We start from the raw sequence: 144,179 nt of genomic DNA on the forward strand, positions 1-144,179 counted from the left end.
AGGGAAGCAGCCTCCAGAAATGTGTGACCCAAGCAAAGCTCTGGAACTCAAGCACAGAGAACCCACAGCCATGTGTCCTCTCCACAGCAGGAGAGCGAGCTTCTGCTGGGTCACCGTTAGACTTCGCTCACTTCTGTAACGACATTTGGATACAGTCCTGCTTTGTTGAGGATCCGAGTGAGTGAAATTTTAATAAGTTGTCCTGCGGGCCCGAACTTACTAGTAGTTACTTTCTGGTTAAAAAAGGTCAATAAAAGCTATCACGGCATGGTATTTCATGGGACGGTATGGTATATTTGCCTCACATGGAATATTCATGCCACACAAGGCATATTGCAGTATTTGCACAATTTGTACATTAATATATGTATCTGTTCATCTATTTTTCTCTTTAATTGCTCTATTTACGTGTGAGTTCTAATTTCTTTGGAACTTGCAGAAAGAATATGCCATTGCCATCTATTACTGCAGCATACTGCATTGTTGTGTGTTTGATAAATAATCTTTGGATGCGTCCCAATTCATATCCTATCCATCTTCTATTATGCAAGATTATAATTAGCGGGTCTCCAATTATAGCATGTTGAAAATAGTACTCTAAAGATGTCCAAATGAAAAAAACATCTAGTCAACACAGAATTAGAAAAATACTATTCTCTCAACAAACACGTGAGATGTTTCGCTTTAGAAATCTTGCAGATTCAACAAGGAAGCAGTGACACCTAGCGGCTGAAGAACGCACGTACTAGAGAAGCTCATTATTCATCTTCCAAGGAGGTCATTTCATATCTTTCAAAAGTAAGAGTGTGAGGAATTAGAGGATTTAGAGATTCAGATTTTGTCTTAATGAATATACAGTCTATGTGGAAGTACTTGGCTTATCATGCAAGTTTAATCAGCATGATTAGGTCTAATTTCTCCCCCATAGTTTTCATTGATTACGAGAAGCCATAATTTGTATGGGTCATAGTTTAGTTGATGGCTGATTGTGTTCTAACTCACACACAGTGTGAACAATCAACCTATTGTTCTTAAGAAACAAATATGTGCTCAATATAAAGTACACACTCTTAATTTTGTAATTTCACATGAAACCAGTTGCTAACTACCGAAAACCATGGGAAATCATCTACCTTTCGACAGGGATTTGAAATTGTCTGTTGTCTTGTGATGTTCATCATTCCTTATATTGTAGTGTGAAGTTGCAAAAGCATGAAAATATTTTGCGGCAGCTGAAGTATTTTCTATCGGACAGCATGAGGTTTTTGTGGAACTGAATAGTAGCAAAGGGGAATAATGTGAGTGATTCAAAGCAGCTAAATGAAATGATGCAAAAGAGGGGCTCAGGGCTACTGAAACCAATTTGCATGAAGGTTATTTACCTCTAACCGAGGCAGACTGGGAAAAAGTACTGTGTGTCCAGCAGAGATTGTAATGGCCGACGGCGAGTAAAATAGTGAGTGTATGTCTGTGTTCTACGTTTCTGCTTTTACTTCCTACAACACAGCTACACAGCTCACAGACTCGCTTCACATTTTAGGATCCCTTCATAAATGCAATGAAATATGTTTGAAAGAGGGTCTCTCAGTACTTGTGCGGTAGGCCTGTTCCATTTGACACAAAAGGGTTCATCTTTGAAACCTATAAGCACTTTACCACCATCAAGCCTGAATGTATTAGGCATGGTTAACCATGCCCTACTGTACTGCTGGAACACATATGTGGTGATTGTTTTCAAGTGTAATATTTTTCTACACTAGCTATTTTCATCAGCATTAAGCTAACTAGCTCATTAAAACTAATATATTATATCAATATAGTCATGATATATAGTCATATATTACATGTTTATGTCAGCTAGTCTGGAAACGTTTACCTTTTGTATAACACCTTTTTTTTTTACCTTTTAATGTCATCATCCTCCATCATAGCATGCTTGCTCCAATGTTTAGCCAGGATATCACACTGTGGTCAACTGCGTTACCGAGGAGATGTAGGCTACATTCCAAAATCTTGATTTTGTGTACACAGTGAAAAAAGAAACCGTAGGAGCCGTTCACAAAGAATGCGTTTTCCACTGGGCTACTTGTTTTTCTGTGTAAACACGTGCTATGGATGAGTCTTCGTCTTTGTCAGTGCCTTGCGAATTGACACTGCGTTCAAAAAACGACGCTTAACTTTAAAGAAATTTTCCTCTAAAATGAGCATTTTCTCAGGCTCCTGTTTATGTTGAGTTAATTCACTTTAATGGCAATGAAAAGAACCTATTCATTGCCATTAAAGTGAAATTACTGAACCTACACATAGGAGCCTGAGAAAAATGCTCATTTTAGAAGAAAATTTCAAACGGCGCTTAGAGGCTTTTGCATCTGAACTCTATTTTTTAAAATAAAAGTGCCTCTCTTACATGCCCTTTAACCGCAAAAACACGGTTTGAATGGCGCCCCAACAGGATGAAAACCCGCATGAAAACCCCTCTATGCAATATGTACTTTTTAAAAATGTGATTTTTAATTTCAACAGGGTTGACATAATCTGGATACAAGTCTTTTTAATAATGAAGTTTGTATATAAATCAAAATGTGCAGCTCGTATAGTTTTTTATGTCTATTAAACAAGTGTAAAGTCAGCATCAGCTATTCATTGTTAAACATGTATAGGCCTATGAAGGATCCAAATGGCATCTGTTTTGTAGACCCTTAAGCAAAGATAAGAAAACAAGAAAAAGCCAAATACCATTTATAACATACTGACAGTTGAGCTGGTGCAGGCCTTCAACCTGTGACCATACAGCTCTGCAGAGCTACACTGACAGCACTGACAACAATAAGGAGTCACAAAAGAAGAGAGGTAAATAATTTACACCATTATCTACACTGCAAAGCTCATCAGTAAGCCTGAACAATAGGCACGATTGAATTGCTGATTGCATCTCTCTTTGCCTGCTAGGTCCTTTACCTCCCTGAATTCTGCATTAAAGAGAAAGAAGGGCACAGAGAAAGAATCTTTTCCAATGTCATACAGCCATAATACACAGGTACCAATCTAATTAGGAGTCAAAGGTCACATCCAGCGTCAGACTTCAGGCTGTTTCTGCAGTAGGCTAATGGAAGGCGATGGTTATGGACAATTTTTCTGAAGGATGTTATTAGTGTTATTTCCATGTATTAGTAGAAATGACTTAAGATCTAAAAAGGAATTGGATAAAAACAAATTGGTAAGGCCAAAGCCTTAATCACAGACATCAAACAAATTACCCATCATGACGTTTATATTGAAATGTCTCTATGCGGTTTCCTTCAATTGCTTTCCTAGTGAGCAATCAGATTTTTCCAGTACCAGTGATTTTTCCTGATTTTTCCAGTGTCATTCGCCTCGAATAGTAAATTCAAACCACATCCTACATGTTTAGCTTTTCCGAATTATCTTTCCACATCATGCGAACAACTCCTTAATTACTATTTTTTAGCTTGCATAGTCAATGAAGCCTAAACGGCCCAAGATCGGAAATAATGTGCTAGTTTCCTTGGTTCTCCATTGACTTTGAACTTTTTATCCCCCCACTTTACAATTTAGATCACCATGTTTCCATCAGATGAAGGCGTTTTCATAGCAAGCATAATAAATCCCTTTAGCCAAGTGCTCAGAGGTCCTGCCTTCTGTCCTGGAGAGTAGGGGGTCAGTGTCTCTCCTCCTCTCTGCTCTGTTTGTTTTATGGAGCACCAATTTCAAAACACCGTGGCCAATTTTACTCCACAGCTCAGTGAACTCCTCTGATCTACCCAGAAAAAAAAACAGCCATTTTGTCAGAAGTCCAGAGGGTTATGGTTGTCAAACCCAGCCAGCCTTCATTAGTTAAATGAGGTCATTATTTTGAGGTTATTTCAGCACAGAGACTCACAGTACTCGTCTAATGGTGGTGAGCTTTACTTTTTGACCTTAAGTAGGCCTGAATCATATCCTTCAAATATAAAGAGAGCGGACTCGTTCTTCCTATTATTAAAAATACAGCCATGTCACACTCATCTCCCTGTAACTTTACAAATAGGGAAGTTAAATACACCAGTTAGTGTATTTAGACCTGTAAATCGCTCATTTTGCTAAAAGCTTCTTGAAGACATCATGACAAAAATGTCCTCCTAGAAACGCTAAACTTATTCTCTGGAAAGGCCTCATCACTAGCCCACCATTTGCACACAGTGACTTAAAACTTAGTGTGTCATTTATGCAAGAGAACAGAGAGAGGGGCACAAATTGCTGGGTCAAAAGTAAAGAGCTTTATTTATAGCTACCACCTAAGCTGAAAGCCAGTGTAGCTCTAATAGAGCAATCTGTATTCTTAATGGTAATGCCCCATTCGTTTGGTCCATTTGGCTCAGTACAGGTGCATTAATGGGGCTTGTTGAACAGTTCCAGCTGAGCTGATTCGAGGAGAAGGACGGATGAGCGAACACAATACTCCCTCTGGTACACAATACTCAACAAATTTCATATCACATGCAAGCGAAAACTTTCATTTTTATTTTGGCGTGCTATTTATACGCATTTTCATGAGACCTGGCTGAATCTGAACACTCAAGGACAAAGTGTTTGGCAAAACCTATAGAACAGTATAAAAACAAGGACAAAATTATAATATAATATTATGTAATGTAATATAATATAACAGACTATAATAATGTAATATATGTTACACTTTATTTTGATAGTCCAATTTAGACATTATACTAAGTAATTTTGCATAGGTAGAAGAATGTCTATAGTGGACTATCAAAGTAAAGTTTCCAACATACATGGAAATAAATCTAATGTTTTATCTTAAGTTGTATTTACTAACACAGCAAAGGCAGGTTAGATAAACTGACTGTGAAGAGGCCGAAGAAAGCATCTTCCTGAAGAAACAATAAGATTTGCCTGTAAATAGTACTATTAAAGTAGATTTTTCATTAATAACATTTATTTATTTTGATGTAGAGGACACAAAGGCAATTTAAATACTTAGAAAGACCCATCTGGTCACATTTAAAAACATGCACTAATTTTAAGCTCCCTCTTATATCTCCTGTGCATGATAATTAACCCCTCAGTGATCTTTCAAGAGATATTGTCATTAAATTTAAAAGTATTTTAAACAATCAATAACTGAGATAAAATCATGTTTCATACTAGGATACTCACTGACATGGAAACAAACAAATGATAGCAACGCTACATCAATAGAACACAGAGAACTTCAGTGCTCCTAATTAACCTTCTCCCTTGCAAATCAATACATGGTACAGGCTCTTTTTAATTGAGGAGTAATTATCAGCTTGTATGCATCTGCTTAATGAAACAATGCTTTATGCCTGCAGCTGAAAAAAAAAAAAAAAAAGTTAATTGAGTTCTCTTTTGTGAAGCAGACGTTCTCTCCTGTTCATGTGACGTGTCTGGTTTTGGCCTGTATCATGTCTGTCTGTGGAGATGAACGCAGATGTTTTGTTGTCCACTGATCACATTGAACGCTCTCTTTCATCCCACTTTTACTCCGTACCACTTCAGAATTAGATTTGATTTTTCCTAGTCACCATGACAGCCTCCTCTTGTTTAATGGTGAAACTAAAACTGAGACAGAACAACTGAAACAAAATGACCCTTACCAAAAACTATACGCCCCAAAAACACTCTTGCCGAGAAATATATGTCCACAAACACTCTTGCCGAGAAGTTTTTAGCAATTTAGCATTTGATTAGCTCATTTAGGTGTGTTTGATTAGGATTGGAGCTAAAATCTGCAGGATAGTTACCTTCCAGGGTTGTACACACCTGCTGTAAACCATTTTCTGTAATGTGACATATTTCTGAGCGAAATAAATTATTTGACAAGAAAATTAATGTAGGCTTGATAATGAAAGATGAATAAAACTGCATAGCAACAGCTTGGGATCAGTAAGATCAGTTGAGGTTGGTTTTTTTGTTGTTTTAAAATAAATCTATACATTTGTTCAAGAGTGATGCATTAAGTTGATCACAAGTAACCGTAAAGACGTGTCATAATATTACTGATCTGTGTATTTATGAACAAATGTAGCCTTCGTGAGTACTATATGCTTTTGCACTATATATGATAAATTAATAGGGTCGCTGATAAATAAGTAAAAAAAAAATACATGTTTAACCGATGTCTTAATTGAACAAATCAACTTTGACAGTCCTAAAAACTCTCCTCTCAAATGTACACACCTTTTAAGCATATCCCCAAAGCCCAGTTTGAAGAAAAACTTATACTGACAAAAAAACATGGTCTCACAGACAGTAAAGTTTATTTGAAATGCTTTGAGACAATTTATACAAAAAAAAAAAAAAAAAAACCTGCAAATATAAAAAGGAAGCTGTCAGTTTTAAAAACAATGTAATACACAAACATTGTTTAAATGATCTGAACAACTGCTGAGACCAGGGTGGAGTGAATGATTCATGAAGGCACTATTGAGTGTACAACTAATGTTGCTTTGAGCCTCTTTCTGTCGTTCTTCTGGTAAAATGCAATATTACGACTTCTGAGAGTGTAGTAGTCTGTTAAGAGCAAGATTCCTTCAGCCAATACTGCGCTACAAGATGATACTTGCAGTTAACGTTCAAGGAACCTGTTCTGGACAAATAAGGCCTTACACAGTAGCAGTTAGTAACAGGAACACGGAGGCCAGATCTAATGGTCTTTAACCTGTCCAAAACAGTCTCTGTACTGGAACAATGAAAGATGAAAGTTTGTCTTCGAGGTTTCATTATTCAGTTTCATTCAACTGTTCCGGTTCATTATTTTAGAGTCTTCAGGAGATGCAATGAGGGAAAAAAAAAGAGAGAAATAGAAAAGAAAAAAAGCAAGCACCAGTGGGGTCCCCCAAAAGATGTCTATTTTCTAAATAACTTGTTTTAAACTCTACAACTTGGAATTTCTTACAACCATTTGGTCCAATTACATAAAATATACATGTAAATACAATTTGTACAGATATGAAACCTGTTTTACCACATTCTAAACTCTGGCTACAATACCTTTACTAAAGTTTGTAAACACTGTTCATGGCATTCTATTAAAAATGAATTACACAATGCAAGAAAGTTAAGAATTCACAAAACCACAGTTAGTAGTAAAATAAGGAGGTGCTCTAATGTACCAAACGTCTGGTACAAAAAGCAGTACCCTTTTGACCCTGTCCAAAATTGATTTTTCACAACAGTGACTGATGGCCAAAGAGGTTCTGTCATTTTCTTTTGGAAGGCATGATGAATTATGTTTCATGGTGATGTCACAAGTGTTTTCACTGCTGTTAAAGTCCATAAAAAGATACCAGGCTCAAAGTGGCTAGATACAGAGCATCACGGTCAGCACTGTGTGAAGTCTCTCAAAAAACACACTTTAAAAGTGTGGACTTCCAGGTATTTGTGTCCACAATGTAGAAGTCCTTTTCTTCTCTTCCCAGTGAATGTGACAGAACAGTACATGAACAGGCCAAACGACACTTGGATCACGCTAATGTCAACTCTAGTTTACTTTTGGATAGATTTTCTCGTAAAAGAAGTTCTGAGGCAGCAGGTAAAGCTCTCCGTCTTTTTCCCTGACGCTGTGAGCGCGCACAAACTGAAACTGTTCCAGCGCAAACTCATAGAACTCATTCTCCATCTTCCATATATTGGACTGCTGCAGCTTTGAGATGGACTCTTTAGTGGGAGGTTTCTTCTCGCTCGTTTTCCTCAGGTGAGACTTCTTGCCTGCAGTTCAAGTCAAAGACAAAATAAAATGCAGGTCACTCAGGAGGTTTCACTGGTTTGTGTAATTGAAAAATTATTCAATGCTGAATACCTGAATACGACTGAAACACATTAGGGGATTTTTCCAAAGCTGAGTTTTAAATTATTTGGCTAAATAGGAGTTCAAAAATCATAATTACAAAAAAAATAGTTTGAAAAAAAAATGAGCAATTTCATATTTCTTTGTTTTCATTTCCAGACTAAAACAGGAAGATTTTCATTGCTAGTATTTTCCTGTAGCTCAAATAGTAGAGCATGGCGCTAGCAACGCCAAGGTCATGGGTTCGATTCCCAGGGAAAGCAAGAGCTGATAAAATGTAAAAACTGTAACTTGAATGCAATGTAAGTCGCTTTGGATAAAATGTAAATGTAGTACAATAAAAGAGCAATACGTTGCTATTGTTGCAATAAGTCGCTGTTTTTGTATTTATGTTTAATAAATATCAGACATTTATCATGTTACAAATGAATAATGTTTCAGTGATTTCTGAAAGATTGTGTCTTTGAAGACTAAAAATGGCTACAATACTAACAACAGCCAGCAGAAAAAAAATTGGCTGCTTTAAATTTAGCTTTGACAAAGAAATAAATAAAGAAATTTATTAAAATAAATAAAATCCTGAAGTCCCTCAAATTTCCAGTGCTTAAATGCAATCAATTCTAACATGGAGGAAGCAACACTTACAGTATTGGGCCCTTATGAATATCTTTCTTCCACTGAACACAAAAGGAAATTTATGGTTTTTAATAATGTTCTAGTCATTCTTTTCCATGAAACTACCATGAATAGGGACTGGAGCTTTCAAGCTTCATAAAAGTTGCAAAAGAAGCATAAGTATATTATAAAGTAAGTCCATGTGACGACTTCTGAACCTTTACAATACCTTAGTGTGACAAACAGACCAAATCCAGTAGCTGCAACTGAATTATTGAATTATATCAGTCTGGTTCATGAACAAAATATTCAAAAGGTTTTCCAAATTATTTAATTTTGACCAATGAATTGAAAAGAACTGACTAAGAATCTATAAAACACACATTGTTAAGGTACTTCTTCCATGGGCTGTCATAAATGTGCCATGAATTTGACCTTGAGGCTGTTCTTCAAACAAAGCTATTGTATTTAGCTTTTGTGTTACATGGAAAAAAGAAGTTTGGGTTTGGAACGATGAAGGCAAGTAGAGAGCAGAATTGTCTTTTTTTGTTGAACTATTCCTTTAATTCTTAAATATTGACAAAGTACCTGTGCGGTAGAGCTCAGTCGCTCCTCTGAAGAAGCGTGGCAGCGCTGCCTCGAGCATCATGATAAAATCCTCCAGCTCCTCAGTCACTCCCACGAGCAGATACTCATTCACCAAATTATACTTGGCCTGTTCGAGAGCCCACCTACTGCCAACATTCCTGCACAGACAGACACAAGATAATTTTCAGCTCCTACATAGTTGAGAACAAATCAGCAAAGAGTAAATCAATCAATTTGTCCAATGCAAAAGAGCATTTAGTGAAAAACAGAGTAACAGGCTGCTCATGTTACCCACCAGCACTCAGAGTAATGGCCACAGAAGAACGGGATCTGTAACCAAAGCTTCTCAGGAGCGCAATCAGAACCTCCTGATGACACGCACTCATCAAAGGTCTGAAACAGTTGCACATATTGCATCTTAGCATCCACACGGTGAGAAAATTAATAGTTACTTCGAATTAATTGTTTAAAAAGATAATACCTTTTTGTCCCCCTGCTTTCTCCGTCTGAGACCTGGCCGATAATCATCTCCAAATCGGAGAAAATAGTAATAAGACACCAACCTCTCGATGGGGTCCCGTACGATGTTGATGTAAACCGGTTTCCCCTTGACTCCAAACCTATTTAGGAAAATATAGTATATTGCATTATATATTATAATGTTATATCATATTCTGTTCTATTCTATTATTATTATAGGGTACAACAACGGGGCTAAAGGTGCCCCGGGGTATAAGGCGTCTTTGATATTATTTCCCTCTAGATGGCACAAAAACGTGGCGTAGCACTTTCCAAAACATCCGCTTTTCAAGATGCATATGCATATTTGTCTGATCCTTAATGCGATCGTGGGCAGCAGCGCCAAGTTGATTCAGTGCTTACTTGATCTAATATTTTATCTTTGAAAAATGTTGTAGATTTAAATAGCAAATGAGAATCGCTAAAAGTAATGCATATATTTTGAGCGAACGATTTTCATTTAAGATAATTAAAGCAACAGTTTTTAAATAATGAAAGAATATGTAAAAGTATGGTATTTGGGGTAAAAAGCGTCCCTGCTGTTGGGGCTAAAGGCACAGTAATTAACATGATAATTAATAGATGGCTGAGTTTTTCATTTGTTGACATGACATGGTTAGATTCAGATGGTAAATACCATATTATGTTGAGTGTCCATATTAGAGATAATCACCATGTTTAGACTGAAACCATATTTAAAAACATGATATTAATCATATCATATAATAAAATATAATTTGTTGTTACCACTGTAAATCTATATTTAATTATTAGGGGATCTCCTTCAATGCTTTCAGAATCTTTACTTTTTAAAATGATTTTCTTTCTGTATTTTAAAATATATTTTTTATATTAACATTTTAAATCACAGTATATTTATTGAACAAAAATGTATTCTTTTATTTTTCAATATAAGCAGAAAATAGTACAAACTTTGCTAAAGTGATTGTTTTGAACAAGTATTAACTTAAGACATTTGACAAAAAAAAATATATATTTTACCTGAAGTATTTGTATCAATACCATGTGTGGGGTAAAAAGCCCCCCTTGCCACCTCATACATTTATAAGATTTTTAAACAAAATAAACGACTTGTATGATTTATTTTCACACAAAAGCTGTTGCTCCATTAATGTAATTTTTTCTGCAATTATGCATTTTAGGTGCAGGGAATAGCAAATTTTTTTCTTAAGGTGTGCCTTTAGCCCCGTTGTCCCTATTATATGCAGCCGACTACAGAAAAGTCTGTAAAACTGCTTTTTATTTATTTTTATTTTTTTATAAATTTCTCAATTTTTCTAATTTTTATTTTTTTTTATACACATTTTCTTTGTTACAATTATATTAACACCACAACAATCTGTGAAGAGTTGTAACATTTAATACAAATTTCAGAATTTCAATGTGATGTGTACTGAAGATCTGGAATAGACGGCAGCTTTCATTAGCCAAGGCCAACCCATGAGGCCATTTGACCGACATGTCAAACAACCAATCACAGTTAGTTTCGTTCAGCGTCATGTTTCGGGGCGTGGAAATGTCACCACAATAACAGACCGGTGTGTAAAACTCTCGGACATATTATAAAGATTCTATGCCGCGAACTTTAAATATTTCACATACTTTTGAAAATCCAGCATTTAGTTGACCTTGATAAGCGCTCGTTGTCACAGTTGTAAACACGACGGCTATCCTCTTTCGTGAGGGGGCTTGGTGCCACGGCATTTTTGTTTCCAGGAGGAACGTTAAAGAACGCGACACACCCGTGTCCCAGAAATCCTGTAGAATTCAACAAATCAGAGGACGACTTCGAGACTCCTGAAGTGTTTCCAGATAAGTGTACCATATGCATCAGACATTTAGCCAACGGTCCGTGGGCGAGACGTCTGAGGCCGAGACTAGCAGTGTACAACCTCTCTTAGCACTTCTTTATGATGATCATGTTGTGAAAAACGGAACAAAACTAAATCTAAACGAAACCAAAAAGCACACTTCAAATCCACACAGGAAAAAAATAATTCAAATAAAAAACATGTTCCACTTTCAACCACTAGAGTGCAGCACTTGCATGTATCTTCTCACATCAGTGAATTATATAGCTGGCTGTTGGATGTCCCATTTGTCAGGAACAAACAACAATAAACGTACTGCTAGATAAGGTCTTGTGTGCCTTAAGTACACATATAACCATATTAACTACAGTAAAGTGTATTGCAATTGCTTCCAGTGATTGTTATGATGGTTTTATATTAATACAGCAAAACTCACTTTGTGAAGTCCAGATAGGCAACATGGCCGTGGTAGAAACCTGGTTTCATTTCTCGCCAGGATGTCACATTCCTTACAAACCTCATCTGTAAGCACAAGATAACACATTTGATTTGTCCCTGTACACAGTTTATAAACCTCTAAATTTATTTTACTGCATGTGTGATGTGGCCCATCATTCAAGCATCAGCGATATCCAAATCTCAAATAACTATCTCGTACTGACGCACTGCATCTGTCACGGGCTGCTAAACAAACCAGCCAAGTGACTACTAAATGCTAACACATTTCAGCAATGTTTTCTCCAAACATCCTCCCCATAGTCCCACAGCTGTACTCCGCTGGGAGGGAAAGGTTGTACCATCTGCACCGTCGAAAGGCTTTGTTGAAAGCTAGGCTGGATATTACCTTGGCAAAAATCACCCACAAATAACACCTTCCCTCCCCCTACTCAGAGGCATATTATTTTGCAGATGACAATGACGTGAATACTAATGTAAGCATACGCTCATGATCGCAGACCGACAAAGCCACACGCTGTGTTGAATAATGCTGACACGTGTGAGGTCAAAATTATGTGGGAATGCTTTTTTTTTTTAAGGGAGCACCTTCAACTCTGCAAACAAAACTAATCAAAGATTGATTTCTGTGAGCTGACATAAGAATACATATGATGAATAGAATTGTCTTTCTTTGCTGCTGTCAACAAGATCTGCGCTTCATTCTTTTCCCCCCTTGTTCTTCTTTTTATCTATCGGTTCAGCTTGTTCAGTGCTGCTTGTCACATAAAGGCACAGCAGCAGTGTGGATATTGACAGTAGGTTATGAATTATGGAGGTGGAGCCAGAGACGAGGCTGCTTGTTAGAGACAGCGTGCGACAGAAACACAGGGCCGCTGCGCTAACATCACCTGGACTGTCAGAGAGAGAACTGAGCAAAAGGCCAATAACAATGTCATCAGTATAAGCACACTACACCTCTGCACTTGGTCCGAACTGCATAAGTTGAGTGTTTCTGTAAAATGTGCCAAACAGCCGGCATATTCATATACAGTATCTGGCTACTTTATTATTTTGTGTAAGCATCTTTTAAAACCCTGCTCACCTATTAGTGAGCATAAAATATATTACTATATTACAATTCTTTATTCAAAATTCCTCAACTTCATTGTCATTAAACAGTCATTAACTGATGGAATTTAAACCTACAATACCTACATTTAGGTTAAGGTTAGGTTACATACATTTCAAATAGCTTTTTTGCAAAATTATGTATTCATCATAAAATGTTCAAACATATGCATCACTGTTTCCAAAGATATTAAGTGGCACAACCATTTTCAACTTTAATAATAAATGTTTATTGAGCATATATCAGCATATTAGAATGATTTCTGAAGGATCACGTGACACTGAAAACTTGAGTAATGGCTGCTGAAAATTCAGCTTTGCAATCATAGGATTAAATTACTTTTTAAAAAATATATATTAAAATAGACAACAGTTATTTTAAATTGTAATAATATTACTGTTTTACAGTACTTTTGATTAGATAATTGCATCCCACAATGCAATACCCCTAAGCATCTATTTCCATTGTGGCTAATAAACTGCAATATTTCAATGACATTTAAAGTGGTTTCACATATAATACAGTTTAAATGAACAAAAACTTATGGGACTCAGCTGAACCGCAAAAGGACATTGGCTCCTTTTAGGGTGGTCTGAGTTCATCTGAGGTGTTCACATACAGTTATATTGACCCTTGGACCATTTGGAGTGCTCAAAATCAACCAGTGTGAAAATGACCTTAATTTCTTTTGATGACACATATGAGGGGACTTGCAAAGCTTAAAGGGATAGTTCACCCAAAAATGAAAATTCTGTCATTATTTACTCACCCTCATGCCATTCCAAACCCGTAATACCTTCATTCATCTTCGGAACACAAATTAAGATCCGACAGCTTTCTGACCCTCCATAGACAGCAAGGGTCCTACCATGGTCAAGGCCCAGAAAGGTAGTAAGAACATTGTTAAAATGGTCCATGTGACAGTGGTTCAACTGTAATGTTATGAAGCTACGAGAATACTTTGAGTGCAAAGAATACAAAAATAATGACTTTATTTAACAATTCTTCTCCTCCGTGTCACCATAGGTGCCATTAACGAGAGTACCACAACACATGTGTGCATTCCTCTGCTCGTAAACAAGGCACTGCGCATGCATGTCCTACATCAGCAGCACCACAAGCATGCATCATGGTTCTCTCGATAATGGACAGAAGACGGTAACTCAGGGGAGAACAACTGTTGAATAAAGTCATTATTTTTATTATTATTATTATAGATTTCATTAAAAATATCTTCATTTTTGTGTTCTGAAGATGAACGAACTTTCAGTTGTGGAACAACATGAGGGTGAGTAATTAAATGACAGAATTTTCATTTTTGGGTGAACTATCCCTTTAAGAACTCTGTGCACATAATTGGACTAAAATGTTAAATAGTCTCATACATTAATGTATTATAAGTTGAATATAATGTAATGGACATGTTACCTGGTCCTGCAGAGACATGACCGGATTATTCTTGGTGGTGTTGATGTGGAGAACATGGAAGCGGTTCTTTCCGCACAGGTCATATGCAATGTTGGTGAAGGAGGTGCTGGCAGTCTTGGGCACACGGTTATAGATGATAATCAGATCCTCAATCTCAGGCAATGCCGGAGAGTCCCGCAGGCCGTCCCGTGTCTGTCTCTGCTCCACCTCCCGCACCTCGTGTCTGGCCATGGTGCGCTCTGCAGGAGAGATAAGATGATCATGTTTACATCTACAAACATGCATTTTATCTTTTATTTGCATAAACCCTAAAATTCTACAGTAAATACAGTAACTCTACTGTAGACTTAAAATACTGTTGTAGAATTTCTACAGCTTTAAAGGGATAGATAATTCACCCAAAATGGAAAATTCTATCATCTACTCACCCTCATGTCGTTCGAAAACTTTAAGACTCTTGTGGTACTATGTTGCTAACTAAACAGTTGAATGTTTTGACTTTCATTGTATGGTTACTAACATTATTTAAAACATCTTTTATGTTGCACAGAAGAATGATGATATGAAAATGATAACAGAATTTTCATTTTTTGGTGGACTAGCCCTTTAAATAATGTTGAACTATGATGACGTACTGTATATGCACATAGATCTTGAATAGGTCATGGCAGACAAAACCAAAACATTGTTTGGGTCATTCTTGTACACATTTATTTAAAGTATTTCGAACATATCATTATGCCATGTTACGCCTGACATTTAGAAATAAATGGAGTTCATCTGACCTTAGATTGTATTAAACATGGCTTTATTAACTGCAGAACGTATTTTCTAGTTTGAGTATTTTCATAGAGAAAGAGAGAGACGCTTCAGCCAATAAATCTAGGGCATCTAAAGATCTGTAAAGGTTCCCAACAGGCCCTTCAGCCACCTGTTGATTTAGGCGACAGAAAACAGAAGCAGGATGAAAAAGCCTGAATAATGGAGCGAGAGGAGAAAACAAAGCAAGCAGTTTCAGCAGCGTGTTCTGCTTTATGTACACACACACTCAACACAATAACGTCACCACCAGTAGTGAGATGTCAAGAGAATTCTGCACCATTTAATCCCCCAGTTTTCAGTTTCAATGTACTTTACTGGCATGAAAAATAATTGTACATTTATATTGCAAAAGAATTTGCAGCTCAGCTGCTTACAACGAAAATAGTCTGCAAAGAAAGTCTAAGTAACATACACCAGTAGAGAAAAAAATATCATAAAAACAAAAAAGTAGTATAAATATAGTAATACTAGTGTAAATGTAGTAATTACCTTTATAATTTGAATAATATCAGAAAAATCTGCAACTGTGAGAAGAGAACCACTTGTCTACAAGAGAGAATGACTTAAAAAAATCCACTTTTGAGCTGATGATGTATTATTTCTTAGGTTTGATAGGTTTTATTTACATTCTGGGAGCTGCAGAAATCGCAAGTGGAGACAATACCAGACTATACAAGATAATCACAGACTCTTACACAGTTCAAATCAAAGTAAGAATAAAGAAATATAGTATCCATTTCAAAATAAGCTTCAAAAATATAAAAATAAATAAATTACCAAAAATAATTACATTTAAATAGTTATCAGTTAACTGTACTGGCCAAAATGTCCATATCAGTATATCCCTAAAAATAATTCATGTATCTTCCTTTACACGTATTCATAACTGAATGTTTTTCACAAAAATGTATTCATATGATATTAAATATTTAGTTTTGGCAGCTGCTTCCAATCTTCAAAATCTGGCAAGCACTGAAGCCCAATGTGTGTTTTGAGTGAAGAACAGTGGGCCACCAATGAGATTCAATGTGTACAGCCATTTAGACCTATCAAACGGTTCCTTTCTGTCCAAACTGTTAGTGGATCACCCTGGTCACTCTTTACCTAAAGCAAGCACTGCTCTCAATTTTTCAGTGTCTTCAAGGTGCTTATAAAAGACACCAGTGTCTCATGAGGGACCAACACTCAACAAAACAAGATTTCCCTTGAGGTTCATGGAGCCAAGAGAGTTCAGGACGAAAACAACAAACGGTACAGATAAAATCTACACAACAATAAAGCCAATAACTTATTTACAATACAATTTCCAATTTGAATAAATACCATCTGATGCATCATGTGTCATAGTTACGCAGTAGTTTTTATGAAAGGCCAACAACAAAAGGGAAACACTGTGGGCATTCCTGTGATTGTGCATTGTAGTAGATTTGCAATTTTACACAATGATAAACAATAGTACACAAAGCCACTTAAACAGTATAATCTCTTCTGAAGTGTAAACAAACTAAATAAGTGTGGAATTTTACGCTCTGTGCACTAATAATGTAAATGCATAGCAATCCTGAAAACAAAAGCCAAGCTAAAAAATAATGAAATCTCTCCCCAGTCATCATGCTGTATCATATGCTCATTTTCCACACAGCAATTACACAAAACTCAGCTTGCTAATAGACTCATCAGTCTTCAACAGTGCACACCTACCAGTGCATAAAATAAGCCACTTAAAATATTGATCAACTCTTATCAAGCTTCCATGCATCAGCTGTACTGCTCTAAAACATCCTCCACCACAGAGGACCCTAACCACACTCAGTCTATCATCTCATCTACTCAGTCTGACATCCCATCTAACTAGAACACTATCCCAAATCAACATAGCCGCCTAACACTGTGATTGACACAAAGCCCCAAAACTAGAATGCTCCCCTAACACATTTCCTCACCAGCAATGAAGCTACATTTTGTCGGTTGCTTGCTTGGTTTTTGTTTCTGAGTGTTATACCACAGCTCTGCCCACACTGAAAGCAGCTAATAACATTTTAAAAAAGTTATTATGCAAGTTATTTACACTGCAGTTCAAAAGTCTGAGGTCATTAATACTTTTATTAAGCAAATAATACATTAATTTATCAACAATGACAGTAAAAGAAATATATAATTTTACATAAAATTATATTTTCATTGAAAACTAAAGATAGGGCTGTGCAATTAATCGAAATTCAGTTTCGATTTCGGCCTGCAACGATTATGAAAATACAGTAATCGAGATAAAACGATTATTGCGCCCCATTCCCGCCCCCATTCCAGCGGTGCCCTTTTGTTCCTCCATAAAAGGCCAATTTTACGTGCAAATCAGTAAAATCATGTAATGAGACTTTTGCAAAATGGGACGTGCTTGATTTAAGTTGATTAGATGTATTTTTGTTTTTAAAAGCGTGACAGAGAACATGTTCTTCCTCAGGAAGATTACTGTGTATGCGCTCAGAGACACAACACGGACATGTAAAGTCATCTTTTAGCGCCTAAACTGCCAAATACTAGTGATGGGCGGATCGATCCTAAAGTATCGATACTTTCGATACTGATGTTGTAGCGAAAGGATCGATCCTCACATAAAAATATTGATTCTAAAGTGCATTTTTTTAAACCACTAATTGTATTGAGACATTCTGTGCATAAATAAGCTTTTAAGTGTTAGTCTAATTGTGTTAGAGTGATTTCTCCTGCTCGATCGGAACGCAAATGCTGAAAGACAAAACCAATCAATCACAGACAGCGTGACTCATGGCTCAGTCACAGTGTTTGTTCAAATAGAGCTACGTTTCCCAAAAGCATCAGAAGCATAAGTAGATCTTTATAAAACATTGCCACATCATTACATTACATATCATTGTTACTATGTATAAAATTAATTCTGAAAAATGCATCACGGTTTCCACACAAATATGAAGCAGCAATAATCAGAAATGTTTCTTGAGCAGCAAATTATAATTATTTATGAAGGATCATGTGACACTGAACACTGGAGTAATGATGCTGAAAATTCAGCTTTGATCACAAAGGCATTTTAAATTACATTTTAAAATATATTAAAATAGAAAATAGCCATTTTAATGGTTATGGTTATATTTCACAATATTGCTCTTTTTACTGTATTTTTGTTCAAATAAGTGCAACCTTGGTGAGCATGATGTTTATTTAAAAAATATTACAAAATCTTACTAACCCCAAACTTGGTTCATGTAATATTTATTTTAAATAGGCTAGTTTGTGCAAGTACATTTATTTAAACTGGTTGTTAAAAGTTCAAATGGATTGTGTTAGGTTCTGTAATTGCTGTTAATAAAAAAATATGCTAAAGTTTCACCTTTAGAAGTACAGCAGCCTGGGAGCCTTTTACAAAAATTAACCATGGTTTTATTACAGTAACCACAGTTTACCACAGTATTTGTAGTAAAACTGCAGTAACCACAAATGTATTATAAAAATAATAATGTTAGTACTTCTGGAACACAATGTTTATTTTTCATGAGGTACCCTCAAAGGTGCACATTTGTTATTTACCCTTAAAGCATGCATACTTGTATGGTACTAATATGCTCCCTTTTAGGGTATGTGCACCTTTGAGGTTACTGCCCCAGTAAAGGGCTGAAATACAATTTATTTTATTTCTGAGTGTAAACAAAAAACAAAAACTAAAAAAGCCTATGAAATGTTAAAAAAAAAACATCTAATATTAAGTGAGTATAATTACTGATTATATTTTTTTAATAATTTAAAAGATCAGTTTAGTCAAGGTATCGGTATCGACGATACTGGGCTTAAAAATATCGGTATCGGATCGAAATTAAAATAAGTGGTATCGCCCCTTAACCACTACCAAATACTCGCAAAAATGAGTCAAAATGCGGCGCTTAGTGATTCATGTAAACCCTCGTCTGTTATGTAATAAAAGAGCGTAAAGAGTTGAGAATGAAAATAACAGTAAATTGGATCCGTGCGGCTCTTAAAGTGACAGCGGGCTATAGTCCTGCTGCCGACTGTGTGCTTTATATTAATAAATCAAACAACAAAAGACATTCAAAATCACTCACTGCTCTAGATTTAATAAGAAACAAAGAAAGTTTCATTCTTACAGTGAAGGCTATGCTTTTATTTTACATTAGGTTATTCAATTTCTCTAGTAGGCTGTTAACTGAATAGCTACTTTAGACTTGCATTAAAAAAAATTAAAGCACAGTTTTTTTATTTTCGTCTTTTTTATTCTATATATTACTTTGCTTTTTTATTACTTGCAGTTATTATAATATAATTATTTTCAATAATTTTGAGGACCTTTTTTGTTGTCGTTTTTAACTAATATTAGTTACTCTGGTATTCTACTGTGGTATTGAGAATTGTGTCTCTAAAATGTAGATGTCATAGCAACCTTATTTACAGAAAATATATATTTGATATCACTATCTTTAAATAAATCTTTCACAAAGTTTTGGTTATATGGCCACTAATAATAGTTTTAAATAATCGTGATTACAATATTGGCCAAAATAATCGTAATTATGATTTTTGTCATAAATCGAGCAGCCCTAACTAAAGAAACCCTTTATTTTAATTTGTCCTGGTCACAGCAGAGCTTTCCCAGAGAGCTTTCTGACCCTGCATAGACAGCAACGCAACTGAAACATTAAAGGCCCAGAAAAGTAGTAAGGACATCGTTAAAATAGTCTGTGACATCTGTGGTTATGAAGTTATAATTTTACGACGTTATGAAGTCTTTATTTTTGTTTTCTTTGCGTACAAAAAGTTCTCATAGCTTCATAAAATTAAGGTTGAACCACTGATATCACATGGGCTATTTTAATGATGTCCTTATTGCATTTCTGGGCCTTGAATGTGTCAGTTGCGTTGCTGTCTATGCAGGGTCAGAAAGCTCTTGAATTTCATCAAAAATATCTTAGTTCTGAAGATAAACAAAGGTTTTTACGGGTTTGGAACGACATGAGTGAGTAATTAATGACAGAATTTACATTTTTGGGTGAACTATCCATTTAACAACAACTACTTATACTATAGGGTAAGTTGCATGCATAATTTCCATTATTATTGTAGTGAGTACGTGTTATGAGTAACAAGGACACTGTTTAATTAAAGTGTTACACCCCAATGACAATACTGTCTACTGTACAAAACAACAGTTTACAATAAGTATAAAAGTATATTTAATAAGATTATAATAGAAACCATACAGTTCAGCCATAGAGCAGTGAAACGGGCATCATAGATAAAGGTTGGGAGTTTAATAGGGACGAAGTGATGAAGCCTGAAACCCGAACTGTGGTGTTTATCCTCTACAGGCACTAACAGAAGGCTGAAACTGCACATAATGGAGAGGGATGGGGATGGCTCAGTTGTGTCATTGCACATAGCGTCCATTACAGCTCCACAGCCTTCAAACTCCACCCAGCTTCTTTACATAATCACAACAGGATGCATTTCTCACACTCATGTATCTTAGTATTCATCTATCTGATGGAGAGGAAATGCTCAACTCTTCTTCCAACAATAGAAAATGGGAGAGTCCAGCAGGCACGGCTGCATTGCTCATCTTAATTAGTAAAACAACCTGCTCTTTCCTGACACACAAACACCTTTCCAGGTGATTAAGCCTTTGATGATGTTAAGAGGAGGATGCATAATTACAAGTGAATCTGTTTGAGGTGTTTTTGCTTGTGTAATGAAAGTAAGGTCTGATGGGAGCTCATTAAAGTCTACAAGCATCTCTTATACTCTCTGGATTCTGTTCTGCACAGTAGAGGGCAGCATCCTGCTGCCACGTAGTCCTATTGGCAGGGGTTCTGGGAGGGGTTTCCCTCATGGGAAGGCTCAGCATGGTTTCCTGGAGGTGTTTTATCCACAAATTAGATGCTACACAGAACTGATCGACTGTCAGAATAGATCAACTGCTGTTCACATTTCTATATCAGTACATCATCTGATGGGAAGACCGAAACAAACTGGAATTTTGTATAAAATCATGTTCTACTGATCATGATTAGTGTAAATTATTAATGTAAACCACAGCTAGTGTAGCTTACATCTCCTTAACATAGCATGCAATGTGTGCAGAATTTTAGGAGGAAATGTGGCCTAGTGGTTAAAGATCTAGACAAGAACCCAACCCTGCAAGCTTCAAGATACGCAAACAATCATAATGTGCTTTTGTGCAACACTTAAAATGAAAGGTCACACAAAAAATAATATTTTGTCATTTACTTGCTTTCATGGCATGCTGTTCCATTCCTATGCAATTCTTTTTTTCTTTAGGTGTTTTATGACATACAACATGTCATGAACTTTAGAAAAGCATGACCGTAACTATATGATGACAGAACTTTTGGACAAACTATTCCTTATACAGTATAAGTCTTTAGGCTCTTGTAATACCTGTATAAAATATAAATATATTTATATTATATATTTGGAAAAAATATTTCGGAAGAAAAATAAAAATCACTTACTCATGTTGTTACAAATATATAGGAATTTGTTTTTCCATAGAACACAAAATTACACATTTAGAAAAATGTTCAGGCTGCACTTTTTCTTATAAGTTCATATTTTCTCTTTAATATGTAGATATGATAAATAGATATGGCAAGCCTAACAGTAAATAAACAACTTGCATTTTAGTGTGTTTTTCCACACAAAATTGTATGGATTGAGAAGGGTCAGAATATAATATTATGTAGAAACATCATACATTGTAGTCAAAGAAAAGACTTGAAAGGGTGTGTAAGTTAGGACAATTTTCTTTTTCAGTGTTTAAATAAATAGTCGAGCAATGATGTGACTAAAGGAGGCTTTAAGGTTACTTTATTTGCAAGTTCGTGATCTCCAGCAGGTGGCGCTTATCTGGCGCGTATGAACCGCCAGTCAGAGATTCAGTGTTGTGTGGGTATTTTTTGTATGTACACATTTCAGATACATCAGCTACATCACTACAGCATCTAATCTTCAAGGAATGAAGAGATATTACAAGTTAAGTAAGGGGTCAGGGCGGTCATGCTCTGTAAAGGACAAGAAAAGAGATCTGTCAACTTAATATTTTGATATCTACCCTTTCTCCAATATCTGTACGCCCTTTCACTCTAATAGTGGCTGAAGTTCTTTTCTATCTTCCTGCCAGCTATGCCCTATTCTGTACCTTTATTTAGTATCCTAATCCAGTGCCTTTCCTCTGAAGGAAAAGCTCCAGAGGAGTCATATGCTTATATGTAGTTAAAAGGTGCAGTTGAAAAGGTGCCACTATCAGGAGTTTAGCTGCTGGAATTCAAGCCTTTGTTGTTATTCTCATGAGGCAGTACCGTACCGCAGCACTGAAGTTCATCTCAGTACCACAAGCAGCAGGAAGAGCACTCATGTGTGCTTGGAATAAGAGGTATGTGATCAGCAGAGCAGATCTCTCATCTCTTGAGCGATGACAGCAGTCTTTAAATGTGTATAAGCGCGTCTGCAAATGTGAGGACAGTCTCTCTGTCGAGTTTGAAGCTCATTCAAACATGACAAAAGACAACGTTTCCTGCTTGAAACTGGAAAATAGACCTATATTCTTTTTCTAAATACTATTGGGTAAGTTGGCAGTGGGCGGAATCACAAAGGCCGAAACAAAAACAGACATTCCAACATGGAGCTCGTTCTTCGTACCTCGCTTAATACATCTGAGATGATTTGAAAGACGCCGGATCTTCTAATCCTGATGACTGATCTCTGGCTAATTTGGTTCTTCAAACGAATTTGCGGATTTGATTAAAATATCTGGATGAAGTTGGCTAAGATTACTGGGCATTCTTGTGTTCCCCAAAAAGGGCAGATGTATCGATACTCAAAACCACAATCAGCAATGCAGCGATTGGCTGGCGGCAAGACAGCAATGTAATGACATCATATAATTAAAAAAGACACCTGATGAAAAAGTTGAAAAATTTCTGGATTTGTATAAGGAATCAGCCAAGCGAACAAAACTACATAAATGTTATAATAGATACATGAAATACGCACTGTTTTTAATTTAGTTGTAATTTTTTTTACATGATTCCCAATTATTTATATTCATGATTTCTAGTATTTGTACAGGCTTTACATTTGTATTTCAATGCTGTAATTAGCAATTCATTTAATTTTATCTTTGAAGTAGATTTTTTACGAGACAGAATTAAAGTTTCTTATGAGTCAAGATCGTTTCTGCATATCCTGCGCTCCATGAAGCCACTCCCATAATAGAAACCACTCAAATTAATGCACGATTCAGATTAACTGTATAGCATGTGTGTAAGACTCCAATACAATTATAAAGTAATTATTTCATCACTAATAAATCTTTCAATGAGTAAAACTGGCTGTGTCTATAGTATAGACTATACAACATTATTTTTAGAGATCGACCGATATATCGATTTACCGATATTTTTCCCGATATTTAAGCATTTTTTCATAATCGAATATCGGTTTTGTAATATCGGATTCCCCGATAAACACCGCCATCTTGTGGACGTTTTCAGAATTGCGCGCAGGATCGCAATTGCAGCGCATCTGAGGGGAGACGAGACAGCAACGGCGTGCAGGTACTTGATTTGCTGTAGTAAACTATTTAATATTACAGGCATTAATGCACAAATTAGATGTATTACATAAATGCCTGATATATAGTTTAAATGCAACTTGGCTCTAAGAAATATGATAAATAAGATACTCTGTCAAGCCCTGTCCCTATAAAGATAGGCTATAACTTTGCCTGAAATAACACAGCCATGAATTAGCACATGGTGGAAATAAAAGCGCTGAATTGAATTCTCTCTCTGTGGTCTATTAGTCTCGTGAAGTCGGAGTCACGTAGATAATCCGTCAAGTCCTCTCCCAATAAAGACGTAACTTTGCATGAATTAAATAATACAGCCATGAATGATTGCATGTTGGAAAGAAAAGCATTGAATGTAATTCTCTCTCTGTTGTCTATATGCTCATCATTAGTCTCGTGAAGCCGCTTTCATATTGCAGTTCACTCAGCGGGTTGATGCTCAAGAAATGGTCCAGCTCGGACACCGCATGTAACTTTTAACAAGATTCACTTTTTTGAAGCACCCTAAATTGTATTAACACTTACTATATAACCATTATTTCGTTTATAAACATCTAAATTAATACAACTCTATGGAAATTAATTATTTATTATCTCCGCGATCGATCGCAGTTTGAGTAGCCTATAGTTCTGTGTAAAGGCATAGATAAACCGCGCTGTCAGCAGCATAATTTAGAGCAGTTGAGAAATGCAATAAAATACAATGCTTGTTATATTCCAATATTCCAGAGAATATTATTCCGTGAATTAACATTATCCAGTGAATTATTCTACACTCTTTAAAAATGAAGTTAAAAATGAAGTTGATATGACTCCTTTCCTTTATTTTCTCCATTTGAAAACATTAGACTTTCTATGTTCATTTTGCTTACTGCTAATATTAGTGTTGCTGCTAAAGCTTTTTATAAATAAAATGTTTTTTATTGTTGTAATACGAAGATTACATTTAACATGACAGGGCTCTAGACTGCAACCAAAATGGTAATTGTTTGCGAGTTAAAATTTGACGTGGTCGCATTTGTACGAGTGCCAGGTCTGCGCTACTCCAAAGCGTCTGCTTCATACAGCGAGCGCTGCCAGCCGCAGCACATTATAGCAGGAGTCAGATTTCACTGATCACGTGAAGAGAGGTGCTTTCAGCACGAGCGCTTAGTGGGTAGAGCCTGGTTTATACTCGGCGCGTCAGCACGAGCGTGAAGGTGCGCGTCGTGGATGGAGCGCAACGGATGGATTTGTTTTCAAACTAAAGTAAAAGACCGCTTCTTAAACCAGAGAAGGTGAACGTGGTGGTATTCTTGTAGAAAAAACATGCAAGTCCTGTCAGCTACAGCCAGTTTAGTTTTACTTTTCTTTTTGTTTTCGTTTTGAGAAGCTTGTTATCTTTGCTGTTTACGTTATGCTGCTTTCCTTAATTAAAAATAAATATATGTATATATATTAATATTTATTTGCTTCCTCAGAGTTTGCTAAACATTCTGTAATATACTAGGTATATAGTACAGCTTGTGATGTGTCCTGTGCCATGCCTCGTCTTATTCGTTTTTGTTGATAAATGTTATGTAAGAGTTTGTCATTGTCAACGTACTGTTTTATTGTTGTTGCGCTTTTTAATTAAGAATAACAATGAATCCATCTTTTGTTTTAGTCTTAAAAAGTTAAAGGTGTATAGATATAAGCAAAACAGACAATGATCTTTTCTTGTAAAATGTGACACCAAGATCGCAAATTTGAAAGTAAAAAGCGCACGAAAAAAGGAATTCCTGTTCACAAAATTTAAATCACAAATAATACAGATGAAAAAGAACGAGTTGAATGTTGAAAACTTTCGTTACCATATAACTATTAACTATGATAAAAGTTCATCAGCATGCATTGATTAATCAAATGTTGTAGCAAAAACAAAAAACAAATTGCAACCAAATTATGTCCTCGTGCGCAAAAGTGAGATCAGTGGGAAGAATGAGTCTAGAGCCCTGCATGAAAGACTGCTAATTCTCAAAACATTTTTTGTTAAGATGACTGAAAGGAGGTAAAACCAAAGTGAAGTATGGACTTACTTCACGCAGTCATTTATTTACTTTATAACAGTAAATAAATATCGGTTCTGCATATCGGTTATCGGGCACATAGACATGCAAATAATTGGTATCGGTATCGGTTATAAAAAATCAATATCGGTCGATCACTAATTATTTTCAAATCGATATTAAATTATTATTTTAAAATTATTGTCCCTGGACCAGTAGGCTACTCTTGTAATAAAGTAGCGGTGGCTGGAGCAGATTTCAAGTATCAATTCTGCTTAAAAAGATGAAATCTAATCCTGTTTACATTAAATTAGCCTGCTCCCTGGCAGGTTTAAGCTTATGGATGTGTTTCTTTGACAGCAAGTCCAGGATGAGCTTTGAAGAACCAAATGATCCAAGATCAAGACCAAGACAGTCAACAATCAAATCCAACTAACTTACTAACTTACCAGCTAACTTGAGTTAGCGACATACGAAGAATGGGCCCATGGAACGCACATTTCAAAGTAGAATAACTGGCTGTAACATTGTTTTCTTTTATTAAGATTTGTTTAATTTAACATTTTATTTAACATATGTTTTCTTTTATTTGTTTTTTGTTGTTTTGGAGAAACAAGTATGTGAACTTATATAAATATCTGCAAATATCTGCAAACATATGGTATTTTTATGCTTTAGTACAGTCAAAAAATTACGGAAGAGATCCTTAAAGTAAAACCTACAAATTAAAACGTACACCATTTAAACCTAAAAACCATTTTAAGACTCTCAAACAATTTAAGATTTCTTTACAAATATGTTTAAGAGATATAACATTTATAACAATATTACACGTTTTGTGTTCAGGCCATTTTGCATCCACATATGTATGGAGTACCATTAGGTGTCAAAACTACTTTTTGAAAAATTATCTATTAAGTAATATTAGTGTAAAAAAATATATATTTAAAAATTAAAATAAAAAAAGCTTTTGTAAATTATATTTTGGCCCTACCTCACCCACTTTTGGAACTGAAGTTTGCCGATAAACATGAATATTGACGAACCATTGCAGCATGAAAAACTGATCACTTTTTTCATCTGAACGTGAAAGTTTTTGTAAGTAAAAATAATTGTTACAAATTTTATACAATTAGGGATGCACGATATTATCGGACTGATATCGGAATCAGCCGATAATGGCTTTAAAATGTACATATCGGCATCGGCCTGATATGAAAAATTATGCCGATATGTCTTGCCAATAAGAGGAATACGTTAACTCACATGTGCTCAGGGTGTGCTAGCGATTAGATCACGTCAGCAGTGTAGCTAATTCTTGAAGCAAAGTTTTGCCTGAATGATGATTAGATTTAAAATGAGAATGCACACGTTCCATGTATGATAGAGTAAACAGTAATAGCACATGCAGTGGCAGCCTCCCCCGGGTCCTTATGCCCATTCGGTAAGGAGTTTTAATCTGTAGGGGGCGCTGTTGGCCTACTTCTAATAAAATTAAAGTAAAATTCACAAATAACATTTAGACTATTTCTGACTAAATAAAGCAGTAATTGATGTCATAAAATCATGAGTATGTTTTGATTTAAAAGGTCAGAAACTATAGCTTACATGAATAAAAATAAATAAATTTTATATATATATATATATATATATATACACTGACTTATTCATTCATGTGTAACGTTATATTTTTTAACAAATTATGAGCTCAAAATTTTTCAGACTTTTTACAACTCTTTGCTTTACAACTTTTTGCTTTAGACCATCTACAAATGTGTAATGTTATATTTTTTAAACAAATTATGATCTTTTAAGATTTTCAGAATTTTTACAACTCTTTGCATTAGACCACCTACAAATGTTAATTCTTAAAATAAAATGTTAAGGTTCCTATTGCGTCTTTTTGAAAAAAAAAAAAAAAAAAAAAAAATGCAGCGATTGATATAAAGTTACTTTGCAGTTATTTTCAAAGCTTCAATGTACTGTCATTATAAAAGACCTTCATTATTGTTTAATTCTAACAAATAAGTTCTTGTTAAAAACTAACCAAAATAATTTGCTTATAATTTCCCCACAGGACAGACTTGGTGTTGTTTCCAAACAAAAGGAAATATATCGGTATTGGTATCGGCCAAAATGAGTTGAAAAATATCGGCAAAATCCAATATTGTGCATCCCTACATACAATGATATATTTAAATAAATTCTCATCAATACGGAAAAATAAATGATTTAATTAGTTAAAAAAATAATTGAATGTAACAAAGAATAAAAATAAAGTTTGCCTATGCGCAAATTACTCTTGACTGGCAAATCAATTGAAAACAAAAAAGCAACTGGTAATTGAAGATGATGTAAATACTGCATTTAAAATAATAAGTATATGTTTACATGAAAACAAAAATCATGAAACGCGTTTCAAATGTCTACATGTGTCAACTAGAAAAGTTATTTATATTTTTTTTGTTTTTGAATGAATAAACTTCATTTTATTTTTAGTTGGCACTCCTCGACCTCCATGTGACACGTATGTTTATACAGTGTGTTCAACAAAGACTTCAATTATTATGCAGATTGTATTTGCCTACTAAAAGATAATTAAATTAAAGATCAGAATAAATCTGACCAATTTATGCAGTATTTGCAGGAACTATTTTTGCTTTGTAAATGGTTCAAACATGTATTTTCTTGAAACCTCCAATACTTTCAGATTCTTATATGACCCAAAGCTTAATTTTGCAAGCAGACCCTGGAAATGAAAGAATGACTCAGCCTGTAGTTTGTATTCTGATGCCTATGGCACAGAAAGTAGGAGGTATAAAATTAATTTTGAAGGCGCATTCCTGATCGATTGGAATAAATTTAGATGAAACCTCATAAACATGAAGGGAAGGGTTCTTTAAGTTTGCTACAGAAACTGTACCAGAGACATCTATTGCTTTGGTTTGAGTTGAGTTGAGCAACAAATGATGCAGCTACAAACACGAATCTGGAAACACTGCAGTGACGTCCACCGATGTATACCTCCACCGAAAAGTGTCACAGCAATCTAACTAACTCAAAACCTGGAGAAGCAGAGCATTTCACAGGAAGTCATCAGAGTCAAACAGAACAGAAGTTTTACAGGAAACATATGTCGCAGGTCAAGCCTTCTCAGGCTCATTTTTTTAACCTTTAAACCAACCAAACAACAGGGTGCCAGCTGGTAGTATCTCAGTGGTAATCAAGCTGATGTAATTCAAGGCAGGCAGGAGCATCGACATTATCGGAACATAAAACAAAGCTGAGATTAATGGCTGATAGGACGCTAGGATGGGGGCAGATGGGGAGAGGAAGGTGAGATGGATTGATCCCAATAACCTCTGCTGATTTAATTAGATACAAGCATATTTATCACCCATCTGTCAGAGGAGGAGTATGGAGGACAGGGGCCGGGAGGCAGAACATTATCTCAGCGCACCTGGCTCCGTAAACATTCGCCTGTCTCATGGGCCAATATCATTGACAGGCGGCTCACCCTCTCCTGATTAAAGCGCCAAATTTATTGTACGACACTTCACTGTCTCAGTCCTCCTTTCTCTCTAACGCATTCTTTGTGTTTCTTTACCTCTAACAGCTTTTTAGTGAATGATGAAAAATACAGACAAACATTCCAATTAGTGGGTTTTTATTTAAGCAGTCACCATTTTACAGCTGGCCTGAATTAAAAAAAAATCTTCAATTTAAAAACAGCTGTCTGCTGTGATTGGTTTTTCATAATGAGTAAGACATCTTATTTTTTTCAGCCCTCTAAAAGGAATTAAGTAAAAAGGCAGCTATGAGGACAATAATGCACACGGGAAAGAAATGTAAAATACTGAGTGCAAACACAATATAAAGTAAAAAGTCGTGACGTATCAGTAGACACACACCCGGAGCAGTTTCACCCGGAGCAGTGGGCAGCCATGCTGCGGCGCCCGGGGAGCAATTGGGGGTTCGGTGCCTTGCTCAAGGGCACCTCAGTCGTGGTATTGAGGGTGGAGAGAGCGCTGGACATTCACTCACCCCACCTACAATTCCTGCCGGCCGGGGGCTCGAACTCGCAACCTTTCGATTACGAGTCCGACTCTCTAACCATTAGGCCACGACTTCCCCGTAAGAAAGAAACTTGGATGCAGGGTGGGTTTTTGATACCAACATTTTGACTTTGACATTTTGGTATAATATCAGTCTCTGGTAAACTTCAGGCATCAAATAAAAAGGACAAAAAAGGCCTACAATAAGCTACGGTGGCCCAGTAGTACACAACGAAATATCCACAAAACAATGGAAACAAGCCGCAACACAATGAAATTAGCACAACACAAAAGAAACAAGCACCAGCACAATCAGAAACAAGCCGCAACTAGGGGTGGGCGATATGGAAAAAATATCATATCACGATTTTTATTTTTTTTTAAATAAAAAGGACAAAAAAAGTTGTTGTTTTATTAACGTTAAAGGAATAGTTCACCCAAAAATAAAAATTCTGTCATCTGTCTGTCAATTCAGTCATTGTGTTTTATTTTTATACCATCATTTACTCAAAAGTTGTTTTAAACCTGAGTTTCTTTCTTCTGCTGAACAAATGCTATTTTGAATAACGTGGAAAACCAAACAGTAGGTCCACAGTGACTTACATAGGATTTTTTTCCTACTATAAAATTTAATGTGGACCAGCAACTGTTTGGTTACCAACATTCTTCAAAATATCTTCTTTTGTGTTCAGCACAAGAAAGAAATTTATGCAGGTTTGGGACAACATGTGAGTGAGTAAATAATGACAGAAATAAAATTTTAGGGTGAACAATCCCTTTAATGACAGTCGGCTACATGCTTAATACTGCCCCTTTAAGACCTGCACGCATCTAATATACAGGCACGCTTCCGTTTCGCTCTCATCTGTTTACTTTCATTTTAAACAGTACAGTTTTGACAGCATTAGTGCAAAAGATAACTTCGTTCAGTAATCAGGCACTGTTAGACAGGCTTTTTAGCGAATTAAACATTTAACCGACAAGGCTTGTATTCAAATAATGTACTTTTAATGTACTTTTATCCTTTGTATAGCATATAAGCCAATAATACGCATAGAAAACAAATCAACAGTTCCAACCAATAACATATTTAAATGGATAAAATTTATATTTCTGGTTTGGTATTACTTATTACAGTTAATAATAATAATAATAATAATAATAGCAGCATTATTAATTAATACAAATTTTGATAAATTACTAAAATGTAATAAATAGCTATGCATAGTAAAAAAATAAAAAAAATAAAAACAAAAGGATGTATGGCAACATAGTAAACAATAATAACTTCTAAATATTACAAATACATATTTCTGGAAGCAAGATACTTTTTCTTTTCGCATGCTGAAAAGTCCTAAACTACATTTGAAGGTTATTATTGGCTCTGTATGGCAGTTAAATTTCCATCACATTCAATTAGTGTAATGACCTGAAATCATGGTTTGGCTCAGACAAAGTCCTTGTCCTCCAAGTTTTGGCCTATAATCTTCAATATGCCACACTCCCTTTCTCTTGTCCAAGGTGAGCTTTAACTTGCGTTTTCATGGTCCTATCCACAACTGCAGCAGAGCTTGATGGCATCATTTAATCTTGGGACTCACTAATAATCAAGATGTGATTGAAAACCATGACAAAATTCTTTAAAATGCCCATTAAACAAGAAACGAGCACTCGCCAATCCCTCACTTTCATTACAGCCCAATGCCTTTACAACGATTCCCTATGTACAGATGATAAACATTGCAGATGACACCCATAATGACAGTCACTGCCCGCACAAGACACTTTACATCCACGGCAGATGACATAAAGAGGGAAACAAGGCAGTTATCTGAGGGATGAGAGAGTCTGTGAAGGTCAGAGTCAGTTGAGTGGTGTTAAACTGACTGGAGACCAGCCCTGGCATCATGACAGCTCGGCTTAGAAAAAAAATAATAAGGTGCCTGTACCCTTAACTGTACAACCTTTGATTCCTTGTGGCACGAGGGCAAAACTTAGCATATTTTTGGCACTGACTCAGAGCTTTTAAAAATATAACTTTGACCTTAAACTTCACACAAGTACATTTTGATTTTGCAGTGGAAATCAACTGAATAAATGAAACTTGCAGTTCAGTAAGTGATTCAGATGTTGATTCCGTAACAGCGCTACAGTTTGTTTCCCATAAACATCGTAACCAACAAGTTCTGACATTTCCCAAGACTATAGTTCCAATGAACATTCGCAAACATACATTTTTGAACAAATGTGTTAGAAGCATATTTTCCTGTTATTACAATGTGGACCAACATAGATCGTGCTATAAATTCTTTATCTTCCATTCTATTTAAAAATATACATTTCATATAAAATATACAATCCAAGCTATTTTTAATAGTGCATATGAGAACCCCGGAGTATAACATAAGTGGGAACTCATGAAGAAACAGACATCAAGTAAAGCGAAACAATAGAGATCAAAAACAGTCAAGTAGTCCTCCAGATACCATTACAGCTACATTTCTGAAAAAAATACATTTTGGAAAATTCATGACTGAACGGGACATCCCAATTTTGACAGACCTATCCTTTGTACTTACATTTCACTGCTGGTTATACTCTGTATAATTGTGTATGTGACGAATAAAAAATCTTGCACATTTACACACACATTTAAAAAGAAAGAAAAAAAACTAATAATCAGACATTAATCTCAATCTTGAATAGATTTAAATAGCAAAAATTTATTATATGCGTATTATATGTTTCTGACAATCCTAGATTAATCAACCTGATTCAAACAATGGATGCATGACCATGTTTCTACAGTTTTGTGAAAGAGTCACAACTAGCTAGTTAATTTCTCCAGTTATGTATATCACGGTAGTTAGAAAGATGTATTTGCTTTCTGTTATTATGGCATGCTCATGATTTGGGGAAAATATCATTCCTTCTCCCATGCCCTTGTATTCAGCAGCTCTGAGTGGCAGCAAACAGTGTCACTGTGACCAAGAATAAAACACTTACTGTAGAAATATGCTAGAACAACCCCAGAACCCAGAATTGTGTCATTTTTGCACGGACAAGCACACGATCATACTGTATATTCCTAAATCTAGTTTAAGATAAGACTTGAGTGTAAGCTTCCCTTTAAAACCCTGTGAAAGGTAAAAGTAGGCAAAGCTTAGTTTGAGGAGTGGGAGGTATAATAAGGTTGCATCCTCATTTCATCATTCAGTCAACAGAAGAGTCTTTAACAGAGAAAAAAGATGACATAGCGAGAAAGCAGAAGCCTCAAGACACCATAAAAAGAAAAAAAACTTGAAGCTTTCAGCAAGTGCGCTGCTGTTTAACCTATTTAATGTTAATGCAATACAGTGTCTCTGTCTTTATGAAAACTCTTTATTTATTCAAGATGGAACACTGGAAAAGTTTGACCCACAACTGAACTGAAAAGCTTTTTCTGAGTGTTCCCCTGACGTTTAGCGGACAAACAAATGGCAGATATCACAAAGCAGAACGCATCCTCCGTGAAATTCTGCTACCTTATAGCAGGAATTTAAAGCCTCTGTCTTTGATTTTGCCTCTGGAAACAGAATGAAGCTAATAATCATAACACTAAGAGCAGTGAATATCCACATGATGCATGTGAAAGATAAAGATAAGAGGCTTTATTGTGTTGGCTTAATAAAATACTGCTACCGTACAAACTCAGGTTATAATGTTTTTCAAAAATCACAAACCACTACCCACTTACTGGCAAAAAAAATAAAGGACACAAGGACAAATTATTACTGGATGTGTAACAAAAAGAATGAGTCTAAATATATGGAAGCATATGGGTAGCAAAATTCATTTTGAAATGTAATATGCAAAATGGCAATGTATTTCTGTATTTAAATTTACATTTTCCCATATATGTGTGCAACATTTAGTGCAAAAGCTGTAGCAAAATTATCATTTAAATGCCATTTTTCCTAAATGCATTTAGACTTACGGGTAAGGACACATGAGATTGCATTTTCATCGTGATACCACGTGATAATTGTACCAAAATGCATTCTGAGCCAAATGTGCCGCAAAATGGTAGCAAAAATGGTGATGTATTTTATTTTTCTTAAATGCATTGACACTTACACTTGAGACGTTTGAATTGCATTTTCATTAAATACCCTGCGATCAGTGTAGGCTAGTCAATGTGGATTTGAAAATGCATTCCGAGCTGATTACACCCCCAACCTGTCAATCATTATATCAAGGCGGGGCTCGGCAACGAGACGCACAATTGGTCAAGATTCCCCATAAACCAAACGCTTTTCACCTGCCTCAACATCTCTCACTGTTTTATACTACGACTGATGCAAATAAGCAAACAGACAGTGCAATTCTACACTTATTTACTTGCCACTTTACACTGTGGCTACACCAGACGCGACCGTTATCGTGTCGCATCGCGCTGTATCCAGTGTAGACAGCGTCGCTGATTATAATGGGTTCAATACTGTCGTTAGTCGTGCCGCTCGCATCTGGTGTAGACATGATGTTGCCCTCCTCTCTTCTAATCCATAATAGAGCACACGTCCCGTGGCACCTAAGCGTCACGCATGCCTTTAGATCCCACAGTCTGTTTACATGCTGCTACCAGATGACACTTCACCAGTCCGACCTAGACGCAGCTGTCACAGGACATGCCACAGCCAAAGTGAGATAACTTAACATTAAAAATCACTTGCATCAATCGCGGTATCCTGTGGCTGTAAAAAGTGAGAGCTCTTGTGGCAGGCGCATGACGTTTAGGTGCCACAGAACACACGCTATGTTACGGATTAAAAGAGAGGAATAAAATATAATGTAAGGTGGCAAATAAGTGTAGAATTTGCTAACGTGCACCACTCGGAGTGAGATGTGCAATGCACCTGCAATGCTTATGTGCTCGGGGACACGCAATCCATAATAGGAGAAGAATAAAGTATGGTAGCAAATAGGTAAAAGTGTAGAATTGCACTGTCTGTTTGCTTATGTGCATCAATCGGAGTGTAAAACAGTGAGAGATGTTGAGGTAGGTGAAAAGTGTTTGGTTAATGGGGAATATTGACCTATTGTGCGTCTTGAGCCCCGCCTTGATATAAGGCGGGGCAAATCCACATGGACTTAAACTACATTATTGCGGGGTAATGAAATGCCAGCAGCCATATCACCCTTCAGCCTAAGACTGGTTGCCCACTGAAGCTAAGCAGGGCTGAGCCTGGTCAGTACCTGGATGGGAGACCTCCGGTGAAAACTAGGTTGCTGTTGGAAGAGGTGTTAGTGAGTCCAGCAGGGGGTGCTCACCCTGTGGTCTGTGTGGGTCCTAACGCCCCAGTATAGTGACGGGGACACTATACTGTAAAAAGCACCGTCCTTCGGATGAGACGTTAAACCGTCCTGACTCTCTGTGGTCATTAAAAATCCCAGGATGTCTTTCGGAAAGAGTAGAGGTGTGACCTCGGCATCCTGGCCAAATCTGCCCATTGGCCTCTGACCATCACGGCCTTCTAACCATCCCCATATCTACTGATTGGCTTCATCACTCTGTCTCCTCTCCACCAGTAAGCTGGTGGGCGTTCTGGCGCACTATGGCTGCCGTCACATCATCCAGGTGGATGCTGCACACTGGTGGTGGTTGAGGAGATTCCCCCCCTTCTATGTAAAGCGCTTTGAGTACCCAGAAAAGCGCTATATAAATGTAACAAATTATTATTATTATATAATGATTGACAGGTTGGGGGAGTGATCAGCTCGGAATGAATTTTCAAATCCACATTGGCTTAAACTACATTATTGCGGGGTAATGAAAATGCAGTTGAAATGTCTTAAGTGTAAGGGTCATTTAAGAAAAATAAAATGCATTTAAATCACCATTTTGCTACAGTTTTTGTTTGGACATGTTAAAAATATCTAATCAATTTGGGTAATACAATTTCATTGTAATTTTGCAACTTATAAAGTGTTAAATTATGCTTTTAATTTACATATAACTAGTGTAGAAAATGGCTAATGTAAATTATAAAATTGAATTTTCATTTTACACTAAATGTTGCACATATGTATGGGAAAAAAATAAATACAGAGATGCATTGCCATTTTACATATTGCATTGTCATTTTGTATTTTACATTTCAAAATGAATTTTGCTACCCATATGCTTCCATCTTAATGGTGCAGAAAATCTCAGAGAAGGATGCAGCACTGGCAGGTGCCACTTGTGATACAACGCAACCCACCTGCTTCAGAGACCTCACAAAGCCTTTCAGACAAAACAAGCTAAAAGTGTTCTGTATGTGGTTACAGAAAAGTAAGAAACAAAAAACTTGGAATTTAAAAGTATAACACAGCACAGACACTACATGACATTTCCGGCATTAATTTGTTTGATGCTGAACATAAAATTGTTGCTCGTCCTGACAGCCAATCAAAATACTACAGTTATATTACAGTTATGAGAAACAGGGTTGTAGACCAAAAAGAAGTGTACTAAGGCTAGGCCTACCTGATTTCACAGTACAGAAATAAAAACCAAGTGATCTGTGAAATGTCCCACCACAGTCATGGAAGGTTAGAACATTTTCTAAAAAGAGTTTCAAGAAATTAAACTATTTAGTTTTTCTGGTTTTACTTTAGCATCCATTTCCTGTTTTGAGCAGCATTTTGCCATAATGTGTCAAGAATATCTGATGAAATGTGCTTATTTGTGATTGGCCTGCAGACATGCCTAAAAGCTATTCTTAGTAATCTCTCCCATCATCCGACTCATCTTGCTAGAAGCTGGCTTCAGTAAATCCTCTTGTCCCAATTAAAGCACACTCAGTGCTTTGATGCCACTTGGTCTCACTGCCCCCTTAACCCCAGGGGTTTTCAGCACTAGGGGGTGATCACTGTCTCTTCCCTTTCAAATCAGGAGATGAGACCAACTTTGGCTAATGCTTGTTCCCAATTAGCAAGCGTTACACTTCCCAATGTATGGTGAGGGCGCACAGTTTAATGAAATTACAGCAGTCAGATGAGACTCTGCAGGGAGTGGAGTGAGACCGTGAGGAAAACCGGCCAAATCCTCAGCCCATTGTGCAGTGGCCTAGATTTTACCTCCCTCGAACCATCTTTCAAAACCCCAACCATGAAACCATTCAAATTCCTGCAAAGGAATGACACCATGCATTAATGTTATCTGCCACTAATCATACTGCTTTTTGAGTGCAATCAAATCTCTGCAGTACAACAGCAGAGCATTATTCTGACCAAAAACCACATACTTATGCAAAAAGAGACAGTCTGACTGACATGTAAAGTGACCAACTGCAGTTTTTCATTTGAATACTCATTTTAAGGGGCAGGTCTAGCTGAAACACAATGTAACTGTTCAGATGTTTGGGATCAGTATGATGTTTTTAAAGCTAAAATAGGGTTTAAAACATTGAACCTGTGATACTTTTATTCATGATTCTTAGATGAATAAAAAAAACAGCATTTATTTAAATTAGAAATCCTCTGTAACAACACTAAAGTATATTACACAAGCAAAGATATGTTATAAGCTATTGGATAATGGTTGACCAAATATATAACAAGATGTCCAGTTATGCATCAGATATTCAGTGAATGGACCGTAGGTGGTCTATGTGAGGCTGGGACTACCAAAATATAAACTTGACCTCAACTAAGCAACAGTGTTGAAGCTCCAATACCTGCTGTACTTTGAGAACACATCAGGAGTGCTGCAGGGCCTTGTACTCGGCCTGGTTTGCTTCACTCCGTCACCTTCTGCTGTCAGCGCTGCCCATGGGCGTGTGGCTAACTCAGGAGAGGACAAAAAGTGCACTGCCTCCATCAGCTGCCCGTTCAGTGACACTCAGTTGCTGACAGGTACTTCAGCCATGCAGACAGGTGAGCAGGAAGGGCTTATAGAGGGTTTCCATTTGACTAAGCAGAGATATGGATGAAGCTTCAGATGAAAAAAGCAAGAGGGGAAAAAAAGGATGGTGATAGAGGTGGAAGATAAGTGTCTCTCTTATAATATACAGGGGCAAATAAGTATTTGATACACTGCTGATTTTTCAAGTTTTCCCACATACAAAGAATGGAGAGATCTGTAATTTTCATCGTAGGTACACCTCAACTGTGAGAGACAGAATATATAAAATAAAAAAAAATCCAGAAAATCACATTGTATGATTTTTGAATAATTAATTTCCATTTTATTGCATGTAATAAGTATTTGATCACCTACAAACCAGCAAGAATGCTGGCTCTCACAGACCTGTTAGTTTGTCTTTAAGAAGCCCTCCTATCCTCCACTCATTACCTGTATTAATTGCACCTGTTTGAAAATTAAGAAAGAACTATGCTGATCGTGTATATTTTATGGAAATTGTAAGGTAGTGATGAGGCGGCACTCAAATGATCTGAGGTTGGCTTTAAATCATTTACTATTTTTATTCATAATTCACACTACCATTTTCTCATTAAATATCATTAAGTCCCAAGATTCAGCTTCATTAGTGAACACTGACTAAATGTCAGCTTGAGCTTTAATTGCTCTCAACATTCACACAGTAACACAGCAGTCAACATCTCCAACACACTGCCTCACTGAGCATTAGGTTTAATTAATGTGCTTCTATGTTTTATGAAATTAAATCATACCAGAACATTTATTTTACATACATTTTATATAGGACATTTCAAATATTCAACACTATCCTTTTGCTGATATTTCCTTTGCATGCAGGTGTTACATGCTGCTACAATTCTTTTCAAAACAGATTAACTTCTATTGAACATTTCCTGAACTCTGCAGTGTATAAAGACACCTAAGACAACACAAAAAAGGTGTCTAATAAATGTTTTTGCAAACACTTTCTTCACAGCACACTCTCTCTGTTTAAATCTAGATTAAAGACACATCTCTTTAGCCAAGCATTCACATAATGCATCTTATAATCTAGTACTGCAGTTATATCTGATCAAATGTACATTATTATTATTCTTTAGCTTGGGTTGAACAAATAATTTTTGCTTAGATGGAACAGCAGCTACGCTAATTATGTCTCTATTTGTTTCTCTGTTTCTGCCATGGGATTAACATCCCATGGTAACTAGGAATTACAGAAGCTTCAGTCTGGATCCAACCCTTAAATGATCTGAGATGACTGAACACCTGAGAAAAGATGATGCCAACCCCTCAGAGGACCTCAGAGGATGCCAATGCTCAGACAACATACAGAATTACCAAATTTTGCCATAAATTAATATATATTAAGTTTCTGAAATATATAAATATATTGTGGAAACTTAACTTCCTGTAGAGCTGCTTTGCAACGATTTGTATCATAAAAAGTGCTATACAAATAAACTTGAACTTTAACAGTGGCTGGCACTGAGATTTCAGACTAAGACTGAGTGGCTGCACTCCTGGCCTGGCTTACGCTGCTGACTCAGGGAACCAGAGAGTCTCTATGGGCCTCCAAACTGCTGACAGCACACTGGCCTAATTCTCTGTCTCACAGTAACAGTGAGTGTGTGTGAGGGTATGAAGTATTACCCTCTTCAGAGATTATTCATTCCTTTCATGAGCGTGAGGTGGGTGAAGATTATACCGCAGCTTTTGTAGCAACACATACAACAGCAACACCTAAATAATTGAAGCAGAGGTTTATATTATTGGATGCCTTTCTCTTCTTTTCTGATATATTCCAACTGTGAGCAAGAGTTACACGTTAATACCAGTGTTTTCAATCAAGGAAGGTCCTGGAATCAGTGAGTGGACAGCAAGGTTGGAAATTACCAGGGGCTATAGTGGCAAAAATGCCACTAAAATTAATCAAAATACCCCACAAATTCTGCACAATTAGACAATTGTTTACGGCTGTTGAAGAAAAGTGAAAACGAATGAAAACCATCTATTCACAGATTCAGATTTTGATTCTCTCACACATCAGATTGCTTTAACTTTTTTTTTTTTTTGCTGCGTTGAGCCTTTTAACCAATCACACACATTTCTGTTGAGCTCAAGCCTGGCTCACACTACACTACATTTTTAACCCCGATTTTCCCCTCCCGAGAATCAGAGCAAAAATCATGTTGAGCACCTCGATCGGTCCCGATGTTCGGCGCAGATTATCTGGTAATGTTAGCCATTCACAGATCTAATCTACACTCAATAACACAACTGTCTGTATAATGTGTCGAAAACTTATCACAACCCTAAAGGAAAGAGAAGTGCAGGGGTAAAAAATAAATAAAAAATCCCCTCAGTTTTGAATGTACCAGGTGAGTGCAGAAAGCTGCTAGCATGCTAGCTAACATATGTAAACATCACTTAAATATCAATGACAATCTGCTGCATGAGATCATGTTAAAAATATCTTGTGTGTGATGCGCCATGGTTTTCAAATCCTGTGGTGTGTGCATGTTTAAGATTTGATTCTCTTTGTGTGTGCGCTGCAACCAGATTTCATAATTGGTTAGGATTTTAAAACTCCTGTAATGTGAGCCAGGCTTTAGGAATGCAATGGTTTAGATTAGTCGGCACTGAAAATGCACCAATGAGAGGCGTTCAGATTAGTCTGCGTTGAAAACTCCTGAGTTGTTGTTGAGTGCGCACGCTCACCGATTGAATTCTTTGCGCTCATGAATTCCCTCATCATAAACAACAGTGGACATACGATGTAAATAAAAGATTCATTTTGTAGCTTTAGTGATTAGTTTTTTCATAACTTGCACTAGACTAGACTAACCGACATGTTTGTCTGTGAAGCCAGATCCAGAATATTACCCCAAAATGCAGACACAAAACACAAAAAAGATTTTATATGTAATCTTTTAATCAACATTAATAATGATTATTACAATATCAAGAGCAATAATCTTCAATAACGATTTTTTTTGTCATAATACTGTAGCAATATTAGGTCCTGTTTAAGTAATTGGTTAAATTTAAGTATTTAACATTAAAGACAACACAGATACATTTATTAAGGTGCTGATTGCCCTCACAAATGTAAAAAAAAACAAAAAAAAAAAAAACAGAAAAGTGCCCCGGAAATCAATTCCAGGGGGAAAAAATGGCCCCGTAATGGAAAAGTTCATTTCTGAACTATATATAAAAATATATTAGAATGCATCATTATGCATCTTCAGAATGCATCTTATTTTCTTTAATGCATCACATACAGACAGACAGATACGTTTGTAAAATAATGTATTAAAAGGAATGTAAAAGGAATAGTTCACCAAAAAAAATTACCAAAAAATTTACTCTCATGTCAAGTTTCAACAATCCCTTTTAATGGTCTGTTCAGAATTTAAGATGTTAATAATGTTTGCTAATGTATCACAGCTCCCTTTAAGATGAGAATCTAGATGTGGGTCCCTAGATTGGTCTGTAATAGAGGTATTTGAACCTCAGAAAGGAGAAATTAGGCTGGGCTCATTCAATCAGCCATCTCAAGAATTCTCCAGAGACATCCTTTTTAATTACCAGACAGAAGCCAAATCAATGACAAGTAATCATGTGATCCACTAAAGCGGGAAAAAGGGATTTCAATTGTTTTCTTTAGCACTTCAATGAGAACATTTGAGCATGCATTTCTCATAATAATAATAATAATTGTTGTCGTCATAATGAACCTTTAAAAATAATGCTAATAATAATTTATTATTATTATTGATCATTTAATTTAAGGTGCTTCTGCTAAAAATAAAATCAATTAATTAATTAATAAATAGAATGAAAAAAAAAATACATTCTCCCAAAAGGGAATTTAAAGATACCAGGGTGGCATTACTGTATACTGAAAAAGGAACAATCCAATTCTCTGGTTTGGATTGTGTGCAAATTCAATATCCATATAACTCCATAGCTGACAAAGCCATCTTAGAAGTTCAGTGTGGTTCTTGTATGTCCTTGAAACAAACATACTTAAAGAGTCGTGTTTCTCAATGAGATTTAGAGAACACTCAAGTGTCACTTATTTTTGGCCCATTATAGAGATCACAGAAATGCTCTAAACACTTCATTAGTCTGCTGAGTGAGGATGAGCACTGGCTCATGAAATAAAACAGGCCAGTGTGAGGGTGCTGTGCGCATAACAGGGCTAAAGAGGGCAATCTCATGACTCTCTCCGATGGTTCTCATCCCAGACTGGCCCTGACACACATGATTGAGAGATCAATGAAGGGTGAAGGTGAGGAGAGCCTGTAGATGGTAAAGATGGAAACATGCATCTCTTCAGGCCAGCAAGTTGCAGGGACTACTGGGACTTATTAGGAAGGTGGCATTTAGCCCCTATGGCTGCAGCCAACCTGACATCCTCCCAGTTTATCGAGTCAAAGCCATCCCTTCCTTCTTTTTTTCCCCTCAGTCTCGTTTATGTATTTCAACGGCATTTACACAAACAACATGACAAGAGCAGTATCACTTTATGCATTGGTCACGCTGTAACTGTTATGCTCTCATGTTGAATGCTGTTCGCATGGGTAGCAATTTCCTTGAACATCTGCATCTCAAAGCCCTGATAGCTCATAGATATGAAAAGCATCTCATTGAATATCTAGTTAATACCATCCTCTATGAGAATGCCTGAAGCTCTTTGATTGCAGCCCTCCGCCGAGATAACAAAACTCTTGCCCTGATTAATAAATAAGCACATGAGATCGTACATCTTCAGCTCTGCCTATTTTCCGTCCTTCTTTTTAAAAACTAGAGTTTTCTAATACTTCCTAAATCAAGATTTCTTCATTTTCTGAAGAAATTAAATTGAAATATAAATATTAACAATTAAAAATGATCAGAATGTGTACACTCACACGTATTCAAGGTGTAAAGGGAAAATATATTCTATACTTCAGATGATTTGAGCCAAAAAAGAAAATCTTGTTATGTGGTGTTGGGAATGGTACTAACTGAAGTCGTACTCCTAAACAGAGGACTGAATAATATGGTTATGTGGAACAATGAAGTCCCTTTCAAAGCATGCTCTGGTCTTTCAATATGCATTAGGCCACCAGAGATGTTCTACAGCATTTAAAGGCTAGTGTGCTTTCTAAGCTACCAGTACAGGCAATTCCAGAACTCTCAGCAAAGTAATTAAAAAGGCCAGTCTGTTATCAGGCTCATGCGGGACTCACTGGAGGCAGTGGCAGTAAGAGAACTGAAATCTATCATTAATAATTCTGCACATCTTTCCATAATACTCCACCCTGGAGCAACTTCAGCCAATGGCTTATTCTACCACTGTCCTAAGAAACCTGGGGATCTATTCTTACGACCACCATCAAACAGTACATCTTCACCCCGACATCCAATCATGCAAACAACACTGCAAAGTGCAAACTTTTTTTTTTTTGAAGCTGAACCAATTACCAGGCAATGCACTTGTTTATGTATAAATGTGTGTTTTTGGCAGAACTGTTTCGTAGTATGTTTAGGACTCAATGACAAAAGACAAAGAAAAAAAATGCTCTTCGTAATCAAGCTTGTATGAAAAAAAAAAAAAAACTGTTAAAAGAATTTAATGACTCAATGACAGTGTAATTGAGTAAAACGTAAAAATATTTTTCCTTGCACACTGATTATACAGAATGTGATTGTGTGCCATAGAACGACATCCTCCAATCATGCAAACAATAGTGCAGAAAATCTCATTCTTTTAATGAGGCTTTTTGTTTCATGTGATTGCCTTATAGTCAGTTTGTTAATATTATATTTGATGCTGCTCTTGTTTTGCTTTTCCATTTGAGAATAACTGAACTACACATCCATCATAATACAGCATCTGAGCCCTTAGACAACAAACAATCCATATCTGCACCTACAACTTTCAATCTATTGGTGTAGGCTATAGACTTGGAGGAACTAACTCTGATAGTAAGCTTGCCCGGGATAGAGAGCAGTAGAAAGTAGAGGCAAAGTGACTACAGGCATTTGATGGTGCCATCAGGCTGGACAGCTCGGTCTTTCTGGGTGTTCTCGTTTCTTATTGAATGCAGAAAACTCCATTTGAACTCACTGGAGACTCTCGGACAAGAACAAATTCAAGTCCTATGGGGTTTTACAGGGGGAAATAAAGGACTTCATGGTGTATTTTAATTGTAGCTTTACATACCACAATTGGTGAATCACAGTCTTGCCTTTACCATATCTCTGATATACGTCTGTCTTGATAAAGCCATTTATGATATATTCTACTCTCATCATGGTGGTAGATTCCGGCAAAGGCAACAAGTAAACAATCTACACATACAGCTCTAGAAAAAAAAAGAAAAAAAAAATCTTAATAAATCAGCATCTCTATATGTATGGCAACCTTCCCATTCCAGTGTCTGTTGAATTCCAACACAGGCTCACTCAGGTCGCGTTAACCAAATATTCTTCGTCATTGACTGAATTATTTTAGCAGTGAATAAAAATTTGAAGGCCGTCCGTCACTTTGGCAGATTGCACTGAGGGTGATCTATTGTAATTTGTAACTGTAATTCCTAGGCCTGTCCAGTTGGTCGCTAGTGTGCTCCAGTGAGGCAGCAGAGCGCGCGATCGTTCCAGAACAAAAATAAAAGTCTTTTGCTATGCCTTTGATTACGCACAGGCTAGTATTAGTAAAGCGAATCGCTTGATCTGAGGTGTCTACAGCGATCTATCACGCCACATTAAAGAGCACCAAAACAGCATTTGACAATTCGAAATCTGAGACTGTATTTCATATCAAAAGTAACAACACACAAAGCTTAGCCTATTGCCTACAGTGCATTCATCAAATGAAAACAGCATCGATTGGGGGTTAAGAAATTATATTGGTTCATAAAAATAAGAATCTATTAAAACAGAGAAATCGTTGTTTTTTTTACCCAGCACTAGCGCATTTTGTTGTTTTTAGTGTCCTCCGCTGTCACTGCAGTGTTGAACATGAAAATTGACGCAGTCTCTGTTCATCTGTTCTCTTAAATGCCTATATGCTCGTCCTTTTAGGTTCATTATTAAAAAATGAAAATGTGAAAAATAAAAACCAATTAAATGGGTTATTATAATTAAAATATGAAAATTAAAATGAGGGGTAATTTTTACGACCCTGTCCGTCAATGACGGACAAAATTAAAGTCTAACGCAACCTCTGCTCACTACATTCTGCTTAAGTACTAATTAGGTGATCACCTCAACTATTGACCATGCCAAAAGGTTCTGAGAGAGCAAAAAGGAGGGTTCAATTCTGGCTTTCCTGGCAGAGGGATACAGTGAGTGTCAGGTTGCTTCCATCCTTAAAATTTCAAAAACAGCGGTTCATAAGAACAAGGCCAAGCTGCAGACATTGGGGACAACAAATCTACAGACCAGCACTGTGGCACACTCTCCACTGACCGGGATGAACTCATTCCAATTGTCACTCAACCATAGAATGACATCAAGTGACTTTCAACAAGAATGGCAAACAGCAGCTGGGGTGGAGTGCACAACGAGGACGGTAGGGCTGAAGTCGTGCAAAGCTAGAAAAAAGCCTTCATCAATGAGAAACAAAAAAAAAAAAAAAAAAAAAAAGGATTGGACCATCTCTGATGAGTCCAATTTTCAGCTTTGCCTAACACCTGGTCATCTTATGGTTAGACAGAGACATGGAGAGGCCTACAAGCCACAGTGTCTCATACCCACTGTGAAATTTGGTGGAGAATTGGTGATGATCTAGGTGTGCTTCAGCAAGGCTGGAATGAGGCACATTTGTCTTTGTGAAGGGCACATAAATCAAGCCACGTACAAGGCTGTGCTGGAAGAAAACTTGCTTCCTTCTGCTCTGACAATATTCCCCAACTCGGAGGATTTTTTTTTTTTCAGCAGGACAATGCTCCATACCACACAGCCAGGTCAATCAAGGTGTAGATGGAGGACCACCAGATCAAGAAGACCCTGTCTATACAGCCGGCCCTATCTCCAGACCTGAACCCAATTGGAAACCTCTGGAATGTGATCAAAAGGAAGATGGAAGTCACAAGTCACAAGCTGAGCTGCTTGAATTTCTTGCACCAAGAGTGACAAAGTCACCCAACAGCTATGTGAAAGAGCATGCAAAGATGCATGAAAGCTGTGATTGGAAAATCAGGGTTATTATTCCACCAAATATTGATTTCCACAATCTTCAAAGTTAAAACATTGTATTGTGGTGTTAAAAATTAATATAAAAAAACACTGCATCTGTTTTGTTATTTTGAGCAGTTGTCATTTTCTGCAAATAAATGCTCTAACTAACAATATGTTTGTTAAATTAGGAGAAATGTTGTCAGTAGTTTATAGAATAAAACAAAAATTTTAATTTTACTTAAACACATAGGCTACCTATTAATAGTAAAACCAGAGAAACTGATAATTTTGCAGTGGCCTCGTATTTTATTAAAACTTTTTGCAGAGCACCTTATGCATATTAATAGGCACACCATGAGATTTGAAGTTTGATAGTAATTCTAATGAAATTTATTGTTGATGGCAGTAAATGTGTTGCACATGCACATATCTAGAGATGCAGCTTCTGAGAGTTTTCCATGCTGACAGAACGCTATAAAAACACCATAGTGTCAGCCAAAATCCTCTTAATCAAACCCCTTCAAGCCAGTGACACTTAAAATATTTTAATATATTAACAAAAATCTACAAAAAATATTTCATTAAAGACTAGTCCATCAACAACCATCCTGTCCATCCCTACTCCAGATTTGTGTCCCAGTAGGTAACAGCTTCCCTCCCCGCCAGCTCATCTCGCTTCTGTTTCTGTCTGTCTGCCAATGATAAGCGTGCTAGTGGTGCCAAAAGTGTTGGAGGCATGGATTTTATGTTAATAGCATTGCACAGGATAGGTCAAGTTAATCAAGTCAGAGAAATCATAAAATAAAATGCAACCAACTGCATCCTCACCATTTTTTCACATTCAGGCAAGATCTCATACTTATGGCAATAATGATACCCAATTAAGAAGTAATCAATGCATTGTTTTTTATTTATTCAGCAAGGATGCATTAAATTGACAAAAAACTGACAGTTAAGACATTTACAGAAAATTTCCATTTCAAATTACATGCTGTTCTTTTGAACTTTCTATTCATCAAAGAATTTTAAAAATGTATAATGGTTTGCACAAAAAATATTTAGCAGCACAAAGGTTTTCAACATTGATAATATTGTTCATATTAAGATTAATAATATTAATATTATTTCTGAATTATTATCTGACACTGAGGACTGAAGTAACATCTACTGAAAATTAATATTCACCATCACAGGAATAAGTTACTTTTTAAAATATAACAGTTATTTTTAATTGTAATAATATTTCAGAATATTATTGTTTTTACTGTATATTTGATCAAATAAATGTAGTCGTGTTTAGCACCTTGTTTACCTTTTTTTTAATTGCATTAAATAGAAAAAAAGGGAAGCCACTTGTCTACAAGACTTTGTACAAAACATAAAACAAATACCTTCTTAGTGATCACTGAAGTTATTTCATATTTAATGCAAACAGCATCTCAATGTTACAAAGCCATACACATTTTTCTAGGCCACCGCAATCAATCCTAAGTCACGTACCAGTGTCTGACCACATAGCGCAAATCAGAATTACCCAAGACATTAGCTGATTGGAACAGTGCTTCTGTCTGACAGGAACTCACCAAATCAATTGGACTGTAAACAGCCCAAATTAAACACCATCACCTCAGAATTAACCCCCAGCGAAACAAACGGTGCTTTAAACCCAGCCAATCTGGCAAAGACCCAGTCTGGATCTGTGGAGCACAGCCCCCCTGTCTGACTAGGCCAGCACTGGCTAATTGGCCTATTGATTTCTTGACAGGCGACGAATTTCCTGGCACTGCTGCCGGCTCATGCATCATCTGAAGTGGACAGAAAAAGACATGATGGGACACTACAGCAGGAATCTTCAGCCCAACTCAATGATAAAACATTATCCCTATGGGAGCTAATTCACATTTCACTGAAATAAATGACATTAAAGGAATAGTTTATCCAGAAATTATACATCTGTCATCATTTACTCACCCTCTTGTCCAAACCAGTCAATTTCCAGTTTTGTTTCTTCAATGAAACCGAAAAGAAGAAATTTAAAAGAATGTATTAGATGTGCATTTCCTTGCAATTACACCGAATGGGGACAAATGCCCAATTAAATCCTCAAGTGATGCATACGGTTTGTGCAGGCAACCTATGAAATCAGATTTATTTTCCCATATTTTATTTTACTTTATACATTTTCCATAAAATCTAAATTTTATGTGATTCTATTTTAATGGTTTAATTACATTTTAATAATCAAAAAGGATGTCTAATCAACTGAATTCATAAAGTTTTTCAGGTTTAATAATTTAATAATAATAAAAAAAGGTGTTTGTTTATTTTTAAAAAATTCTGAGTTGTCTGGATTTATGGTTTATTGCATTTTTTTTTTCAGAAATGGTAATCAAATGAATGGATAAACAATTAAATTCATATTTTAAACTTTAAATCATAATTTTTGGCAGTGCTGTACAACTGATGCTTAATATTTTAATTACAACATCAATGAAAAATTGTGATATTGTCTTAAACCATATTTTTGTTGTTATTACTTTGAGAAGTACATTGTGCAATAGTAATATATTTGTGTCATTTATTTTTTCCAAGGTAAACCAGACTTTTATTTTGGCAGGTGGTAGAGAACAACTTTGATATTCTGTGTGCGCGTCCTACAACAGTTTTATCAAATGAAATGATGAAATGAAGTGATCTCTCAGAGCAGTTTTGGAAATTACATATATGTGGAGCATCAAATAGTGAGACTGCAGCCACTGAAAACAAGGAGCGTTAGGGCACATGTCTAGAATTTCAGGGAATACCAAATTTTGTAAATTGTACAATGTAAAAAGCTGTTGTATAACGGTACAACCCATATGGATCACTTATGAGTTTTTAGATGCTTCTACACCCATTCTGGAGCTTGAAAGCTATATTATTGTAATTGCATGGAAAAACGTGACCTGTACATGCTTCAGAATTTGTTTCACCAGGTTCAAGTCCTACAGATTTGGAACAACATGAGGGTAAATCTTGGATGAACTACTAAAAAGAGAGAACGAGATGAGGAGAAAACTGACCAGAGATGTCTACTCCGTACTTACATAACCAGTGATGATGTCCAAAATGGAATGCAATGTAAATGTTTAGAGAACTTGAGCCTCCGAAGGGTGAGAATTCACACAGACCGAAAAGGATCTCAATCTGACAGAATGACTGAAGGCCACAGTCAACCATAGTGTTGATAGGCTCTGTGAAACCCCCAGAGTCACAGAGCACTCCTGCAAATGAAGTGCATGAAAGGACCGTTCATAACACTGAATTTACATAAAGAACACTGCAGAGAATTTATGATTTTTTTTTTAATCCGAGGCACATAACACAACCCCCTCTCAACAAAGATTACTACATCAACCTTGCATAATTATGTTCAGCTCCAATAAAACACATTTCAGTGTCTGCAGTCAATTTTACTTTTCCTCATAAATCATGCATGAGGGTCTATTTTAATGTGCTGCACATCATCCAACTCTATTTCTGTGGAAATTGCAGTTCCAAGCATCAAAAGTTTCGGCACTTCATTGTGGGCTTCTGCGTGCAATAAATGATAAATATTGAGGCAAATCCAACTGACACCTAAGATTAATCTCACCATGACAGGAGAGAAAATGTATGTGCCTCTGCCATTTCTTTCTGACTGTCCATCATGCACTATTCCCAACACACTGGGCTGTTCAATCTCTCTCGCTCTTTCCCTTCCCTTAAGGAATTTTGGGAGCCAATCTCTTTTCCCTCGTCTTTTTCCATTCTCACTCTCTTTGATTGTGACCAATGTGCAGCTTCGCAAAGGAAATTGAATGCTGCAGTTGTTCAAAAGGAAGCTACTTGCTGGACATATGCTTTATGATTCAGTATCCATCAGTGGTTAATCTGACATAACCTCACTGTGACTGCAACAGGAAAATGGTCACATTTGTCTGAAACATTCTTCATTATGATCTACAAATCTAAAGCTTGAGTGCATCAAGACAGCTCTGGTGTGTGAAGAATCTCAGCATTAGATGGATGCTCTTCAGAGACATCTCTGCATCACAGGCTATTTTCAGCTCTCTGTCACTCTTACTTCCTCTCGATTCACCTTTTCACTTTCTGCATTGAAATGCCGCGTTAGACATGCCACAGGCAGTGCAAACCTGGCCAAATCAAAGCAGGTCTGCCCAACTTAACTGAAAAGATCAATCAATTACACACTCTCATGCTATTTGAAGTTTGTATCAGAGCTCCATGCATCAAAGGTATAAAAAGTTAATCAATAGAACTAAATGTGTGGTCTTAAAAAACATGTTTTTAAAATATTTACTATGTGAAAATGGTTTGAATACACAAGAACATTCAGTAAGAACAAGCTATGTCATAACGGCACAGAAATGTGAAGTGTAACAAATAAAACATAAGAGTGTTTCTATAGGACAGGGATGTGTGGGGCAGTGTGGGGGGAGGGGGAGGGTGGTGGGCTATTCATACACAGGTGAGCACACACACCCTCCCACCACACACTCGAACGCAATCACGCACACATATATATGCACTCATACAGTATACATGTGTACATGCCTACACTTTTATATGACCTAATAAATAAATATAGACTAGGCCTTTGCACACTGAGTCCGAAATTTTCACACGTTGAAAAATAAATACGACCTCACGTTTAGTCAATCACGTTTGCACACTGCCTCCGAAATTGTCGTCCGTCAAAAATAAATTCGGATCGGGTTCGATTTTTTGCGTTTTTCGCATCCGTATAAAGCATTTTGAGATGCTTTGAGAAGGTGTTTTGACAATTCAGAGCCACCGTACAAGCGAAAGCCAAAATCCAAAATAGTGTCAGACAAATTAATACACTTCGTCTTGCAGCACAGAGCACTTTATGACAAACAAATGTTTTCGCAACGGATTAATTAAAACGCATCGGACTCAGTGTGCAAGGTCTCTGTGCGTGACGAATTTTTAAGATTGCGAATGCGAAAAAACGCATGCGAAAATTTCGGACTCAGTGTGCAGAGACCTTAAGCATTGAAATAAATGATCAAATCTGAAGACTATTTAATATTTCTGTTCAATAAAACCGTTCAAGCGTAAATTATATAATATTAATAAAACATACAACTATTTATATTATACCCTATATTACACCCTTTGGTGCATGATTGGTAAATATGATCAAAGGCGGCTGTGAAAATTAATCTGCATTGTTAATCCTTTTGATCTTTTATATTTAAAAAATCCACAAAAATCTAACCTTTCATTGGATAATAAGAATTTAAAATGGGGGGAAATATCATTATGAAATGTTTTTCTTTAATACACATTAGCCACAATTAATGGCACCCTTTTATTCAATAATTTTTGAAACCTCCATTTTCCAGTTTAACAGCTCTAAATTTTCTCCTATAATGCCTGATGAGTTTAGAGAACACCTGACAAGAGATCAGAGACCATTCCTTCATCCAGAATCTCTCCAGATCCTTCAGATGCACAGCTCCATGACGATGCTTCTTCTCTTCAGTTCACCTCACTCATTTTCTTCAGAGTTCAGGTCAGAGGACTGGAATGGCCATAGCAGAAGCTTGGTATTTATTTCCAGAGCCTTCTTTGATCATATTTACCAAGGGTGCCAATAATTCTGACCACGACTGTAAATTTTCAATGGACAACTTAAAATGTCAGTCTCTTGCAGCACTCCTTTAAAGCTCTATTATATGACTTCAGGAGACTTGGAAAATAGAGCATAAATCATAAGTAGTACTTTTATTGCATTGTGTTTCAAAGCAAAAGTCAGTCATACGGATTTGGAAAAAAAAGTGAGTCTGATCAAATAATGGCAATTTTAATTTCTGGGTTAACTCTTCCAGTTTGACCTTGGATGAACCATCCTAGCTCAAAATGCATCCTCCTTTGTTCTGCACCAGAAAGTACAATACATTTAAAAAAATAAATAAAATAAACAAACAATCATTAACCACCGTCAGAGAACAGTGAACATACGAATATCTTTTTAAATTATTAAACTCTTTATTTAAAGGTTTAGGAATGATTGAACAGAATAATGTACTAAAATAGGACGAGTAACCCTAGGGTTCACATTAGATGAATGAGCCACCACACACATCATTAGTGTAAAAGGGTCTTTAGGACAGCTCTCATTACACAGAAACAAACACATTGAACGCCGACTGTTGTCCTTCTCTCTCTCCTTTTTCAGAGCATAATTTAGAGCAAAGCACAGACAACTCTATCTGGCTGCATTCAAGACATAACCTACATAAAATACACACAGAAGACTAAACCAAGCTACATCTGTATAGCAACAGAGAAAAAGAACTGACTGTTGTTTTCACATTCGGGACCTCAATGCCCCATAACAATTCCACCAAATTACTCAGCTTGAGTGTTACAGAGATCCATTCATGACTAATTCATTAACATCCCAAAAATTCCACATTCCAAGAGCCACTAATGACCTTTGAAAGGTCTTATTTCAAACCAGTGTAGGAAAAACAATGTGCACTGATGCACATAAGATGGGATAAATATTCTTATCCAAGAGAGAAAGCTACAGCTTGTATATATTTTTTTATTATTATCCAAAAGGTGCTGTAGGCAACATTAAAATAAATAGCATTAAAAAAAATATCCTTATTGCCTGACAGATCTCACTGAATGAGGTTTCCTGCCAGCCCAAGGCTTTGTTAAAAAAAAGGGGGTGGGGGACACCATGGTCATATTTTTTGTTTAGCCAATTAGATGCACTATCCACCATTTTGCATGTTTACAGGGCAGCAGAAGACAGGACATTGAGAGTAGGTTAGTTGGAGTGGATCATTCAAGTTAAGCATCATTCAGATGTTTGTAGTTCATATTTAGTTGCAAATCCTTTGCTTTCAATAACTGCATCAAGCCGGTGACCCATTGACATCACCACACTTTTGCATTCTTCTTTTGTGATGCTTTTCCAGGCTTTCACCGCAGCCTCTTTCAGTTTTGGGGGATTACTCCCTTCAGTCTCTTCTTTAGCAGGCAAAATGCATACTCTATAGGGTTTAAGTGTGGAGATTGACTTGGCCAGTCTAAAACCTTCCACTTTTTGCCCCTGATGAACCCCTTTGTTGTTTTGGCACTATGTTTTGGGTCATTATCTTGCTGCATGATGAAGGATCTCCCAATCAGTTTGGTTGCATCTTTCTGTAAATTGTCAGACAAAATATTTCTGTAGACTTCTGAGTTAATTTTGCTGCTGCCATCATGCGTTACATCATTAATGAAGATTAATGAACCTGTCCCAGAAGAAGCGATGAAAGCCCAAGCCATTACATTACTTGTGTAATGTGTACTATATTGTACACCTGTGTACACTGCGTTTCAGATGGGCTTGTATGTTTGGGATCATGAGCAGATCCTTTCTTTCTCCAAACTGTAGCCTTTCCATCACTTTGGTCCATAAAATCAGTCCATAAATCCTTGTCCCAGAATTTTTGAGGCTCATCTCCTATTCTTCTTGCTAATGAGTGGTTTGCATCTTCTTGTGTAGCCTCTGTACGTTTGTTCATGAAGTCTTCTGTGAACAGTAGATTGTGATACCTTCACGCCTGCCCTCTGGAAGTTGTTGCTGATGTCACTAACAGTTGTTTTAGGGTCTTTCTTTACAGCTGTCACAATGTTTCTGTCATCAACTGCAGATGTTTTCCTTGATCTACCCGTTTGAGGTGTGTTACTTAGTACACCAGAGGTTTCTTTCTTCCTCAGGAGATTCCAAATGGTTGTACTTGTGCAATGGTTTGATTGATTTTGCATCTTCTCTCAGCTTCACAATTGCTCGTTTTTCCCCCATAGACACCTCTCTGGTTTTCATGTTGGTTACACATCTAACTAACTATAAATGCAGTCTACACAGATCTGAAACTGACCGCAGACATTCAGTGCTATTTATTGTTTGAATAATCAATTAATAGGACACACCAGGGCAACAAAACACACCTGTCAGTCACATGTTCCAATACTTTTGGTAACATGAAAAATGGGTGGGTTCAAACAAAAGGTGCTATCTTCTAAGTTGTGTATCAGATCCAGATGAAAATACCTGCAAATAAAAGCTGAAATGGTAATCTCTCATCTCATATTCATCTTGAGATGTCAAACCCAAATGTTTACAGTCTACAGCAAAAATAAAGGAATTGGCCTTACTGTTGCAATACTTTTGGAGGGCACTGTATATTAAAAAAGTCTATTACAGATGAAATATTCACAGATTACTTTTAATTCTGTAACATTGATGAATGTTGGGGTTGAAACAATATGGGACCCCATACTTTTCATTGTATAGTCAAAATATACTAATACAATTTCCTCAAAATGTCTTTTGAGTTCCACAAGAAAAAAAAAAAAGGGATTCATAGAGGTTTGGAACAATATGAGGGTGAGTATGGAAATGTATGAGTGTCTGAATCAGAGATTAGAGAGACATGTGATCTTGTGGGCACAGACGTCAAATAAAGAGGTTCACATACAGTTCAACTCTTGTAGTTAACAGTAGACTATTCAGTCACAATCATGGAGCTCAGTCCAATCAAGCTGTTCACCATTAGGGAACAATCCCTGACCACAGCAGTTGAATGAACAAAGACATGGAACAGTTGATTTGGCTTTTTCTCATTTCTGCTGCAGCAAATCAATTCTGTTCTTTTGAAATGTATCTCTGTTGGTTCCTAAAAACATTAGGAAGCACAACATTTTTCAACACTGATCATGTGACACTGAGGACTGAAGTAATGGATGCTGAAACTTCAACCTTCGATTCACTGAAATAGAATACATTTTAAAATATATCAAAAACAAAGCAGTTATTTTAAATAGATTATATAATTTTTCATTATTTAACATTACTGTTAACATTATTTTTGATCAAACAAATGCAGCATCAGTGAGCATAAGTGACTTCCGTCAACAACCTAAAAAAAAAAAAAAAACAGAATAAGAGGCAAATGGCCATGCATCTCATTAAACATAACATCTGTAGATATTTTTCCCCTCGTGTCATTTAGTGCTCAAGGATCTGTGTGGGGGGGGGATATGTTCTGATGGATGTGATTAAGAGCACAAATGGCAGTTCCTGTGCAGCAGCATCCATTGGCACATAGGAGACTGTGGGAACAAACAACTTCAAAGAGTACTGTACACACTAGGTTCTGTTCCGACAACGCAAGAAATGAATCAAAAGAAAAATAATAATAAATAAATAAAATAAAGAGGAATTTATCTCACAAAAGAACACTATGCACTGCACAGGACAAAACATTCCCTTGGACATTTCAAATTTCCATAAAACCTATTTACTTAAATTCTCCACCTGAAGCACACGCAACACTAATCGTGAGATAATCATCCGGTAACTGCAGCAAGGGTTTTACTTCCTACATCCAAAGAGGAAAACAAATGAAAATAAGTTTCAGGTAATTATTTAAGACTAAAGCCTGAAGGAAAATGTACTCTTGGGACAGGCCCACTGACACCAAAGCTCTTATACAACCATCCAACCATGCAGATTTTCCAGCTCATGTCCATTCTTGCTCTGTGAGCAACTTTACAACCTCTAGTTCATGAATAACTACACCCTCTTTCTGAGGCAGCTGGGGATTTAGAGCCACCACAGTACAATTCACTTTGATTACACACGTTTATATTATTGTAGTTTATAAAACAAAAAAAAAACAAAAAAAAAGACAACTGCGTAATGGCCATTTTCTATTAATATCAGGAAAATAATAGTATTTGATTGTAAAGAGACTTGTAAAGAAACAATGCAGCAAAACCAAGGAAAAATGTTTTGGTAATACTGCTAAATTGATAAAGATGTGAATAGAACAAAAATGTAGCCATTAATAGTTCATTATTTAGCATAACAAATAGCAATCAATGTCAAGTTTTTCATGAACAGTTGAGACTTCAATCTCAACTGAATCTCAAATCATTCACAAATATCAAGGAAGACAAATCAAGTAAACTAATAAAATCAAACAATTAATATCCATTATAGAAATAAATTGTTTGCTTTACTGTGCTTCAAGTCTTAGGCCATTAGTATTATGCCACTCGTTTTAAGACTTTTGTATATTAATTAGAAACAATTAATATTTTAATCTAAACAGTACAATTTTCTAAGCCAAGTATTCCCTCCCTAAGTACTGTGCAAGTATTAATATCAATATACTATCATTTTTATTTTATTAAATAAATATATAATAACTGTTTATATTTCAGCAAAGAGATCTACTGTTATAAAGAACATTCCAGGCACTGGAGACTTCATTTCAAGTCAAACCCATTACCCTGTATCACATTCATGCCAAAATCAATAGTACAACAAATGATTTGTCCTAATTACAAATATGCCAGTTGAAAAACAAGGGTGCTATAACATTTCAGTGCTTCTGAGTAAAGATGCCTTAGAAGAAATTGTGAGTGCTTTGACGCTCCTTTCATCACATCTGAATGCGTCCCACCATAGTTAACGCTGACTGTAAGTGAATACAAGGGAATGTTAGCAGACAAGCAGAGCAGGCGGGAAGATACAGAGGTCACAAAAAACTGTCAAAAACCATAAATCACAGAAGAGCCATCACACTTCACAATTCGGTTTGCTATATCCTCGTTCCTACGTACCTGCTCTAAAGCAAGAAGGGCCTTCAAATCTACCTACACAGCACTGCAGTCTCTCAAGGAGCTTTCAAAAGGCTCAAATCTGTGGACAAAGCTCAGGTCAAGAATTGGTGGCTGAACCTACATTTCAGAACACTTAAACTAAAGATTGTCGGCATGGAAACCACTTAAAGTTCATCTTTATTGGCGCAATAACTCTGCTCTTGAGTCAAGGTTTACAAAATAACATTACTTAGCAATTTTAGCTGTTTTCAGAACTATTTGCAAGGCAGATGTATTGATTTTCCTAATTTTGGTGAAGGTTTTTTCTCTTAAAGAGTGAGTTCACCTAATAATTGTCATCAATCACCCCCATATTCTTCAAAACGATTTCCACCATGTTTGAAATATAATTAAACCTTAGAGATTTCTATCCTTCTTTTGAAAGTCCATTCCACCAAAATGTCCATGCTTTAAAAAGTATGTAAAGAGCTTGTAAAATAAATAAATATGAAATGAGCAATTTAATCGAGTGTTCTAAAGACTTTATATGAACAACAGATTTAAATTTCGGCTCAGACATGCTCACTTGACGCATGAGAACCAATAGGTTTGCAACAAGCACATGCAGATGAGCTTCCGTTTACCGATCAATGTTAATGTGTGAATTAAGCCTGTTCATCAAGTAAACGATCTTCAGAAGATTTTGATTAAACATCTTGATTCATATAATTTACTTTTACAGTGTTTCAGTGGGGGAGGAGGGCAGAAATATCCTAGATTTCATTAAAAAATACCTTAATTTGCATTTAAAATATTTTTTTTTTAAAAGTGGTGAACTATGCCTTTAAGTATTAGACTTCTGGATTTCTGGCTCCAATCAAACTTTTCTTTGATCATTTAAAATTGTGCTATCTATTTTGATTTTGTCAGTGTTATACTTAAGATTAAGAATAAACAATTTTGGTCAACTGACTCACACTGACTAATTTAAATAAAAACTTCTAAACTATCACTATCAAAATGAAACAAGATTCAAAAGGTCACAGATCATTCATATTACAATAAAATTGGTGAAGTGAGATTTAGACATTTGCCCTTTGTTTAAAGAGAGAGAGACCAAGAAATAGGACAAGAACTGATGAGAAGAAGAGTAGGGGAGCGGGATCAAGAAATGTCACAAGCCGGACTACTCATTATCAGCATGAGCATCTGTTGAAGCTCTGGCACATGTCACACATTTGATGACATCAAAGTATTAAAAAATAAGACTTGGCTATATCAATAAGTCACTAGAGTAAAAGTATAACTGAGAGGGATATAGACCCTAATGCTAGAGCTTGTGTCAAACTTCGCACCTGAAGGGAAACTGTCCTGCAAATAGCAGCTCCAACCAGCATCAAAACACCAGCCCGTAATTTTCTAGCAATCCTGAAGACCTTGATTAGCTGCTTGAGGTGTGTTACATTAGGGCTGGGCTAAACTCTGCAGGACACTGGTCCACCAGGACCGAAGTTTGACACCCACCGTGCCTTGTTGATAAAATAAACTTGTCTCAAATGCTTGTAGATGGATGAGATTATCAAAACAAAGCAACGAGGCAGCATGCATGTTCTTCTAACAGTGGCTTATTTGAGGAACAGCATGACCTGAGCTGGTTATTTTTTCTATCGCTTATCAGACTCTGACACAGACGTGTGAGTGAGAATACCATGCTAATGGATGCTGTACAGTGTGACACCTAGGCAGTGTTGCAGACCTCATAGAGGCTGTGTGAAAAACTAATTGCACAGGTCTCTCATGAAGGAAGACACTGCAGGTTTTAGACTTTGCAGGAACACTTTCCAGTCCAACACCAGCGGATCTACTCATTATTTCCAGTTTGGATAAAAATCTGTATCACGCACTACATACTGTGTACTACATACTGTCATACTACGCACTCCACTATCTAGCTCAGGGTCTCCAACCCTGCTTCTGAAGTTACCATCCTGCAGAGATTAGCTGCAACCCTAAGCAAACTCACCTGAACCATCTAATGAAGGTCTTCAGGGTTTCTTAAAAATAATTGACAGATGTGTATTGAAGCAGGGTAGGAACTGAAATCTGCAGGAAGTTAGCACACCAGGAGCAGGGTCAGAGACCCCTGGTCTAGTTTCTAGATATTAGAAGGGTAGTATCATCTCAAATGCACACAGTTTTTATTAAGAGGAACTATATGCCGTTTCAGTCAAATTTTATGTAATTTGATAACGCTAGCTTTATATATAGCCAGACACAGAAATAGCCATTAATTTTTAAATCTTAACATTTTATCTTACAAGTTAATGAATCTTATTTTGTCCTACAAAACTTCAGTCCCATTAGACAAGTAAATTTTACTTGCAAAATTTCTATATTAAATTGTGGTTGTATAAAACATTTTATATAGTTTATATACTGAATAACAATAACAGCCCCAACACAGATCCTTGTGGAACTCCCCTAACAACCTCCAGAGCATCTGACTGAACACCTTCTATCTGTATACATTGGGTTCTTCCCTCTAAATAAGCAATGAACCACAAAACACTTTCTGATAGACCTACCCATTTTAGCCTATTAACGGTCATAAAAGTCAGTGGGGTATAAGCAATTTGTATGAAAAATATGAATCTGCCAAGAGATTGTGTTAGAACACACTACTGAGATATATATTTATTTTTATTACACACGACAAAATGGTGTAGAATAGGTATGCGACAGACAAAGCCAAAATTTCTAAAAACAAAACAAAGGGAAAAAAAAATGTATAAATGAACATGTATATTCATAAATTGTAGGTATAAATAAGTAATTAGGGGTCTCTAATGTTTTGTGATACATGCCATACAATGCATGGTGTTTTACTACACAAAAACTAAATATGCCACCAATGATACATCACTCCACTATAATAATCTTTTCTTACGTCTCACCTTGCTTCTTACTTCTAATCAATCATTGTATTTCAATCATGAGTGGTCCAGCAGTCAATCCTGATTCACAAGTGTCACCTTGACCAATGTGTGGCCTTGATATTAAGCAGAAAAGTGAAAATATGGATTCAAAATTATTATTCCTAGGGCAGAGTTTATGATGAAAAGCATGGGGCTCTCACTTTGATCTCAGTAGGTAGAGATGAAGCCGTCCACATAAGCTGGAAGAGAGGAAAGTCACATCAAAGTCACAAGACTCATCATCAGGTTTCCCTAATGCAATCCTTCAGAATATGAGCCTTCACAGTTACTATTGATAGATTAAAAAAATAAACTGTCAAAAAGCCATCAATAGTTTTACTTGAATTACACAAACACTTGAGAAGAGTGAAGATAGTGGCCAGACTTTCCTTTATGTGCCAAGGCGGCATTCAGGTGTGAGAGTCTGATGAATAATTTATGACAATCCTTCTGCCTTAATGATTCAGCACAGCAACTTTCACCCACTCCTCACTGTGTGTAAAAGTTACAGCTAGCTGCACCAGCCAAAGTGAGAAAATCTTCACAGACTGGCTCTGGGAACAAGTTTATGTTATCTACAGGATCTCTGTTCAGTCTTTATCTTTGAGATCATCTCTCTCACCGCCAGATCAATACCTTCACATCGTGCAACACCGCCTCTCACAACAGACAGTTGTTACAGTGGCTGTCGTATCGGCTTTTCTGTGGGATTGCAAATATGGTATGTGTGTCAAAATGGCTGAGTTTTATATTCAAGTCCTAGCAGTGTTTAAAAAGTAAGTCTGAATTGAGCACCACTATCAAAATCACAAAAGTGGCTTCTTTTTGCAGCAACTCCAATTATTCACTGCTGTTTGTACACCCTATAACTGACCAGTGTTAGGTAAGCAAAATTAACAGGCCTATCAGCTTTAAAAAGAGAGGAGAGACCTGTTCATAACACGAATGTTCCGCACAAAAATTTGATGTGACTTTCACATGCTTCCAAAAGAAAAAAAAAAGTATTTTATAGATTGCTTTCTAATCTTAATCGCTCAAAATTTGTTCTACTAACATGTTTGACAAAATATCCCAGGCATTTAAACAAAAACCTTTATTTTGGAAAACACAGTGATCATTATTAGAGAACAGTAACCACTGTATCACGAAAGAAGATTACAACAAAAAAATGACAGCTTTACAGCTGTCAAAAATTAGTAGGAAGTTTAGAGGCCCCTTTTGAATGACTTCAGCACATCTGCAGCCACAGGATATCACTAGTATCTCACAATGCTTTGTTGGTCCACTCTTCTTCCAGTCTATTCCATAGTTTGGTAACTGTAGTGGATTTCTTAGCCACAGTTTGATACTGAACCAACTTCTCTTGCATTGACTGAAAGGGTCATCCCTTTAGTGTTCATCTGGAACACCTCCTGTGACAGGGGCTCAGTTACCTTAGGCTGTGTCTAAATTAATCCGGATACAATTGAAAACATCGTTTACGTTTTAAAATGCTCTCCGTCCACACTAGCGTTTTCCAAAAGTTTCTCATCCACACTAAAATGTAAGAAAAATATAAAATTTGCTTTACTGCGCATGGGAAAAGCCTCAAAAGAGCTCACTGAGACGATATAGACGGAACAGATGTGATATGTACTTGGGGTGGCACGGTACATGTATTTGTACCGAACCGTCACGGTACAGACATCTTGGTTCAGTGCATGAGGCCTTACGACGAATACAGACAATTCACCCCCAATCCAGAAGGAGGTGCCCGCAGTAATGCAATGCTGTTTGATAACCGCCAGAAGAACATGCCATGCCATGTAGCGCCATACGTATCCCTTCTAGCCTTAACCATGAGTTGCGCACTTGAAAACAAAGCCCACTAGACAGTGACCATGTGCTGATTCTGAACGCGTCTCTCACATAGACTGACAAAGGAGTATACCTGCGCACTCAACTGTTTGCGAAATGGGGCTTTGTGCTCGTGTATCCTACCTCTCTCATTTGTTACAAATCCAAATATTCCATACAATTTCCATATTTGTGACCCTGGACCACAAAACCAGTCTTAAGTCGCTGGGGTATATTTGTAGCAATAGCCAAAAATACATTGTATGGGTCAAAATTATTCAATTTTTTATGCCAAAAATCATTAGAATATGAAGTAAAGATCATGTTCCATGAAGATATTTTGTAAATTTCCTACCATAAATGTATTAAAACGTAATTTTTGATTAGTAATATGCATCGCTAAGAACTTCATTTGGACAACTTTAAGGCATTTTTCTCAATATTTAAATTTTTGCACCCTCAGATTCCAGATTTTGAAATAGTTGTATCTCAGCCAAATATTGTCCGATCCTAACAAACCATACATCAGTGGAAAGCTTAATTATTCAGCAACTGATGTATAAATCAATTTTGAAAAATTGACACTTATGACTGGTTTTGTGGTTCAGGGTCACATTTGCGATGTAACGTATCTGAATGCTAAACTATTATTTATTATGTAAATTATAGGCTTTGTAGCGTTACTTCAGTCGCGTTCCAACGGTGACACAGAGGCGGGTGCGCTGATGTTTGGCTCACTGTATTTTATTTTGATAAAGTACCAACTGCTCTGTCAAGTTAGCAATGCTGGAACGGATGTTTGTTTTGTTTTTGTGCGTGTGTGTGTGTCTATGTGTGCGCTCGCGCTGCGCCGCGATCACTTCAACTGTTTCCTTATCAACAGAATCAACTTTAAACACTTGTCTTACATCACTGTATAAAAGTCTGGTTTTATGTGTACACACTCACAACGAAAACACATATACATACATACATACATATATATATATACATATATATATATACACATATACATATACATATATGCATACATACATAAAATCTTAATATTTAACATACATAAAATCATAATATTTAGTATTTTCACATCTAGGTGAAAAAAAAAAAAAAAAAAAATTGTAATTTGCACTACTGTCTGTTCAAAATAATTGAAAATAAACTGAGCATATTAGATTTTTTTTTTTCTCCTGTTGTACCGAAATCGTATCGAACCGTGACCCCCGAACCGAGGTATGTACCGAACCGTGACATCTGTGTACCGTGCCACCCCTAATATGTACAAGACACACTCACTCATGATTGCATGTCTGATCTAAAAAAACAACTGCCCTCACGTTTTGTGGCAAACAGCAATCGCACATACATTTTCTGCCATTTTTGCAGGACTGTGATATGAAGAGTGTACTGAAGTAACACATCAGTAGCAACAGTGTGAAGGTGAATAGCACATAACAGGCAGTATAAAAATAGATATATATTGGAGCAATGTGTCACATGACTAAACATGCGTCATCGTTTTCAAAAGCCTCCGTTTTCACAGTCCACACTACAACGAGAAAACAGCATTTTCAAATTTAGCCACTTTGGAGGCAGTTTTCAATTAACTCAATTTTCCTCAACAAAAATGCTGTTCCAGTGTGGATGGAAGGCCAAAACAGAGAGGAAAAAGTCGAAAACAAAAACGTATAAGCGTCGACAAGGCCTTGGAGGTGCCCGTCAGCAATCTCAGTGAAAATTAGAGGAATGCTTCCAGTTAAATAGGATTTGTCCTGTGACCTTGGACCAAAAAAAAAAAAAAAAGATATAAGGGTCAATTTTGTGAAATTGATATTTCTACTATTATCATCTGATCGTTGAATAAATAAGCTTTCCATTGATGTATGGTTTGTGAGGATAGGACAATATTTGGCAGAGATACAACTATTTGAATCTGGAATCTGAGGGTACACATACATGCAAAATATGTGCAAAAACAATATTGAGAAATCACATTTAAAGTTGTCCAAACAAAGTCCTTAGCAAAGCATATTACTAGTCAAAAATTACAAAATTGAAGTTGATATATTTACGGTAGTAAATTTACAAAATATCTTCATGGAATATGATATTTACTTAATATAAAAAAATTATTTTTGGCATAAAAGAAAAATCAATAATTTTGACCCATTTAATGTATTTTTGGCTATTGCTATAAATATAACCGTGCGACTTATGGCTGGTTTTGTGGTCCAGGGTCACATATTAAAGAAATGAACACAAATTAATTGCCAAATTAACACCAATAAATTGGATGCATTGGTAAGTGTTCTCTAATTTTGATACGAGTTCATTTTCAAATATCTGATTTCAGTTTAATACACACACACACACACACACACACATATACACAGTATCTCACAGAAGTGAGTACACCCCTCAGATTTTTGATATTTTATTATATCTTTTCATGTGACAACACTGAAGAAATGGCTCTCTAATTTTTATCTCCACTGTATACTGGTGCTTAGCAAAAAAAAAGTAGTCTTTGATTTGTGAGTGTCAACCATTCACGTTTTATAGCACCAACTGTGGACATGCGACCAAAAGAGCTAATCTCACTGGTTGGCCAGTTTAATTCACAGGGCAATGGAGTAAAGATTACAATATCCATTGCATTGATGACAACACAAATGTTTGTGTTGGTCTGAACAGATACATTAACAGCTGTTCAAATTAAAGGGATCAAATCATGGCAAATCAAATTTACATTAAAGCATAAACCCGCCCACTGGCATTCAGTCACGTGATGGCTGGCACTTGTCTACATTGAACGCTAGCATTGTATCACGTCTAAAGCAAATAGAACCCATTATATTCACTTTGACGCATCCAGTTTAAACCGCTTGTTGTTGTCACTGTAAAGATTTCAGAAGGACCCCAGTGTCAGGAACAAGCGGATGATTTATTTTTAATGGCGTCTCGGGTCAGAGATTTATACATTTGTTCAGAGCTTCTGACTACATACTGTATTGTAAATGAGGGAAAGTTTTAGGAATAAGCAAACAAATTTCATAATGCTTTGTCTGTAAATGATTTTATATGGATATGTTTTCAAAAACGTTTTCTGTGTGTACCGTAATAAAAACATAATATATGTAATTTAAAGAAATAGTTTAATTTAGCTCAAAGGGAATCATTTATGATTTCATAGGGACTGTTACAGCGATTCACTGAACAAGCCGTATAACAAACTCTGCACTGGATATGAAATTAAATCCAAAATCTAGTGAAAACACTATTAAATAGCACAGTAACAAGATCTCCAGATTAAGACATTAACTTGTGAGCACAAAACAAAAGATACTTCTATTTTCAATATAAATAAGATTTTATGTAATCTAACACATGAACAAACATTCACACGTTGCAGAAAGAGAGAAAGTGAGGAAAGGATGAGTTTAAGAGAATGGAAATGTGAAATCCCAAGTTTACAGCAATATGTTCAATTGCATAGACCTGAATAACCAATCAATCACTTAATTAACCCTTGCTTTGAGTTTCTCAATGGGCTAAAATTTATATTAAATACACCAATTCAGTTAGAACCTGGAGGTGTTACTTGCTTGCTTTGCTAAGGGAATCCCTTTTGTCATTGTAGTCTTTGCAGACAGGGGGTTCCCCGAAGTGTCTGATTGGTTGAGAGTTCAGTAGTCGCTGAAGTGACGTCTTGGGAAGCCGATGGAGTTGTGGCTGGTAGAAGTTTTGAGGCGGTCACTCCGCCAGTTGAACTCGGAGACGAGGCGTGGCGGCAAAACTTAACGGAGTACACGAAACTCACAACGGAAAAGAAAAATTAAAAGAATAAAAGGATGTAACGAGGCCAGGTGGTTTTCTTCTCATTGTGGTAGCAGCTGGCACGTGGGCCAGAGCACGCTCAAAGAGCAGCGTCAAAACGCGGTGGCAGAAGAGAAGAGGAGAAGGGTGACTAAGAGCGAGTTTGATGGTGTCCTGAGTTTTTAAACTCTGCTTCTGGACACATCCCCTCTGGTGTCTTGACCAATTAGATAGGCTATTATCTTAGCTAGGGGTGTTCCTTCCATCATAAATCTGCATGTTATCAGTCACCTGGTCCGAATTTTACACACTCTTGCAAAGTATACTTTTGGATGCGATTTCTATAACCAGAATATGATACATTTGACAAAGAATTGATTGGAAAAAAACATTTAAAGCATGAATTTTCCAACTCATACATACCAAACACGCATCTGAATCCTTCAGTTATTCAATAGTGATTAAAAAAAAAAAAATAAATACATAATATTCTAATATGTGGGTTACAAACATAATATAGGTTATTTCTATGCAGAGAAATAACTCATAGGTCCTTTTAAGATGATTTTAGTGCATATGAACAGATTGTCTCTAGTGTGTAGTTCTATGGAGAATAAGAGGCATGTTCTATGACGACCAGAGAGAGGTTAAAAGGTCTCCTAAGGAATTCCAGTCCGTCTTTGTCTTGTATGGGGGAAGACCTGCCCAAGAGAGTCTATAGCTCGTGATTTTCTATTACAGATTTACATGTGACGGCAATGTCTTTGACCATCAGTCTTGATTACTTGCCCCAAATTTGAAAGTCTCCTTCCTGAATTGGAATCATCAATAAGTGTTCTTTTGTCTCAATGTTGTAAGCTGTTCTGTGAAAGAGGCTTGCTGGTTAGTTTGCTTGCTTCAGACTAGTTGGCGCTAGGATTTGGACAGATTTATGATGTTGTCCTGGGCCCCTCTTTGTGGAATCTCAGCTTCTCATGTTTCGATGTTCTGATCGAATCTTAAATTTGTCTGATTCAGTCTCTGATATCCTACATGTGCAACAGCGAGGTCTGTTCTATGAAATGTTTACCAAGACACATTTGTTGTGGACTGAACAGCCCTTAAAAGAGCAAATTCATCCATCACTTAACAAGTTGTGCGCCCATTCAAGTTTAATTTACACACACAAAAAAAAAAAAGTCTCAATTAGCCAAAAAGCCCTATATGTTCAAAACAACCAAATCATGACTTCTTGGAAAACTAGCACAAAATGGAAATGGAAGGTGTAGCCACTGGCAAAGCAACTGTGGCCCTTATATTAATGTAATAAATTACTTGTGGTTTAGAGCATGCAAACAAAACGCTCTGATGAACTTAATTTTTGCTAGCAATCGGCAGCAGATGCCTTCTGTCTGGGAGCAAACATCTGAGAGTTCTGGAAGGTAACAATCAATCATCTGAGTAATTATTCAGGTCACATGATTCTTTGATGTGCTTCATAGACCAAAAAAGCAAGAAAATAATTATATAAATATTTATACATAATATATATTGTATAGAAGCTGGTGGAAAGACTAAGATTTATAAAAACTGCATCTTGGTCTATCAAGCATTTAAACAATACACACAAAAATACTGGTATAAAAAGATTAAAAAAACATTTTAAAAAAATTATTCCACAAAGTTCCGAAATCAATCAACTTACAAATTATCATTTAAAATACAAACTGACAATTTTCCTATTCAGCCCATGTCATGTTGTTAATTTTACATTATGTTGGGCCTAAAGACCACCTGACGCAAACCCAATGGAGAGGTTCAGCGTTGCTACTAAAAACCTCCAATTGTCCATTACTACCAGTGTGTATGGTCCACTTGCTCTCCCCCGACAACAGAAATGTGATCAGTGGACCGTGTGAGGCTGCAGACGTGAGAGGCCGGTTGGAGTGGAGGCTGGGGTGATGTGTGGGTAGTGATGGAGAAGTGGATGTTTGCAAGAACATACTCACACATTAGAAAAGCCTCTGGCCTGGGGCAACAGAACGGCTGAACGAGATGAGAATGGAAATGAATGATCTCAGATGAGCACTATTCTTGGGTCAGCACTGCTGCTATTAATATTCAGCTATTCTCATTTAGCGATATTAAGGATAATTAATTTCAGCCCTGAAAGAGACTCAGAATTTCCTTATGGGAGCCACTGATAAGTGGATTGCAGCTGTGAAAAGGTTTAGAAGATAATATTAATGAAATCGTGTGCAGCAGGGAAACATACGCAGTGCAAGAATGAAAGAAAAAAAATCTTTAGATTGCAGGTGAAACCCCTGGTGTTGTGGAGCAGTGCTCTGGTGGGCTATGATTCTACATCCAGGCAGGCTGGATTACTTGTCACTTGATTAATCTAAAAGCAAGACTTCTAGGGAAAGATTAATTGAAAAACATGGGGGAGGGACAATTAAGCAGAGGCATACAAATACACAAAGGGAGTGAACATATTCGGTTCGAGTTATTTGGAAGACCATACTTGAATAATACCATGAATACAAATGCAAAATAGGGCATGAACAATACATATTCTATACATTTATTATTTTTTCAAGCCCTATTTTGTGTTGTAATCATGGTATTATTTGAATGGCTCTAACGATCTTTAAAAATTTGGAACTCAAGTTTTCTGAAAGTCTGGATAAATGCAATGCAAAACAAGTACCTAACAAAAGTATTGTTTCAGCGGTGTTAATTTTGCCAGCAAATTTTGATTTAGTTTTAGTGGTCTTGACTAAAATGTCATTTAGTTTGTCATATTTTAGTCATCTGAATGGTTTGTTTTAGTCTCGTTTTAGTTGACTAAAATATAAGATTTTATTCAACTAAATCTCCAGTAGATTTACTCGACTGAAATCTAATGGGTTTAGTTAAATTGTAATGCATAAAGCATTTATCTAAAATTTCAAAACTCAATACATATTCCTGGAGAAAACCTGTTCATATGAATGATACTATGATATTATGCAATATAGACATTTAACTGCTATGACACACAACATTTTTATTTATATTAAAATGAAATAAAACCACTTCTTAAAGGGGTGGCTGATTGCGATTTCACTTTTTTAACGTTAGTTAGTGTGCAATGTTGCTGTTTGAGCATAAACAAAATCTGCAAAGTTGCGGCGCTGACAGTTCAATGCAAACCGAGATATCGTCTTAAATTATGGCAGTTTAATGCCTAAAAAAAAAACGGCTCATAGGGACTACAATGAGCCACTTCCCGGGTTTGTTGCATCACGAACCCAGACAAGCCCCGCCCCCGAGAACTTGCAGCAAAGGGGGCGAGGCCATGCTTCGCTGCTTTAGAGAAGAGGAAGAAAACTTGGGGTGCAATAAAAATCTATTCATATATGAATCGCGATTCTGACTTAACGATTCTAATGGATTCACAAGTTTCAAAATCAATGTTCTAAAGCAGCGGTTCTCAATCCTGTTCCTCGCGTCCCCTGCTCTGCATCTCTCTCTCCCGTTCAGACCTTCAGCTAAGCTCCAGCAATGAAATGTTCCATTTATACACTTATTTTTACACAGCTATGAGAAGCGTTATACATGTACGCGCGTACTGTATTAAAGCTTTAATCAGGATAAAATTGTCTGATTAACATTGACACAGACAACAGCAAGTAACATAGGCTGCTGTGCCTTTAAGACCGAATGTACGGATCCAATCTGGGGTCAACAATATAATTGGCCCGATGGCCCGGACGTACTTTTAAAACCGTCAGGGCCACCAGATCGCTCCAACCACTAGCCCGGTGGGGCCAGTAAAAATAATGCCTCGATTAAAAAAAGTCTAATTTCACATTAATTACCTGTGGTTCTGTGTTTTAATTTCTGTTTAATCGTCTCGGTAACCACCGCTAACACGTTACGTGATCCCGACAGCCTTACGCGCGCAAACTGCACACTGCTGCTCAGCACCTACCTATAGCTACTATTAAGCTAGGCTACATGTTTCTGAAACCCCCATCACCCGGCCAAACGCCGGGTAAAAAAGAGAAGGCAAGGAAGAGAAAATCACCAGAGGAATTGAGGGAAAGCGAAAGGGAATACGAAAAGAAAAGGCAGAGAAAGTTTCAGCCCCAGTGGCGAGACCGCTGGAATTGGCTGGGCTTAGGGGTGTGCGATATGACGATTTTTGATTGTGGACGATAAAAATGTCTCCACGATCTGCTTTTGAAGAAATATCGTAGTATCGTGCTACAGCGCACATGATGTCAAATACAGTTCTGGTGCCTCCGTCTCTATATACTGTACAACACGACATACAGCAGTAGAGTTACTCTGACAGGACACTGCACTTATTCGCGATCGAAAAAGTACATTATTTGCACACAAGCCTTGCTGGTTAAATGTTTCATTCGCGCGCTGGTCTGACGTGCGCTTGTTCTGAGCACATACACCTGAAGCACGCGCGCTAAAAGCCTGTCTAACAGCGCCTGATTACTCAACTAACTTATTTTTTGCGCTAATACTGTCAAAACACACAAGGTTTACATACAGACTCAGTTGGTTATCTCTAAAATGAAAGTAAATAGTTAAGAGAGAAACGGATGCGTGCCTGTATATTAGATGCGTGCAGCTCTTAAAGGGACAGGACACTAAACGCGCTGTCGACTGTCATTAAAGGGATAGTTCACCCTAAAATTTAATTTCTGTCATTATTTACTCACTCACATGTTGTCCCAAACCACTATTAATTTCTTGTGCTGAATCCAAAATAGGAAATTTTGAAGAATGAGGGTAACCAAACAGTTGCTGGTCTACATTGACTTTGATAGCAGGAAAGAAAAATCCTATGGAAGTCGACCAGCAAGTGTTTGGTTTTCCACCTTCTTCAAAATAGCATTTATGTTCAGCAGAAGAAAGAAACTCATTCAGGTGTAAAACAACTTGAGTAAATGATGGTATAAAAATAAAACATTATGACAGAATTGACAGACAGATGACAGAATATTTATTTTTGGGGGAACTATTCATTTAACGTTAACAAAACACAGAGAAAAATCACTCACTATTCTTGACTGAAAAACTTTAACAGTTGCTTTAGGAATCAGTCTATCTAGTGTTTTATTTTTATATTTGTTCATTCAAATTTCATTGAATGCTCTGCTAAATACACCTATTGTACCTGAAAATAAAGCACTGTTTGTTTTATTTGTATATTATGTGTATTTGTAATTTGTATCTTTGTTCTTATTAAAAAATAAGAAAGATAGAATGATGACAAAGATTTTTATCTTCGCCCACTTTGACCTAAATATCTGTCATGTCTTTTTTTTTTTTTGTTACCTTGAAAGGCTTTGTCTTTCTAGTTTGGCTGTAATGCTCAGACAACTTGTAAAACCAACATGACAAAGAATCGTGATAAAATCGTGATATTTCTAAAAAAAAATCGTGATATGATATTTTTCCCATATCGCCCACCCCTAGCTGGGCTACGATCAAGAAAAGAAAAAGAGGTTTACTGTGAGCTCTGCAGATCAATGCCCACATATGCAGACAAGTAAGTTAGAGAAAAGTTAACGTGTATGAAACCTATGGTATGAACATAATATAATGAATTGCTGTGTGACTACGGAGAATGAATCCTATGCAATAGGTTTATTTGCACTTGTTTCATGTTTTTGCACAGTTTTGCTGCACTTTGCACTAAACCTACCTTAAAAAAAATTAATGTTATTCATGTTGTTCAAGCAAACTGTTCTTTTTCGTGATTATTGGGATCAATACCCGACGCGTTGACCTGGGCCAGTAAACTTCAAAAGACACTGCAAATTTCCCTTATTGTCTACCCCTGCCAATATACTGATACACATTTGATATCTAACCAAATGTTAAATGTATTCAAGTGCGATAAGACTTAAGAGAACTGAATTCAGTATTTATGCAATGTCTGAGCTTTTTGTGTTCGCTCAAAATACCATACAAAGTGGACTTCTCTTTCACGTTGTCACACTTTTCTCATTTATCATATGTCTGCTCGGTGCAATCAGTTGAAACTTGGCAAAATGAATAACAGAACATTACTGAAAGCTTAAAAGCAGCTTGTTGTCTTTTGTGTTCGAGTTACAGATGATCATTCATTCATACAGATGATCTCATTACATTTATCAAAGGCATTTTTCAATATGGATTCAATTTAACCACACAATTGCATCTTTATGAGAAATGTCAGTCAACAGTAGAGATTCATATTCTCACAATCAACTGTGCAACTTGAGCACGAATTTACTATAAAAAAAATGTATTTGTTTCACTAATAATATTTTGCACCACAGTTGTAAAGAACTTTGAAGAACCATATAAATAACATGCATGGGCCTACCTGTAGAAACCACAATACTGATAAAAATTTGACAGCAAGCAGAAATATAGTGTACTTCGCAAACTGTCAGAAATGTGCACTTCCAGTGTAGACAGCTCAGTTGAATATAATGAGCCATTAAGTTCTGAAGAGCCTGTGACTGTAAGTAGTTTACAGTTGCCAAGCAACTTCGCAATTTGATACATTAAATAATTCAACATCTTTTGGTTTTACCCCAAGTTTCATAATGTAAAACATTTGTTTTCGCACATGCCAATAAAAAGAAAATCTCATTGTTGTGCTCATATATGAAGAATCAAGTACACTGGAAGATTGAAAAAAAAAAAAAAAAAAAGGTATGTTCCCTTAATGACCCAGATAAGTTTTTCCTCAGTGCTGCAGTCTTTGTGATAAGGCTGAGGGGAAGTCTCTGTGGAACAATAGACTAGAGTTCACAGTAAAATGAGAGGCAGCTGTCAATCATCCATTCCCTTTTTAGCTCTCTAGCCTCAGTAAACACAGCTTTGCCAAGGAGACCTGCAGGTTAAGCAGGGAATCCTACAGAACAAGAGGCATTCCGCTCTTCGGATAAAGGGGAGGAGCAGAGAGGGAAGCGAGTTGGAAAATCTATTCAGCTGTTCCCACACTGTGCTCTATGGGTTTCCTGCTTTCAGATTTGGTCTCCGAGTGGCTACAACCCACTTCTTTCAAAAGGGATTTCTATTCAGAAAGAGGTGGGGGGGGGCAGCCACATATTGGCAGACAGCAAAATACGAAAATTAGAAAGTGACCTTTTATTCTACATGTTCCATCCATGCCAAAAAATGGAAAACTGAATATTCATTCTACGCGACCTACTCTTCCAAGGCCTCAGAAGAGACTGAAAGCCTTTTAAATGCATGCCTGCGACCACTGTTCTATAAACAGAGGACACTAAAAGGGTTAGTTCGGCCAAAAACCCAATTACTCAGCCTTAATATTCTTCCAAACCCACAAGAACTTCATTCATCTTTGAAACTCAAATGAAGACATTTTTTAATTAAACCTGAGAGATTTCTGTCCCTCCACTGAAAGTCTGAACAACCAAAACTTTGATGCTTCAAAAAGTAAAAAAAAAAAAAAAAAAAGACACTGGTTCTTGTAGAAGCTGTTAAAAAAATAAAACAAAAACCAATGCAAATCAGCCATCCACATTTAGTTTTTCACATGAGGTTTAGCAGTGGGTAAATATGAAATCGATACCACAATAAAAGACTGCAATGCAATAAAGCAATCGTTCAAACAACAGGAAAATGTAACAAATTTGTTCTCAAGAATCTTGCTTAATTTATACTAATTGCCTTAAAGGAAGCACCAATATAATACGGACAAGTCAATAATTGTGTTGTGTTAGATCCCAATAAATGGCTAATATAAAAATTCTATACTACTGTGTCTAAATAAATTCAATTTAAACAGGCATTAATTTGCATCATTTGTTTAGTTTTTAAATAAAACCTACCCCGTTCAGATGTCCATGCACAAACATGAACATGTCTACATTCAATCATTTCATAGAACTTATAGACTTTTGAATCCAGTGAATTATTAACTGGAGACTCACTCTGACCAGATCATTTGAATCAGTGAGTTGCTTACTTGAGAACAGCTGCAATCTGCTCAATCTAATTCACGAATGAATTGTTCAGTGCGATTTGCAAACCGATTTAACAGGCTCATTGAAAATAAATAGCTTGTTCAGGAATCGGATACCGCTATCACTTCTCGTAGTGCGTGACTATTTCTCCAGATCAAAATGCTTTTATGAAATGTAGTGGAGTAAAAAGTACAATATTGTGCTTTGGAATGTAGTGAAATAAAAGTAAAAGTTTCCCAAAATAAAACTACTCCAGTAAAGTACAGATACTTAATTTTACTAAAGTAACGAAGTAAAAATACTTAGTAACTGTCCATCATGCATCATATCAGCCATAACAACAAAATAATAACAGTATTGGCCAAAACATACAGGCCTAAAAGACAGAAAAATAAACTTAGAGACTAGAGAGATGTGCAAAGGAAACCAGGAAAGTAGGTCATAGACTTGTTCAGTCTATGTCTCTATAAACTATGTTATTCCATCATAATCACCTTTTTCAGTGTAACAAGTTCTAGATCCAGAGATGCATTAAAGGGGGGGGGGGGGGGGGGGGGGGGGGGTCTTACTTGCAATTTTGCCATACTGCCCAGTTTCTACATAATATCTTCAGAGTAATACATTCCTAAGGCCCAAACACACCAGGAAAAATAACTATAAACATGACAATTACAATAACTATACTGGTGCTAACTATACTACTACTAACATCTGTTTTTTAATTTTTCCTTCCTGTAGACTGTTACTCTCTTAAATTTAGGAAGTGAGCGATATCATTTTTAAATAGGTTTTTAATGATCCTCTCCCTTTGCAATTACATGGCTAAACAGCAACATTATTTTTGAGATGTTCCTAATTCAAATAAGATTCATTTAGGACATGTCAAATCCACACTTTTAAAGCAGCACTTCACCTTTTTTTTCTGTGTTTGGGTGAAGTGGGTCCATTAGCAGTATGGTGACTGTAAAGACAAACTGCATCCCAACAGAGGAATACATTAAGTAACTAATGTAACAGATATACACCCTCTCACTGGCAGGATCTCGGATTCATTATAAGTGATATGAGTTTCAGGTAGGCACTTACAGAAACGTAATTGCTTGTGTCCAGGTGAACAAAGTGCCATGGGAACTGCTAAATTGGTTGAGAAGTTACCTGCAATGGAGTGCCAGCGGGTTGCAGGATAATCTCTAGGAAATGGAGTTGACCCCTGTATGTATTCTATTTCTTGGAAGATGCCTGTAAGCAATATGTGAAAAGCTGTATATAACAGATTTCCTGTGCTATAGAGCACACACACAAACCTAACATCAAGATTGTTGTTGAAGTACCAAAAGGCCCTTTACATTGCGAAAAACTATTTACACCAAGAGCAAAATGAACGTGATGGGTAATGGGAAAACAAAGTAAAGTTTTTACTAGTGCTGTCAAAATTAGACGATTAATTTCAGTTTAATGCATTAAAATTATTTAACGCCATTAACACAGGGGCGGCGCCAAGGGTTGGCCACCCCACTCATAACTGTGGTTTCTGTCTGTTTTTTCAAGAATGCATTTATTCAGTCGCAGAACATCTTTACGATCACATCAATCCGGAGACGTTTAGACACGCGCTCCAGCTTCACTTCAGCAGCAGGTGCCAGTCAAACGAGCGCGGAAACCGGAGTGCGCTGTAGCCTGTATCAATTCATATCAAAGCATGAAATAAACTACGTGCATGCAATGTCGTGGTCAGATAAGGTATGAAGTTACCAAAAAGGCGATTAAAGCCGTCTTAAAACTGTGCGTGCATGTAACATGTTATTTTTGAGTTACATTATCACGTCTCTGAAATGGTTTTCAAAACTGTCCTGGAGCACTGTCTCCCTCATCTAGGGCCCTATGAAATCAGTTTTATATTTTCCCCGAATTCCGGTCTCTCTTCTAAATTCTGTTTTTTACATTTAAATTTTAATATATTAAATTTAAATATTTGAATACCTTTAAAGTTCTGTGTGTATATGATATGACGCTAGTTTTACTCAAATGAAATGGTAAAATGTTCGTAAAGTGACTCTCAGAGCAGTTTTGAAGATATTGTTCATGTATTTATGTCCTCATTGAGACAGCAGACGCTGAAATCACCGCGAGCGGATCAATTGGTTAAGACATTAAGTAGGATAATAAATAATTTTTTCTTTTTATAATCTGATCTCAAAAATAGAAGTGTGCTTAATGGGCATGTGAGCTTAATAGTTGTTTACCCTAATAGCATCATAACAGACTACGTAATATAACTTTGAATCAAGAAGCAATTGCAACTAATACATTATTTCCCATAAAAATCACATAGAATCACACCTCTAGAATACAAAGACAAAGCATTGCAAGAGTCTGTACACATGACAGAAAAGCAAGCCAGACAAAAAAAATTTAAATAATAAAATGCCAGAGTCCTCACTTATTTTCAATTCTCAAAGCATGACATGAATACTAGGAAAAAAGCCGAGAGGTGCTGTCGCGATGACAAACAGAATAAATCCCTCCATTTAAAAGTCATCAGAGCAAGGTCTCCAATGTAGAGAGCTCTGCTATCAGCCACTCACCCCTGGGCACATGGACAGCAAGTTTGTCCACCTCAGTCCTGAAAGAGATTCCAGTAGCTGACATGGGAATGAATCACCTGCTAACAAGGACATCCAATCTTTGTGTCTGTTAAAAGTTTAACTACCATCACTGCAGAAAGAGACCTTTTGATAAAATGCCAGTTGTGATAAGTGAAAAGGACTTTCTATCAGCAATACAACACTGTATAATTAAAGTGATAATAAAAGGAACAAAGAAAATATTCTTAAAAGGTCAAGGGAGCATATTCTGCATCACCACCATCACCGAATATAACTGCAAAAGTAAGGTTTTTTTCCATACACAAAAACATCAATTCACTTCAGAAGGCTTTTATTAACCGTCGGGAGCCGTGTGGAGTACTTTATGATGGATGGATGCACTTTACTGGACTTAAAAATCTCAGCCATTCACTGACATTATAAAGCTAGGAAGAGCCAGGATATTTTTTAATACAACTCCGATTGTATTTGTCTGGAAGTAGTAAGTCATATACTCCTTAGATTACTTGAGGGGGTGAGTAAATCATGGGGGGGGGGTCCATTTTCCCGTGGACCATGCCCCTTTTCTTCTGTCATATATAACAGCATGTGTTTATAGGCAGCTATATGCACAGATCCAATATAATGATACACATGCTATTTCTTTCTAACTTGTTTTCTTTCACTGAAGATGAGTGACTGCGTTATCGAGAATGATTGTTGAGACGTCCATTTTCACATAATTCTGTATGTATGCATCTGTTCAAACACAAGGAAATGCGAATGAAGAATGAACTCTGTGTTCGCGCGCCCTTAAAAATCTGTGCGCGGGCACCGTGTCCGGCAGCTGTGGCCACAGAAATCAGCGCACAGACAGTGAAATAAGTTCTTCTATTCGCCTCGTCTTGTGCTGGAATGGCTTAAAATCACTCGAATGTGTAAATTGGCAAGATAAAACATACAAATGATAAACGTTCACTCTATGATGGGTCATTTTTGCAATTAGTCTGTTAATCACATGCGAACCGAACCGAACCTTGATGTCTGGTCCGTACGGACCATGGATCAACTGCGATCAGTTTCACAACTATGATTACATTTAAGTTTGCGCTATGTTATACTCACCTTTTAATAATTAGTGTGTGACTAACATCTCCTCCACAATAAATTACCAGACAGTAAATCAATCGAGTGACGTCACTGAAAAGCTGCAGCCGTGGCGGGGATGATTTTTGGTGTGGCGGGCCGCCACGGCAGAATGAATGTAGTGGAAACAAACGCAAATCAGCTCATAGTAAAATTTGCGTATCAGGTCTAGTATGTCGTTTTGTGTTTTGAAAGCAACCGGTAAAGACAACACAGGATCTTGACTTGCACTGCAAATTCAACAATAGAGGAATACTTTCAAATATTTTAAAATTACACACTCGCCCTTTAGTGCGTTTTTAAGAAAAGCTTTAGCTGTATATAAAGCAGTAAATTCTTATTAACAAATCCTTTTTTTTCCCATTTTAAAAGTTGGGCTCTTCCCATTAACACTACCTTACAAAAATATGCTATCAGTAAACTTTTTTTAAATACTTGTTATGCTCACTAATGCTTTATCTGATCAAATGGACAGAAAAAAAACAGCAATATTGTAAAATAACTTCTCTATTTTAACATTTTCAAATTTAATTTATTCATGTCTTCAAAGTCTTCAGAGTCACATGATTGTTCAGAAATCATTCTAATATGCTGATGTGGTGCTCAATAAGCATTTCTTACTATGATCAATATTGAAAACAGTTGCGCTGCTTAATTTAGTCAAAGCCATCAACAGTTTTTCTTAATATAAAGTTGAAAAGAACAGCATTTATTATAGTATATTTTGATCAATCGGCTTTGATCAATTTAATGCAGTCTTACTGAATAAAATAATTAATTCTTTCAATAGCATCTTATACAGCATGCCTGCTGCTCGACACCTCCAAATGCATTTTTAACAATCTGGAGCAACTATTTGCTCAGCATATCCAAGTGATTATGCTCCATATCGTTGGCATCAAATTGATTTCAGATATTCAGTCTTTCATCTCTTTTCCAATAGGACAACATTAGGAGAATTTTACAACAGGCAACGTGTGCTCTTTAAAGCGGAGCTATTCTTGTCACACTGCACGCAGGCTTCTGCTTATTTCTCTTTGTGAGCTGCACAGCTGGTAGTGGAATGAGAATAAACTGATGTTGTATAATCTATGGCATAAGATAAAAACAATAAGAGGCCTGTTGGCAGTGGCTGAACACCAGATATATAGCTTGACAGCGATGCTTGTAACTTGTAACTTGGAGTGGGAGGCAAAGCTAAGGGTTTTCCATCTTCTAATGAACCATGTCATGTGAGACAACCTAATAAGCATAGTGCAGAGTCTATAAATTCAAAGCCTGCACAGGGCAAATCAGATTTCACTCCTCTGTCAGCCCTGGCATCCTAAGCCTCAACAAACGTCCATCACAGGGTTAGAACGGCAGCGTTGCTTTCAATTTAATTAACTCTCCATTTCATGGACTTATGATTAATATTTTCTCATCCATAATGCAAAAACTGGGCTCAATGCTAAATATGACAGCATCATTTGCACTGGTAACGGAGAGTGGCATGTTTATTCATTTATTTTAAAGGTGCCACTATATGTAAATGCTGCCTGTCATGCTATTTGGTTTGATGGGATTCCATTAGGCCTATATATTTGTGTGTTGTTTATTTTGAGTGCAAGTGATCAGATTACTCCATAACAAAAGCAAGCAACCAGAATGTATCTATTTATCATGTCACAAATACTTTTTATGTATTACTGGAAAAATATACAGCATAAACCAGGAGCAGATTAACATAATATTACTTGATTAACATATTCACACAATACCCGTCATGAACAGCAACTGCAGTTTTTTCCCCACTTTAAGAAAAGCCCAAATTAAGTTCCCCACTCTAAATCTTCAATAAAATCCACAGACCTGTAACTCGATTTCTACCTATCTTTTTAGTGTCAGAGTAAATAAATGGACTCATTTCAGCTGTTCTGCAGCACGAATGTGTGGATACAGAAAGCTGTCATGGGTCACTGGAGGATGTGTGTGTGAAAACACACCAGCTTCATCCAGTTCACTAGGAACATCGGCTGCAGGTGTGAGGCTTATAAAGTAGATAAATTATTTTTGCACCATTTAGGACACAAACAGAAAGTTTTCGATATTAAAACAATCTATGCAATAAATAGTGGTACAGTGAAATAGAAATAGGTGTGATCCACACATTTAGGACCATTGAATGAATGGTATAGCGTCCTAAAGTTTTCATCTAGTTGGTCCACTATTTCTACTATATTTTAGATTGCCTCTACTGTAGTTAGTGCACGATTTCTGCTATATATTTTAAGCTACAAAGCATGCTTTCACTTGCATTCCACTGTATTTTCTAATAGTCAACAGTCACACCAAAAGAATGGCAAATGTGGGTGATCTCGGGTGCGAACCAAACACAAATTTACTTTGCAAAGTTAATGCATAAGGTTGATGGAACTCCGACTGCATGGCCATCATGCAAATCATGAAGACTCCATAGTGAGCTTTTCAAAAACTAACTTTGGAATCAGGACCAACTAGAGGCAATCTTTAGGATGCTATAACATTCATAAACTCAAGACAAGAAAGACAAAACAGAGCACCAATCAGCATTCAGAGATTTCACTTCAGCTAAAGTCTGTTATTTGTCTAATAATCTCTTACCTGTCTTACACACTAAGCATTAAGGGGAGTATAAATGTGTAAGCTGATTATAAACAAAAGCAGATTGGGGAGTAAAATCGGATCAGTGTAAGAGTTTGATAAAATGTACTAAATACCCTGCTGAGTTACTGTATCTCTTCATTCAATAGTGTATCTCTGCCAATAAAATAAATTTGCTAGTTTTTTGTTATAAATAAAGGGATAGTTCAACGAAAAATAAAAATGATGTAATTACTTATCCTCACGTCATTATACATTGAAGAATGTCTTTTCTGATCAATAACAATGAAAACTTTCCTCAAGATGTCAAGCCTCAACAGAATGCATTAAAAAGTATAAAAGTTCCCCTCAAGACTGATGCACTATATTCCAAGTCTCCTGGAGACCAAAAATTCAAATCACTGAAAATCTAGCCATCCACCATTGCTCCAGTAGTGATGTCCAATTCGTGAAAAAAAAAAAAAAAAAAAAAAAAAAAAAATCACTGAGACAGATGTTCCTAATCAACTGAATATCAGGGTAGCCCAATTTACAAAATGAATTTTAAAATAATCATAAAATATATTGTCTATACATCAACATCTTTAAAACAACAGTTTTATACTTTCAAATACTTTTTCTGCTTTACAGCAAATCAATGTTTGCAGTCACCTTGCAGCTATTTGGTATGGTTTGTGGTATATATAACTGTTTAACAAAGACTTTTATTAAAAAAATAAAAATCCTATGAGAATAATACTTTCAGAGGCAAGGACGCTGAAACAGTGGCCAGGCACTGTTGCACTCTATTATGGTTTGACTATGGAGGTCAAGATTATAAATAAAATATCAGTCTGTCCCACACAAATCAATCAGATGGCTTCAGATGACATGTAGAATAACACATGAGAACTATTTTTATTATATTTCATTGGTGATTCTGCATCCATTTGAGGTTTGACAACTTCACTAACTATTCAGTGTCAATGCACCGCAATAGCATTCTTCAAAATCTCTCCTTTGTTGTGTTTCGCAGAAGAGATATATAGGGAGTCAAACAAGTCTGAAAAGAACATGAAGGCGACTACAGAATCTACATTTCATTTGTGGGTGAACAGTTACTTTAAGTTAATGAGGCAATGCAGATTTGGTTGTCTTAATACACTCCCATTGCTAATGTTGTGTTATAAAGAAGACGACAGCAGCAGACGGTCTCAAACCCTATGAGCTGCCCACCTAAACAGCATTTCTGTCCATAGGCGCGTTCCAATCCATTCTATTAAGAATCGAACATGCATGAGGTCCAAAAAGGCTTTCTATGGTAGGTAGGCAGCTCACTGATGTTTGAGACGGAACCGCAGTCTTACCCAGCTTTGCCCGAGACTCTTCCAGCTTCTGAATCTGGTTCTCAATAAACAGCATCGCCACTCCAAACGCCATAACAGCCAGCAGCTGGAACTTGGGTGGCATCATGATCCTCAGGAGCCCCATCAAAGTATCTGATGATTATCTATATGTCATGCCGTAAAATGTGAATGAGAAGCTCGGATCAATCCGTTACTGGAGCAGTAATATCGACTCCAGACAGATGATCTCGATTATGCGCAGAGAACACAAAGTTACGGATGTAGTAACGTTAACTGAATACATCAGTGCAAGCAAGGGCATTTCAGACGCTCATCTGTTTGCAGAAGGTGGTATTCTGTTGAAACCGGGGACTCTTGGTCTTAGTTGTTGCACATCAGCTCTGCTCCGACTGTCTACTGCTCTCCTGCGTCACTCAACACTGGGATTTTATTCCTCCGCCGACTCAAATGAAGCGAGTGGAACGGGACGGCGCTTATAGCGCCATCTATCGGTTTGGAGATTGACAAGAGCCAAGTCTTTCACATTGCTCGGCTCAGTGAAAGACTTGGCTCATGAATATTAATAAGCTTACGTTACTGGATCTCCTTGGGATTGTCACAAGTATACCTTGCCTTATTAATATTCATAAGCTAAATACTGGCCCAAAATCTCTTAATGTAAAAAATAATGCATCAGATCCAATTTTTTTTCAACAGGTGTGTGTTTCTGTCCATTGGTTTCTTTTGTGTGCATGTATGTGTGTATGCTTGTATTTTAAAGACTGTTAAGATTTTGTATGGATACATATCTACTACAGTACGCCTATGAACCTATTTTCACCCTCAATTTTTATAAAGTTTTATCAATTAAACTTTTTTATTTGAAAGAGCATGTCAAAACATTGTTCACAGACCTTTGCTTTGTTGGTAAGCTTACGTTTAACTGCTTTCAGAATCAGAATCAGAATGAGCTTTATTAGCCAGGTATGTTTACATATACAAGGAATTTGTTGTAGTGACAGAAGCTCTACAGTGCAACAGAAAGACAGCAACAGGACAGGACACAGATTATAAAAGAAAATTATACAAATATACAAATAGGCAGTGTACAAAATAGCAAAAATACAATATATCATTTAGACAATTATGTGTGTACAGGTCTGATATGTGCAAATTTGAAATGAAAAAAGTATGTGTGGTGAATAAATAATGTATTATAGTTGTGTGTTCACAAGTCCTGTGGCAGATTGAACTTCCTCAGCTGGCGAAGGAAGTACAACCTCTGCTGGGCCTTTTTCACAATAGAGTCAATGTGAATGTCCCACTTCATGTCCTGAGAGATGGTGCTGCCCAGGAATCTGAATGACTCCACTGCAGTCACAGTGCTGTTCATGATGGTGAGTGGGGGGAGAGCAGGGGGGTTTCTCCTGAAGTCCATGATCATCTCCACAGTTTTGAGCGTGTTAAGCTCCAGGCTGTTAAGACTGCACCAGACAGCCAGCTCCTTAACCTCCTGTGTGTAGGCAGACTTGTCACTGTCCTGGATGAGGCCAATCAGTGTGGTGTCATCTGAAAACTTTAGGAGCTTGACAGAGGGGTCTTTAGATGTACAGTCGTTGGTGTAGAGGGAGAAGAGCAGTGGGGAGAGAACGCAGCCCTGAGGAGCTCCAGTGCTGATGGTGCGGGTGTTGAATGGGATTTTTCCCAGCCTCACTTGCTGCTGCCTGTCTGTCAGGAAGCTGGTGATCCACTGACAGACGGAGGTGGGAATGGAGAGCTGAGTTAGTTTATTCTGAAGGGTTTCCGTGGTGATGGTGTTAAAAGGGGAGCTGAAGTCCACAAACAGGATCCTCGCGTAAGTCCCTGGTCTGTCCAGATGCTGCAGGATGAAGTGGCTCATAAAATATCATCCACAGACCTGTTTGCTCTGTAGGCAAATGGCAGTAAGGGTCCAGTGGAGGCCTTCAGATAAGCCAAAACCAGTCTTTCAAATGATTTCATGGCTACAGACGTTAGAGCCACAGGTCTGTAGTCATTAAGTTCAATAATTTTGGGTTTCTTGGGACGGGGATAATGGTGGAGCGTTTGAAGCATGAGGGGACTTCGCACAGTTCCAGTGATCTGTTGAAGATCTTTGTGAAGATGGGGGCCAGCTGGTCAGCACAGGTTTTTAGGCAGGCTGGTGACACACCGTCTGGGCCTGGTGCTTTCCTTCTTTTGTTCTTTCTGAAGACCTGGCGCACGTCATCTTCACTGATTTGAATTGTAGGCGTGGGGGAGAGGGGGGTTGCTGGAGGTGTTAATGGTTGTGTGGAGGGGTGTTCAGGGCAGGTGTGGGGTGTTTGTGGGGTGTTCAAACCTACAATAGAACTCATCCAGATTGTCTGCCAGTTGTTGATTCTCCAGAGTGCTGGGGGATGGTGTCTTGTAACTGGTGATATCTTTCAAACCTTTCCACACTGAAGGAGGATCACTGGAAGATAATTTTTTCCTTAGCTTGTCAGAATAATTCCTCTTTGCCACTCTGATCTCCTTTTCCAGTGTGTATTTGGCCTGTTTATACAAGACTCTGTCCCCATTCCCGTAAGCATCATCTTTGGCCTGACGGAGCTGTCTGAGTTTTGCAGTGAACCATGGTTTGTCGTTGTTGTAAGTTAGATGAGTCTTTGTAGGAATGCACATATCCTCACAGAAACTGATATAAGATGTTACAGTCTCTGTGAGCTCATCCAGATCGTTTGCAGCAGCTTCGAAAACAGTCCAATCAGTAAGGTCGAAACAGGCTTGTAAAACCCGCTCTGTTTCATTAGTTCATCTTTTAACAGTTCTTAATACAGATTCAAGTTTCTGCCTGTAGGTCGGTATGAGAAGAACCAAACAGTGATTAGAGAGTCCTAAACCTGCTCGTGGGACAGAGTGATATGCGTCCTTTATCGCTGTGTAACACTGATCCAACATATTGGGTGGGACATGTAACATGCTGTCTGTATTATGGCAGTTTGCGGGAGAGATTTGCTTTATAAAAGTCCCCTAGAATGATTAAAACAGGGTCCGGGTGTTGTTGTTCTGTCTCTGTGATCTGATCAGCGAGTTTCTGTAAAGCTGATCTCGCGTTCGCTTGCAGTGGAATGAGAATGAAATATAGTATTATTTTCAAAATTATTTTGGCGACCACAGAATTTTATTTATTTTTTTATTACAGTGAAGTGTTATTTCAAGCTTTTGGGGCATATAAGTTCCTGTGAAGATTTATACATAAATATTTTCACAAATTGTAAAACAAAGATTATGCAATAAAAAGTATCCAATGCATTGTTTCTTCTGTTTATAAGTGGTTCTTACTTTTTATGCTTTATGATTTATGCTTGACATTTCAAATTACATGGCTTGTGTCTTATACGTTTTGTGATCCTTTTGAAGTGATTTCTAAGTAAGTGATTTTTGCCTGGACAAGTAAAAATATATTTACATTAAATGCAATTTGGCAGTGGGCTCTCTTGACCTAAACAATTATCAGTCATTAAATCAATCAATCAATAGAAGCACTCTAACAGCCATTTTGTAGTTGACTCAAAAGTCTGTGTATTGCTCAAAGGCTGATTGATTGATTGATTGATTGATTGATCATTTTTTCCACCTAGATTTTATATACACTCTCAAAACTGCATGCTCTGCAAGTGGCCTGAATACAGAACATCTGAAACAAAAATAGGTCTGTATGATTACTTTCTGCAGTTAAATTTTAACTGAAAATCAGAGTGAGAGATTTGAGAGAAAACAAAACAACATTAATAAAATATGAAGAATGAAATACACTTGCTAAATAAAACCCTGTATGATACCAAACTAAAAATGTAATTATAAAACTGCATAATATAGTGAGAAGGCCGATTCTGGAGATCGCAGCCAATTATTTTAAGCATCTGACTCATATTTGCAATTGTAATGGGAGAGTCCACCATGGGAATTATATATATAGATGTATATAAGACCAACTGTATTTTGTATCTGTTGCCAACACACAGCACATATAGAGGTGTGAAGGAATCCAACTGTGCGTGAAATTGCCATCAGTCAAATCATCTGGATTTGGCTTCGGCTTAAAATAACTCCTCTTACCGTCTGTCACACAGCAGGTGTAGAGCCGTATCATCATGTTCTGTATGTATGACTCTCATCGTCCTGTGGCCATAGAAATAGTATATACTGCACAAACTGCAGTATATGATGCATTCTGGAAGTACATATTGAAGCAGCCTATAGATTGCTGCACCTGTATGTCCAGACTGTGACATGTTTTAGAAAAAATATAAATGCATATAAGGATGAGTAGGCCTATATAAGCTATGATTCTCAAAAGTAACTTACAGTTAAACAGAGTTCAGTGAATCTATCAAGTTCATTGGACCATGCTTTCATAAACTTCAATGCATCATTCAAGTGCTCTGCATCCTTTGTGTCTTAGATCAATGTTAGAAGATAACAAAGAGAGCAAGTATGTCTCAAACAGACCGACCAGTAGACACAAAGAAGTGTTTGTCACAGCTTCAGACTTTCCAATGACGCAAGCAGATGAATATAGATTTTTTTTTCCATGTGGCTTCATTCAGGGGTAAATGATCAGTCTCTGAAAGAAGCACATTTTTGAGCATTGCTTATTTACTGTGTGAAACTATGAAAAGCATGCGGCTCCATGAACCTCTCTTAATCCACCACAACCCGCTGTTTCCAAAAAATCAATACCGCTTCCCTCAGTGCTCAGAGCTGATAAGAACAGCTTCTGAATTACTGAAAGTTGTTTAATACATTTTGGCATTGTATATTCATTTTCATTTATAAACAAAATGAAAGGCAAATGTTTTCTCATTTATACAAAAAAAAGTTTGTTATGGCTTTATTTTAGTCATGTCTGGGTTATATTACATTTTACATTTTTTGCTTAGCGGTCCTAAGAAGGTTAATAGTTTCTCCAGTCTTTTAATAACCTTTTTAGCTTTCTTTTTTCCTGCTTACAGTTTAACTGAAACACAGGTTTATATAATATTATAATTTAAAAAATGGCCAAAATACTGTCTTTGAGCATTTATTGTATTCTGGGGAAGTAGTGGCCTAATGGTTAGAGAGTCTGACTTGTAACCCAAAGGTTGCGGGTTCAAGTCTCGGGCCGGCAGGGATTGTAGGTGGGGGGAGTGAATGTACAGCGCTCTCTCCACCCTCAATACCACGACTGAGGTGCCCTTGAGCAAGGCACCGAACCCCCAACTGCTCCCCGGGCGCCGCAGCATAAATGGCTGCCCACTGCTCCGGGTGTGTGTTCACGGTGTGTGTGTGTGTTCACTGCTGTGTGTGTTAATTGGGATGGGTTAATTGCAGAGAACAAATTCTGAGTATGGGTCACCATACTTGGCCGCATGTCACGTGACTTATAATTTGGCTAATTTATTTTCTGGTCATGTAATTTTGTTTGTTTGTTAAACTTTCAACAAATTGTTAATAATGCAGACACTTTGGGGCTAGTATTTAGCACAGTCTACATCGGTTGATAAAAAATGTTAACAAAGCAACATAGATGAATATAATTAAGGTTTGCTTTGCACATTTTGACCAACCAACGTAGACTGTATTCAGATTTTTGCTAATTGTTTTATTTGTTTTTAAATATAGTTTTAGTGTATTCAAATGTCTCATTATAAAGAATTACTTCTACAGCAGTGGAGAAAAATCCTATTTAAATTTTAAAGGTTTAATTAATATCACAACACATACAGAAATAACCAGTGGTGAAACCTCCTTTCCTCCAGGTAATGTCTTATGAAAGTAAATAAATAGAAAAAAGCATGAAATGCTTATTTCAATTTGTGGATTAATTGCTTTTGAGTCACTATTATTTGTCAAGTCACTATTATTTGTATAGTGCTTTTAACAATGCAAATTGCATCAAAGCAGCTTTACATCAGCTTGATATAAAGCTGGGTGGCTTTATATCAGCTTTACAGTATTTAGACGGGAAATAGTTTGTCGAAATAGTGTCATTCTCCTCTGGCCAGACAAAATCAGCGGTTTAAATCTAGGCTAAAGCAGAGTCAGATTGTGCAAAGGACTCATCTGGTTCCTGTGATCTTGTCCTGATGGCCGTCTAGGAGACAGGGCCTTCACTGGGGATCAGTCTCTGGGGCTCATCTAGTTGTCCTGGTCTCCGCTGACGTTCAGGGCTGTAGAGGTCATCTCTAGGTGCTGATCCACCATCTGATCTGGATACGGACTGGATCTGGGTGGCTACGGTGACCTCGGAATAAGAAAGAAACAGACTAATATTAGCATAGATGCCATTCATCTAACGATGTAACAAGTACATCGGGTGTTTTGGGAAGTGTTCCCGGTTCCGGTTGACCTAATTAATGCAGCCTAACAATCCTTTAACGGATTTGAATTATAGAAATGCGATAGTGTAACGTGTAAACCAGGTTAAAGAGATGGGTCCTTAATCTAGATTTAAACTGACAGAGTGTGTCTGCTTTAAATCTAGATTATCTAGTGTTAGGTAGATTGTTCCATTTGGGCGCTAAATAGGAAAACGATCTCCTGCCCGCAGTTGATTTTGAGATTCTAGGTATTATCAGATGGCCAGAGTTTTGAGATCGCAGCGGATGTGAAGGACAATAATGCGATAAGAGCTCACTCAAATACTGAGGTTCCAAACCATTCAGGGCCTTATAAGTAATTAGCAAGATCTTAAAATGTATACAATGTTTAATACGGAGCCAGTGCAGTGTTGACAGAACCAGGCTAATGTGGTCATACATCCTGGTTCTAGTAAGAACTCTAGCTGCTGCATTTTGAACCATCTGGAGTTTGTTTATTAAACATGCAGAGCAACCACCCTATAAAGCATTACAATAATCTAGCCTCAAGGTCATGAACGCATGAATTAATGTTTCTGCATTTGACATTGAGAGCATATGTCGTAATTTAGATATATTTTTAAGATGGAAAAATGCAGTTTTACAAATGCTAGAAATATGTTTTTCGAAGGAAAGATTGCTATCAAAAAGTACGCCTAGGTTCCTATTTAATTTATAGAGCAGCCATCAAGTATTAGACAGTGATCTAGGTTATTACATGCAAAAGTTTTTGGTCCAATAAAGATACTTTTTTGATAAAGAAGACAGTGCACACTGAGTGTGGGGTGTTTTAAACGACCATATTCTGTACATTCAAGGGTTTCTTCAATAGTCTTTAACTGTGCAGTGGAAGTATCAGCTAATACAATACAAGGTCATACGTTCTCATGAGATTATTTGTGATCCATGGCTCGCTGTCATGTTGTATTGTTAAGCTGCTGTGTAACTGACTTAAAATATTACATGATATTTTTTTATATTTTCTTCTCTTGAGAGTTAAATTATATTGTCTCTCATTCACTATGGGAAATTACATGTCTGCAGTAAAATTAACAGTTAAAAGGCATTACTCATGGAGAAAGGAGTAAAACTATAAGGCATAAAGGAGGCAGCCTTAAAAGGATTACAACACTAATCAGCAGTAAGGCATCTGTTAAGGCAGTGAGAATATTCGTATTAGCAGCTAATTAACAATGCATTAATCATGCCCAGGCATCCATTATTAACCTCTTGTACTATAACTCAAAACTAGTAATTAATAATAAATGCTTTGGCCTAAATTCTGATTTATTAATAGCAGAGAAAAAAAAAGATCTGAAGTTCAATATGGCCTTTTCTATTAAAAGTGTTTTACATAACTAAGAGAGAGCCTGTGGGAAATATGCAGTTTATTTTATATCGGTTCCTTAAGTGATGGAATGACAATGACCTCAAGTTCATACATTACTAATGTAAGCACGATGCATGATGCATTATAAGCCTTTTTTAATGCAGTGCAATTCCATCTTTCATATGTGTGCTAAGTCATTTTTTTTTTTTTTTTACTCAAAAGCTATAAACATCTGATTCTTTGTTTTGGGGATAGAATTCACAAGCCTTAAATGTGACAGCCAGTCACTACTACTCGAGAAAACAAGCATTCATGCATTGGACTTAAAACCTATAACCAGTAACTGATAAAAAAAAGTACCTTGACAGCTTCACCATGTGACAGCTACCCCTTTTCTACCCTATGTATGCGTTCCCCAGTATCATGAATATCAAATCAGTATATATTGAATCTATGGTCAAAGAAAATAGAATCCCAGTCTGATGTATTTTGTTGTGAAAAGGAGGCACTACTGACAGTGAAGCTGTTAGGACTGTGTGAGAAGAACAGAGCTGGAGAGAGTCACTTCAGGCAAGTCGAGCACCTCATTAAACAGACAGTGAAGGATGAACTTGCTCCTCAGAAGTGGCCGAAGCAGTCAGGCAGAGAGCATGAATGAGATTTAAACGTCCCTTAAAGAAAATCTGTAAAATGCAGAAATTCATTGATGATTGTCTGGCTAAATTGATTTAGAAGACCTATTTAGCAATGTTTTCCTTTGTCCATTCCTGCACATTCATAAAGTGCTGTTTTGCTGCTAGCCTATTGTTTTAAAACCATTAAATGTACAATATTATACAGTATTTTAAATAAATACTGTAAGCTGATTGCATATTGTAAGCATGCTAAGACTTGAAATTGTGAAACTGGAAATCATTGCAATTTTAATAAAAGAAATGTAGAGTTCTCTCTCTCTCTCTCTCTCTCTATATATACATATATATATATATATATATATATATATATATATATAATATCATATTTATTTAATATTATAATATCATATTTATTATATTTATTTATTTGCTTGCTTTCTTGTTTAGTTGGTCGGTCACGGTCAATGAGGGGAAAATATTCTGCATTTCCCTTATTTCCCACCCTAATTATAATTATGTTAAAGAATAAGTGCATTTCAATACTTTAGTATGTTATACTACTGCAATTTGTATATAGTTTACCCCCCCCCCCCCCCCCCCCCCTTCTTTTTCTACATAAAAATGTAGAGTTAAAATACAAGGAAAACTTGCCACGATCCCAGACCTGTATTAGGCTACATTGAGGCGCCATCATGTGTTCAGTTGCATTGTTGCATGGTGTCCTTATTGTTTTGTAAATTCAAGTTTACAATTTAATCTCTGTTCGTTTTTAATTTAATTTAATTTAATTTAATTTAATTTAATTTAATTTAATTTAATTTTTATAGGGCACAAGGAATACAAAAAAAAGAAAAAGGAAAAAGAAAAAAATATATATTTTACTCTGTACTCTGTTTACTTATATTTTTTACAAAGATATATCACGATATATATAAAGGACGCTAAACATACACACGCAATCCACAATTTTCCTGAAAACTGCCTCTTCTCTCTTATCTTTAGTTTTGGCAGCTGAGGTCATGAGTCAGTAGTCACCATGGCAACAAGAAACGCTTCTCTCTTAGCCCCGCCCATCAGCAACAGTTGCCAGCTGTTAGCTTCTCCTTTCAGTTTGTAGCTTGAAGCTTTTAATTTATTATTTATTTTATTTTTTTTAGCTGTTGTAATCAAGACAAAGGTAAGTGTCTGAAATCTCTTTTATATTAACTACTGAGTAGGCTACTAGACGTTACTTTTGTGTACAGTTGTCAACCGTTGATCGAAGAAATAACTGTTTACATAGGTTACTTTTTAATGTAGTTATATTGGTATGGGTTTATACCGCTGTACTGATATTAATAAGGCTGGGTCAATGACGACATTAGATATTATAAATGGGAGAAATAGTTTAAAAATCTGGTTTAAATAATATCTCAAGTTAGTGCGTGTTATTAGTTTATTAGTTAATGTTACAACGTTTAAACCATTTTTAGATAGAGATTTATTAACTCTAACGTTAAATATGTTAAGTGAGGTAAAAAAAAGTGCTAATATACTTTGTTTGCACACACTGCTAACACATTATTTTCCAAAACGATTTCAAACTTCATGGTGATTTTATTTTATTTTTTTTCATTAATATCTTGAATTTTGAGCCATGAACATCTTGACGACGTTTTCTTGGGGTTGCATTTGACCTGAACAAAACATTCATTTTTATTAAAAAGGTCAAAATATATTATTATTTTCATTAATGTTATTCATGTTTAAATATCCTCTATGTTTTTGTTTGTTTGTTTATCTTAATCACATGACAATAAACTGCATATTGCATCTTGGTTATACACGCTGAGGCTGATCTGATTATTTTCTAACCAAAATACTTTATTGCTCATACATAGCCCTACATACACACATACATCATAATAAGAATACTTTAATTCCTAATATTAAGCGAAATGTATGCTGATTTTGTTGGGACTTAATTTAGTTAGTTGGCCAATCAGTCATTAAGACCCTGAGAAAACGTTTTTTTAATTACTGATGCACAAAATTTGCCTGGTAAACTGTTGAGATCATGCAGTCAGATTTACAGGTGTGGCTGGTTGTCTAGAAACATGGGAAGTGAAATTAGCCAGGTAGTGTGACGGGTTTAGTTTGAGTCGCAGAGAGATGGTTTACTGTTGATATGTAAACTAAAAGGCACTAAACACAGTTCAGACTCCATGGCATGGATTCATATCAGAACAAGATGAACCCTTACCAAGTACATTTTCAGGTAAAAATATTTGTATTTGACTGTTATAAAGAAAATTGGTCTTTAAGAAATATGAGATCTCTTTCATATACAAGACTCACTTAACAGATTTATATTAGGTTCTGTTCTTATGGCTGATGTACTTCCCATGCATGCATGCTAATGTATATTATAGTCTATGTACTCCTGCACAGAAAATAAGATAAGAAATGCAATTCTTGCTCTCTTTCGCACACATTTTATTGTTGACAATTTGGAAAGCTTTTCATTGAAACGCCAGTCCTAAAAACAATAGTGCAAGAGTGGCCGCTGACAATGGCTTTTAGTTGTTGTCATAGAGATGGACTCTTTGACTTTCACAATATGTTGTCTGCCATCTAATCTACAGAAATATATTTCCTTCATTTAGCAATTCCATGAGGAAAGGGAAACAAGCTAATGCAATAATAATAATGCATAAAAATATATAACTATATATTTTTATACAGTATCTCACAGAAGTGAGTACACCCCTCACATTTTTGTAAATATTTTATTATGTCTTTTCATGTGACAACACTGAAGAAATGACACTTTGCTACAATGTAAAGTAGTGAGTGTACAGCTTGTATAGCAGTGTGAATTTGCTGTCCCCTCAAAATAACTCAACACAGCCATTAATGTCTAAACCGCTGGCCACAAAAGTGAGTACACCCTTAAGTGAAAATGTCCAAATTTGCCCCAATTAGCCATTTTCTCTCCCCGGTGTCATGTGACTCGTTAGTGTTATAAGGTCTCAGGTGTGAATGGGGAGCAGGTGTGTTAAATTTGGTGTTGTCGCTCTCACTCTCTCATACTGGTCACTGGAAGTTCAACATGGCACCTCATGGCAAAGAACTCTCTGAGGATCTGAAAAAAAGAATTTTTGCTCTACATGGGGCCGCTCATATATTGCGTCTTTTGCGCGCTCAAGTTCGTTATTTCAAATGGAGACGCGCGGTATGCGCGCTCATAATGGAAGCGACGCGGTAGCGGTGCGACGCACTCGTTTTTTCCAGGCGCGTCCGCGCCGCATCGAGATAAAAACATCTCAACTTTTCAGAATTTCACCGCAGGTCATGTGACAAGAACCAACCAATCAGCTTCCTCACCTTTTCCGTTACTTTGAAACCTCAGCAGCGTTTTTGAAGAATGGGGTGCACCCAAACACTGCGGCGTTTTTTACTTTTCTTAGTAAATAAATCTTGTAACAGAGTTACAGCAAGTGTTTTTCGTTGTTGGAAATCCATTGCTGAAATTTCCTTGTTGTAACGGAGAGCGCAGCTGATGGTTGCTTAGCAACGACAGACGCCTCCGGAGCGCAACCACCCGAGCGCTTTGGAAAAAAAGAGGAAGCGGCGCGCCTAGCGTTTTCCACGTGTTTTTAGGCGCGATATGTGAATGGCCCCTAAAGATGGCAAAGGCTATAAGAAGATTACCAAGACCCTGAGACTGAGCTGCAGCACGGTTGCCAAGACCATACAGCGGTTTAACAGGACAGGTTCCACTCAGAACAGGCCTCGCCATGGTCGACCAAAGAAGTTGAGTGCACGTGCTCAGCATCATATCCAGAGGTTGTGTTTGGGAAATAGACGTATGAGTGCTGCCAGCATTGCTGCAGAGGTTGAAGGGGTGGGGGGGTCAGCCTGTCAGTGCACACTGCATCAAATTGGTCTGCATGGCTTTCGTCCCAGAAGGAAGCCTCTTCTAAAGATGATGCACAAGAAAGACCGCAAACAGTTTGCTGAAGACAATTACTGGAACCATGTCCTGTGGTCTGATGAGACCAAGATAAACCTATTTGGTTCAGATGGTGTCAAGCTTGTGTGGCGGCAACCACGTGAGGAGTACAAAGACGAGTGTGTCTTGCCTACAGTCAAGCATGGTGGTGGGAGTGTCATGGTCTAGGGCTGCATGAGTGCTGCCGGTATTGGGGAGCTACAGTTCGTTGAGGGAACCATGAATGCCAACATGTACTGTGACAAACTGAAGCAGAGACTGGGCCGCAGGGCAGTATTCCAACATGATAACGACTCCAAACACACCTCCACGACGACCACTGCCTTGCTAAAGAAGCTGAGGTTAAAGGTGATGGACTGGCCAAGCATGTCTCCAGACCTAAACCCTATTGAGCATCTGTGGGGCATCCTCAAACGGAAGGTGGAGGAGCACAAGGTCTCTAACATCCACCAGCTCCGTGATGTCGTCATGGAGGAGTGGAAGAGGACTCCAGTGGCAACCTGTGAAGCTCTGGTGAACTCCATGCCCAAAAGGGTTAAGGCAGTGCTGGAAAATAATGGTGGCCACACAAAATATTGACACTTTGGGCCCAATTTGGACATTTTCACTTAGGGGTGTACTCACTTTTGTGACCAGCGGTTTAGACATTAATGACAGTGTGTGGAGTTATTTTGAGGGGACAGCAAATTCACACTGTTATACAAGCTGTACACTCACTACTTTACATTGTAGCAAAGTGTCATTTCTTCAGTATTGTCACATGAAAAGATATAATAAAATATTTACAAAAATGTGAGGGGTGTACTCACTTCTGTGAGATACTGTATATAACACACGCTATAATAAATAATAATACAAAATGAAAAAATAAAACTAAATAGTCTGTTTTTAGCTTTAAAAATGTATACATTGCTATGCATTGTTGGTAGGATATTTTTACTGTTTTTGAGAGAAGTATTTTATGCTGACCAAGGCTGCATTTATTTAATCAAAACACAGTAAAACAGTAATATTGTGAAATAATTTACAATTTAAAATACATTTTTAACATGGTTTAACATATTTTAAAATGTAATTAATTCCTGGATGGCAATGCTGAATTTTCAGAAACAAATACTCAAGTCTTCCGTGTCTCATGATCATTTAGATATGCTGATTTGAGTGTCATAGCTAAACTAAAAATATTGTGTTTTCTCTCCCCACTCAGCCTCTGTTTGGGAATCACCACATCCATTCACCTCTCTATCTGAAACCTTTCACTATGTTGGGCCAGTTCTCCCCTGGTGAGCCCTACAGTGCTCTGTCCACCACACCGGCCTGGAATCCAGCACACCTGCTTCAGCCCTTCCGCTTCCGCTCACGAACTGAGCCCATAGACTGGAGACGTCTCTCTGCCCTTGACGTGGAACGTGTTGAGCGAGACATGGATGTTGATATGCTTCAGAATTTCATTACGACCGTAACGTTCTGTGCCGTGGAGGGCGAGAGGTGCCCAAATTGTCGAGGACCTGCTGACCCTTCTTTGATCAAACTGCTTCGTATGTCTCAGCTGAGCACTGAGTACCTGCTGCACTGCCAAGACTTGCTGAGCTCTCAGCTGTCAGGACTGGAGGAGCGTCTGCAGGCGGCACTCTCTCTGGTCCAGCGAGGAGAAGAGCAACGAGCAGAACTTGCAAAAAATTTGCAGGAAGCCAAACAGGAGAATCGAAGGAGAAAAAAAATGATCGCCACTCAACAGCTCCTCCTGCAGGCCAGTGCTAATAATTATCACAAGGTGGTTTTCTTAAACTCTTTTAAAACCTTACACTCATACATACTGTTTAAACATTTAGGGTCTGTATGGTTTTTGTGTGTTGTTGAAGCATCTTAAGCTCACCAAGGCTGCATTTATTTGATCAAATCTATATTAAAAACAGGAATATTGCAAAAAGTATTACAATTTAAAATAATAGTTTAAAATTTAAAATACTTATAATAGTTTTCTATTTTCAATGTATTTTAAAATGTCATTTATTCCTGTGATGGCAAAGCTAAATTACTCTAGTCTTCAGTGTCACGTGATATTATCAATGTAAACAAAAAAAAAACAATATTGGAAACTGACTTTTTGAAGGATTCTTTAATGAATAGAGTTCAATAGAACAGCATTTATTTGAAATATAAATATTTTAACAATGTATTTTTTTTTTTACTGTCACTTTTCATCAGTTTAATGTGTCTGTGCATAATGGAAGCATTAATCGTTTTAAATAAATAAATAAATGAAAAATCTTAGCAACCCCAAACTTTTGAATGGGAGCGCTTTGATCCTGTAGGCTAATAAAAGCTTTTTTTTTGAGTGGGCTGCCAGTTTCAATTCCTCCCACAGAATCCTATTCCCCTCCATCAATACCTTAAAAATATAGTGTGATATCTTGTTCTAGATAATAAAAATAACTTTTATTATTGAGCTATCATTATACTAACTATGCAAGTAGGCTAAGCTGGTATTTTGCTAACCAAGGCTAACTGAAAAGATAAAGAATGGGAAATGTGAGTATTTTCAGTCTGGTAACATAATGTGATATTAATATGCTTTCATGATTAATTAGATATTGTAAAATTGGCACAGAATGAACTACTGGCTGCTTGGTGACCTTTAGTTATCATAAAACCAGTTCTAATATTTTGATGCCTTTTTATTCATGACAGTGCCAGTTCTGTGAAAAATCATTTGTCAACTACTCTTACTTACAAGCACATGTTCAGCGACGACATCCTGAAGTTACAGATTCAGGTTGGTGGAAAAAAATTGTTTAATAGAAGTTTAATAAAATTTCAGATATAGGTGTGCTAGCAATTCACTTGAATTTCATTAATGATTTGGTTGAAAATAATTGTTTAATAACTCAATATCACTGTTTGTGCATGTGTATGTCTCAGAGAGACAAAAGAAACGGAAGGTAGAAGAGATGGAAGACAGGATAGAAGAGCTGAAGGAGAAACTAAGACTGACGGAAATGCAGCTACAGGCAGAGAGAGAAACAGAAAGTTTGAGGCGTCAGCAGGTGAGTTTGTTTGCATCCCATGAGGCTCTAAAACTCCCTATTAAATAACCCTATTTCCTTCTGAAGTGACATACATACTGCCAGGTATGGTGACCCATACTCGGAATTTAACTCATCCAACGTGCACACACACAGCAGTGAACACACTCACACCCGGAGCAGTGGGCAGCCATTTATGCTGCAGCGCCCGGAGAGCAGCCTTGCTCAGTCGTGGTATTGAGGGTGGAGAGAGCGCTGGACATTCACTCCCCCCACAATCCCTGCCGGCCCGAGACTCGAACCCGCAACCTTTGGATTACAAGTCTGACTCTCAAACCATTAGGCCACGACTTCCCCGTGGGAATAATTCTGTGTCTATTTCCAGTATTTTATACTTAACGAAATTCTTGTGTGTTTGATTGTTTATTATCAGTTCAATAGGCCTTGTACTTAAAGGCTTTTATAGCTTTCATTTACCCATCCTTACTATGATCAAGCACCCTTACTATTATTTATCAAGCAGAATTTCCAAGCTGCTCTTTTACATATATTGAAACCGTATGGAGACTAGAAATTATTTGCATTTATTGGGGGAACACAAAAGTTTCGCGATTGAAACCAAAAGCATTGAAATATAATTGAAATTTATAAAATATAAAAGCATCTCTAGTAATTCTAAGCCCCTACATGTTAATAGGAAAATCAGAATCAGAATCAGAATCAGAATGAGCTTTATTGGCCAAGTATGTTTACACATACAAGGAATTTGTTGTAGTGACAGAAGCTCCACAGTGCAACAGAAAGACAGTAACAGGACAGGACACAGGTAATGAAACAAAATAACAGGAAATAGCCAATAACCAATGTACAAAGCAGCAAAAAAAATAAAAAATACACAATATATAATATATAATATAGGCGACTATGTATGTACAGGTGAAGTATGTGCAAATTAGAAATGAGAAAATAAAATAAGTGAGTGTGGTGAATGGATAATGTATTAGTTGTGTGTTCTACGTTTATTTGGAAAAGTGGATAAGTGGCAGATAAGTGGAAAAGTAACATTCCAGTGCTTTTGTGTTCCCTTGAACTTGCATTCAATTGAGAAAAATTATCACAAATGTTTTGCATTCTCCTGGAAACATTTTGTTTGCTTGCAAAACTTTTAAATGCAATCACAAAATTGATGATCAAAAATGAAATGGGATTTTGAAATGGGAAAAAAATATATTTCGATGCTTTTACCAGCAAACATATGTTTTCTTGCAGGAATGCATTATTTGTATGAGAGAACACAAATGCAAAGTTTCTAGGGGAATGCACAAGTTGTGTGATCAAGTGTAAAAGCATTGAAAGATCTCATTTTTATAGTTTTTCACCTTTTTGACTTATATGACAAAGACTCCTTAGACTCCAAATGAAATATGTGACCCTGGAGCACAAAACCAATCATAAAGAGCACAGGTATATTTGTAACAATAGCCAACACAATACCCAATACATTGTATGGGTCAAAAAGATTTTTATTTTATGCCAAAAATCATTAGGATATTAAGTAAAGATCATGTTCCATGAAGATATTTTGTAAATATCCTACCGTAAATATATCAAAACTTAATGTTTGCTTAGTAATATGCATTGCTAAGAACTTCATTTTGACAACTTTAAAGGCAATTTTCTCAATATTTAGATTTTTTTTACACCCTCAGATTCCAGAGTTTCAAATACTTATATCTCAGCCAAATATTGTCCTATGCTAACAAACCATACATCAATGGAAAGCTTTGATTATGATTATGTGGGGGTTTTGACAAAAAAAAAACCCTTATGACAGATTTTGTGGTTCAGGGTCACATATATCAAATAATTCAGATATGTTCCAGGAACAAGAGGAGCAGCGAAGGAGAGAACAGTCAGAGAAGGAAGCACTGGAGAGATGGAAAGAGGAGGAGAGAAGGAAATCTCAGCAGGAAATTGGAGAGCTGAGACAGTTATTTCTTCAGGAGTCAAAAGACATGGCAAGCAAGAGCTCATCCATAGAGGCTGTGAGTATACATTGGTTTAAAATGATTATTTTAAACTATCACCAGTAGATGGAGACAGATCCTCTGGTACGTATATCTGCCAGGCAGCCAATAGATGAGCTATTGTTTTTGTATAGCATTGTAATAACAGTCTATGTTTTTTGCCATCGTTCCATCTATAGAAACTGCTAGTGTTGCAGAACAAAGAGGTGGTTGTAGCTAATAATGTCACTTTACAAGAGGAGAGTGACCCTGAGAAAGAACTGAGAGAAAACAGAGAGAGAGAGCTGAAAGAGAAAATGGCCAGGAAGGTGAGAGTGCTTTGCTTGTTCACTGAATCATGCATGTGTCATTAATACAATGCCCTTTTAAAATGAATGGTTATTATTTTACAAGTTGTCAAAAAAGGATTATTCATCAGCGAACACTGAACAACTCTTAGGCAATTTCTTTCTATTTAGGAATGCCCAGTAAAGAATTTGAGTCTAAATAAATTACTTACGACACTCAACTCTGTGAGTCTTCAAGTATCAATTTTTGTGACTTAAATGCGATTAAGGTATATTTTCTCACGCTCAAATATAGGCTAATTAAAATCTGCAATCATGGACTAAGTGGCTAGGTGCACAAGATGGTGTCTGTGATCTTTGGTGACACGAGTATGGGCAATGCTTACGGTCTTTGCAATGTTCACATTTACTGTATGGGGAAACTTTTATACAAAACTTGGCTAGATAAAATAAATGTTTTTCAAATTAAGGGGGTAGTGGTATATCAAAGACAAGTGAAAACATCCTCCTTACATTATTGCATACCTCTGTGTGGCATATCATCAAAATACAGCACAGAGATTCCTTCATTCTTTCTTCTGTTGATTATGCGGTTCAGCGTCCGTCCAGGGATCTCTTTATTCATACACAAAACAAATAAGTGTGCAATTGACATTTTCAGAGAGTTGATTTTGTTCTGACTGCTGGGGGATATCAGCTGTTCATTCTCTTTCTGTGTGGAACAGCTCTATAAACAAGATCATAATGTGTGCGACTGTTAAACAAGATTTTAACATCCATTATGGACTCCGTGTATGTTTTAGTAACTACATTTGGTTAACAACCCTCTATAATGCGAGTAAATCTTTCACTATGTGACTAAATTTCCATCATTTTCTGGTCAAAATGGTGGAGTTTCAAACAACAAAATGTACAGTTTTCAGGCTACAAAATAGATCATTCTGAAACAGATGAATTTCTGGTGTCAAAAATCTGGTCCAAAATCCTACTTTACACAGCTGTGTAATAAACATGAAATATGTTCTGAATTGTTCCACATCACGCTGAATTTTCTGTTGGCACTGCTTGTCACTGAAAACTGATGTAAGGTCAAACTACATTATAATTTTTAGTTGTAAATTTGGTTCTGGATTCTTTAATTTATAAAAAAAATATTATATATAAATATGCATTTATATATTTGCATATATGAGACTTTTTAGTTCATAGAGTGCTTGCATTTTTTTTTTTTGCTGTTTACTCACTTTCTGCAGTTTTACCAGTTTCTCAATATATTATTCATGTCCATTTTTGTCATTTAGAAAAGTGAATGGAAGAGGAAATTTCAGGAAGCACAGAACAGACACCGACAGGAGAAAGAAGAGGCAAGTCTTTCTAGTATTGCACTGTCTGGGCATTATGAGTGCATTCGCCCGGTTTCACAGACAAGGCTTAAGCTATCTCAAGCTGTCTCAACTGAAAATGTCTTGCTCTGACATACCGACGGAAAATTAAAAGTTGCGATTTTCTAGGCTGATATGGCTAGGAACTATACTCCTAGTCCCCAGCTATATCATAGGCTACTGAGCTGGGGACCTCTTTCAGGCGCTGCGTCATATCATTGTGCCTGCTGCACCCATGGTACGGCAGCAAAGTTCCTTGATTGTTACGCCGGAATGATAGTATAGTTCCTAGTCATACAGGTCCTTCTCAAAAAATTAGCATATTGTGATAAAGTTCATTATTTTCTGTAATGTACTGATAAACATTAGACTTTCATATATTTTAGATTCATTACAACACAACTGAAGTAGTTCAAGCCTTTTATTGTTTTAATATTGATGATTTTGGCATACAGCTCATGAAAACCCAAAATTCTCAAAAAATTAGCATATCATGAAAAGGTTCTCTAAACGAGCTATTAACCTAATCATCTGAATCAACTAATTAACTCTAAACACCTGCAAAAGATTCCTGAGGCTTTTAAAAACTCCCAGCCTGGTTCATTACTCAAAACCGCAATCATGGGTAAGACTGCCGACCTGACTGCTGTCCAGAAGGCCATCATTGACACCCTCAAGCAAGAGGGTAAGACACAGAAAGAAATTTCTGAACGAATAGGCTGTTCCCAGAGTGCTGTATCAAGGCACCTCAGTGGGAAGTCTGTGGGAAGGAAAAAGTGTGGCAGAAAACGCAGCACAACGAGAAGAGGTGACCGGACCCTGAGGAAGATTGTGGAGAAGGACCGATTCCAGACCTTGGGGGACCTGCGGAAGCAGTGGACTGAGTCTGGAGTAGAAACATCCAGAGCCACCGTGTACAGGCGTGTGCAGGAAATGGGCTACAGGTGCCGCATTCCCCAGGTCAAGCCACTTTTGAACCAGAAACAGCGGCAGAAGCGCCTGACCTGGGCTACAGAGAAGCAGCACTGGACTGTTGCTCAGTGGTCCAAAGTACTTTTTTCGGATGAAATAAATTTTGCATGTCATTCAGAAATCAAGGTGCCAGAGTCTGGAGGAAGACTGGGGAGAGGGAAATGCCAAAATGCCTGAAGTCCAGTGTCAAGTACCCACAGTCAGTGATGCTGGTGTTGGTCCACTGTGTTTTATCAAGGGCAGGGTCAATGCAGCTAGCTATCAGGAGATTTTGGAGCACTTCATGCTTCCATCTGCTGAAAAGCTTTATGGAGATGAAGATTATGGTTTACTGACCATGGTATTACTGTGCTCAATTGGCCTGCCAACTCTCCTGACCTGAACCCCATAGAGAATCTGTGGGATATTGTGAAGAGAAAGTTGAGAGACGCAAGACCCAACACTCTGGATGAGCTTAAGGCCGCTATCGAAGCATCCTGGGCCTCCATAACACCTCAGCAGTGCCACAGGCTGATTGCCTCCATGCCACGCCGCATTGAAGCAGTCATTTCTGCAAAAGGATTCCCGACCAAGTATTGAGTGCATAACTGAACATAATTATTTGAAGGTTGACTTTTTTTGTATTAAAAACACTTTTCTTTTATTGGTCGGATGAAATATGCTAATGTTTTGAGATAGGAATTTTGGGTTTTCATGAGCTGTATGCCAAAATCATCAATATTAAAACAATAAAAGGCTTGAACTACTTCAGTTGTGTTGTAATGAATCTAAAATATATGAAAGTCTGTTTATCAGTACATTACAGAAAATAATGAACTTTATCACAATATGCTAATTTTTTGAGAAGGACCTGTATATGCCTAGAAAATCGCAACTTTTAATTTTCCGTCGGTCTTAGTACACAATGTAACTGCAGAAGAGTCAATCTTTAAATAAGAAAATTATCAAAACTATATGGTCATTTTTGAGTGAGATGCTAATGGTCTATTCCGATTCAATGATCTATGCCAAGCTAAGCTAAAAGTGCTACCGCCAGACCCGGATATCGGCTGAATGGATTTAAAAACCGTAAAACTCAACTGTTTAACTCTTGGGGAGTTGTAAAATGAGCCTATTTCCAAAAAAAGTGGAGTGTTCCTTTAATGTTTTCTTCTAAGGCATTTTTGTAGAAGTTGCTTAAATATCTTAATTTAACTAAGTCCTGGCTTAAGCTAAGCCCCGTTTGTGAAACCGGGCCATTAAGTTTTTAAGTTAAAAGATGTTTAAATAAATTTTAGAATTCTAATAAAAAATGTCATTTTAAGAGTTATACAGAGCTTATTTGTTTAATAAGAACTATGAAGGGAACAAAATTACATTTAAAACGGACTTACTCTCAGACTTGTGTCCTGTTTTTCCATCCCTCTTGTGCCCATATTGGTGTTTCCTGTTCTTGTCTCCATTCAGTTCATTTAGTCTCAGCCGTGTTTGATTTGATTCCAGGTGTGTCTCGTTTTCCCTTCGTTAGTTCTGTCTATTTATTGTGTGTTCTGACCCTTGTTACCTGTCCGCTGTTATTCGTCTGTTCCCCCTGCTATGTGTGCATCTTACCTCTATGTAACCCTTTATTTGGAAAATAAAGATGTTTTTTGTGAAACTCTTCTCCATCTCCTCGCTTCCTCGTTGTCCTACACAGTAGCAGCAGCCGAATCGTGACAGAACAGCGGACCCAACAAAAGTAGTGGCACCCCTTCTCCCCTTTTGTTTTAGTTTTTTTTTTAAAGTCTTTTGTTTTTCTTGTTTTCTCCCGCGGCATGGAAACTGCCGCACGATTCGCCGCCCTAGCCCGTCGAGATTTCCCCTTCTATGAGTACGTCGGGGAATTCTGTGGGCTCGCCGTGGCGACGGCATGGGATGACGCCACTCTCACTTCGCTGTTCTGGCTCGGGGCCAACTACCATCGCCCCGTGGGGAGTGTCCGGGCCTGAGCCAGAACCAGCCCGCTGCCCGCCGTCCACGGGGAAATCAAGGCCACCGTCCGCGGCTCTCTCAAGCCCGCCAGGGAGCTGGGGCCGCAGCCTCGAAGGCGGAACCCGTCCAGCCCTCCTGAGTCTCCTTCGTCTCTGCTGGTCCCGTCCAGCCCTCCTGAGTCTCCCGAGTCCCCTTGGCCGCCCAGCCGCCGTGGGTCCCAGAACGGGCTCCGCCCTGGAGGCCTCCTGTCCTGTCACCCTGTCCCTTGTGGCCTCCAGAGCGCCCCCCCCCCCTCCCCGTTGGATGTTGCACGGCGCGGGGTTATTGTCAGACCTGTGTCCCTATGTCCTGTGTTTCCATCCCTCTTGTGCCCATATTTGGTGTTTCCTGTTCCTGTTTTCATTTAGTCTCAGCTGTGTTTGATTTGATTCCAGGTGTGTCTCGTTTTCTCCTCGTTAGTTCTGTCTATTTATAGTGTGTTCTTCCCCTTGTTTCCTGTCTGCTGTTATTCGTCTGTTCCTCCTGCTACGTGTGCATCTTACCTCTATGTAACCCTTTATTTGGAAAATAAAGATGGTTTTTGTGAGATTCTCCAACTTCAACTAGCTTCCTCGTTGTCCTACACAGTAGCAGCAGCCGAATCGTGACACTTACCATATAATTTGACAGACCTCTGATTTAAGCCCCGATGATTTCCTGAATTTATTTGAATGCAGATATAAATAATTTTAAGATTGCCACAGATACAGAAATTGGCTCTGCTGCACACCCCTAATGGGCAACATATTGGAACACTTTTATCATGTCTGTGATTTTTGTGTGTGTTACAGCTCAAGAATGAGAATGCCAGGCTTGTGAAGGCCTTATCTGTGGAGAAGAACTCTGGCTCCAGTCTGCAGAAACTACAGCAGCAGGTTGTCTCTCTCTCTTCTCAACTGAGCCAAAAGGACAGACTCATCAAATCTCAGGAGGAGAAGGTTGGTTATTTACTTCACAATAGCAAACAGTGGATGAAAGTCAGCTATAAAACCATTAGGGATGTAACGATTACCGGTTTGACGATAAATCATGATAAAATTCCCCACGGTTAGTATTACCGTTTCATATTTTAATTATCATTAAAACCGTATTCGATTACCGTGATTTGAACAACTCGCGATAAAGAAATACTGTCCGGCATAAAGCAGAGTTTTCAGTAACAGTCTCACGTGCGCACAGCAGCACAGTAGTTTCGTTCTGAGTGAAAACTGGGCGGAAAAGCTGGGAGGTTTTAAAAGAGTGCTGAGGGAATTATACAAATGAATTAATTATATGAATGTACCTCTGAAGGTTCTGACTGTCTTCAGAAACGATTTGATGGCATTTTGTTTTCATCTTCGCTCCATATAATACCTAAAGGAAGTGTTCGCGGAGTTCACGGGAATCAGCTGTAATTCAGCTTTTCCGTATAATGCGCCACCTGCTGTCAGTGACTGGATTTACAGACACTTATTTACATTCAGCCTGTGTGCAGTTTCTGTCTGGCCAAAAAACTGACCAAATTTGCATGACCTGCTGTAAATTTTAACCGGTTGATAAAAACCAAGCTTATGTGGATTCTACACATTTAAACAATACAGATAAGCTATATAGAATTATTTATGGAGCAAATAAAATACATATAATCATTTATTAATCAATTATCATTTTAACTTAACCCTTTTCTTTAAAAGGCTGAAATGTGTGGTCTACCTTTATGTAAAACTTTTTCAAAGCTTTATTTGAACATTTACATTATTTATTTGAACATGCTATTAACCTGTTGTCAGTCAAATTGTCATTTAAAATCCAGACCTCATTGGTAATGTTATTGTTTTAGTGATTATGCAAACAAAAAGTCATTTTAATTGCTGTTTGTTGATTTTTAAGTATGAAACTTGGTGAAGTGATTTATGTGTGGTATACTTTTTGAACATCTCCAGCATATTTTAACAATACCGTGATAATACTGATAACCGTGATAATTTTGGTCACTATAATCGTGATTAGAAATTTTCATACCGTTACATCCCTAAAAACCATGCTCTTGTCAGAAAATGTTACCTTAATAGTGAAGTGCCACTAGAGGCACCAAACAGAATTGCAAAAATAATGTTTACAGAGTCCCCAAACAGTCCTACTATAGCCCTTCACCTCACATACCATCTGCTTTGTTCGGGAAACCAAGTCAGTTACATGGTAAGAAGTTTATTGCAAGCCATCCTGTAAAAAGAAGCACCAGTGTTTAGACTCTTTGGAGAACCTATACACCTATAGTTGTATTTTATTAAGCTGTGATGTTCTTTTTAAAGTATTTAAAAAATGGCACACTTCACCTTTAACTCCTACATTAACACATAGTTAGATTAAGTGACTGTAGTTATTGCAAAATTATCTGTTGATGTCTTGATTCTTGAACACTAATCATCTTTCTAACTGATGCTTCATCACAGATTAAAAAGCTGTCAGTCTCAGGTAATGAATTATAGCTGCCGTTTATGGACTTATACTCATTGCTTGATCACATAAAATATTGTTGCTTTGAATCAAATTGAATGTGGTTTGACCCCATTTTTTGTCTCTCATTTGGTAGCTCCAGTGGTTTTGCAAAAAGCCCAAGATTCTACTGAGGAACCAGAGGAGGAAGATGAAGAGAGTGTGTGGTTCAGTACTTTTTAACCACAGTACATACATGCACACACCAATCATACCATGATATAAATTATTCAAACTAAATTTGCATGCACCTTCAGGCATGGAGGATTCAGATGAACCCCAGTGGAAGGTTCTAAAGTTACATAAAGGAAAGTCAGAGCTGATGAAACCATCTAGACCCATTCTAGAAGAATCACTGGAGGAGAAATTGGAGAATATGGGACTGCGGAAGGTAAAGATTGATAAGGACATACTGTACAATCCAACTACTAAACTAAAGAACACATCTGTTGCGACTCACGAAACAACAGTCGCAACAAAAATATATAAAGTATGCAGCAAAAAAAATAATTGGTCCCACTAAATATTAGGTGACCTTAACTACTGTGTACTTACATTTAAATTGATCATTTGGTACAATGCACTTATTGTGTATATGTTTTTACATTGTACTTATATTTTTAAAAATACCTATACAGTATGTAATTACATCTGTAATTAATTTCTGTAATTACATTTAATTACACTGTCAACTTACACCTTAGCCCTTAAACCTACCCATACCACCAAACCTGGCCCTGACCTTACCCATATCCCACCTCAATAGCAGCAAAAGTGTTTTGCAATACAATATGACCACAGTAAGTACATTGTACTTATTTTTTGATGCAAGTAGTAGTTACGTGTCAGGGAATAGGCTGGATTCAGATGCGGGTACAACAGAGGCTTTATTGAACAGAAAATAACAAGCGTGGAGCGCTTCCGGAGACAGCTTGCGTGGATCAGGAATTCCTACCGCACAGAAGGGTGGATAGTGGCGGCTGGAGCGTGCCTCAACTGAGTCGGCAGAGACCCAGGTACGGCGGAAGCCGGAGAGAGTCCACGGGTAACTTGAATGCACAGATAGAAGCAGGATAACACACTAGCAGCTACGAGCACTGGAGCCTGAACGGGACAAGACAAGACAGGTAAGCGATACATACTAAGACAGTCAGAGCAATGGGAACTACCATAACAGTCTGACAAAAGACAGAGTAACAAAGGGAGCTATAAAGGGGAAGCTAATGAGATGACTAGAACCTGGTGTGAATGCAAGATGAGCTAACGAGCAGAGAAACAAGGAGGGCGGGGAAACAATCACGCTGACAATGCGCACGTGGCGAGCTGTCAAAACAACGCCACGTGCACAACACCTGAACACAGAGACAGCAAAGAACAGGTGATCAGACCCGAGACCCGACAGTTAAGGCCACCTAATATGAAGTGTAACCAAATAATTAGTTAATTTTGGACTGTGAATGCATGAATATATGATGTCATTCAACAGCATTGCTCAGTGGTTGAAGTAATGATGTTTTGGCAGGGTACCAAGGGTATCTCTAAGCAAACTTTTAAGAGCCTGAGTGCTCTGTTGACTGGTCAGCGGATGCAGAGATACAGACAGCAGCCAGACCTTCAGAACCAAAGAGACAACCTGGCACGTGAGGTCATTAGGCGAGTGAAAATCCTACAGAACAGCCAGGGGAAATTAACACCCAGCACTTTAAAACAGGGTAAGCAAATGTGTTATTTATCATACCACCACACTACCCATACTCACACATCTAACTTATCTGCTTTCAAGTCAGTTCCATTTGGTTGCCACTATTCTGAACCAAGATCAGACATTCTTATTTATTTGTTTTAGGGAGAAAGAAAAATTCAACCTTAGTGAAAGAAAAAAGCCTCCGATCCAGGGAGGACTCGAAGTCATCCATTCAGTGGGCCAAGAGCCAGCAGCCACAAGCACTTATTCCAAAACCCACCCCACGCTCCAATGCACCTCAGAATCAGACTCCAAAAACACAGCAAAAAAAGAATGGGTATACTTTCTTTTAAAATTGGTAAATATTCAGAGTAATATGAAAATTAAAACATGAAATAGAAAGCTGAGACGTTAAGCTGCTTTTAACTATACTTAATATTGTCTTAATAGTATGTTTTTTTTAAGGAGTATATTTTTTCTTGTTAGCACACCACCTTTCAGTTCAGATGAGGATGAGTCAGTTGAGGACAGTGCCTATATCACCAGCTCGCGGGGCAAACCTTCCCCCTCTGTGCGCCTTGTCCAATCAGGATCACTGCTGAACCCAACAGCTGAGCCTGATTGGACAGACAGTGAACTGTCAGAGGCTTCTGACACACACAAACTTCACAAAAGTCCCAATTCACATGGTAAGCAAATGCCAAAGTCCTATATGTTTATTTATTTTAATTCCTCCATATATAAATACGTTCAGAGCTCTCTGTCATCTACATCATTTTGCCAAAAAAGAGTGCTGAAGTAAGGACACATTTTTCTAGGTGAACTCGAATGTTAGCATCACCCTGGTTCCCAATGAAAAAAATCCAATGAATTATTGCAGATTATTGCAGAAAATAAGCTCTGTGACCAACAAAAGTTTATGATTCTTACATTATTTGTTCATCATGATAATCTTCACAAATGAGCAAAACATTTTTTATCAAATTTGAACCCTAAATACAATCGTAAAAGCTAAACCTAGACTATAAACAGACTACGGCTGCTTGATTCAACAGCTATTAAGTCACCTCTTCTGGGTCTCTGGGTTTTGGCCTACAAAGGTACATCATCCCTGCAGCATAGAATAAAAAACTCTATAGTCAGATATTTCTGAAACTATAAAACTTCCAACTTCCTGTGGGATGTAGACATTTTAATTTTTAAAAATAGTTAAGTCTTACATTATTAATCAGTTAACGTGAATGCTTTTTGATTGCAGGTTCTGTTGTCCAAACATTGACAAGAAGTTTGGAAAGACAGCTAAGCACACCAATCAAAAAGCCTGTGGGCGGGACTAGAGTTATGCCCCCCAGCCCCTCCCCTCGCCCTGCCATTGTAAAACAGAGCGCGGTAAAAAAAAACACACACATTCTCACCTATCTCATATATTCTCAAGTAATTTCCATTGCTGTTAAAATCTTGCAGCAGAAATATAATTTGTTTTTGAACATTGCCTTCAGCATTAGACTGAAAAGCTTTGTATTGTCTTCTAGCTGTCTGATGAGGAGAGTGACTTGGAGCTGTCCTCCATAGAAGAGCTCACGGTCAACCGTGCAGGAGCACGCAAAAGTTCAGAGGTCGGCGGGACCTCAGGGACCAGTGCATGGAGTTCTGTGGCCAGTAGACCAGGAGCGTGGTGAAGTGTGATGTGACTGTCAAATAAAGGCATGTTTTCATTCCAAACCCAAATTCTCAAAGAGAATTTAAAAGCGCAATTACAAAGGAATCATTATTAAAAGCCTTTTCTATGCTTTAGGAAATTAGTGAACCCAAAAATTGTACCCAAAAGAATCAGCCATTACTTGTTTGTGTGCTGATATAATATACAGTAACCTTCAGGTGCTTTGTTTTTGTAAGTAGTGCCAAACATAGTCCGGGATATGTTTTACTTTTAGCAGCAGTACGTTTTTTATATATATATATATATATATACACTAAGTAATCATTGGCTTTAAAAAAAAATGCAAGTTTGTGATATTTAGAATAAAATTGATATTTGAAATAAATCTGATTCTGATATTGAAGACTATCAGTTAATCATTTGGTGAAATAAATATATACAGTAATAAGTTAAATGTGCTAGAAATGTGAACAGAATTGTGACTACACAGATTTTTTGTCGCAGATTTATAGTGTGTACTTCAGTGTTGGGGAAAGTTACTTTTAAAAGTAATGCATTACAATCAGTGTTGGGTGTAACACGTTACTGTAATTAAATTACTTATCCACTGAAAAAGTAAAGTAAGGGATTACTGTTCATTTTTAGGTAATTTAATTACAGTTACTTATAAAGTACTTGCGTTACATACAGTAAATAATTTCAACAGTTCTAAAAGCAATATTGAATTTGAAATCTAAATTTACTGTCTAAAGATATTGAATGCAGCGGCTTTAACCCTCCGCGTGCGGGTGCGTTCACTTTCAGATTTTCCTGATTCACAGAGAAACCTTAAATACTCAAATCAGGGCCGGCACCAAGAGGGGGCATTCGCGGGCAGAGTTACGGTGCCCCCCACTTTCCATCCTCTCCCCTTCATGCTGAACGTGATCGTTTCGAAAGCGAAAGTGAAACCGGTAAAACAGCGCACATAAGAAAGCGATTGCACGCTTAAGCGAGCGTCAGAAACTGCACGCAATCACAGATTGCATGCTTCCCATCCCACCCCGACCCCCACCCACCACCACCCACCCACAAAACGTGATTTGTAACCCCCCCCAGAAATTCAAATGCCCCTCTGATGGAGGTGCCCTGGCGCCGGCTCTGACTCAGATACATATAAGACTAAAATCAATAGAATCTAAAAATCTTGAAGTTTCTACTTGACACTTGAAGGAATTCAAATTAAAAACTAACGTTTCTGATTATGCAATCCGCATGAAACTAAAGCAAGGTACAGTCTTTCCCGTGTCTGAGCTCATTATATGCAGTCACCTGCGCGCATATGCCCTCACCTAGATACAAAAAAAAATGTAAAATATTAAGAAAAAAAAAAAATAATCTAATATATAATTTTTGAAAGAAGACCTGAGAGAGATGGTACTTCACTTTGTGTCAAATTGGTTGATTTATTACCCTCATAAAAATTCCACCCCCCTCCCATAACTGGACACCTGTTTTGTACACCCCTAGCCCCCACCGTCTCTAAGCGGCCATTTTATTGACCTTATGGTGAACTTAAGAATTTATGACTGTGTGTGTGTGTATGTGTGTGTGTGTGGGGCCGATGTTATGTGGTTTAAACTTTAAATGATGAATTTGTGTTAAATGGGGTAAAGGGAAGTTTTTATTAAAGTGTTTTCACATACACATCAAGAAAAAAAAACATCAAACATGTACGTAAAACGTACAAAGACTGTTTATTTCCCTACAAGTGTAGACTTAAAACAGGAAAAACGTAGAAAATAAAACAAAAAAGCATTAGATACACTATCTTAAAACTAGTTGTTTGACAAAGTTAAATAGAAGAAGTGAGCGCGTTCGTTTAAACCTATTTTGCGGTTTTAAAAAGTTGTGACTTTAAAACAGATACAAAGTTAAATAATATAGATTCGTTTTTATCTTACGATGGTACGTGTGTTTTTCCCTTACAAGTGGACACTAGTCTTGTTAAAACAGTTTTAGGAAAAACTAAAACAAATAAAAAAGCATTAGATACGCTATTTTTCCTATCATTAGAATTTAAAACTAGATCGTTTGACAAAGTTAAATAAATAGAAGAGTTGCGAGCGCGTTCGTTTATCTATAACAAAAAAGAATCGGATGCGTTAGTTAAAACAATAAGATATTTATCAAAAAACTATGTCTTGCTTTAAAAAAAATAGTTTGACTTTATAACAGACATAAAGTTAAATAATATAGAGACGAGTTCTCTTACCGTGAAGTGAAATAAAAAATATCAGACCGTTAAAACACCAGCATAAGATAGCTGTAAAAATCTTCTCGCATTACAATTGAAAACCTAGCATTTGTCCCAACTTAGAAAAGTTAAACAAATGTCTATCTTACGCAGCGTCTGTTTACACAACCTCAAGCTTCTGTGTCAAAACTGAGAATGAGCTGCGGGCCGCTGTCAGGACACACCCACAGCACCGCCCTCTAACGCTGTAAGGAGAGTCTGAAGATTTGCATGTTAAAGAAATTAAAGTAATGTTTTAACATTAGAACAAAGTTATTTTATAAATATTTTACATTTCTCAATTAATGAAACCGTTCACCATTCATCATAAAACTTTTCACTTTAAAAGGTTACATAACCTTCTTGTAAACAAACGCCCCACAGGGGAAAAATGTTGTTTGTTTGTCTTATTTTATTTTAGTTATTCACACTTAACACCTTTTATTTATTTACTCTTTGATATTGTCAATCTTAAAACTTCTAGTGTGCTGCGTCGGTTAAAATACACGTGCGGGAAGAAACTGAAATGATAGCAAATGTTTTGGATTTTCAGTCATAATTAGAGGGGTGGTAAACTTTTTTTTTTTTTTTCTACAACATCTTACGAATGTAAATGTATGTCTCACACAGAGCGACCGAATGAGAAAGTGCGCTGCGCGTCTGGTCGCACGGGCACTGAAACGGTGTTATCTGATCAACGTTGTAAAATAGCTAAAGTTTCTGGGGATTCAACTCATTTGCAATCTAATGAGTTTTTGAGGGGATCTGGCGTCGTAAACTTTGTTAGAACGCGGTCCATTGATTAAAACAGACGGTGTTTCTAACATGTTCAGCGATCAAAGCATCTCTATGGCGTCTATTTTACGATGTGCACCTATGCGCGTGTGTCTGTGCGTCTCTGTCGAAGGTTTAGACAAAACTTCCCAACCCGGTCAAAGGAAGTGTAGTTGAGAATTGAGTATTTATAATGTATTTATAATCTATTCGAATGGTGGGGTTTAAATTAACGTTCAGGAAGTGATGAGATAGAAAAAGAAGGCGATAACCACAAACTTAAATAAATACAGGTCCCCAAAGATGACGATTTTAATAAGACGGTCTATAGGAAAACATTCTTTAATTTACTTCATTTACCTATTATTTCTTTGTTTCACTCATATATTTTTCAACCGTCAACACAAACACACACACACACACACACACACACAAACATTCAACATATCTACACGTAAACATCCACATAAACAACCATACAGTTAAATATTTAAACTTATGATGTCTCATACAAACCTTTTTTAAAGAACGTTTAGAATCACACTGGGTATCTTTACAAGGTGATGAAAAGCAGCATGATTAAACAATGATACAACTTTTGTTTTAACAAATAAGTTTAACCTAAACTTATAACAAACCTAAAATCATGATCCTTTAGACCAGAGCAAGGATTAGAAGCAGTCAAACGATCCTCTGAGTAAAGCAAGACTCTTACAGAGATTTTTCTTTAGGAATTGGACCTATATTAGACTGAAAATTACTTAAGGTTGTCTGCAACAAAAGTATAAGGTCCCACAAATGCTTCTCAGGATCTTTACAACAGATTAGACTTTCTTTCTCACCTTAAAAACGGTATTATTAACCGCAGAGTTTAAATGTAGCATTTGTTCACAGTATAATGTTCTATTAAAATAAAAACAACTGGTCTATATAGGTTTATCTGACTAAGATTTGATCAAATAACTGATATAAGAAACATGCAAATATTTGATAAGTCCATCTTATCACACCACAACCTGACGTGTCTGATGGTTTATGATGATATCTTACTGATGCACATGTGTTAAGTGTCTGTAAAATAGTTTAAAAAGTCATATTTTTAGCTTTCACGTAGGATTTGTGTCCACGCTCAAGTGGTTTTGTGTAACAGAATCCTGAGACAAATGAAAACAGAATGCGTGAAAGGGTTTTCTCTTTAAGATATTTGTAATGACAGACTAAAAGCTTTATAAAACAATCGTGCGTATGCATTTCTCTCGTACATGTATACAGTAACCGATGAATACACAAAACAGTATTAATACATAACCTCATAAATTCAGCGTGATTCTATCATATCAATCAATAATAAAAGATTTAATTATATACCGCATCTGACTTGCTCTTCAAAACACAATAAACTTTCTTACGACTTTTTTAAATGTGTTGAACAACCGGTTTGGGGGAAAACAGTATAGTGTTGTGTTTCTAATTTAGGATGCTTGTAGTTAATCCCGTCTTTATCTAAAATATTTTTGTATTCAAACTGTCTCACGCACACACACACATGTTGGTTTTAATGTTTTCTGGGGACTCTCCATAGGCGTAATGGTTTTTATACTGAACAAACTGTGTGCGCTATTGCCCTACACCAACCCTACACCTAAACTTAGCCCTCACAGGAGACTTTGTCCATTTTTAGATTTTCAAAAGAACACCATTTAGTATGTTTTTTTTTTTTAAGCCTTTTGAATTACGGGGACATAGGCAGTGTCCTCATAAACCACCTTCATATTGTAATACCTCTGTCATACCCACGTCATTATACAAATTTGTGTCCTCATAAACCACATAAACATGCACAAAGGTACACACAGCTTTCCCGGTCAGCCGCAAATTGCCAACAATATTCTTAACTTTTGTTTTATCATTCAGCTGTAGCTAAAACCTATAACGGAGTTATACTATAGATGCTGAAAGAGCTCATTAACCTGTTTAACTCTAAAAATGTTAACAATGTCGCTCACGAGTAGTTTAACAAACAAGGGTACGCTCATAAAACAAGTCTGGAAGCGATTTGAAGCATTCTAACAACAAGAACAACCGCTGCAGAAAATAGCACCGCAGTAGGCTAAACTCTGGATGTGATATCGACCGCCTTATCAGATGTTCAACATATTATTACAAGGCCTTGCTTATAGTTTATGATGAAGCTAGAAAAATATAAGAACACAACCAAATCCTAACGCTATTTCACGAAATAACGCAACAACGGGTGCTCCGTTTCAACATATACACGTCAAATCTGTTTTACCCTAAGTATATCCTATTCTTCTTATATATATATATATATATTTGTTTAGGCTAAATAGCAACGTTTTAACAATTCTTTTTGTTTTTACAAAGATGTTATATTGAACGCGTGTAACTAATAACTCCTTCAAACGTTGCGGCCTTTCAGGTCAGCGAACCACAATACCCAGCATACACCTCAGACTACAAACGTGGCCGTCGGGGATCCATATCCCAAAACGCTTGTGCGTGACAGCGCTCTAAACCGTAGGACTTCTGATTATACGGGCGCACAGATATAAAAAGACACGCTTTTCCACACTTTTTGTGAAGTACACGCACCTTTCCGTGTTGTGATGATGTAAACCCTTTTTGTGGTCTCTGTTAGCGACGTGAAGTCCAATTCATTTCTGCGAAACGATTCTTTCCCACAGTTCGGTTCAGTGATTCGGTTCAAATAACCAATTCTTTGTCTCATTAAGTCGTCTCGCTGTAATCAAAATGGGTGTGAAAGGTGGGATAACATATTAACGTGATGTTTTGGTACGTGTCTTACACAACTGCGCGTTACTTAACGTTTTTATTAAGTTTTAATATAAAAGGTAATAGTCTGTTAACAATTTTGATGCTTTTATTATGAAATCGTACAAAGAACCACTAAAGTACGCACTGTTTGTTAACACGGAATAATCAAAATAATAACCTACTACGAGGTTTATTTACAGCATGCCGAATGTAATACAGTTAAACAGAAACATTACAACATTTCAAACTTGTTAAACAACAGCTTCAATACATTCCTCTTATGAAAACGGTTAAAATCGAATGCTGTCAAACAGAACGTTGTCTGCAAGTTCCCGACGTGTAAATTACCAACAAGTTCTCAATATTCTCAATATGAAAATATGTTCAAAACACATAAACATCCATCACGCATATAGTTTGTGCGTCGATTTAACACGTTCTGTACACACGATCAAAAACACGACCGACAGACAGACAAAACCTCAACGATAGCTGAGATGGATCAGGAGGGAGGACAAAATTATTATTCATCGTCACAATAACATACCGGGTCCGAGAAATTTGATACCCTTACTACAGATTTTCGCGACATTCTTTATTCTAGTTGTTATTTTCCTCTTATTCAATCATAAACCTGCAAGAGTTAAATTAATTGATAACATTTGAACAAATTCTCTAAGTGAAAAATGAAATCCTGTGTTTTACGTTCAGATTTGTCTGATCGTTTTGCGATATTGCATCATTCTGTAATTCGGGTTAACGGGTTAAATTCTCAAAAGAAATACAACAACGATTAAATGACCGTCCTTCTACATGACATCGCTTAAGACTAAACAACACTAAAGGACATCTTTCTGGTCTGTCTACGATGTGTACGTTCACAAGACAGACCTCCACTTCAAATTATTTCCCTTGAGGCGTTTGTCCACTGAATCTTTTTCAACACAACGACATTAAACATTAAAGCGTGTTATCGTTCACTATCGCCATCTTCTGTGAGTCAAATAAAGCAACATCTCTGGCGTACCTAAGCATCTACAATGCGTGCATGCGGTAAACATCTTTGTTTCTCCACTTCTGTCATTTTTGTTAGATGTAATGCAAACAATATTTTGAGAACTATGATGTTCCACGCTTTTGTAAAGGCTATAGAAAGAATTCAAACATAATTTTTTACATAGGAATTATCTTTGCGCAAAGCCGATCGACTAAAAATCATTGAATTACAAAATGCAAAACTGTATACACCATTTAAGAAAAATTGCTCTAATGCCTACAGAATACAGAAATCCTCCTCTTGATCTATTGCGACTGGCATTTTACTAAGTCAGACGATCGGCATTACGGATGACGCGGCTCACATTTTGTTTGCTGGATTGCATATGCCATTACGCTGTACTGTAGGTGAGGCCCTCCCTCTGAGAACCATCAGCATTCGGTGTTTATAGAAATAAATGAAAATTAAGAAAAATTTATTGTGAGTGTTTGACTAAGTCGGTATTTCTTTTTTAGGACAATTATACATCTATTTGATGTGAGACTTCATTAAGGCGTGCTGTTTTACACTTACAGCTGCAACGTATCTCACCATCGTACTCAAAGTTACACATTCAGTAAAGTCTGAAGTTGTACGCGATCTTGAAAAGGCTACAGACACAAAATATTAAGGATTTTTTATGCTTCCTATGTAACTCAAGAGTCCGAGTCACTAAGAAAATTATCATATGAATGCAGAAAACCCACTCATGATCATCTGGGTTTATTTTTGTAAATGTTGTTTTAAATTACTTTTTTCTTATAACAAACAACTAATACTGAAATCCTCTCTTCTAAATATATTGATACCACTCTATACTTTTTCATTGTTTTTAGATGAAGACTATTCTCTGAATTCGGTCAATCATGTCGCGACTGCTTGCTGGAAAACATGAACAAATGCATTATAAGATAATAAAAGAATAATCCTTGTACAAGAGTTTGTTTAAACCGAGATTGTGATGTACTGCAGATCTTTTTCTGCTCTGTCTACAAAGCGGCCATCAGACACAAGCATTCCCCGATCTTACCGTTTCTCCGTTACATGTACATCTATGTCATTTAGAACACAAAGTTGCACATTACAAATTGAAGATGGTGTGGAAACACTATTTTCTTTGTACGCGTCTCTAAACAGGTCTTTAATAAATAAATCACAGACGTCATGTAGTTGAATTCATTGAAAGGTGCGCATTTTTGGCCGTTTTAGACGGTCTGCTCCAGCACACAGACGCGTTTTAGGTATTCATCTGACCAAAAGGTTTGATCCTGGGGAAACACGCACGACAGCGGCTGTGTTTTGTCACGATTGTCTTCATAATTGATCCGCTTTTATTAAAACAATGCAGTGCGAAGTTACTGTATTCAACAGCACGGACCCTTGAAATATTTTAGTATATTTTTTTCCCCCCCTTCTAAATATCTTAACATGTATTTAGCTTAAATATTGTTTGTTAAGCGTTTACAAAGTTGTCATGCCGGTCGTTGAATTTTATAACATATATTTCACCAAACCTAAAGGACAGAAAATTAGGTTTAGCATAAGTCCGCGTTTCAGCTAAAACGCAAGAGAACTGAGATTTCTTCACTGAGATAATCTACAGAATGTGAAACAAACTCATTAGAGTTACATTAGAGTTTTGGATTCTAGCGCATGTCGAATATTGTTTGTTACTGTTTCACAGGTATAACACCTCATTATTTGAAGACTCATAGGCTGCTGTATAAATCACAAAGTTTTCCACTGTAGTAGGGCGACTCTGAAACCAGACCAAAAATAAATAAATTAGCTTGAGACTTAGTCGTAGCAGTATGACAATTGTTGTTTTTATCTTTCTATGATTTGTTTGTGTTGTTCCGAACCACGGTTTCATTTTACCTATTGTATCGTCATGTGTGATTGTAAAAGTTTTGTCTGTGAGTGTCTTGTTTTTTTTTTACAAACAGTACTGCTGTAATGTTAGCGAACTCTTTGCGTTCGTCAATATTTATGCAAATTTGCTTGATGAAATAAATATACCCTCTTCATTCACAATATTGTATCAGGTATAAGATACAAGATCCTTTCTTATTACATTGATAACAAACAAACAAAAAACTTACTATCTGTACCGCTTAAATAGTTACCTTTAAACGTTTTAAATAATGACATTTTTATGAAGTCAGAGAACAGAACAAGGAGTTGTGACAACCTTTTATTTCAACAATATATCGTTGAGTATACAATCATACATTGAAGTAGTGACAAATTTACAAACAAGCGGTAGTAACGACATTATACCGGTGGTCTAGCCAGAAAAGAAAATCTCTGCAGACAAACATGTTTTGCTCAAATATAAAATCAACCAGCGATTCAACAATTTCACACGTTATAGAATCACAATTTTTTGCAGCCAACGACGTGCATAAATCTGTTATGCACGTACACAGACAGAGAACCTCGTTAATGTCCATTTCATCCTCACATTCGGACGTTACATCCAGAATTTTTCTGGTTATTAAAAAGGCAGACTCTTTGCCGGTGAGAAACATGCTACTCAAATCAGGCCATGGGTTATTTTTCAGGCTTCTTACAATATCCATTTCGTTCTTGAGATTTTTTACACGCTCTGTATCCCCCGCACAATCGCGATTCGGATCGCAAGCATGCTCGATGACCGTTTGCATCAGTTTGATCATCTGTCCTCGGTAATGCGGTTTAACAGCGGGGTCTATGACGTCTTTTACAAGACACGTTTTTCCAGTACCGTAGTCGGACTCCAGTCGCACATCCGCGACATCTCCAGAACTCCGGTCACGATCCATTAGCTTTTGCACAGCGTCAGACGATTTTTCAGAATTCGATTCTTTCCAAGAGACACGTTTTGTCCCCTAACCGATATAGAACGTTGTCCCCGTTTCCTAAAATCTTGATTGACCGTTTTAATCCGCGATGGTCCTGTGGAATTTCGCTTTCAGTTTCCGGTTTATGGTTCAGATCCGCCGAAGCGTTATCAGTAGAAACATTGCGGGGGGCGTCAGGCTCAGATGAATTGGATTCTTGAATCTGATTCTGTCGATCCATGTATATAACGTTTTGATTGTTTTTGGTAGCTCGTCGTCTGCACTTTCAAACCTGGTAGCAACGCCGTAACTGAGTTTGTCAGGCCAGTCATCGACGGTTTTAGATTTCGGAACCGCCCTCAACCTGTTGGCTGGTGTACAGGGTGGGGGTTGTCGCCAGGAATTCCTAAACATCGGTCTCGCCTAAGATAAGTTTTTTGTTTGTTTGTTATCAATGTAATAAGAAAGGATCTTGTATCTTATACCTGATACAATATTGTGAATGAAGAGGGTATATTTATTTCATCAAGCAAATTTGCATAAATATTGACGAACGCAAAGAGTTCGCTAACATTACAGCAGTACTGTTTGTAAAAAAAAAACAAGACACTCACAGACAAAACTTTTACAATCACACATGACGATACAATAGGTAAAATGAAACCGTGGTTCGGAACAACACAAACAAATCATAGAAAGATAAAAACAACAATTGTCATACTGCTACGACTAAGTCTCAAGCTAATTTATTTATTTTTGGTCTGGTTTCAGAGTCGCCCTACTACAGTGGAAAACTTTGTGATTTATACAGCAGCCTATGAGTCTTCAAATAATGAGGTGTTATACCTGTGAAACAGTAACAAACAATATTCGACATGCGCTAGAATCCAAAACTCTAATGTAACTCTAATGAGTTTGTTTCACATTCTGTAGATTATCTCAGTGAAGAAATCTCAGTTCTCTTGCGTTTTAGCTGAAACGCGGACTTATGCTAAACCTAATTTTCTGTCCTTTAGGTTTGGTGAAATATATGTTATAAAATTCAACGACCGGCATGACAACTTTGTAAACGCTTAACAAACAATATTTAAGCTAAATACATGTTAAGATATTTAGAAGGGGGGGAAAAAAATATACTAAAATATTTCAAGGGTCCGTGCTGTTGAATACAGTAACTTCGCACTGCATTGTTTTAATAAAAGCGGATCAATTATGAAGACAATCGTGACAAAACACAGCCGCTGTCGTGCGTGTTTCCCCAGGATCAAACCTTTTGGTCAGATGAATACCTAAAACGCGTCTGTGTGCTGGAGCAGACCGTCTAAAACGGCCAAAAATGCGCACCTTTCAATGAATTCAACTACATGACGTCTGTGATTTATTTATTAAAGACCTGTTTAGAGACGCGTACAAAGAAAATAGTGTTTCCACACCATCTTCAATTTGTAATGTGCAACTTTGTGTTCTAAATGACATAGATGTACATGTAACGGAGAAACGGTAAGATCGGGGAATGCTTGTGTCTGATGGCCGCTTTGTAGACAGAGCAGAAAAAGATCTGCAGTACATCACAATCTCGGTTTAAACAAACTCTTGTACAAGGATTATTCTTTTATTATCTTATAATGCATTTGTTCATGTTTTCCAGCAAGCAGTCGCGACATGATTGACCGAATTCAGAGAATAGTCTTCATCTAAAAACAATGAAAAAGTATAGAGTGGTATCAATATATTTAGAAGAGAGGATTTCAGTATTAGTTGTTTGTTATAAGAAAAAAGTAATTTAAAACAACATTTACAAAAATAAACCCAGATGATCATGAGTGGGTTTTCTGCATTCATATGATAATTTTCTTAGTGACTCGGACTCTTGAGTTACATAGGAAGCATAAAAAATCCTTAATATTTTGTGTCTGTAGCCTTTTCAAGATCGCGTACAACTTCAGACTTTACTGAATGTGTAACTTTGAGTACGATGGTGAGATACGTTGCAGCTGTAAGTGTAAAACAGCACGCCTTAATGAAGTCTCACATCAAATAGATGTATAATTGTCCTAAAAAAGAAATACCGACTTAGTCAAACACTCACAATAAATTTTTCTTAATTTTCATTTATTTCTATAAACACCGAATGCTGATGGTTCTCAGAGGGAGGGCCTCACCTACAGTACAGCGTAATGGCATATGCAATCCAGCAAACAAAATGTGAGCCGCGTCATCCGTAATGCCGATCGTCTGACTTAGTAAAATGCCAGTCGCAATAGATCAAGAGGAGGATTTCTGTATTCTGTAGGCATTAGAGCAATTTTTCTTAAATGGTGTATACAGTTTTGCATTTTGTAATTCAATGATTTTTAGTCGATCGGCTTTGCGCAAAGATAATTCCTATGTAAAAAATTATGTTTGAATTCTTTCTATAGCCTTTACAAAAGCGTGGAACATCATAGTTCTCAAAATATTGTTTGCATTACATCTAACAAAAATGACAGAAGTGGAGAAACAAAGATGTTTACCGCATGCACGCATTGTAGATGCTTAGGTACGCCAGAGATGTTGCTTTATTTGACTCACAGAAGATGGCGATAGTGAACGATAACACGCTTTAATGTTTAATGTCGTTGTGTTGAAAAAGATTCAGTGGACAAACGCCTCAAGGGAAATAATTTGAAGTGGAGGTCTGTCTTGTGAACGTACACATCGTAGACAGACCAGAAAGATGTCCTTTAGTGTTGTTTAGTCTTAAGCGATGTCATGTAGAAGGACGGTCATTTAATCGTTGTTGTATTTCTTTTGAGAATTTAACCCGTTAACCCGAATTACAGAATGATGCAATATCGCAAAACGATCAGACAAATCTGAACGTAAAACACAGGATTTCATTTTTCACTTAGAGAATTTGTTCAAATGTTATCAATTAATTTAACTCTTGCAGGTTTATGATTGAATAAGAGGAAAATAACAACTAGAATAAAGAATGTCGCGAAAATCTGTAGTAAGGGTATCAAATTTCTCGGACCCGGTATGTTATTGTGACGATGAATAATAATTTTGTCCTCCCTCCTGATCCATCTCAGCTATCGTTGAGGTTTTGTCTGTCTGTCGGTCGTGTTTTTGATCGTGTGTACAGAACGTGTTAAATCGACGCACAAACTATATGCGTGATGGATGTTTATGTGTTTTGAACATATTTTCATATTGAGAATATTGAGAACTTGTTGGTAATTTACACGTCGGGAACTTGCAGACAACGTTCTGTTTGACAGCATTCGATTTTAACCGTTTTCATAAGAGGAATGTATTGAAGCTGTTGTTTAACAAGTTTGAAATGTTGTAATGTTTCTGTTTAACTGTATTACATTCGGCATGCTGTAAATAAACCTCGTAGTAGGTTATTATTTTGATTATTCCGTGTTAACAAACAGTGCGTACTTTAGTGGTTCTTTGTACGATTTCATAATAAAAGCATCAAAATTGTTAACAGACTATTACCTTTTATATTAAAACTTAATAAAAACGTTAAGTAACGCGCAGTTGTGTAAGACACGTACCAAAACATCACGTTAATATGTTATCCCACCTTTCACACCCATTTTGATTACAGCGAGACGACTTAATGAGACAAAGAATTGGTTATTTGAACCGAATCACTGAACCGAACTGTGGGAAAGAATCGTTTCGCAGAAATGAATTGGACTTCACGTCGCTAACAGAGACCACAAAAAGGGTTTACATCATCACAACACGGAAAGGTGCGTGTACTTCACAAAAAGTGTGGAAAAGCGTGTCTTTTTATATCTGTGCGCCCGTATAATCAGAAGTCCTACGGTTTAGAGCGCTGTCACGCACAAGCGTTTTGGGATATGGATCCCCGACGGCCACGTTTGTAGTCTGAGGTGTATGCTGGGTATTGTGGTTCGCTGACCTGAAAGGCCGCAACGTTTGAAGGAGTTATTAGTTACACGCGTTCAATATAACATCTTTGTAAAAACAAAAAGAATTGTTAAAACGTTGCTATTTAGCCTAAACAAATATATATATATATATATATATATATATATATATATATATATATAAGAAGAATAGGATATACTTAGGGTAAAACAGATTTGACGTGTATATGTTGAAACGGAGCACCCGTTGTTGCGTTATTTCGTGAAATAGCGTTAGGATTTGGTTGTGTTCTTATATTTTTCTAGCTTCATCATAAACTATAAGCAAGGCCTTGTAATAATATGTTGAACATCTGATAAGGCGGTCGATATCACATCCAGAGTTTAGCCTACTGCGGTGCTATTTTCTGCAGCGGTTGTTCTTGTTGTTAGAATGCTTCAAATCGCTTCCAGACTTGTTTTATGAGCGTACCCTTGTTTGTTAAACTACTCGTGAGCGACATTGTTAACATTTTTAGAGTTAAACAGGTTAATGAGCTCTTTCAGCATCTATAGTATAACTCCGTTATAGGTTTTAGCTACAGCTGAATGATAAAACAAAAGTTAAGAATATTGTTGGCAATTTGCGGCTGACCGGGAAAGCTGTGTGTACCTTTGTGCATGTTTATGTGGTTTATGAGGACACAAATTTGTATAATGACGTGGGTATGACAGAGGTATTACAATATGAAGGTGGTTTATGAGGACACTGCCTATGTCCCCGTAATTCAAAAGGCTTAAAAAAAAAAAACATACTAAATGGTGTTCTTTTGAAAATCTAAAAATGGACAAAGTCTCCTGTGAGGGCTAAGTTTAGGTGTAGGGTTGGTGTAGGGCAATAGCGCACACAGTTTGTTCAGTATAAAAACCATTACGCCTATGGAGAGTCCCCAGAAAACATTAAAACCAACATGTGTGTGTGTGCGTGAGACAGTTTGAATACAAAAATATTTTAGATAAAGACGGGATTAACTACAAGCATCCTAAATTAGAAACACAACACTATACTGTTTTCCCCCAAACCGGTTGTTCAACACATTTAAAAAAGTCGTAAGAAAGTTTATTGTGTTTTGAAGAGCAAGTCAGATGCGGTATATAATTAAATCTTTTATTATTGATTGATATGATAGAATCACGCTGAATTTATGAGGTTATGTATTAATACTGTTTTGTGTATTCATCGGTTACTGTATACATGTACGAGAGAAATGCATACGCACGATTGTTTTATAAAGCTTTTAGTCTGTCATTACAAATATCTTAAAGAGAAAACCCTTTCACGCATTCTGTTTTCATTTGTCTCAGGATTCTGTTACACAAAACCACTTGAGCGTGGACACAAATCCTACGTGAAAGCTAAAAATATGACTTTTTAAACTATTTTACAGACACTTAACACATGTGCATCAGTAAGATATCATCATAAACCATCAGACACGTCAGGTTGTGGTGTGATAAGATGGACTTATCAAATATTTGCATGTTTCTTATATCAGTTATTTGATCAAATCTTAGTCAGATAAACCTATATAGACCAGTTGTTTTTATTTTAATAGAACATTATACTGTGAACAAATGCTACATTTAAACTCTGCGGTTAATAATACCGTTTTTAAGGTGAGAAAGAAAGTCTAATCTGTTGTAAAGATCCTGAGAAGCATTTGTGGGACCTTATACTTTTGTTGCAGACAACCTTAAGTAATTTTCAGTCTAATATAGGTCCAATTCCTAAAGAAAAATCTCTGTAAGAGTCTTGCTTTACTCAGAGGATCGTTTGACTGCTTCTAATCCTTGCTCTGGTCTAAAGGATCATGATTTTAGGTTTGTTATAAGTTTAGGTTAAACTTATTTGTTAAAACAAAAGTTGTATCATTGTTTAATCATGCTGCTTTTCATCACCTTGTAAAGATACCCAGTGTGATTCTAAACGTTCTTTAAAAAAGGTTTGTATGAGACATCATAAGTTTAAATATTTAACTGTATGGTTGTTTATGTGGATGTTTACGTGTAGATATGTTGAATGTTTGTGTGTGTGTGTGTGTGTGTGTGTGTTTGTGTTGACGGTTGAAAAATATATGAGTGAAACAAAGAAATAATAGGTAAATGAAGTAAATTAAAGAATGTTTTCCTATAGACCGTCTTATTAAAATCGTCATCTTTGGGGACCTGTATTTATTTAAGTTTGTGGTTATCGCCTTCTTTTTCTATCTCATCACTTCCTGAACGTTAATTTAAACCCCACCATTCGAATAGATTATAAATACATTATAAATACTCAATTCTCAACTACACTTCCTTTGACCGGGTTGGGAAGTTTTGTCTAAACCTTCGACAGAGACGCACAGACACACGCGCATAGGTGCACATCGTAAAATAGACGCCATAGAGATGCTTTGATCGCTGAACATGTTAGAAACACCGTCTGTTTTAATCAATGGACCGCGTTCTAACAAAGTTTACGACGCCAGATCCCCTCAAAAACTCATTAGATTGCAAATGAGTTGAATCCCCAGAAACTTTAGCTATTTTACAACGTTGATCAGATAACACCGTTTCAGTGCCCGTGCGACCAGACGCGCAGCGCACTTTCTCATTCGGTCGCTCTGTGTGAGACATACATTTACATTCGTAAGATGTTGTAGAAAAAAAAAAAAAAAGTTTACCACCCCTCTAATTATGACTGAAAATCCAAAACATTTGCTATCATTTCAGTTTCTTCCCGCACGTGTATTTTAACCGACGCAGCACACTAGAAGTTTTAAGATTGACAATATCAAAGAGTAAATAAATAAAAGGTGTTAAGTGTGAATAACTAAAATAAAATAAGACAAACAAACAACATTTTTCCCCTGTGGGGCGTTTGTTTACAAGAAGGTTATGTAACCTTTTAAAGTGAAAAGTTTTATGATGAATGGTGAACGGTTTCATTAATTGAGAAATGTAAAATATTTATAAAATAACTTTGTTCTAATGTTAAAACATTACTTTAATTTCTTTAACATGCAAATCTTCAGACTCTCCTTACAGCGTTAGAGGGCGGTGCTGTGGGTGTGTCCTGACAGCGGCCCGCAGCTCATTCTCAGTTTTGACACAGAAGCTTGAGGTTGTGTAAACAGACGCTGCGTAAGATAGACATTTGTTTAACTTTTCTAAGTTGGGACAAATGCTAGGTTTTCAATTGTAATGCGAGAAGATTTTTACAGCTATCTTATGCTGGTGTTTTAACGGTCTGATATTTTTTATTTCACTTCACGGTAAGAGAACTCGTCTCTATATTATTTAACTTTATGTCTGTTATAAAGTCAAACTATTTTTTTTAAAGCAAGACATAGTTTTTTGATAAATATCTTATTGTTTTAACTAACGCATCCGATTCTTTTTTGTTATAGATAAACGAACGCGCTCGCAACTCTTCTATTTATTTAACTTTGTCAAACGATCTAGTTTTAAATTCTAATGATAGGAAAAATAGCGTATCTAATGCTTTTTTATTTGTTTTAGTTTTTCCTAAAACTGTTTTAACAAGACTAGTGTCCACTTGTAAGGGAAAAACACACGTACCATCGTAAGATAAAAACGAATCTATATTATTTAACTTTGTATCTGTTTTAAAGTCACAACTTTTTAAAACCGCAAAATAGGTTTAAACGAACGCGCTCACTTCTTCTATTTAACTTTGTCAAACAACTAGTTTTAAGATAGTGTATCTAATGCTTTTTTGTTTTATTTTCTACGTTTTTCCTGTTTTAAGTCTACACTTGTAGGGAAATAAACAGTCTTTGTACGTTTTACGTACATGTTTGATGTTTTTTTTTCTTGATGTGTATGTGAAAACACTTTAATAAAAACTTCCCTTTACCCCATTTAACACAAATTCATCATTTAAAGTTTAAACCACATAACATCGGCCCCACACACACACACATACACACACACACAGTCATAAATTCTTAAGTTCACCATAAGGTCAATAAAATGGCCGCTTAGAGACGGTGGGGGCTAGGGGTGTACAAAACAGGTGTCCAGTTATGGGAGGGGGGTGGAATTTTTATGAGGGTAATAAATCAACCAATTTGACACAAAGTGAAGTACCATCTCTCTGACCTGCTATGAGAAATGTACCTCATAAGAACAGCGCGATCTGACATTATTCAGCAGAGAAGATAATTTCTGTAATTTATTCTTACCTACATTAGTTAACGTGTTATTTTGACATAAACCTGTACAGATTTTACTAGTTGGGCTTTTCCTGAATATCTTGCCAAACTGAAATGTATTGTTTAACTTTTAAGCCTTTTTGTTATTCAGATATTTTGCAGAGTATTTCTATTTGTTAACCAAAGTTGGTTACATTTTTTTCATAAAAATGTTTAAGTATTACAGTTGTTTTAAAGCTAAAAGGCTAAACTATTCTGTTTACCCCCCAACACTGGTGTACTTTCCTTTTTCATTGCCTGATCATAGGCAGAGCTTTACAGTGTTGGGGGTAACGCATTACAAGTAATGCGAGTTACGTAATAATATTACTTTTTTCAAGTAAATAGTAAAGTAACGCATTACTTTTTAATTTACAAGAAAATATCTGAGTTACTTTTTCAAAAAAGTAACGCCCGTTACTTTTTCCCCATTTATTGACTGACAGTGTGCTGTGTGAGCATGCGGTTACTATAGATCTAAATGTGAATGTGCATGAATTCATCCCACTCGCAAAAAACAGATTTAGTATTCATCAAAATGAATTAAAACAGTGAAATGCAAACTCAGAATATGACGCAAACCTGCAATAATTAAATATGTTAAATAACACAAATGTATCTAATCACATTTTATTAATCAATGTCTTTGCTGCTGACCTTTGATGATCCAGTTCAATCATACTAATAAGCAAAAATGACTTTAGATAAACTAACAATTGTACTTCATTGTTTTTTTATTGCTAGTGTTAGTGTTAAACCTTCTTATCCTGAGTTTTACTTTACAGACGTGAATTTACTTTTCCTTCACAAGGGCTTTTACATTTGTATTGATGTAATTTCTTGTATTAAAAACTATCAAGCCCTGCTCATATTTAAAAAGTAACGCAAAAGTAACGTAACGCATTACTTTCCATAAAAAGTAGCTAAGTAACGTAATTAGTTACTTTTTTAGGGAGTAACGCAATATTGTAATGCATTACTTTTAAAAGTAACTTTCCCCAACACTGGAGCTTTATCATCTTTTTCAGAATTAACAGTTGTAAATATAAATTTGACAAATTCATTTTCATGAGTGGAGATACAGTCCATGTTTGTTTCAGCTAATAATGCCATCAAGCATTATTACTAGCTGAAACGAGCATGTACTGATTCTGCACTCATGAAAATTAATGGTCAAGTTATTTCATAATTTTACATCCTGATACATTTTAGTTGCCCCCCTCCCCAACATAATGTTCCAAAATATTTAATATCTTTAGTTGTTTAGGTAGCACTACATGAATGGAGGAAGCAATGTTAGACATTCACACCAAGAACGATAACTTTAAAGATAACTATATTAGCATCTACACCAATAGATGCTCACGCTCTTTAAATTCAGATGGATTCTGATTGGCTGTGATGTTTTTATTGTTCATCAGCTAGGAAAAAAAAAGAGTTCTGAGAGTGATTTCAACAATATCAGTGTCATTATCGTTATAGTTTTGGTGTGTGCTTCCCTATTCTCATATAAGTTGAACGGTTATTAAAACTAGTAAAGTAATGGTAATCTTTATAGATTTCATTTGTTTTAAAGCAAGGAATGATCATGCTTACAGCAGTGGCAGAAATAACTTCAGTAAAATCAAACAGTAGGTAATGAGAAAATATTGTGAAATAATGTTTCACAATGTAAATAAAACAAAGATTATTGGAGTACACTTTACAAGAAAACACAATTTTGTTTTTCTACTTTAAATGTTCATGCTAATTGCCATTTCTCTAACTGCTTGTGAAATTCACGAGTAAATTCTAAGTGTAAATTGTTTCAAAGTAAGTCCTACACCATTGTTTTTCCAGTGCATGTGTGACAAAGATGGAACACAGTAGTTTGCAACAAGTGAGGTAGCTGAAAGTTCTAACCAAATATAAAAAGCGACCACGTAGGCTACAGTCCCCACAACAGCCTGGCTGCATGTTCTTATCTCTCGGTCAACAGAGTTGGGTTCCTTGCCATTCTTATCAGCACACATTCATCTCAGAATGAGATTAAATGTTGAATCACACATCTCTCCATTTCTCACCGCACAACCTGCCTTCCTACCACTCTTTCAGCAGCAGCCTGACGATTGTTTGTCCTATTTTACACCGTGACCTAGAATGGCTTGCATCCTCATAAAGAGACATAAAGGTTCCTGGCCTTTAAATTCTGTCTGTGCCTCTGAGCTCTGATAGCCTGAGCAGCTGCAATCATTGTGGACCCTCCATTAGCGAAGTCTCTGAGAAAAGAACCTGAGCCGTGTAGTGTTGGCCAAGATGAAAGACTCTCCAGGGAAAATGGTGACAAATAGGGTGTCATTTACAGGCTTTTACCCATGGTTACCTGGCTTACATCCTCTGTAACTCTTCCTCACTAACCACTAGATTGATGTCTAATTGCTATTACAGCTCAGCTGCCACTAGAGGGCACAGTGTGTTCAGAATAAGCCACTTGTATCACAGCAGGAAACAAATTTGCAGAGCACTTGATAAGAGTGTTTTTTTCATTCTCTTTTCATTCTCCGATGCCCCAAGAGGAAACTGTTTGTACTTCTCAACAGGCCTCGAGGATTTCACACTGAATGTGGGCCAGTCAAGAAGAGGACAATTAGGATTTTTACCCACATTTCACACTCGAAATAAGTGTTGAAACAGTCAATCCATAGTTCCTCACAATCTTCTGTGTCCTTGTTCTTTATCTTCTGTCCATCCCGAAGCTCCATAATGCCAGCGCTGCTGCTTTCAGCCGACAGACAGAGGATTTCAAATCCTCCAAGATGAACGCCCGGGGGCCCCGGCTTCAATGAGCAGCATCCACTAATACGCAACACCAAGCAGACGATACAACATCCAGCGCGGCTCTCGCAGAAAGACCGGCGAATTCAAGTGACATTGAAATAGTTTTTTGTTCTAACACAGAGGAAACACAGATGCTAGAAACTGACATGGTCCCATCGGTACTGGATACGGCAGGCTCAAGTTCTCCAAAAAAGGCTTCAGGATGCTTGATGAAAATTAAGACATTTTCTTTATTATGATAGCTGGACTTAATGCGTTGACCCCCGGGTCATAGCCTTGTGGATAGAGAGGTTACAGAGTGAATTTATTTAAGACGCGTGGCTCTTCGTCCTTACCAGGAAACGTAAACTCACTCCAGAGATCAGCATCATTGTATCGTCAAAATAACTTGCAAGCACAGTCATGAGTATGTCTTAAGCTGCTTTCCATTACGCAGGAATGAAGAATCACTTGACAAGTGAGTTGAGGGTGGAGATTCCTCCAGGAAGGCCGAGATACCCTGCAATTGAAGGATGGGCCCAAACTTTGCAGATTCCAGAGCCATTAACCAATCAGGTCTGGCAATATGGTGTGACAGAGTGAGCACATCATGGGCCGCTGCGACTCACATCCGTTATGCATTGAGACTGGCCAGATCTAAATTAGAGAGCCAATTAACTCTGCTAATAGCCCTCTCCAATTTAATCTGGGAGACAATGGGGGATTGAAGACGATGCTTTATTAAAGACGGGAGCTCACACAATATCCTCTTTCTGCTACGATTCGGAGGGCCTCCACTCGCTGCCTTGTTTTTGCTTCAATTAGCCCACCGCCTCCCATGATTAAGTGCCTATAATTATTTTTCAATTAAGGCTTTGATCTGCAGTGTACTGTATACAGCTTCTTGGCACGACAGAAAGAATGAGGATGAGACAGTGAATTTGTTCCCTTTCTGTTTGGCGTTGATGGGGGTGCGGGAGAGATTATGTTTGCAGCGAGGACCCTCTGGGACGGACACTTCCTCTGTGCAAAAGCTGATGAAAGCGCAGCTCGGATTTAGACGGGCTTTAAAGTTGGCGTTTCCTGAAATTTCCAGGTTTGAGTTTGTTCGGGAATATGAATCATGCTAATAAGAGGACCTAGCTCGTATAGCACACATGCCTCACAATTTGCAGGTCCTGGTTCAGTCCCTGGCATCTCCATGACAATACTCACAACTTGCAGTAAATTGGACTATCCCGATTAGCAACTAATCCTGAATACACAGCACCTGCAAACTGCAGCAGTGGAGGTGATGTAACTCACTGGAAAGGTTGATGCTTTGAACTGGAAATTGTTTTGGATAAAATATGTTAAATGACAAGTGACCAATAAATGTGTGCAGATTTTTAGCCAAGGAAAAATAGCTTCTGGTCTCTGAACATTTAAAGATACAAAAGGCTTAAGGAAAATCTTTTTTTATATGATTTATATGTTAATTGCATATATGGATACATTACACATAGTGTATATAAAAATGAAATAACCAAAATCTCAACAACAGACACACATAACATGTCCATGCATGGACAGTTTTTTTCAACAATCAATCACCATCAATATTTGAGATTTTTCTTTTTTATAAAATGTATATTGTATGTTAATGTATAAGGGAAAGTGCAATTTAGAGTTTTTTTTCTTCAAGTTTTTCATCAATTTAAACAGGTTCTGCCTTTAGTTGATTTTAAATAGCCCTTTTAAGTTGATTTAAAAAAAAAAAATAATAATAAAAAAATGCAAAGTACAATTGCCATTAAGTCTCCCAAAAATTAAGCAAGTATCATAATTAAGCAAGTGTATACTTTACAGTAATCTTAAAAAAAGCACCAAGTGCAAATGTGTAAAATAATTTGTTATTTATTTAGATTATTATTTTACATGACTTCAAGTCAACTGCTACATTAAAGGAACAAAAATAGCTCTTCTTGTTATTTGGTGTAAGTTTTAATAAATTTACTATTCCAAGTTAGTTTCTAATGCCTGATGAGAACAATTATATTGTTTTCAAATAGGCCAAAGAAATTAATAAAAATTTAATAATCAATCAAACAATCAATAAATCATAGCACAAGAACCCAAGACAATTTGTAGAGTTGGGTTGATGCATGTACTGTATATTTAAACCACTGCACAGAGGTAGATTTATACAACAGTGCTCTTTCCTTCTTTCCTTGTCACACCAAAAATACTAAAATATCCATACCACAATGAAATGCATGCATGTACTGAACGTACAATACTGCGATACTCCATACAAATCTGTAATAATCTTTAAATAAAAAATAAACACACATACACACCTTCCCCACACTTCAATGATTTAATCTTAGCTTTTTATCAAAATGTTTTTGTTACTGCCTACCTCAACAGTTTTCCAATGAATTCTCTTCAGGTTTCTACAAACTTCTGTGTGTTTCACTAGCGGTTATGTGGGTGAGATTTACAGGGTGGCACTGAAGGGGTACTTACAGTAAGCTTTTGTGGGGCCACATACAACAAAAAAAGTTGGGAAACACTGAGTTAAGCATGTGTCCTCTATACCTCCACACTGAATCAGCCTTCTCTGCTGCGTTACCTGTGCTGGAGGTGATCAAAGAGAGGAGGCTGTGCCGAGCTGTATGACAGGCCGGGCTAATTATCAGTATAGCTGCAGGGATTAGAAGCGATCTGTGAGGAGGGACGGCATTCATGGGGCGGTGTGGTAGTGACAGCTTCCTTTGTGTGAGAAGCTTTAACTACTAGGCCTCACCACACCCTCCAGGCCCATTCTGACATCATGGTGCAGAGTCATGAAGAAGAGCAGAAGGGAAATACTGTCCATTGACGGGACGGTTTCAACATCGCCAACGGATCTGTGAGTGAGTGAACAGCCATATATTAAAGTTAGAGAGACAGATAAGTAGTGACACAATGGGTGGGGTTTAGCTAGAGTAGTTATGTGGTTACAGATATGGGAGTTAAGACCTCAGGTAACAGTGAAGAAAAGAAAAGGAGAGATTAAAAAAAAGAAACGTTCAAAGCCTCTGGTTTTAACACAAAGCCAGAAACAGGGTGCGTCAGCATTCCAATACCTGCCTTCATTCAGAAAATAATTACTGCCGCCTGCAGAGGCAAACAGGTTTCTGGTTCACACTGAGGTTGATGGTGGTTGATATTTGTAAGGACCAACACCCCAAATCCTCTTGTCAGTGTGCTATTGAGAACTTTGTATCTTTAAAGAACTGAATTTTTCCTCAAGGCATTGCAAAGAAACCCTGAGCGGGTGTTTCAGCTAGAGATTTAGTCAAATCCAAACGATTAGATGAAGGCCATCTTTAGGAACTATGTAATATTTTAATAAAAAAAGGTATACACACAATACTGATTTTGAAGACAGGTTCTATCAAGAGAAGCTATTATATATAATGAGAGAATAATAATTACACTCATAATAAATCTTCTGCTGAATAGAATACTATTAGACATTTAATATATAATATACATTTTAGATGACAGTAAAATATAGCATTTGACAAAAGATGTCTATTTAAAATAACTTTCCATTAACCAAAAGATCCGGGAAAAGAAACATTTCCTGGGCACCAAATCAGCATATTAGAATGATTTCTAAAGGATCGTGTGACTGTCAGGCTGTGATCAAAACAAGGCACACGACGAAAGGAATGTTAAAAAAAAGTATTTTAATAGTAAATCCAAGCGCAACATACAGGAAAACAGAGGAGACATCTACCACAACATAACGTGAATGCAAGACAAGGGAACTGAGGAAAACACAGGGCTTATAAACACATGAAACACAATCTGGGAGAACAGAAACAGGTGAGGAGTAATCAGCGATAATTAATGAACACAACAAGAAAAGAAACATGACCAAATAGTAATAGCTAATTGGAGTAATGCTGTGGCATAATGGATAGAGAGTTGGACTTGTAATCCGAAGGTTGTGGGTTCGAGTCTCAGGTCCGGCAGGGATTGTAGGTGGGGGAGTGAACAACCAACATTCTCTCCACCCTCAATAACACGACTGAGGTGAGACCCTTGAGCAAGGCACCGAACCCCCAACTGCTCCCTGGGCGCCGCAGCATACACCCACTGCTCGGGTGTATGTTCACTACTGTGTGTACACTTGGATGGGTTAAATGCAAAGCACAAATTCTGAGTATGGGTCACCATACTTGGCCACACACCACTTCCCTTTCCTACCTGCCATTAGCATACCTCTCTGCAGACAGGATACATCCTGCAGTCAGAGCGAGAATGGCAGGCAAAACCCAATCTTCCTTCCTGGTATTGTAGTACTTCTACTAACTGTGCTATAAAGTTTTCTCACCGGTGAATGACATATGATGTAGCCTAGCGGTTTCCAATTCCAGCCCCCCCCCCCCGCTCTGCATATTTTGCATGTCTCGCTTAGTTAACACCCGATTCACATAACCAGCTAGTTAGAAGAAAGCTACGTGAATGAACTGTTTTCCAATTGACATGATCCCTACACAGTGTCCATTGCTCCCTACTCCCTGAGCAGGGGAAAGCCGTTGAAGTTTATTTAACTTCGGAACATTCATTCACGGATTTGCGCTGCACAACGTCATCACACAGACGAAACTTACTAGAGAGGTGTGACATAATATACCTCTGTAAATAAATACAATTTAAATTCACGTCTCGCACACTTTATGCTCTTTGTATGGAACATATACGCTCTCTTTGAACTGGAATCATGGTGGAATATCTGGTGATGTCCACTTCGCAGGGCAATTATGACTTAAGGTCGAATAGAACAAACGTCGGACGTGATAAGATATACATATGAAATGTGCAGAGCGGGGAGGGTGCGAGGACTGTAATTGGGAACCATTGATGTAGCCTATTGAAGTAATTTAATGTTGTCTCTGGTATTCTGCTCTTTAACCGTATGTGTGTTCAGGGGGCGTGGCTTTGCACGGCAATTGCAGGGAGGGTGGGATGTTCGCTTTCAGTGCTATCAGGCTAAGTTAGCATTTTCCAAGATCTCCTACTGCACCTTTAATGAGAACTGGTCCCCAAACTAAAGTGTGACCGAAACGTCTTTCAAAAATATAAAAAACAATACCACCCACAAAATTGGATTGTATTTATATTTTAAATAGTATATATATATATATATATATATAAACATTTTATGTTTTTGAAGACTTGAAATTATGGAAGCCTGTTTCCGCCACTGAATGAAAAATATAAAAGGTAATTGCGACTTTTTATCTCACAATTCTGACTTTTTAACACACAATCGCAACATAACAGTTTTCAACATATCAGGAAAAAAAGTCAGAATTGTGAGTTTATATCTCGCAATTCTGACTTTATAACTCGCAATTGCAAGTTTATATCTCACAATTGAAAAAAAAAAGTCAGAATTGTGAGATAAAAAGTCTCAATTTTTTTTTTTTTTATTATTCAGTGGCGGAAACGGCTTCCATACAAACTTGCCAGGTTACTAGGAATATCAGACATCTTTTCAAGCGATAGCTGAATATATGTAGGTTAGACAAGTACAAATCAGCTAACACTGTACGTTCCCTTTCATGTCTTAAAATTAAATAGCATTGGTCTTATCAAGTGCACTCCTTAGAACAAGGATATAAACATCTAGCCATCTAATGTGCTATTTTATACAGATATAAAGGAGAAGACATCTAAACTAAGAGAGAATATGAAATATACATCAACAGCACCCCTATTAGATGTCCTTCAGAAATGACAGTATGAATACTGCCTTATTTATAACATCTGGAAACTGAATGAAGAGAGAATTTCTTACCAACCAGCCTTTTCAATGCAACTGATGAAAAGAAGCCACTTAACACCACCAGTTAATTGCCAAATGCAGGCAACATTACAGATGCTTTAATGGCATGGCATCATCTAACATGAATATAGCCAATGTACACAATACTAGCTACACACTGCAGTTTATTTGTATCACAACCATATTGTGACATCAAGGCCTTGAGGTATTATTTTAAACAAAAAGTAAATATGAACTAAAAGCTGGAATAGGAAAGCAAGAATAAGGAAGTAAAAGTGGATCCAAGTGAAGTAAAGTAAGAGGAAGTGAGGGAGAACGAGAGATCGGAGAGCAATAATGTAATATATGAGGCAAAGAAGAGAAGCTCTTTAAGGGAGAGGTAAGGATATTGGCGGGACGTGTGCGGAGGTGAGGGGAGGGGAACGGGGTTTGGATTGTGTCTGATACATTTTGTATGACCTCCTCTCTCGGCCATCCATCAGAACGGCTGGCTCATTATTCTAACTAGCCGGCTCTTTTCTTCTGTTGCAGGACGCCATCAGTAGCAATCTGCATGCCAATTATCGGCCAGACCCCCTGATACCCCCGTATGAAAATGATCTGTCAAAGAAAAAAAAGAAGGGGAAAAAGGAAAGCGAAAAGGCTTTTACACCATAGCCCCAATCTCTCCCCTCCCCTCATTTTCTACTCTCTCTTTCTCCTTCTCTCTCATTCTCTCTCTCTTTCCCTCACCCTCCCTGTATGGGCAGTGACAGGGCTTCCTGGAAAATTAATCTATGGAGAGTGAAGAGAGAGAGGGAGTAAAAAAATTATAAATGTAGCTATTCTTCGTCTTCAGCCGGCTCAGCTCTTGGGCTCCGCAGGGCAGGGGGAAGTGGAGAGGGTGATAATTGCAAGAGAGAGAAGGATGATAACAAAGGGATACTCTTCTCCCCTTGAATGTTAGACTGAGGGCAAGGGCAAGTGGGCCAGCTACAGCCATCTTTAAACGCTTTGTGCCCTTCCAGGTATACTCCTTTCATTCAGCTTTCAAATTACAGATGGGAATCCAACATTATGTCAATGTTCTGATTGTGCTTCAGTAAAACGTCCTCCCGACCTGCATGCGCTGAAATGTGGAGGGCCAAAATACATAATAAAGATGTCAAATAATGATGATCTCTGTACTAAATCAGCAATAAAGATCACAAGGAAAAAGTTATGGACAATGGAAAGACCAGTTTAGAAATCCAGTTTAGACCAGATGCATAAGAATTCTTTAGACGCGCCCATAACAACAAAAGACAATACTTTATTTAACCTTTTCTGATAAGAAGTGTGGGCTGCAAACGCAAGCATTTTTGACGATCGTTTTTGTCCAGTCCGCTCGTTTTATCTCGTTTAATCACAGCTGTCGTCGGCTTTTTGTCTGGCAGTCGCATCAGGTATGCCTTAAAATTTCAAATAGGAGCCTCTACTACATCGATTCGGGCACCCAACATCACAACAAGATGATATTTTAAGCTCCTTATGTAGCAGAATCTACGCTGGTTTGAATTGGCCACCTCCAGTTTTTGTTTTGTTTTGCCTCCAGCTAGCGCTGTGATGTAATCGTGACGTCGGCCCTAAAAGGGTCTATATTCATTATTACATCCAACAATAAAACACCTCAATCACTTAATCTGAGACATCTTGTCTTCCCCTGCACCGGAGCTGACACAATGGCGGACAGCTCTCAGCTCACTCAGGCCGGGTCTAAGGTAAGATGCTAGTGTCAATCAACTATTGTGGGAGCAGTCTGTACAGAACTACGTCATTCTGACAGGAATGTAAGAACAGCCTGATTTGAGAAAGAGGATTTTAAAATAGGGATTTAAAAAAAAAAACACTGGGTGGATTTTTATCATTATAGGATGGATGTGTACATACACTTCCAACACACATTTATGTTCAAACAACTTGTAAAGTGAATTTTGCATCCTATGACCCCTTTAAATCTAAAAATGCAACGTGTATGAAGTTGTTGCCTCTCAAAAGAAAGAGTCGACTCTGAATCATTGAAACAAGTAATTTTTAAACGAATCCCAAGCTGTGTCATGTTGAACATGAAACATTAGCATATTACCTGCCCATTTGTTGGTCTTTTCGCATTGGTCTGAATGAAAATGCAAATTCAGTCTTTGCCACTAGGTGCTGCTTTTGGAGTGGTAAAAATAGCAGTTTTCCCGGTAACAGCTGTACATAAAGCAGTGCTGCACTCACAAACACTGCTTTATCAGGAATTACAGGCATGATGAAATGAAAACTTCCAGTCGGACCAATCACAGCAGATTAGCGTCATGCAAAGGAGGGGTTTGGAAAAATGAATCGTTTAGCAAGTAAGGTAAAAAGAATGGCTTATTATAAGACAATGAAAGTGTTTTTTGACCTTGCATTCATGTCGATCTGTTGTTGGGGACTCCCAAAACCAAAGAAATTAACATTTCATTACCCATTATAGGGGCACTTTAATGTTCGCAGCAGGGGTATTCAAATTAAGTTCCAAAAAGTCAAATATTATTTTTCAAAAACAATCATGACTTATTACTTATTACTAAAATATTGGCTTTTTATTAGTATTTATAAAGCACATATTATTGCCTTATTCTGCATGACAATATTCTAGATCCCTTAACCCTAATCCATACCTAAACTAACTACTATTAATAAGCAGCCAATTAGAAGTTTATTGAGGGAATATTGTCAAGAAAAATAGCTATTTTTGTATTAATAGAATTTAAAGGTCAGAAAAGGGAGACATCTAAAATATGTTCTGTTGATGAGCCTCCAGGAAGAGGGTTGGGAAAAACTGCTGTAAGCCAAGGGTGTTTCCCTGTCTATGGCTTTAGACACTGGGATAGGTTCCCCACAATTCTAGATAGGACACATGATATAGAAAATGGATGTATTCATGGTCCAAATGAAAGTAATCTGGGTTTGGATCTGCTAAATGGTGAGCTCTGCATTACAACTTGGTGTTTCTGTAGCTCAAAAATAGCACTTTGAGCTAGCAGTGAGCATGATGGGTTTATTTCTCAGAAAATGTATGCAATGATAAAATGTATGCTTTGAATGCTAGGTATATTTCTTTGGATGAATATGGCTGCTAAATGTACAAAAAACAAAAATGTTTAGTGTTTAATCACTGCAATACACAGCAGGTTTCAGCACATATAACATTTTTGTCACAATATAACCATGTTTATTTGGCCTAAACTAGTGGGCATGATGGTTGTGTTGTTGACGTTTGTTTTTTATTGAGATTACTTGTACCACTTCTAAGTAGCTCTCCTAATCCATCAACACTCCAGTGATACACCTGCTAATATCAGACATTTTGCACCAGACTCCATGTAGAGTGAACGGTCAGAGTCTTTCTGTTGTTAAGAGAGTTTAAAAGTGAATGAGGCCATTGAAATCCCGTGTGTCAACTGATTTTTAGCATAGGGGACAGCCAGTGAAGCTAAGCCAGAGAACAGAAGCTACGGAGCTCCAGCGGAGAATCACGTTTTCTCTGTTTCCCTTTGTGCTGCATGTGTGTGTGTTTTGATTAAAGAAAGAAGAGGCTCTAAGCATGTTAAGGCCATTTTGTCCATTTGTTTTCACACCCCCATCCATATCCTCCTGCAAAGGAAGCTTGAAATAGATGCCACAGTGGAGCAAAAGCAGTGTCTCTCTAACCAGGCTGATCTACCCAATCTCACAGAACAGAGCCAACACAAGTTAACCAGACAAAGCCGGAAGGGTTTTTGTAAAAAATCTATTTCATCATGGTGTTGCTGTGTTTTGTAGGAGATGAACAAAATTCTGTAGGTGTCTTGAAGCAACTGCGAAGTAGGTAGCGCACCTGCTCAAGTTACATAACAGTTGTTAGCTTATGGGGACCAGGGTTTGAATCAGACTTGGCCTATGACCCATTCCCCCACTTTCTTGTCTGCTTCTGCTGTCCATAAATAAGGGCTAAATAGAAGTCTTCAGACAGACCTTGCAACTGTGTCTTTCAGACAAGCGTCTGAGGTTCTTTTGTCTTTTGTCTGACTGACCCAGCATGCTGTGCTATTGCCATCAGTTTGCACTCATTTAGATACAAAGCACTGCTAGGAAATCTCTCACTATATGTGACATGCTATGGCATTCCACAAGTTCTAATGACTTATAGTCTCATTTACCATTTTAAGGTAAAATTCCACAGGTGAAATGTCGTCATCTGAATAGTCAATCTGAACAATTTTAAAATTCACTTGAGGGACGCCTGGGGTGATTCAAGGATTCAAGCTAGTTCAACTTTGAACACACAAATTTGCCACATTGACCTATATAGAGCTGCTTAGTTCAGGAATAATGTCTGAGTGTTTCATGCATTACATCAAAAGTTTTGCTAACGTGACCACACCTAGACAATGCAAAAATCACTCACAAATTCACATGATCACTTGAGGTGGGGATACTGTGTAGATCAGCAACTCTTGCCCTCGAGATCCACAGAGTTAACTGTAGTTCTAACCCTAAACAATCCATGTCTTTATGATTACCAGAAAGCTACATTTGAGCAGCGTTGGAACAAAATTCTGCAGGAAAATGAATGTCATGGGCCAGAGTTTCCCATCCATGGGCTGTGTCTAAAATAGCATACTCTCTGAGTAGGTACTGTACTTCTTTTGCATAAGTAATTACTTTGCAATCATAAAAAAGAAAGACAAAATCTTTAAAAGTTAAATTTTCAGCCTGGTCTGTCTCAGTGGTCTAACAGCGCTCGTCAATGTCAAAATAATTGAGATGGCCAATCAAATCAAAGTTGGCAGGGTGTACCGTTCACAGAAGCAGAACACAAATTCCAAGTGTCAGTTTAAAAGACCTGAAATTGAAATTAAAATTGAAACACCTTGGATAGATGTCCACTACACCTACAGGTGTGAATGGGGGAAACCAGAGCACTCAAAGGAAACCAATACAGAAAAATGCTTAGCTGGGAGTTAAACGGACCTTCTTCAGAATCAGAATCAGAGTGAGCTTTATTGCCAGGTATGTTAACACATATTTACAAACATTAATTTTGCCATTAATTGTAATAATCCAGTGAGATTTTTGTTTGCACAAAGAGTCTGACAACAGCCAGTGCTCCACATAGTGATTTGAGCTCATCATCATCCAGTCTGTCTGGAATGACATGAAGAAACAGAACAAACTGAGACAGACTAAATCCAAATGAACTGTGGCAACGTCTCCAAGATGCTTCAAAAGACCTACCTGCAAAGCTACCTGAAAAACTATGTGGAAGTGCACCTAGGGCAAAAACTGCTTTAAATGCAAAGGATGGTCACACCAAATGTTGATAAAAGTTAATGAGTTAAAATAAGTTAATAATTTAGTTTAGTTAATAAGTTAATTGATAAAGACATTTTTTTTCTGACATTGTTTTTGACAGTATTCTCATTTTACAACATTTTTACACAAGTGCCTAAAACTTTTAACAGTATTGTAGCTTTGCAGGTAGGTCTCTTAAAGTATCTTGGAGACGTTGCCACAGTTCTTCTGGATTTAGTCTGTCTCAGTTTTTTCTGTTTCTTCATGTCATTCCAGACAGACTGGATGATGATGAGCTCAGATCTCTGTGTGGAGCACTGGCTGTTGCCAGACTCCTTGAGCGAACAAAAATCTCACTGGATTATTACAATTAATGGCAAAATTAATGTTTGGAAATGTAAACTAATATTTCCTACTGACACTAATAATAATAATACATTTTATTTAAGGCGCCTTTCAAACCACTCAAGGTCACCGAACATCAGGAACAAAAAAGCAACAATAAATAAAAGATATGTACTATTAATGTGAGTTTCAAATGAAAAGGTGCTGTCAAAGATGACCCCCAAGTTCCTAACCTGGCGAGAAAGAGAAACGGAGGAACCATCAATGGATACAGAAAAATTACAAGACTTAGAAAGACTAGAGTTAGTACCTATAAGAAGTACTTCAGTCTTACTGCCATTAAGTTTAATAAAATAAGCAAGAACCAACTTTTTATATTGTGGAGACAGTTAGTAAGACAGACAGGTGGAAGAATGGAGTCAGGCTTAGTCGATACATAAAGCTGTGTTTCATAACAGTGAAATTTAATACTAAATTTAGAAAAGATATTACCAATTGGGAGGAGATAGATTAGGAACAATAGAGGACCTAGGACAGAACCTTGAGGAACGCCACAGCTAACAGGAAAGGGTTGGGAATGAAAACTTTTTAGTTGTACGTACTGTGTACGGTTAGAAAGATAAGAAGTGAACCAGACGAGAGGAATACCAGAGAAACCAATAGCAGATAAACGATTCAACAAAATATTGTGTGAGTTAGTGTCAAAATCTGCGCTCAAATCAAGCAGAACGAGAATAGATAAAAACCCACCATCAGCAGCCATTAACAGATCGTTAGTTACTCTCACCAAGGCGGTTTCCGTACTATGCTTGGAATGAAATCCTGACTGAAAACACTCATATAAGTTATTGTTACTAAGGTGATCCTGAACCTGTGCTGTAACTGCTTTTTCAAGGATTTTGGAAATGAAAGGAAGATTTGAAATGGGACAGAAGTTATCTAGATTGTTGGGGTCTGCACCAGGTTTCTTAAGAATTGGGGTTATAGCAGCTATTTAAAAAAAATGATGGAATAGTTCCGGAACTAAGAGAGGTATGAACAATACGAGTTATGAGAGGAGAAAAAGAAGGAAGACAAGCTTTTACCAGGTGAGTTGGTATTGGGTCAAGCAAACATGTGGAGGAATTAGATTTGTAAATGAAATGAGAAATTTCTAGTTCAGATGGCAGGGTAAAAGAAGAAAAAATAATAAGAGTTTCGGTTTCAACCGAACATTACACGGTGTTCGGCTGAAACACTGTGTAATGGATTACAATATGGATTAGCCGAAGAGGCCAGATGTTGGTGAATAGCTCTTATTTTGTCACTGAAAAAAGACATAAATTCATCGCATTGAGCAGTGCAGTACAGCTGTGCAGGAAGGCTGTCAGGATGTTTCAGGATATGATTTACAGTGGAGAACAAAGCTTTATTATTACTTTCTCCAGACTCAATTAAGTGTGAATAAAAGCAAAAGATAGAAATAACTGACTTAAAACCATTTTTTAGCTGGTGAAAATACTAGTGTTCTAATAATTCTGGCCCCCACTGTATGCTAAACATATGTAGTGAGATATTTTCACTTGGAACAGTAAGCAACCATTTAGTAATGCCCTAGCAACTGCCGAGCAACCACCCAAAACACACTAAAACCCCCACTGCAACAAACTAGCAATGACCCAGAATAATGTAGTGTGTGCTTCTGCAGTGTATGTTTTCTAATATGTGTTGATCGGATGTGAATCTGCTCTGATTGGGTGATTATTTTTGGTGGATAGTTAATTTCTATTAATTAGTGTGATGACTTGAGTTAAGCTCGTCAACTGTTGCTAATTTGTAAATGTGCAATCCAATATGGAGATGTGCCTTTTAAATGTTTGTAAGAATGTGTGTATAATACCCTGAGGAAGGCTCTTAGGGCGAAACGCGTTGGAATTGTCATAATAAAATATCTCCTTATCGCTGGAATTTTTCCTCACATTCCTGTATTTAGTTGTTTGCATGCACCTTGTGAGTGGTAAAGTTTCTCCAGACTCTACCCCAGAACAACGTAGCACCAGAATATTGTAGAAACACAGAGACTGGCGATTTTGACTTGTGCCAGTGTACTGATACACAGTTCAGCATCTTACTGTAGCAGCATATTAGCAAGCGCCACCCACATTTTCTTTAGGAAATATCTAGCTCTTTTTGCATTTATGTTTGAGGCTAGTGCTACAGAGATTACACACTTCAACTTTGAAGAAACAGTTTAACAAAGTATAGGATATTTAGGAGCCTACATTTCAGTACATTATAAGAGTAGTTGTGAAGCTTGGTAGTTTAGGGAACTGTCAGTCAAAGATTGTGAAATTAAATGAGCAGTTAATCATATTATATAATTATTATTCCATTAGCATGGTTCATTATTTTATCAGCTAGCGTCTGCTCTTACTGGATTGTACTTTATCATTAGCAGCTAATGTTACAAATACTTGGTGATTCCAAACTGAAAGACTAAGTAGTCATTCTTCATCTGGACAATATTGCATTGTACTTTTACTCCATATTTCTGAAGCTCCTCTTTCTCTATCACAGTGAGAGGTTTGACACCAGACAGCACAGAGCAGGATGCATTTGAATATGGTAAGTGCAGTAGTCACGGCTGTTTAAGTGCTCTGAGTGGAAGAGCTGAACTCTCCCCCGGTCGCTGTTCCCTGAGGTAATAATTAACAATCCTGTCGCCAAGTCGTCAGCAGTCAATTACACCTCCTGCTCCCGCGATACATACGCAATGACTGCGAGCAAACACCACGGAGTGAGAGAGAGGGAGACAAATACTGGAAATTGAGATTATTGCAAGCGGGGGGATTTTTGTATGGAGCTGAAGAGCCCAATGTCAGGAGGTGAACGGTGAACACGGGCAACCCGCCGTCCCCCAAAACATGGAGCTATTATAGTGGATTACACAGAACAGGGGACTTTTGGCGGGAGTGTTAATTGGAGCTCTGGATGGCGTCAGTTTCCAATTACTTTTAAGCTAGCCTACGGTTAATACAGTGACAATGGGCAATGGGTATGACATTCGGAAGAATTGAGCGATGGGGAGAGGGAGCGGAAGAAGTGGGGCTGTTCTCATTGATTTGCTGAGAGGAAGATGACAATGGTGGCTAATGCTGTGGTGACAGGCCACATCTCATACTTACGTACTGCAGAGGAAAAAAGTAAATAAGAAGAATAATAGGTGAAATGTATAAGATAGGACTGGTTGCATGCAAGCTTATTTTCT

General features: G+C 37.1%; 2 protein-coding genes across 2 annotated transcripts; one reads left to right on the forward strand and one right to left on the reverse strand.

The window, feature by feature from the left end:
- Positions 1-4,948: 4,948 nt before the first annotated feature.
- On the reverse strand, positions 4,949-81,394 carry LOC306878841 (heparan sulfate 2-O-sulfotransferase 1). Its single transcript, XM_079431401.1, has 7 exons — positions 80,974-81,394; positions 14,381-14,619; positions 11,822-11,907; positions 9,516-9,654; positions 9,330-9,427; positions 9,035-9,192; positions 4,949-7,752 (listed from the first exon to the last, which is right to left on the reverse strand). The coding sequence occupies exons 1-7, from the start codon at positions 81,095-81,097 to the stop codon at positions 7,526-7,528; spliced, it is 1,071 nt and encodes a 356-aa protein (XP_079287527.1). The 5' UTR covers positions 81,098-81,394; the 3' UTR covers positions 4,949-7,525.
- Positions 81,395-94,573: 13,179 nt separating this feature from the next.
- Positions 94,574-108,833, forward strand: LOC306879232 (cilium assembly protein DZIP1L-like; the record flags this gene model as incomplete). Its single annotated transcript, XM_079432017.1, has 15 exons — positions 94,574-95,086; positions 96,004-96,088; positions 96,235-96,359; positions 98,222-98,383; positions 98,545-98,673; positions 99,954-100,016; positions 103,787-103,933; positions 105,428-105,449; positions 105,568-105,630; positions 105,728-105,861; positions 106,993-107,182; positions 107,317-107,491; positions 107,641-107,843; positions 108,413-108,543; positions 108,687-108,833. The coding sequence occupies 15 exons, from the start codon at positions 94,574-94,576 to the stop codon at positions 108,831-108,833; spliced, it is 2,289 nt and encodes a 762-aa protein (XP_079288143.1).
- Between the last annotated feature and the right edge of the window lie 35,346 nt (positions 108,834-144,179).

This window comes from Barbus barbus (genome assembly GCF_936440315.1).
Source record: "Barbus barbus genome assembly, chromosome: 13".
Classification (NCBI taxonomy): domain Eukaryota; kingdom Metazoa; phylum Chordata; class Actinopteri; order Cypriniformes; family Cyprinidae; genus Barbus; species Barbus barbus.

Coding starts and splice junctions, on each gene's coding strand:
- LOC306878841 (XM_079431401.1), bottom strand. CDS start 81,097: ATGGGGCTCCTGAGGATCATGATGCCACCCAAGTTCCAGCTGCTGGCT. Junction 11,908..14,380: donor TCATGTCTCTGCAGGACCAG/GTAACATGTCCA, acceptor TTGTGCTTACAG/ATGAGGTTTGTAAGGAATGT. Junction 9,428..9,515: donor GAAAGCAGGGGGACAAAAAG/GTATTATCTTTT, acceptor CAACTGTTTCAG/ACCTTTGATGAGTGCGTGTC.